Here is a 144,179-nt window from a genome sequence, read left to right as displayed (position 1 = left end):
ATTTATTCTGGATCTATTTAAATCTGATTAGCCTTCCAATCATCATAAACCAAAAATATTTTTGAGCTAAAGTATAGCCTGAAGGGAACTGCTACTTGTTTTGTGGATTCTATGTCTTAGAATATACATCTCTCTACTATCTATATACCTATATCTACAAAACCTAAGGTGTTCAAAGATATAAAAATCTACCTCAAACAACAAATACAACTAAACCCCTCTTTATCTGGACACGCCAGATGGCTGCAGACACAGTTTAAAAGTCCATCAAATTCAAATGTACCACTGCAAGGAATTTCCATTGATAGCTTGTTTCAGATAAAACAAACTCACTCACTCTTCCACCATGAAGAAAGTCTCATGTTTCACCAGAGTAAGTCAGCCAGCTATTGATTTAAAATACATCATTTACTGATCTGCAGGTGCAAACACTTTAGTATTACTACAATTTCTAGGAAGAAATTCTCTGCCTGAGGGTGGTGACGCACTGGAACAGGTTGCCCAGAGAAGCTGTGAAGGCTCCAAGCCTGGAAGTGTTCAAAGCCAGGTTGGATGGGACCTCGAGCAAGCTGGTGCAGTAGGAGGTGTCTCTGCCTGTGGCAGGGGGGTGGAACTAGATGATCTTGAAGGTCCTTTCCAACCCAAACCATTCTAGGATTCTATGAGTATCTGAAAGAGAGCAGTGAAGTGGTTTAATGCTGGAAAACATACGGAGCTACACATGGTGGAACTTGGCCTGATACTCTACCATTTCTCATTTTGTATCAATCTTTGTATTTGCTGCTGTTCTAACCAGTACAGGTGTAGTCACACTAACAGTGCTAACTACCAGATTTGCTTTAGTTTCACTTTCACTAGAAAAAATACCTCTTCTCCTTTTAGACTCCAAGATCAGTGTCTAGGATTTACAATGGTTATTGTTTAAGTGTTTTATTTCAATCTTCTCACCCTTCAGAATGCCACTAGACCACCTAGAGTGACTCCTCTATACGTTACAAAGTTTATGATGCAGCAAGCATCATAATGAATGAATGGAATGAATGGTTCCATTTCATATAGAGAAACACGTGTACTGAGAAGATTTCCACTGTATTCAGCTTGTGCACCTGCTCAACTAGAGAATTTTGATCCCTCTTGGATTTAAACCTTTTTCTAATTAGCCCTTGTCTTTTGTCCTCAAGCTGTCATAGAATGCACTCACTCAGAAGAGACCTTTAAAGGTCATCTAGTCCAACCCCACTGCAGTAAGCAAGAGCATCCAAAACTAGATCATGTTGCCCATCACATCTGACGAGGAATGTCTCCAGGGACAGAGCCTCCACCACCTCCCTGGACAACCCATTCCAGTGTTCCACCACCTGCAGAGTAAAGAAATTCTTCCTGATGTCCAATCTAAATCTAGCCTTCTCTCATTTAAAATCCTTGTCCCTTGTCCTAGTGCTATATGTGTCTGTAAACAGACCCTCCCCAGCTTCATTTGAGAGCTGTTAGAACTCTAAATGATTACATAGCCATAGTACACATTGTCATGGGGATGGATCCATCACTGAGCATCTCAGCTAACATAAAAAAACCTGAGGAATATAATTTAGCACAGAGTAAACATTGGCATTACAGGTTGTGCACACCATCACTCAGTACAGGAGCAAAGTCCATTCCTTGTATAAAATCACATTAAAGAAATGAAAACAGGAAAGTTCCAGATATCAGACTGAGTAGTGAACAAGCGTGTGGGAGGCAAAGAAAGTTCAGCAGCATCAAATGTTACATCTAATTATCAAAAAAATATGTATTAAGTGTCTTGAACCTGCTATGTTGTGGGATTTTTTTCTAGAATATTGTTTTCTGCACAGTTCTTCCTTTGCAGATGGAACAAAAGTCAATGAAATCCAGATACCACATTCTGAACCTTATCACAATAGCCAACACTCTTCAACAAAACGAGTAAAGGTCTGCAGTAAGTTGCACATATAACAAATAGAGGAGATAGTTTTCCACCTTTTTCATCACATTTCACATCTGAGCAACAGCCTCCTAAAAGTTTAATCTCAAGAGGCAAAGGGGGTACGTCTGACCTCGCAAACAGAACATTTTGTTGTAGATATTCAGTTTTGGGGCCCTCACTACAAGACACTGAGGTGCTGGAGCAGTTCCAAAGAAGGGCAACAAAGATGGTGAAGGGTCTGGAGAATGGTGAGGAGCAGCTGAGGGAACTGGGGTTGCTTAGTCTGAAAAAGAGGAGGCTGCAATTGCTCTCTACAGCTCCCTGAAATCAAGTTGGAGGGAGGTGGGGCTTGGTCTCTTCTCCCTAGTATCAGATGATAGAACAAGAGGAAATGTTCTGAAATTGTGTCATGGGAGATTTAGGTTAGATATCAGGAAAAGTTTCTTTACTGGAAGAGTGGTCAGACATTGGAACAGGCTGCCCAGGGAGGTGGTGGAGTCCCCATCCCTGAAGATGTTCAAGAAATGTGTGGATGTGGCACTCTGGGACATGGTTTAGTGGCCATAGTGGTTTTAAATTGACTGTTGGATTCAATAATCTTAGAGGTCTTTTCCAAGTGAAACAATTCTATGATTCTACAATTATACTTCTCTGACAAGTAGACTGGGAGACATTGTACATAGTGCTTTAGAGAAAATGCATCAGGGTTTGCTTCTTGTTAGGATGAAGTTCTCCATTGAAAGAGAGATTGGCCATTGGGATGTGCTGCCCAGGGAGGTGGTGGAGTCACCATCACTGGAGGTGTTTAGGAAGAGACTGGGTGGGGTGCTTGGTACCATGGTTTAGTTGATTAGAGAGTGTTGGATGATAGGTTGGAGTTCAAAGGTCTTTTCCAACCTGGTTAATTCTATTCATTAAAAAAAAAAAAAAAGAAAAAAAATCATCAATTCTGTCTATTAGTTCAGTTATTTTAATTCACAACATTGTTTTTTCCCCCCAAAATTCTTTCTTGATTCAGTAAGAGTAGATGGATAAGTCTTCCGACTTTGTTCCTGAAGGTACCATCATATATTTTTTCTGGAAAGGAAAACATTCAGGAACCTGCATATGCTTCCCAGGTGGAAGAACAGGCTTCTCAGAGCATGAATTTAATGGACACTAAACCAGACTTCCATTATTACAGACAGCAGCTCCTGAAACTTGAGTGCTGCTGATAGATCCACCTCCTTCAGGAGACATCAGTACATCCTTTAAACCACTGAAGAGCACATTGATTTCCAAATTTGGAGAATCAGATTTTGAGAGCACTAACCAAAATGGCTGTCAACCACTTTTCAATTGGTGACTTCACATTATTTAATGCTCCTAACAAATTGTTGTGATTTATTTGCAGTTTCATAAATGACATCTCTACAAGTTTTCACCTTTTTTGGGTTTGGTTTTGGGGCTTTTTTCCTCTCCTCTTTGAAGACAAACACCCTCTCCTAGCATGTGGAATTTCTAAATGCATTATGTTAAATCAATATCTGTCAAAGAGGCTCATTTGGCTAAAAGCTCTTCATAATACATTTTCCCCTCATAATCACACCTCTTCTGTCTGCAGGGAGGGGTAAAGCAAGGCTTAGCTGTAACATTGGTTCAAGGAACTCATACACATCCTTTAGCAGAGAGGTTGTCTTACAGACAGTGAAAGCAGGACAGATCCCTCATTTAGGGGGGGGTCAGAAGTTCATACACTCTGAATGAGATGAAAACCCACCTTAAACTGATTCTGGCAAGGGACATCAGAGGCAACAAGAAGGGCTCCTATAAATGCATAAGTACACCAGAGGTGGCACTGATGGCTGAGGTACTGAATACCACCACACCCTCAGAAAGCAGAAATCCCAGGCCCTAGAGACTACAGGAAGAGTACAGAGCAAGGAACACTTACCCTTGGTGGAAGAGGATCAGATTAGAAAATATTTATCCAAACTGGATATTCACAAGTCCAGTGAATGGTCCTGATGGGACACATCCACAAATGCTGAGGGATCTAGCTGATAACATAATCAGCTGTCTCAAAAATCCTTGAATGATCATGGCATGTGGGAGAAATGTCTCAGGACAAGAAGAAAGCAAAAATAACCCAGAGAACTGCATGCCATTCATCCTCACCTCAACAGCTGGGACGGTGGTGGAGCACTTTAACCCAGGAATTATTTCAAGGTATATAAAGGGCAAGAAAGTGATTATAACTGGTCAGCATGGATTCACAAAGGGAAAGTCATGCATGCCCAACTTGATAACCTTCTATGATTAAATGACTGGCTTGGTAGATGAGGACTCCTTTCCCTTCACCTCTACCAAAGACCAGATTTTGACACTGTCTCCTGTAAGGTCCTCATAGAGAAGCTGACAAAGTATGGGCTAGATAAGAAGACAGTGGACTGAAAACTGGCTGAATAGCTAGACCCAGTGATCAACTGTATGAAGTCTATTGGGAGGCCAGTAACTAGCATTCTACCACAGGGGCCAAGACAAGTCCAATCCTGCTCCACATCTTCATTAACAATTGAGGTGACATGGAAGAGTTACCCTCAGCAATTTTACTGATGACACAAAGCTGTGTTGGTAAAGCAGCAGAGGGCTGTGCTGCTACATCTGGATAGCATCCTGAGCACCTAGATCCGCATAACCCTTCTTAAGCAGATAACCTTCACAGGTCCTTTCCAATCTCAACCATTCTATAATTAGAAGTAGAACCATGATGCAGGACTAAAAATTAAAATATTATAGTTAGATATGATTCAGAGTTTCTTATCTTCAAGTTAAATCATACAGCAATATTTTTGGAAGTGCTGCAATGTTGTTTTCTGTCATCTTGATAGGAAAAATTAAGTACTTTATTTTTTTAGGCTTCATACTTATGCTTGCTAGGAAAATCAGGAAATATCTGTCCCAGCACCTGCAAGTAGCTGGAAAGTTTAATTACATTTAAATCAGAACCAATCTTCAAAATTCAGGAGTATGGACTCCTCAGTGCTTCCCATTCAGCTCTTCCCTAAGGACATAGATGGGTAGATTAATAATGTGATCAGTCACCTGAAAACCCAGACCTGGGCAAAACAGTGAACTGAATAAATTCTAACACCTTCAGCACAGTCTAGTGAAAGGAGTGAGCAAAATCTCCAAGATTTAAATATAGCTCTGACTGTTTGTATTGTCCCCTGTGATGAGGGAGAGATCCCAGATGTTCCCATTTATGACTATGAAACTATTTGGTCAACAGCTGCGACCTTTCCTTTGCCTATCCTGTTACATTCATTCTCCCTGAGTTAGTGATACAGGTAAAATTTGCACTGCAAATCTGTAACTGCTTAACAACTTCTTTATGCTAGAGGAATTAAATCTACAGCAATGGTCACTGAATCATTAAGTTTGGACAAGACCTCAACCCAACACCACCATGGCCACTAAACCATGTCCCCAAGTGCCATGGACACATGTTTTTTGAACACCTCCAGGGACGGTGACTCCACTGCCTCCCTGGGCAGCCTGTTCCCATGCCTGGCCACTCTTTCTGTAAAGAAATTTTCCCTAATATCCAACCTAAACCTCTCCTAGCACACCATGAGGCTGTTTTCTATGACCCTATTACTGGCTGAGAGAAGAGACCTACACTCACCTCACTACAACCTCTTTTGAGGGAGCTGTAAAGAGCAAGAAATTGTCCCACCCATCCTCCTCTCCTCCAGACTAAATGATCATAGAATGGTTTGCATCAGAAGGGACCTCCAAAGGTCATCTAATCCAACCTCCCCACAGTGATCAGGGACATCCTCCTTTAGGTCTGGTTGCCCAGAGCCCTGTTGAGCCAGATATCGAACATTTTCAAGGACAGGGCATCAAGTACTTCCCTAGGCAGCCTGTTCCAGTGTTCCACTCACTACCCTCACTGTAAAGAACTTCCTCCAACCTTAATCTCCAATTCCAAACTTACTCTCTAATTACATACCACTGCCTCTCATTCTATCACTGCAGACCTTTGTAAACAATCCCTCTGCAGCCTTTTTGTAGGCCCCCTTCAGGTACCAAAAGGCTACTATTAGGTCACAGTATCACCAAGGTTGGAAGAGACCTCAAAGATCATCAAGTCCAACCTGTCACCACAGACCTCATGAACTAGAACATGGCACCAAGTGCCCCATCCAATCTCCTCTTGAACCCCTCCAGGGACAGTGACTCCACCACCCCCTGGGCAGCACATTCCAGTGATGAATGACTCTCTCAGTGACTAACTTTCTCCTCACCTCAAGCCTAAACTTCCCCTGGCACAGCTTGAGACTGTGTCCCCTTGTTCTGGTGCTGGTTGCCTGGGAGAAGAGACCAACTCCCTCCTGGCTACAACCCCCCCATAAGGTAGTTGTAGACAGCAATGAGGTCTCCTGTGAGCCTCCTCTTCTCCAGGCTAAACAACCCCAGCTCCCTCAGCCTCTCCTCATAGGGCTTGTGCTCAAGGCCTCTCACCAGCCTCGCTGCCCTTCTCTGGACACGTTCGAGTGTCTCGGTGTCCTTCCTCAACTGAGGGGCCCAGAACTGGACACAGGACTCAAGGTGTGGCCTAACCAGTGCTGAGTACAGGGGTACAATGACCTCCCTGCTCCTGCTGGCCTCACTATTCTTGATACAGGCCAGGATGCCATTGGCCTTCTTGGCCACCTGGGCACACTGATGGCTCATGTTTAGGTCTGCCCAGAGCCTTCTCTTCTCCAGGCCGAACACCTCCAGCTCCCTCAGCCTACCCTCACAGCAGAGGTGCTCCAACCCCCTGGTCATTTTTGCAGCCCTCCCCTGGACTCACTCCATCAGGTTCCTGTCCTTCCTGTGTTGAGGGCTCCAGAGCTGGATCCAGTGCTCCAGGCAAAGTCTTACCAGAACAAAGTGGCAGAACCAGCTCTCTGGCTCTGCTGGCCATGCTGCTTTTGATGCAGTCTGGGTTTCCATTGGCCTTCTGGGCTGCAAGCACACACTGTCTGCTTGTTTCCAGCTTCTCCTCCACCAGAACTCCCAAGTCCTTTTCCTCAGGGCTGCTTTCTATCACCTCATCCCCCAGCCTGTATTGATAATAAGGATTGTGCCGGCACAGGTGCAGAACCCTGCACCTGGTCTTATTGAATCTCATGAGGTTCACCTGGGCCCATCTCTCCAGTTCCGTCAGCTGTTCTTCCCCAGCCCTATTCTCCAGACTCTTCACCACCTTTGTTACCCTACTCTGGATCCACTGAGCACCTCAATGTCTTTGTTGCAGTAAGAGCCCCAAAACTGAATCCAGTACTCAAGGTGTGGCCTCACCAGTGCCCAGCAGAGGTGCACAATCACTTCCCTGGTCCTGCTGGTCACACTATTGCTGATCCAGTCAAGATGCTGGTGGCCTTTTTGGTTACTTGGGCACACACTGGCTCAAATTCAGCTGGCTGCCAAGCAGCACCCCCAGCTGCTTTTCTGCTAGGCAGCTTTCCAACCACTCTGCCCCACATGCTGAAGCACACACATGAATTCATAATCAGGCCTCTAATAAAGACACAGTATATGAGGTAGTTACAGTGCCCACTTGTACAGGACATCTCCACAACACAAAGATTTTTCTATGAGCTGGAAAATATAGACGAATTACCCTGAAGGAAGAGGGAAAAAAATGAGGATTTAAAAACGTTGGTAAAAAGGAAGCAATATTGATTTTCAATATTTCTGCACACCTCCTAAGGGAGGCCAGGGAAATTGAAGACTTCATGCAGTTCATCTACCTACAGTTAGCATTAACAATAAACAACCTCCACTCCTAATAATGGCATTCTGGAAACAGCCATCAGTTCTTTAACAGTTCTTACAGAACAATAAATACAGATATGAACAGTGTTTCTTTCCAGTAATGTGAGATGATATAAATACAATTATATGCAAAAACCAAGAAGAGCAACCAGAAGGAGGACCTGAATCTTCCCTTGAGTTTCATTTTCTCAACCAGCAAAACATAGATGAGGCAAAAGACAAGAGTGAACATCCAAACAGCTTTGCTTGTATCACACCTAACAGCAATAGCTGATAGGTGAGACATGCTACCTGAGCCTGAACCTCTAGTGAAACAAACAAACAACAAAACCCAACAAAGCAATACACCACAACAGGATTTTTGTAGAAGACACAACAGTAAGGATAAATAAAAACAGTTTGGTTTAGACAAGTCTTGTTCACAAGGGATTCCTCTTCTTGAGTTGAACCAGAAATTCATCCTCTCTAGCCTAGAACAACTGGATTAAGAGTGCTTTGTCAGCTCAGCTACTCACCTCCTGAAGGAAAACAAGGACACAGACATCCAAGACCTGCCAGAGAGAACTGTCATGCCAGCAGGACTGAAATAACTGCTGCCAAGAGCCTACTTTTCCCAACCAAGAAATAGAGAAAGCAGAGCAACACAAAGCATAGCATACAAAGACTAACCAGGCTGAGAATAATCCAGCAATGTGCCCTTGGTGCAGCCTGGACTGCATAAGGTGGAATGTCGCCAATAGGTCCTGTCGTGTCCCTCTGCTTGGTACTGGTGAGGTCACACCTCTAGTTTGTGTCCATTTCTGGGTTCCCCAGTGCAAGAGAGATGTGGACATACTGGAACGGTTCTTGCAAAGAACCATGCAAATGGTGAAGAGACTGAGATATGGAACTCTGGACTATCTCTGAGATATGGGAGATCTGAGATAGCTACACTGTTTAGCCTAGAGAAGGCTCAGGGAGCATCTTATTAATGTATAGACATATCTAAAGGGAGGGTATGTAGAGGACAGAGCCTGAAGTGGTGCCCAGTGGCAGGACCAGAGTCAATGTGCATCCCTGAGCATCAGGAAACACTTCCTTACTGTGAGGGTGGCTGAGCACTGGAAGGTTGCCTGGGAAGTTTGTAGAGTCTCCATCCTTGGACATATGAGAGAGCCATCTGGACATGGTCCTGAACAAGTGTTTCTAAATTACTCTGCTTGACAGGGGCATTGGACAAGATGGCCTCCAGGGATCCTTCCAACCTCAACCATTCCATGATTATGATTCTGAAATACTCTCACAGTGTTAAAAAAAATTTCTCCAAAAGAACCAATTTTTGTCACATTCACAGTGGGGAACAGTGAAGGCCCAATCAGCCAGCAGAATTCTCAGAGCTGGGAAAGAGAACAGTCACACATCTCCAGCCACAAGGTGTGACACCAGGCAGTATCATCCAAGGAGAAATGAAGACAGAAAAGCCTGTTTCAAAAGAAATCCACTCAAAAAAAACAAGGACAAAAGTAATCCAGGGAACAGTTTGCACGCTAAGATCCAGAGGGACTAATGACCCAGTACATTACGACTAGAAGGTTAAAAATCAATACTTCTTGTTCAGATACCAGCATCAGAAAGAATGAAAGCCACTAAATATTTAACTGTTTTGTGTTCTAGGAAAGATCAATCTTATTTTTAGGGGAAAAAGCCATCCAAATTGAATTGATTGAAGTCTTGCTTTCGGAGTGTATACACTCCATTTTGTCTCTGGGACTTGGGGTTTCCTGTAAGGTTTGGGGTTTTGTGGGGAGAGGGGATTGTTACAGCATGTAGATTGCACTCCTGAAAAAAAAACCTACAGAACTGACTACAATGTCCAAAATAATTACTGACATTTACACAAAAAGTATTTTTCATAGTATCAGTCAGGGTTGGAAGGGACCACAAGGATCATCTAGTTCCAACCCCCCTGCCATGGGCAGGGACACCCCACACTAGATCACGCTGGCCAGAGCCTCATCCAGCCTGGTCTTAAACACCTCCAGGGACGGGGCCTCAACCACCTCCCTGGACAACCCATTCCAGGGTTTCACCACTCTCATGGTGAAGAACTTCCTCCTCGCATCCAGCCTGAATCTCCCCACCTTCAGCTTCATTCCATTCCCGCTAGTCCTATCACTACCTGAGATCCTGAGAAGTCCCTCCCCAGCCTTCTTGTAGGCCCCCTTCAGATACTGGAAGGCCACAATTAGGTCACCTTGGAGCCTTCTTTTCTCCAGACTGAACAGCCCCAACTCCTTCAGTCTGTCCTCATAGGAGAGGTGCTCCAGCCCTCTGATCATCCTTCTCTGGACATGTTCCAGCACGTCCATATCCCTCCTGTAATAGGAATTTTTCCTTTAGCTCCAAATATATATATAGAAAGATAAATGAATACAATATCCCTAATTATAAATGCACCTAAGGAGCTCGTCCACCTTTGAGACACACTCTAATTGTCCAATTACTCAAGTGGTCACAACTGAAAGCCTTACATAGAGATTTAGGTTACTTTTTAAATTAAACAGAAAATTAAAAGTATCCATTATTGAAACAGACTTTGCCAATCATACTAGAAGTGAAATGGGAACTATTCCAGTAACATGGAATTTTTAAACTTCTCTAATATAATCTCCTGAGAGCCTCTACCAAATTAGCATCCTAATTTTACCTCCTGAGGTTGTGAAGTCCTTAGAAAACCTCCTTTGCTCTCTTCTACCTGCACTCAGAGCACTAATGATGATTCCACAGCATTACTAATCATAGAATTGTTTTGGTTGGAAAAGACCTTTAAGATCATTGAGCCCAACCATCAACCTAACACCTCCATGGCTGTTAAACCATTAAACCATATCCTGAAGTGAAATGCCCCAAAGACCTGGAAGCAAAAATAACTTCTGGAGGACACAGCACCTTTTCATTTAGATGCCTTCTTAACAGGTTTTAATTAAAATCATCATCTTCTAACAGTCTGATGAACTGAGTGCATTTCTTTAGGTGATCATCACTAAATCTAACCTAGTGTTAATTGATTCTAATTGGAGATGTCTGCAAGGAGACCACAGAAATCTTCACAGTCCATTTCACAGAATGTTGGAAGAGATCTTTGAGATCAAGTCCAACAGCTCAAAATCCCACCACTGCTGTTAAGCTACTACCACTGAAGCATGTGCCTCAGCACTAAGTCCACATCTTTCAAACGTTTCCAGGGATGGTGACTCCACCACCGCCCTGGGCAGCCCTTTCCAATGCCTGAGAACCCTTTCTGTGAAGAATTTTTTTTTACTATCCAGCCTGAACCTTCCCTGGGACAGGGAACTAGGATTGTTTAGCCTGGAGAAGAGGAGGCTCAAGGGAGACCTCATTGCTGTCTACAGCTACCTGAAGGGAGTTTGTAGCCAGGAGGGAGTTGGTCTCTTCTGCCAGGCAATCACCACCAGAACAAGAGGACACCATCTCAAGCTGCATCATGGGAGGTTTAAGCTCAAGGTGAGGAGAAAGTTCTTCACAGAGAGAGTTGTTGGCCATTGGAATGGGCTGCCTGGGGAGGTGGTGGAGTCACCATCCCTGGAGGTGTTCAAGACGGGACCGGATGTGGCACTTGGTGCCATGGTTTAGTAGCCATGAGGTGTTGGGTGACAGGTTGGACTTGATGATCTTTGAGGTCTCTTCCAACCTTATGGATTCTATGATTCAAGCCCACCTTCACATTGGAAAAATCAATGATGTTACATAGACTGTGCCTGCTCAGGATGCCAGTTGTATGTAGCCTTTAGGACTGTCAGCCTGCACCCATAACAGAAAGCTTCCACTACAAGCAGACAACCTTTCAAACCACGGTCAAGGAAAGGAGCATTTCTTTCCTCAACACCTTTCATGGGCACTGAATAGATTGTACATGCTATGAAAGCTTACTTCTGAAACTATAAGCACAATAGTTCTCAGGGAGACACTCTGGGCTCTGCACACAATACCTAGAAAGAAAAATGAACCAGAGAAATGCTATCAATTTTACTTGCTCCTAGAATCAGAACAGATACCACCTTGGGAGACAGAGCTTTTGTTTGATATCCACCTGTTTGACCTCTCAGAATAAAAACACGGCAGCTGTAGCGGATGTGAGTCAAAGAGAAAATATCACTGACAGTGACATCTTTGTCAGGAAGGACAACCTTCCCGTTGAGAGAGTTATGCTAATTGCTTGGAAATTCAGAGCTGTTGAATATCAACCTCAAGCTGTTTTAAAGCAAATCCTGATATTTTAAGAAAAAATATTTACGGTTCTTTCCCCAGTAACTGTAGCTTCAAAGCAAAAATGTCATCGGCTCTGCTTGAACTCACTTTAACTCCAACCAGAGTTTTGCATTCACCTGCAGCTCACCTCATCCCTCTTGGGAATAAACATTCTGCTAAAAAATCAACATACTCACCCGACTTGCAATTTATCATAGTGCCATTGTGGTTGGAAAATACCTTTAAGATCTTTGAGTCCAACCATTGCTTAACTCTGCCAAGGCCACATCTCTGTGGCTTTTAAATACCTCCTGGGATGGGGATTGCACCACCTCACTGGGGAGACTGTTCCAATTTTTGAGAACCCTTTCAGAGATGTTTCTTTCCATGTAATCCAAAGCAACCTCCCCTGGTGCAACTTGTGGCCATTTCTTCTCCTCCTATCGCTTGTTACTAGAGAACAACATCGACCTGGCTTCAACCTCCCACATTCTTTTCTAGTCCATCAGTCTCTCTCCCTTTCCCCCTTTTGAGAAAGAAAAGGGGTTAATACAGAGCATCTATTATTCATCTAGTGACCAGCTCAGCCCTAACTCATGACAGTGTATTTTATATATATATATAAAAATTCCTACATGGGGTGTAAACAAACTTTAATTCTATTCATCAGCACTGACATTTATGTTTATTTTTATTCACAACATGTTTCCCTCCTTATAGGTCACTGCATGGCACCACAGCCCACTCAGCACCTCCAGCAGTGTCTCACAACAGCTGTTCTGCCATGCCTGAGAGAGCTGGTGTTCCAGACAGGAAAAACTTCTGCTTTTCCAAAAGTTGGTGTTTTATTGGGTTTTTTTTAATCATTTTATGATATCATTTTTATGAAATGTAGATAAATTAAGCACCTATCACCTCCAGCTGCTTTATTTTATGTCCAGACATTCACAGCTCAATATTTCAGGGAAGGGAAAAAAAAAAAAAACAACAACAAAAGAAAAACACATTTACAGAATTTTAAGTATTATTATTTGGAACTATTTTCCTCACAAAGACTCAAGTTGGGGTCCCTTTACTCTAAAAGTACAGGCCCCGGGTGTGCCAAATAGAACTTCTATTCCACAGAAATAAAAATAATAAATATTCAGCTGAATAAAAATTCTGAACTTTTATTCTACAGAATAAAATAATAAATATTCCATTGAATAAAAATGATGATTTTTTTACACTACAGAATAAAAGAAGTATTCAGAGAAATACAATTTACATGAGAAATATTGGGGTGTTGGGAGGAGATAAACCAAGAGCCACTAACCATCCTGAAAGTGGCATTCACTCTTTAATTCAAGATTTGGCATTGGCTCAAGAAGGGGAAAAAAGCTTATCTGTGCATTTACAGTGTTTAGACATAATTCAGTAACTATCTATCAGTGTTCCGGAGAATGGATTGACAGTTTCTAGCTTTTAACTGTATGCTTTTAGAAGCATAGAATCAACCTCCAACACCATCCAGTCCAAATGTTTTGTACCAGGGCGCTATGGGGTCAAGTTTCTAAAGAAGACCATAAAGTATGCAGGATCTGTAACAAAAAGTCACATCTCCTGGGACACCTAGGAACAGAGGTTGATTCCCATACCTGGCTTAATGCTCTGCTCAGATTCGTCATTGTGTATTCAATGACAGCAGGTTCTTTAAAGAATAGGAAGCATGTACCTGACTTCCCAAACCATTGCTGAAACACAAGTGAAGAACACCAGCCCTCACTTGCAGTAGTGATCACACAAATAATCTGTTGATTATGGTAATACATAACCATGCCGCCCCCCCCCCCCAAAAAAAAAAAAAGAAAATAAATTGAAATCAGGCATAAGAAGACAGAAATTCAGCAAGCAGAGAGAAGAATGGTCTCCCTCCTGGCTGATGTTAAACATCTGGAGAAGGGGAGGCTGAGGGGAGACTTCAGGGAGTTGTAGAGAGCAATGAGAAGAGGCTGTAGTGAAGTAAGGATTGATAGAATAGAATATAATAAACCAGGTTGGAAAAGACCTGCGAGATCATTGTCCAACCTATCACCCAACACCATCTAATGCCATGGCACCAAGCACCCCATCAAAGTCTCTTCCTAAATACCTCCAGTGATGATGACTCCATCACCTCCTCGGGCAGCACATTCCAATGGCCAATCTCTCTTTCTATGAAGAACTTCTTCCTAACATCCAGCCTAAACCTCCCCTGGTGCAGCTTGAGACTGTGTCCTCTTGTTCTGGTGCTGGTTGCCTGGGAGAAGAGACCAGTCCCCACCTGGCTACAACCTCCCTTCAGGTAGTTGTAGACAGCAATAAGGTCTCCCCTGAGCCTCCTCTTCTCCAGGCTAAGCACCCCCAGCTCCCTCAGCCTCTCCTCATAGCCAGAAGCAGAGGATGTAGTGAGGTGGAATTTGGTCTCTTCTTCCTAGTATCATGTGGCAGAATAAGAGGAAATGGCCTAAAATGATGCCAGGGAGATTTAAGTTGGATGCTAGGGAAAATTTCTATCCTGCAAGAATGGTCAGGCATTGGAACAGGCTGCACAGGGAGGTGGTGGAGTCTCTGTCCCTGGAGGTGTTCAGGAAATGCAGACATGGTACTCTGGGACATGGTTTAACAGCCATGGTGGTCTTAGGCTCAATGACCTTAGAGTTCTCTACCAACTGAAGCAATTCTCTGATTCTGTGATTTACAATAGGTACTTCCATTTCAAATCTCCACAAAGATTTATCTATTTTTCTGTTGTTTTCAGAAACACCTGCTTTAACTCTCTTCTAAGCAGCACAACAAAACCATGCAAAAAGCACACACACCCATTAAAAAAGTACCAAGAAATAAAACCAAATTAAGATGCACAAGAAATATTTCAACTAATTAGTTTATTCTGTTCACAGCCCAGGCAAAAGTTCAGGAGGTGTTTGGTGTGTTGCACACCTCAGAGCTAATACAAATTCTGCCCAGAAATGCAAATTGTGCTCTTCCAAAACATTAATTCAAACTGAATGACTGACAAATATTTTTAATCTTCAAGTCAGTGATTTCAAGCCATCCCACCTTGTTAGGGGACAGAAGTTGCTTTAATTTACCATCTGTTGAGTGGCTTTCTGAAGCACACGAGTGATCTGCGTTGAATTTGAAACTGATGTGTCTGTACCACAGCCTTCTCTCAGATGCCATTTCACAAAACATCTTGTTGCCAAACTGAGGCAGAAGAGATATTTCAGAGTTGTCTCTTCCATCAGTAACTCTTAGAAGAGGATATGGTGTGTATGAGTGAAGTGTGTGTACAAAGATGCTGCTGGAGGATGTCAAATTTTCATTGCTTTCAAAGAAATATAAAGGCTCAGATTCATCACTGTTCCCTGTGCAGTGTCCAAGGGCCATGAGAACACTGAGGGGACTGGAGCATCACTCTTCCAAGAAGAGACTGAGAGACCTGGGGTTCCTTAGCTTGGAGAAGAGCAGCCTAAGAAGGGAACTTCTCAATACTCAGCAATATTTAAAGCACAGGGGCTGGGCTCTTTTCAGTGGTGGCCAGTGATAGGACAAGGGGCAACAGGGCAAAACATACTTAAGTGAAACCTCCTATAAGGAAAAACTTCTTTACTTTGAAGGGGGCAGAGCAGTGGACCAGACTGCCCAGAGACTTCTAAGATCATTGAGTCCAACCATCAACCTAATACCACCATGGCCATAAAGCCATGTCCCAGAATGTCCATATGTTTCTCCAGGGATGACGACTCCACCACCTTTGTGGACAAACTGTTCCAACGTCTGACTGCTCTTCCAGTAAATACATTTTTTCTAATGACCAATCTAAACCTCTGACACAATTTCAGGCCAGAATGATTTAGGCTCTTCTCTCCTATATGTCAGAAGGAGGGATTCACACCACCACATACAACAGAAGGCAAGGACAGAACAGCCTGAACTGAGGTATTAAAAGAGATAGGTGACAATGGCTGCTGGGCAGCAAAATATTTGAGATTCATTTTTTTGCTATCCGTCTGTCCTAAGAAGTTGCAAGTCTGTTGTTTCTCACCTATTGTGTTGCTCTCATCTGACAGTTTCCCATCTGCTTTACTCCTCAGATTCTTGACGTTCTCACACCTGTTAATTCATCTGCTGTCTCCTTAGTCAGCTAGCACACATCTTGAACGAGCGATGGTGAGCTCAAGTTTAGCATGGATAAATAGACCTCTTGTTCATAGAGTCACAGGACGGTGTGGGTTTGAAGTGACCTCTGGAGATACTCTAGTCCAATCCACCTGCTAGAGCAGGATCACCCAGTGTAAATCACACAGGAATGCATCTAGGAGGCTTTGGAATACCTCCAGAGATGGAGACTCCACAACCATACTACTGGGCAGCCTGTTCCAGTGCTCTGCCAGACTCATAGCAAAGAGTTTTTTTCCCGTATGTTTACATGGAACCACCTCTGGTCTAATTTGCTCCTCTCACATCAGCCCCTTCTGCATTTTGTTCATCCTTTTTGGCAAAGTACTTTGTTGTGGCACAATAAAGTCTGGTGCCTTCACTCTTATCCCACTCTCTAAACTTAGAATTGTTTTGGTTGGAATAAACCTCCAAGATCAATTCCAACCATTAACCTAACACCTCCACAGCCATTAAACCATGTCCCAAAGTGCCACATCCACACACATCCAGAATGATAACTCCACCATCTCCCTGGGTAACCTATTCCTTTGTCCAAGGTCATTTAGCACTTGTACATACTCTAAAGGTTATAACATCATCTCAGTACTCATACATTGCTTTCTGGGCTACAGCACCTCTGCTATGAAGATAGGTTGAGGGAAGCACGATAGGCTGGACCCGATGATCTCAGATGTCTTTTCCAGCCTCAATAATTCTGTGATTCTGAGCTGGGGTTGTTCAGCCTGAAGAAGACTACAGGAGGACCTTATAACTGTTCTGTAATACCTGAAGGATGCCCACAGGAAGGCTGAAGAGGGGCTTTTCATAAGAGTATCTTGCAATAGGACAAGAGGGAATGGTTTTAAGCTGAGGGAGAGTAGGTTTATACTGCATATTAGGAAGAAGTTCTTCAGTACTTGGGTACTGAGACTTGGGAAGTCTCTGAAGAGAGGCTGTGGATGCCCCCTTCCCTCCCTTCCCTGGAGGTGTTAAAGGCCAGGTTGGATGAGGACTTGATCAACCAAGTCTAGTTGAGAGGCACCCCTGCCTGGGACAGGGGGGTTGAAACTAAACAAGCTCTAGGGTCCCTCCCAACCAAAGCCATTCTATGATTCTGATGAATCAATCAATCTTTGTTCAAACCACACGCATCCTTCAAACCTTGACAGTACTTTCCTCCACACCACCATAGCCAATGAGGTCTAGTCTTAAAGGCTTCCCATCCTAAATTATTTCTTGGACCTTGCCTCCTGTCACAACGACTTAGTCAGACATGCCTGTTCGTCTCCTCCTCCCGCTACTTCTTCACACTTCCTCCACGCTGCCCACTCAGCAAAGAAAAAGCCTTCTCACTCCAATATGCCGTCCCCCTCCCACACACAGGCATTCTCATTCAAATTCCTCCCTAGACCTATTTTTTGCTCAATCTGAAATACAAGTCACATTCCTTCAACCCCAATATTTAGCTGAGAGGGTGACGAAGATTCAAGGGGAAAATTTAGCTACGAATGTGCTCCTATTTCCATTCTGCCAGAGTTTTGTCCCTGTAGCCAGCTTCTCAGAAAATCACTCCTGTCCTCTGCAAATGATGCAGTTCTTGTCTCTTCTGTGCACTCACTACTTTGCCAATAAATAAATCTCTCTAAAAGACATGCTCCTGCTTAAAAAAAAAATAAAATTGTGAATTACAGAATCACAGAATTGTGGGAAAAGATCTCTAAAATCATTAAGTCCAACTGTCGCCCAACACCACCAGGGCCATTAAACCATGTCTTGAAGTGCCATGTCTACACATTTTCCCCCATGTGAAGAGAGACTGAGAGCCCTGGAGCTGTTTAGTCTTGAGAAGAGAAGACTGAGAGGGGATCCGATCAATATCTATCAATATCTGAAGGATGGGTGTCCAGTGGAGGGGGCCAAGCTGTTTTCAGTGGTGTGCACTAATAAGACAAGAAACAATGGGTACAAGCTTAGACATAAAAAATTTCACCTCAACATGAGGAGAAACTTCTTCACAGTGAGGGTCACAGAGCACTGGAGCAGGCTGCCCAGAGAGGTTGTGGAGCCTCCTTCTCTGGAGACTTTCAAAACCCGCCTGTGCAGACTACCCTAGATGATCCTGCTTTAGCAGGGGGGTTGGACTCTATGATCTCTTGAGGTCCCTGTCAATCTGCAATGTACCGCAATACTGTGAACACCTCCAGGGACAGTGATTCTACCACCTCCCTGGGGCAGCCTGTTCCAATGCCTGACAACTCTTTCCATTAAGAATTTTTTCCTAATGTCTGATCTAAAACTCTCCTGGTGCAACTTGAGTCCATTTTCTCTTGACCTTGCAGTAGTTAATTGAGAGAAGAGACCAATCCCCAACACACTATGCCCTCCTTTCAGGAAGTTGTAGAGAGCAATGAGGCTTCCCTTCAACCTTCTCTTACTCAGGCTGTAAAATCCCATCTCCCTCAGACAAACTAATTCAATTGTTAAGAGCCCTCACTCTCAGCACTGGTACTTGAAAGTTTTCATAACCAGAGAGAATCCCCCACTCTTCCTGGGATCAGAGAAACACACACTGCATTCCAAGTCAGTCATGCCTACATTTTTCACTTCCATTTTTGCCCAATTTACTAAACATTGTTTTGAAGACCCAAAACTCTATTGCCTAATAGGAAATCATATGAAAAACAAACCAAACTTGTTTCCCAGCTGGCAAAGGTAGAACCATTTTACAAGTTAGACCCATGAACCATAAAATTGTTTCAGTTGGACAAGACCTCTAAGACTGAGTCAAATGGTTGACCCAACACTAAATCATATCCCAAAGTCTACACATTTTTTGACACCTACAAGGAGGTGACTTTACCACCTCCCTTGGTAGCCTGTTCCAATGCCTGACTGCTCTTTCAGTGAAGGATTTTCATCTAACACCAAACATAAACCTCCTCTGGTGCAACTTGAGGCTGTTTCCTCTCATTCTATCACTTGTTACTATGGAGAAGAGATCAACCCCCACCTCACTCCAACCTCCTTTTAGGGATTTGGAGAGAAAAATGAGGTCTTCCTTCCTTTTCTCCAGACTAAACAATCTCAGTTTCAGAAAGATTAATAGTAACAAACATTCCCTCAACATAGGGTAGACAGTGGGTTTAAATTAATTAGCTATATGCTTAATTTTACACAGAAGTGAAATGCTTTAGGAAGCTATGAGCTGGTCAATGAGGAGATAGACCTCTGGACTACAATATACAGACTGCTATGGTTTTTTAGTCTTCCCATATGAAAGCAGCTTACGTCTGCTAAGAGCAAAGTGAAAGAAGCCCTCTCATTTGCATTGCAAATGCACACAGCATACTCCCACAATCAGCACCAAGAGCAAACCTGATATAGCAACTCAGAACAGATTTCCTTACTGCAGCAAACTCAGTGCCTGCTGCCACTGCAGCACTTCAGAGAAGTCCGTCTCAAGTGCTACTCAACTGACAACTTAGAACTAGTTTTGAAACAGGAAGTCTTATATATGACAATTGAAATCCCATAGCTAAAGCCATTGTTTCTGGAAGATCTCTCTGACTTCTCTATAAATATCTTTAACTAGTTAGAAACTACTGTTCTCTTTAACCTCACCAAGAGCAGTTAGTGTGAACTACCTGTACAAAGCTCTCTAGAGAGCATTTGGGTTGGAAAAGGCCTCCAAGATTACCAACTCCAACTGCCTACCTAACACCACCATGGCCATTAAACCATGTCCCAAAGTGCCATGTCTTCATGGTTTTTGAACATCTCCAGGGATGGTGACACCACCACTTCCCTGAGCAGCCTGTTTCAATGTTTGACTACTCTTTCAGTAAAGAAAATTTTCTTAATATCCAACCTAAACTTTTCCTGGTGCAGTTTGAGGCCATTTCCTCTCCTCCTGTCACTTGTTACTAGTGAGAAGACACCAACACACACCTGCCTCCAGCCTCCTGTCAGGGAACTGCAAAGAGCGAGGTGGTCTCCCCACAGGCTCCTTTTCAGGAGTCTAAGCAGCTCCAGTTCCCTCAAGCTGCTCCTCATCAGACCTGTTCTCCAGATCCTTCATCACTTTTGCTGCCCTTCCCTGGACCTGCTGCAGCACCTCAAAATCTTTCATGTAGTGAGGGCCCCAAAACAGAAACCAGTTCTCAAGTTGTGGCCTCACCAGCACTGAGTACAGGGGAATAATCAGTTCCCTACTCCTGCTAGTCATGCTATTTCTGATCCAGGCCAGGATGCTGTTGGCCACCTGGGCACATGCTGGGTCATGTTCAGAAGGGGCTGGCCCATAGGCACATGCTACTTCTTCCTGGATGGACAGCCCATTGGAATTTAACATGGGCCAAAGAGATGCAGATCAAAGATTGTGTTCCAAAGAGAGTATTTGGGGAATTTTTTAATCCCTCATTGACTTGAGAAAAGTTATTTTGTCTCTATTTCTTTTTGATCCTGACTATAAAGAAATGCCTTTAGTTCAGTACTTCTGGCTTCTAGCTCAGGAGAGCTGCTGAGACCTTATCTAAAGGAATTGCTCTCATGTATCACAAAAATTTTACAATGAAAACAAATGTAACAGCAGGACTAAAAGTCCACAAAATTTCACATCACTTTTCCTTGCAGAAACAGCTTCTGAGTGTTTTCCTTTGGTTTCCAAATTTTCATTTGCACAGTGTCTCACAAAGCACCTAAAAATTTGTTTGTAGTGGAAAATCATCAGTATCTCACAGCAGCTGTTAAATTGAAAATACCTGTGAGCAGAGCCAATACAAAGGAAGCTTTCTGCAGGCATTGAACCATTTTTAAGAGGTCTTCATGAAGAAATGGTCCTACCATTAACCCAGCACTACCAAGTTACCTCTTTAACCATGTCCCTCAGCACCACATCTAATCCCATTTGCACAGAAAAACTCAGAAGTAACAGAGTTATTTTATGCCAAAATTGTTACAAGGTGGAATTTGGCTTCATTCCATAGCTATAGAGTCCATTTAGGTACAGTCCAAGCATTTGAGTAGAATATACCATTTCTCATGGAGATATGCAAACCACATTTTGCAAGTTGGTCTTTTATCATCAAAATGAAAGTGTCTACCATCTATAAGCTACCCACCTCATCATTTCCTCACTAGTGTAGTGAAGCTACAAGATATCTGTTACCAAAAGAGAAATGCCAGGAAAACTGTCAGAGTGATTCATTTACTCTCTCCCTGAGTAGGTATAAGACAGCTCTGGAAAGCATAGGAAATGACCATGATCCTAACAAGTTGTTTCTAGTAGAATAGGTTATCTGCAGACAGAGACAGCACAGCTCCATGCCTAGGATCACCATACTGATATAAATAAGTGAGAAGAAACCTCAACAATTCCTTTTTAGAACTGCACATTCCTACTCACATCAATTTAGAGTGAACAGTATTTTATTATGCCTTTTTTAATCAAACAACTGCAAGCAGCTGGTTGTTGTTTATTCTAGGACTCAGCATGGAGTTTTCCATGTGGTGACTGGCTCTTAACAGGACCTGAAAGCAGCAGGAAGTGGAGTCAAAACGATCTGATCTTCTCCCTCCTCCCAGCACACAGTAATGCTGTAAATTTGAACATTAGAACAACAGGTCTGTTACTGTGATCAAAGCAGACAACTTGAACCCAGACAAGAGAGGTTCTACAGCACCTCAGGTACTTTGATTTCATTGCTGTTCAGAAGAGACCAAGGAAGGTAGAGCTACAGCCCCTTTTATACCATTACTTCTTGAAGCTAATGGTTACAGGCAGGGTGGCAGGTTTGGACACAGAAAGGAGCATTAAGTAGGCAAAACACTGATCATTAGTGTCTCTTGTTGGGAGCTATTATCTGTGACCTTCTACCACGGGCTAAGGAGTTACTGTATGCTGCCTGAGCTGTGTAAGGTGGTTTGATTATCCTCAGCTCTGGTGTGGGGAGCTAAGAGTATACCTATGAGGCATTAGTAGACACCTGTTTAGCCAAATAATTTGATCCTGAGATCATAGAATCACATGAATTGCATTGGCTTGGTAGTGACCTCTAGAGGTCATCTAGTCCAACCCCCCCTGCAGTGATCAGGGACATCCCCAATTAGATGAGGTTTTTAGAGCCCCATCACACTTGGCCTCCACCACCTCTCTGGGCAGCCTGTTCCAGTGTTCCACCACCCTCATAGTAAAGAATTTCTCCCTAATGTCCAAACTAAACTACACTCCTCTAGTTTAAAACCATTGTCCCTTGCCCTATCGCTACAAGCCCTTGTACAAAGTCCCAGCCCCGCATTCTTGTAAGCCCCCTTCAGGTACTGGAAGGCTGCTAGAAAGTCTCCTCAGAAGCTTCTCCAGGCTGAACAACCCCAGCTTGCTCAGCCTGTCTTCACAGAAGTGCTCCAGCACCTCTGATGAGTCCATTAATAAAGATCGATTAGAATTCCACAGAAGCTGGCACTTGAAATATTCAAATTTCTGGTTACAGTTACTCATATTTTGTTCATTCTTCTCTGCAGTGCTATAGACCACTAGCCATGAACATGCTGGAGGACAGCACTCAGCAACAGTGACACGCCATGGCAACACTGCTGAAGGTATAGGCTGTACAGTTGTGCAAAGGTTTTGTAGAGCATTGCTCATGGCAACAGAAAAGGCAAAAATCTCTCACACGCCTCCAGTAACACCCTGTAACTGCTGGAATAGAAGAAAAGGCACAAAAAACACAGGAAATTGTCAAACAGCTGCTGGCACAGCTCACATCACACAAATGCTGCCTGATGTCACAGCGCATCTCTTGTATCAGGACTATCCCTACATGGCTTTGATCTGTTAAAGCAATGTACCTTCTGGATGTTAGTCCAGAAGAAGTGTCCTCCCTTCAGCTTCATTACATGTAAAGGAGTTAGAATCAAGACTTTTTGTCTGGCCTTTTACCATTTCAGCAAGGGCACCTGGCATCAACACTACCAGTACCACTTCTTACAAACAATTCTTGTGAGAAACAGCTGAGGGAACTGGGGTTGTTTAGTTTGGGAAGAGGAGGCTGAGGGGAGACCTTCTGGCTCTCTACAACTTCCTGAGAGGAGGCTGGAGCTGTGTGGGATTTAGTCTTTTCTCCTTAGTAATCAGTGACAGGGCAAGAGAAAATGGCCTCAAGTTGCACCAAGGGAGGTTTAGGTTTGACATTAGACAAAACTTTGACTGACAGGGTTCTCAAACTCTGGAACAGGCTCCCTAGAGTTGCAGCATGTGATCTTTCAAAATCCCTTCCAACCCCTAACATTCTGTGATTCTGTGTGGTTGAATCCCCATCCGTGGAAGTGTTCCAAAGCTGGAGAGATGTGGCGCTGAGAGACATGGTTAAGTACCAGATTGGCAGAGTAACCTTAAAGGCCTTTTCCAACTGAAACAATTCTATTCTTTATCAACTTGTGCTTAACTCTGTAATGAGTAAACTGCAAACAATTTCAGAGCTGTTTTTTTTCTAATGGGGAGCTTTAGTTCTCAGCTCAAATTTCACAGCTATTCCCACATTAGCAATTTACATTGTGTTGCATGGGTCTGGAAAAGAGGGCACACAGGTCTTGATCCCAGGCTGATGTAAACCCACAGGAGGTTCAAATTCTCACATCCTATCCAGGAGGCAAATCATGAGCTGAAGTGTGCACATGGCAGAACGCGCACTGTATATATTTTGGTAGCTAGAGTCACCTGAGCTCCTGAACTGCCTTTCTATACATCTCTAGGAAGTCTGCAACCTCAAGCAATGCATCTGTGTCTTTCTCCCTGATCAGCATTCAGTACTTTGACTGTTCCTCATAACACTTTTCACTTTCAACAATTCAAACATTCAACATTCTAACAAACTTTAAAAAAACCCTTATTTTCACAACCCAGTCATCTCACTAGAGAAACTGGGGAAAGCAGTACAGTTACTGATACACTGATTATAGCATATGTCAGCCTGACCTTTATGTCAGATGCTTCCAGTACCTTTATTAATTGCCATTTATTCATGGTCATAGCAAGGAATGTTCCAGGAATTAATTTCTGTGTTTTGTGAACTGCTCTTCCCTTTCTCCTTTTCAGTCTGAGGTAACTCCATTGGAAGATTTTAGGTTCAGAAGAAACTATTTTTCTTTCTTCTGCAGTACTTCCTCTCCCTTTCCTCACATTTTAATTCTCTGTCTACAGAGTGGATGATTTGTGGTTTATCAGACAAAACGGTTTTAGAATCCTCAGCCTCAGCTCATGTTTTGTACCAACTACCTGAAGGGAGGTTTTAGCCAGGTGGGGGTTGGTCTCTTCTCCCAAGCAACCAGCACCAGAACAAGAGGACAGAGACCAGGGGAGGTTTAGGCTGGATGTTAGGGAGAAGTTCTTCACAGAAAGAGTGATTTGCCATTGGAATGGGCTGCCCAAGGAGATGGTGGAGTCACCATCCCTGGAGGTGTTTAGGAAGGGGTGCTTGGTGCCATGGTTTAGATGATTAGATAGTGTTGGATGACAGATTGGACTCAATCTCACAGGTCTTTTCCAACCTGATTAATTCTATTCTATAATGGCAGAATTGTTTTGGTTGGAAGATAGCTTTAAGATCATCAAGCCCAACCTTCCACCTAACACCACCATGGGCATTAAATCATGTCCCAAAGTGTCATGTCCACATGTTTCTCAAACACCTCCAGGGATGGTGACTCCACCTCCCTGGGCAGCCTGTTCCAATGCCTGACATTTTTCCTAGTATCCAACCTAAACCTCCCCTGGCACAATTTCAGTGTTGGATGATAGGTTAGACTCAATCACAAAGGTCCATTCTATTCTAACATCAGCAGAAAGCCCCAAGTACATGGGGACAAGGGTAGGAAGAACCCAGATACATAAGGCACAGTAAGGACAAGGAGACAAGGGTAGGAAGAATGCAGCCATATTTTTGGATTTGGAACCCCCATATTAGGTCTCAGCTCATGTTTTCAATCAAAATCAGCAGGAAGCCCCAAGTACTTAGGCAGAAGGGTAGGAAGAACCCAGACACAAAGCACAGCAAGGTCCAAAGTGCTACTTAGTTCAAGAGGTTCATAGTTTAGTGTTGCAAGTTCCAGCAGTGATGCTAGCAGCAGGCTTATTCAGAACAGGTTCGTGTATTTGGGATCCTTAGATCCTCATATTTTAAATGTCACATTATTTAAAGAGGCAGGCTATTAGAGCAAAACCCTGTCACGTCATTTCCCAAACTCAAAAAAGGAACACATGCAAGGCAAACCTGGTGATCCAGATAACTCCTGATACATCTCAGCTCTCAGAGACATTTTTGCTTGCAGTTGAGACAGTAATTGTGGGAGAAAAGAAATAAACTCAGAGAGCAGCCAGAGGAATCTGCCAGAAAAGTCAATCTGAAATGTTTTATGCAACAGAATCAACCACAAAATTCTTCAAATTAGTTATAAAGCAATAAATGAGACTAAAACAAGAAAGAGGAAAGAAAAAACATCTACCTGTAAGCACAATACCTCTCAAAGTGACTTTGGCTTAAGGAAATTGGGGCTGTTCAGTCGGGAGAAGAGAAGGCTCTGAGATGACCTTATTGTGGCCTTCCAGTATCTGAAGGGGGCCTACAGGAAGGCTGGGGAGGGACTTCTCAGGATATCAGGTAGCGATAGGGGGAATGGAATGAAGCTGGAGGTGGGGAGATTCAGGCTGGACATGAGAAGGAAATTCTTCACCATGAGAGTGGTGAAGCTGTGGAATGGGTGGTTGAGGTCCCATCCCTGGAGATGTTTAAGACCAGGCTAGATGAGGCTCAGGCCAGCCTGATATAGCGTGAGGTGTCCCTGCCGATGGCAGGAGGGTTGGAACTAGATGATCCTTGTGGTCCCTTCCAACCCTGACTGATACTATGATAATCACACTATTCGACCTACTAAACATAGGAGGGATCATAGCATGAATCAAGAATAGCAAAGAAAAAAAAATAGCAGAAAGAAAATTAGAGGAGCTGAAGTCACAGAGGTCCTAAAAGGCTCTAAGTTATGATAAAATTTGTCTTGGTATCCAGTATCTGCGAGATGAGGGCATTCAAAGTGCAGACAGGATATTAGAATCAAGTTCACAGTGCTGAAACACAGCCCATGTTTATTACATTTAGGGCTTCATAACAGTTCAAACATCATCTACTTCCTCCTTTATCTGTCTTCCAGAGTCTGAGAGGCAACAGCACTTTGTATATTCCATGAGAGCTAAAAGCCTGCGTTTCCATGGTTTGAACATTACAATCCATTTTCCAAGTGTTTAGAGCTGATAACAGGCAGAATCTCTGCTTTGAGCTCCACTTCCAATGCAACGCCACAGTCCTAGAGCACACAGCAGATCAACCTCACTGCTGGTGACAAATGGTTAAGTACATCCAAAAACTTGAATTTGCTGGGGCCCTTACCAAGCATTAAGAAATATTTCTGTTTTCCCCCATGTAAGACTTGTGGACTGTTCTATCATCTGCAAACAGTTTGTTTAGTTATGTCCAGCTTAAGCCAGTGAATACCGTTAGCTGCAAAATCACTTTGGTATGAGGAAAGGCTGAGGGACTTGGGTCTCTTTAGCTTGCAGAAGAGGAGGCTGGGGCTGACCTCATTCATGTTTACAAAGATGTGAAGTGTGAGTGTTGGGAGAATGGAGCCAGGCTCTGCTCAGTGATGTCCAATGATAGGACAAGGAGCAATGGGTGCAAGCTGGAGCACAGGAGGTTCCACGTGAACATGAGGAAAAGCTTTTTCACTTTTAGGATGACACAGCCTTGAAACAGGCTGCACAGAGAGGCTGTGGAGTCTCCTTCTCTGGAGATATTCAAAGCCTGCCTGGAGTGTTCCTGTGAGACCTACCCTAGGCGATCCTGTTCTGGCAGTGGGGCTTGGACTAGATGATCTTTCCAGGTCCCTTCCAACCCCTAACATTTTGTGATTCTGTAATTGGTTGTGCTCAAGTATGGCTGTTCCAAAACCCAAGATAAGGTATGGCTGAACTCTATATTCTGTAAAGTATTAATGTTCTTCATTGTATTTTGGTGTTTGGTTTGGGTGTGGTTTGGTTTTTTTTCCCTGTTATGCTGCTGTACAATTTGATTTGTTTTTAATATGCACTTAGATGGTAATTACTTAATGGGAAAGTAAAGAGAAAATGGGTCCAGACTCTTCCACAAAGTGCACAACAGAGGAAATTGTTTAGGTACAGAAACTTCACCATGCCATGGGTCAGGTTTTGGGACAAGTTGGAAACCCTGTTCCTGGAAATACTCAGAATTCCTCTCAACAAACCCCAGACTTTCCAGGTAAGTTTTGAGCATCCCCAACCTCCGATTTGAATGAGGTTTAAAACAACCTCCAGAGCTCCTCTCCAAGATAAATTCTTTTATGATTCTGTAACTGACAGATAAGTTCAAATACCATTTTGGCCCATAAAGAAATCAAATTAATGCAATCTAAGTAAAGAATAGAATCATAGAGCTGTTTTGGTTGCAAAAATACCTTTCAGATCATGAAGTCCAACCATTTTCTAAGCCTCTCAAGGATGGTGCTAAACCATGTCCCTCAGCACCACATCTCTGTGGCTTTTAAACACCTCCAGGGATGGGGATTCAACCACCTCCCTGGGCAGCCTGTTCTAGTCTTTGAGAATCCTTTCAGGAAAAAGTTTCCTCTAATATCCAATGTAAACTTTCCCTAGCACAACTTGAGGCCATTTTCTCTCATCCTATCATCTGTTAATAGGAAGAACAGGCTACAGCTTCTCAAATACTTCTTTTGAAGTTGGACCCTCCTGAAAATCTGCAGCACCTCTTTGATAATCCTTTAAAGAGCAGCACATGTGAGACATTATCATACTCTGAAATCAGACCATAGGGTTTGCTTTCTTTACCAGACACCTTTCCTTTAATCCTTCTTTCTATTATTGATGTTGAGATATTTAAGTGCTCTGCAGCTTTCAAATAACAGAAGTTAAAAGTGCCTTGCAGGTAATGTTGGTTATTTTAACTCCTGTTTGCTCTCCACAAGATATACACTGCTAATTCCTCAGCAGTTGGCAATGATGATCCCCCTTAAAGATAAGATCCTAAGTACTTAGCACCTACACACTCGCTTCCTGATACCAAATGGTGAGGTTATTACACAAGTGGTGAGGTTGTTTATGCAACCAGCTAGAAAATAATAATCAGTTATAACAAAATTTTCCCTGTAGTTGAGAAAAGCTGCCTAAGTATGACTCCCAAAAGAGGTGTTCCCAAGCACACAGCTGGGAGCAGTGGGTGAGCACCTGCACTCCAGAAAACCAGCTGCAGGTCCTCTGTGGACCCCAACCTGCAGCTGCACATCCAGACAGTGGTGAGGGAGATGCAGATGCTGAAAATATCTCATTGGCTTGTTCTCAGACTTCTTACATCACTTTTCCTGCAATCATCCAATAATTCAGTTCAACAAACAAAAACTGCCCAGCCCAAAACTTTCTGCAGTCTAGCAGAGACTGAATCACAATTGGCAAGCCAGAACTTGTTAAGGCATTGCCAGTAGATTCAAAGATATTTAATGATTCTAATGAGATGCTGCTGTTGTAGTTTAAAGTACTAATCACTTCTCACATTGAAGAGAATAGCCCATGTATGCCCAGAAAAGGCAGCACGAGCCAATCACAGCAGAAAGAGAGAGCAAATTTAAATCTGGAATTTCAGGGTGACTCATTGACCTGCCTTTTTCAAAAGGAGCCTTTGAACAGCTGTCATAACTAAAATAGTGTCAAAACAAGCAAATATTTTAAGAATGCTCACTTTACTCCCTTATACAATGAATCAAGCCATCTGTGCTATACTGGTCCTTAACTGATATTCCAGCCACATAGAAGGCATCAAAAATCTTGGCAGTTGAGCCCTCTCAGCCAGTTTATGCCTCTAAGATGCTCTCCAGAGAGAGGTAGACAGAAGAGGAAAACATGCAATCGCATTTAGGATAACCAGGAGACATTCAAGGTGAAACTTGATGGGGCCCTGAGCAACCTAACTAAAGATGTCTCTTCTCACTGGAGGGAGTTTGGATTAGATGAACTTCAAGGGTCCCTTCCAATCTGATGCATTCTATGATTCTGCTTCTGGTTCTGCCTTCCCTTTTGTCTTCTAGGATGACACAAAAGGATTATGTGGCTGTTCGGAATCACAGTGTTCTCAAAACCCTGGGAAGATCACAGAATTGTTTTGGTTTGAAAAGACCAAGTACAACCATTACCTAAATCTATCAAGGCCATTGCTAAACCACATTCTTCAGCATCACATCTTTGGCTTTTAAACACCTCCAGAGATGGGGATTCAAACACCTCTCTGAGGACCCTGCTCCAGTCTAAGAACCCTTTCAGTCAAGAAGTTTCTTCTAATATCCAACCTAGAACTCCCCTGGTGCAACTTGAGGCCTTTTCCTCTCACCATATCACTTGTTACTAGGGAGAAGAGACCAACCCCCAACTCATTGCAACATTCTTTTGGGGAGTTGTAAAGATCCTCCTGCCAGCAGAGAGCTGCACCTTCAACAAATTCCAGCCCTTAAGATTTTTTTTTTTCCTCTCAGACTACAAATTTCAGTCCTCTTCTACATGCATAGATTCAATGCCTTGATTACAATGCACAAAACTGCTTCTATTTAGTGACAGTGTCGAAAAGGCACAATCTTATCTTTAGTTCCTTCCAGATCTGCATGAGTGTCTTAATTAGCATTGGAGCATTCCAACTCGGCACCCTGTGGCTTTTCTGTGCCTTTCTCAGCAACATGTTTATTGCTTTTTCCTCAAGGCTGTGATTGTATATTTTACCAGAACAGGGACACAATTGTAAGGCTGTGAGGAGTTCCAAAGTATGAAGAGATTTAATCTGCATTTTCTAATCTCTGAAAGGAAAAAAAAATAAAAAAGGAGGAAGAACATTTTATCATTGCCTTCTGCTCATGCTGAGAATGAAAATACAATTGGCAGAGCACAACACAAAAGCACAATTGCTGTTAGCAACAGGTTACTCCAAAAAGTCAGCTGGTTTTGTTTCACTTACTCTAAACCTTGCAAATATTTAACAGGTTTTGGCACTCAGGCTTGGGGTTTTGTTTGGGGGAAGTTTTGGCTGGTTTGTTTTGGGTTTTTTGTTGGAGTTTGGTTGTTGGGGTGGGGTGGTTTGGTTTTTTTTTTGGGGGGGGTGTGGTGGTGGTGGTTGGGTTAGATGTTGTTGTCATTGCCTTTTAAACAAAAGGTTTCACTGCTTTCTAATACTGGATGATAATCACTTAATCACCACAATAAGAAGAAAGAGGGTTACAGGGGCAATTTCTCAAAGTTCTGTGAGGAATTCTTCTGAAAGTTAGATGAATTTAAGAGACTAGGAGAAACAGACCACTGCTAGTGAATTACACACACTTTCACCTCTAAGTCCCTTGTAATTCTTTTGGTTGATCAGCAATACCTATACATACCCAACACTTTGAGGCAGTTTCTTTCATAATGCCATAGGAATGGAGCTTGAGAGCACACTAGTTCTCTCCACTTGATCTTCCTGTGCAGCATTGCTAAGGCAGCCGGTTGGATCCACATTAAAGCCAGATTGAAGGTCAATGCACAGACAATACAAGCTTGATGTAATGGCTTACCAGTGAGCTGAAGCTAAGAAAAATGACCTCCTGTCAATTGACAGGGCTGGAGCAGCCACTGAACAAGTGAGAGACTCTTCATGAACCCCTTTCTTTTTCCACAGGGAATAAGAGAGGGACATTTACAGGGTGGATAATTAAAACAGCTCAAATCAAAGCCAAGTGAAGATTTGCTTATTAACAGAAAGAACCCCCCTGGCCCAGAAACTCGCATCACTTTTGTCAAAAAGAACAGCACTGTGCTCCAAAAATCACAATAGGGCCTTTGTTTCCAGGAAAATAAATAAATACATTGCCAAACAAACCACAAAACCAAAACAAACATAAGAACCACCACAATAAAACCACCACCTTTGCCACAGAGATTTTAAAAAGTGACACCAAAGCAGCTCCTAAACTTAGTGATCTCTGAAGCTAAGCTGGACTTGAGCATTCTTTTGTTGGATCAGGCTTTTGTGGAAAGATCCAAGGAAACTGCTAGACAAATGTGTAGCTTCATAGTTCATAAGGAAAATAAACATATTTTCAATATTACAGAATCATTTTGGTTAGAAAAGACCTCTAAGGTGGAATCCAACAATCAACCCAACACCACCATGGCCATTAAATCATGTCCCAAAGTGCCATGTCTACATGTTTACTCTTCATAAGAAAGAAGAGTTTAGAACATATCTGCAGAATGAGAAAGCAAAAATCAACAGAGCACTCCTCTGAATACCTTCTGCTTCTCAGCAGGGCTATTTTTCCACAGTGCTATGACTTTGGGATGCATCTCTAATGGCTGAATAATCTAAGCACCCTCATTCAGAGCTCTCTATGTGTGGTGCATCATGTTATGTAGATAGAGCCTAAATGTTGGCAGCGTAGGCTTAGATAGTGATCTCACTCAATGATCCTAAAGGTCTGCAGTTCTATTAATAACATAAAGTTACAAGAGTAAATTGCATCTAAAGTTAGGTCGTGAGCTTGCTGTAGTCAAGTCAGAATTAAGTTCTTGACCCCACCTGGAGTACTATGTCCATCTCCGGAGCTCTCAACACAAGGAAGACACAGAACTGTTCAAGCAGGTCCACAGGAGGGTCATGAAGATGATCAGAGGGGTGGAGCACCTCTCCACCCACTTTAAATTCTAATGAAATGACTTAGACACAAACAAATGAAAGGCCAGGCTCCTGATCTCTAGACATAGATTAATTATTCAGTAGGACTAGAGAATGATAGACCTTCCTTTCTTTTGGAAGGCTAAATCTTCAGCCAGCTTCCTCACCAGTTCAGTTTTGAAGATGTTCACATCAGCTGACCACATAATTTGTGAAAAATGGTTTCTTAGGTTAAAGTTGCCAACAAGTCCTCTAAGAAAATAAATTAATCTCTTGATCCACCTGAAGAGTTTAAATGAGTACAGATATGTATAGTGTGAGCATAGTTCTTCACAGATCGATGAGAAGGATTTATTTGAGAGAAAAAACAGGGGAAACAAACTCATCACTCTTTAAATGCCTTTCCTGGGGGCCTGTTCAGTAGCCACTCAATTTAGCCCAGAAATGGCTTCATTCCCTAGAATAAGAGCATCACTACTGCAAACTGTTAATTCCTATATCCTTCCAACTACAGAAAATACCAGGAAGAGATGAAGTCACTTAAAAGCCATTTTAAATATAGAATTACAAGTGTGGCCTCATAGAACCTAAAGATGAAAATTGCATGTTATTTAAATGTTACTATGAATTTAAAATACCAGGAGAGGAAATACTGCATTTTTCCACACCTCATTTAATATCTACAAGGTTATTTTTTACTGCAAGACTAACACAGAAATTTTACTGTGTTAGGGACAATAGCCTACCAATTGAGTCTTCATCTGCTTATAAGCATATTGCAAATTAAGTTATGATATTAATTGGCTCTCAGATGATTTTTTTTTTTATAATCATTTGCTTTTAAGCTTCATACAGGTCTTTTCACTCAATCTATTGGGTTGTACTCATTAAAAGCCAAAAAAGTGTTCTGTTGGAGCAAGTCCAGAGGAGGGCCACAAAGATGATCAAGGGACTGGAATACTTCTGCTATGAGGATAGGCTTAGGGAGCCAGGGTTGTTCAGCCTGGAGAAGACTCCAGAAGGACCTTATCGCTGCCTTCTAGTACCTGAAGGGAACATGTAGCAAGGCTGGAGTGGGAGTTTTCATAATACTATCTACTGACAGGACAAGGGAGAATGTTTTTAAGCTGGAGAAGAGTAGGTTTAAACTGGATCTTAGGAAGAAGTTCTTCAGTACTTGGGTGGTGAGACTCTGGAATGGGTTGCCCAGGAATGTTGTGGGTGTCCACTTCCTGAAAGTGCTCAAGGCCAGGCTGGATGAGGCCTTGAGCAGCCAAGTGTAATTGAGAGGCATCCCTGCCCACAGCAGGGGGGTGGGAGTAGATCATCTACAAAGTCCCTTCCTGCCTAAGCCATTCTTTAATTCTATGACTATGCACAACTAAAGTGACAGAGCAACTGCCTGTTGGACAAATACAAGTCAAAAACGTGCATTTTGTGGTAAATAACAGCATAAGTACCTCTCACCAGTTTAATTATAATATACTGGAAGCAATAAGTGATTGCGTTTCGTGAAGAGGAACTGAAACGCTAATTAGCATGTTTTTAACAAGTGTTTCAGCTTATACAAGTGTTTACTGCCAACAAAAAAAGGATTAATATAGCTCTCATTTTGCACAGTTGCATTTAAATTTGCCACCACATTAGCTTTATACAGAGCTTTTTTCTTTTTAGAAAGCCAGCATGGTGGTGCATGCATCAATAATTCTTCTAACTTTACTCTTGAACCAAAATAAGTCAGGGAAATGAGGACTGGTGCAATAGGGCTTAAATACTTCTATTCCTATTGATCTCCAGAGTTAGGATTCCCAGTCTGACATGCTTTCACCTGCAATGTATTGATTTTCATATCATCAGCTAGACAAACACATGAGCACATTCATTTTCCAGGCAACCAGCACCAGAACGAGAAGACAGTCTTAAGCTGCACCAAGGGTGGTTTAGGCTGGATGTTAGGAAGAAGTTCTTCACAGAAAGAGTGATTGGCCATTGGAATGTGCTGCCCAGGGAGGTGGTGGAGTCACCATCCCTGGAGGTGTTTAAGAAGAGACTGGATGGGTTGCTTGGTGCCATGATTTAGTTGATTAGATAGTGTTGGATGATAGGTTGGACTCGATCTCCATAGTCTTTTCCATCCTGATTAATTCTATTCTATTTTCACAGACTCTGCATTTATTTCCACAGCTATGAATTTCTTTGTGTGATTGCTTCCATAGAATCCTAGAATGGTTTGGGTTGAAAGGGACCTTGATGATCGTCTAGATTCAGCCCCTCTGACATGGGCAGGGACACCTCCCACTAGACCAGGTTCCTCAAGGCCCCATCCAAACTGGCTTTAAACACTTCCAGATTTGCTTGCTTACTTCTCATTCATGGACAAAGTTACCTACAAACAATTCTACATGAATGACCTCCTGATCAATACCCTGTTCAAAACAGGATATCCCTATCCAAAAATGTATGTAAAGTATCCGTTTCTCCTTCCCAGTCATCTAATTTCTTCTCCTGAACTCTGTAGGTCACAACATACTAACCTTGTATTTGATATGCATGTAAGATACAAGCCAGACAGAGAGAGCTCTTCAGATGGGTGCAGACAAAACAATACAGGGATACAGCGAGTTAATCATCTGAAACCATATGGCAGATAAGACAGCTTTGACCTAGCTATTAGGAACACAGAGTCCAAAGCCCGCTCAGGTAGTATAAAGTAGCTTGCCAAATTTGAGTTGTGACAGAACTAGGCTGTTTCTGATCTCCCATCTCCAATGTGCTAAATGATACACCCTTAGTGTGGTGCCAGCCAGGATCGTGAGTCTAGGTACTTACAAGCTAATCCATGCAAGGTCAGAGGGGACTACTACTTCAGCTCTAATTCAGATTAAATTTATAAGGCTCTAAGACCTGTCAAACCCTGCCTACAGAGATTTTCCTTGATTTATTTGGAGGCACTGGTAGAATTGTGCCTATGAGACCCTATTTTGCCAAGTCTGTTCTTGTTTCCAATTAATTTCTCACATAGAGGTGAGACAAACTGACAAACCACACATGCTTTGGCACTCACCTGTCTTCAGTCTTAATCATAGAATCATTCTGGATGGAAAAGTGCAACCATTGGATGATCAAGCACAACCATCAACCCAATGCAGCCAAGGCCATCACTTAAACCATGTTGCTCAGCAGCACAACTATGCTGCTTTTTAAACATCTCCAGGGATGGGGATTCAACCACCTCTCTCGGAAACCTTTTCCAGTGTTTGAGAACCCTTTTAATCAAGAAGTTTCTTCTCATATCCAACCTAAACCTCCCCCGGTACAACTTGAGCCCATTTTCTCTCCTTCTGTCACTTCTTACTAGGGAGAAGAGACCAATACCCACCCAGATCCAACCTCTCGGAAATCATCTGAATTCCTCCTTCAAAACCCATCATCTGCAAATCTCCTTCTAAAATTATGTTTTTGAAGATGAGTAGCAGCTTCACCCACAGCTAATTCAGTCTTTAGCAAACAAGGTAGTATATTGGAGCCAGCACAATTACACCCATCAGCACTATGGTTACTCCAGATTTATATCAAGACTAATACAGCCCTTAAATTTTGATGACTTGCTGCTTGTGCTGAAGGTCTGTTCCCTCCCTAGCTACACTAAATTTCATAGGCTGCCATCTGGCCCTTGGAAAGCAGCCTTACAGAGACAAAAATAAAGCAAACTTCCATAGCTTAGTTCTATAGTACAAATAAAAGTTAAAACTGCTTATTTGTCTCCTGAAGCTATTTTGAAAACTATTTAGTTTAGTGGCCATGGTGATGTTGGGTTGATGGCTGGACTTGATGATCTTGGAGGTCTTTTTCAACCTTAATCATTCTATGATTTGTCCCAAGATACACATTACTTAGCATTTGTATGGCATCCAACAGGGCTTATTCTAAAATCAGATTTTACTCTGTATGAGGAGATTGCATCTTGTGCAAAATGCTTGCTAGTATAGAAGGGTTTGCTCCTCTCTTCTAAATACTCAGTAACTGACACTGGGAGCATTTGTTTGACATGAATATGTAGATATGTGAAAATCTGTGTTCAAAACAAAACAGACTCTGATGAAAGGTCAAATCTGACAGGCTGAGGGGAAAAAAAAAAAAGCCTTAAGGCTCCTCTTCAGATCAAGTTTGAGTTTTCTTCAAAGGTCAATGTCACTGTGACCCATTTCAAGTTTTCTTCATTAACAGACTTGAGGAATGTTTTGAAATGCTATTGTTTTAAGCATTTGGGGAAAACCTCAAAACTTATAAGAATTTATCACCGCATGAACAGCTCAAAGCAGCCTCCACAGCACGTCAGAGCCAGTGATTAAAGAGTCTTCTATCAAACAACTTTGCATTACCATTTAAAAAAAGTGAGTAGATTTTCACTGTGTTAAACCAGCCAAACAAAAAGCCCAACCAACCATGAAAACACAACCCCACTCTATCAATATCTCACAGCTTAATCAATGTCATCCCCCCCCCATTATGTTTTGCTTCACCTTGCATTCCAAGCAATCCGATTCTTGGGCTTTATTTAGGGTTTTTTTATTAAGCCAATGGATTTTGCCCTCCTAGTGCATACAAGCCACTGGTCATTAGAGCGCTCACATGAAAGAAATCAAGACGATACCTATTTGTGACTTTTTCCCCAGGAGGCATCCTCAAGCATCCTGCAAAGCTGACATATCCTGTCTGTTCCGGTCTAGTGACTACTGCAGCAACTGGCATCACAAAGATGACCCATAATTATCAACTAAAGCTACTAAAAAACCCAAAACATTTCATAAGAATAATGAAATGTGTAGGTATGGAAGACAGAGTTTGACTCCGATTTGTGTCCATTTCAGAAGAAGTTACACAAACTGGCTGTATGAAGGTCATATTGTAGGTAACTGCAAAGTTCAATTTAGATTTCAAGTTGAGTCTTCAAGCTATTTTTATTTCAGCTAATTTATACTGCATTAAAAGCACTCCAGAGTCATTGATTCCCTTGAAATAGTTTGCAGGGAAGACAGGAAGAGATGGAAAGAGACAGGAGGCATGTATAGAATCATACAGTTGTTTTGGTTGGAAAAGACCTTTAAGATCATCAAATCCAACCAGGATCTAACTCTATCAAGTCTGGTGCTAAACCATATCCCTCAGCATCACATCTCTTCACCTCTGAAACACTTCTAGGGATGGGGATTCAACCACCTCCCTGGGAAACCTGTTCCAGTCTTTGAGAACCCTTTCAGGCAAGGATTTCCTTCCAATATCCAACCTAAACCTCCCCTGGTGCAGCTTGAGGCCATTTCCTCTCATCCTGTCCCTTGTTACTAGGGAAAAGAGACCAACCCCCACCTCACTCCAACCTCCTTCCAGGGAGTTGTAAACAGCCATGAGGTTTCCCCTCAGCCTCCTTTTCACCAGACTAAATAACCCCAGTTCCCTCAGTTGTTACAAAATGATCAAATCCTTCCCCAGCCACAGATTAAACAGAAGTCAGGTCTAATGTTTCCCCATTGCACAAATCCCACTCAGGAAGGTACCTAGACCAGGCAGTGTTCCTATCCAGTTACTCATGTTTGAAATACAGTAAGTCACAACAAGTAGCTACAGCAAGAGACAAGTTAGAGAGCTTTCACTTCACCTACCTTAATAAATCTAAATGGGATAGCTACATACATTTGTCTACATCAAAGAAAAAACCCTCGACAACATTATTCATGGTAGAGTCGTTCCAGTCAGGCTTGAAATGTTGTACTTTGTTATGCAAGTTTAAAATTCATAAAAGGGGATATGACAACATGATATCCTAGTGTCATATTTTATTAAGCACCTTCCAAAAGTGTAGAGTTTCTCTGAGAATTTACAGATCAAAATTCTCTGTAATTAATATCAATACATATCACAACTAGGTACCCTAAAAAAAAGAAGCTACAAGTCATGATCACATTATTCCCTGATGTACTGAGTATGGTTCACCCATCATTTTAAAAAGGATGATCATGCTCTATATGCCATAAGAAGCTTTCCTAAATGGCATTTGAGTGCTTTGGAACTTTGCTTTAGTTGCAAGAACAAGAGGAAATGGACTCAAGTTGTACCAGGGGAGATGTAGGTTGGATATTAGAAGAAACTTCCTGGCTGAAAGGATTCTCAAAGACTGGAACAGGCTGCCTACAGAGGTGACTGAATCCCCATCCCTGGAAGTGTTTAAAAGAGGCAGAAATGTGGTGCTGAGGGACATGTTTTAGCACCAGCCTTGGTAGAGTTAGGTGATTGGACTCGATGGTCTTAAAGGTCTTTGCCAACCAAAATGATTCCATGATTCAGGGACAGAGATTGATAACGGTTGAGAAATATTTGTTTTATTAGCAACATGAAATTTAATGCAAGGCCAAGTTAGCATAATCTAACTCTTGTAGACGGGGGGACATCTAAACTATGACATCTCTGCCCCTCTCACTAAGAGTTTGTTCCAGCTTCCACTTAAGCACATCCAAAGCATCTGGGGACAGCACCTCTTTGTGTCAGCACCTGGCTAACTTCAAACCATTTGATAACATTAAACAGCCTGTTACACTGAGAGCTTTGGTCAGACACCTGAAAGCCATTACAGCAAAAAAAAGCTGAGTAGTCCTCAACTCCAACACCTGTAGGCCTCACAAAGCTATTTTGAAGATAAAGAAGAGGTATGGGAAAGGGATGGGCATTCATAGGCAGCATAAGCAACTGCAGGTAGCTCTGCAGGTGGAAGTTTTGCTTGCAGCTCCTGAAATTCATAATTGCTACCCTGCATGCAAGTGTTTCTACCATACTTGTACAGACAAATTTCAGACTTCACTAAGATACCAATTCTTCTTCAATCAAGGAGCAGTTTAAAGAGATTTCTCTGCACAGATTTTGAGCAACTGTTTCATCCAGGCTCAGAGTTACCTCACAGAGAGGTATTGTCTACAAGAACAGCAGCCATTCTTCAGAAGTTCCTGCAGGTGCCTGTTGCAAAATTTCAATCACTAGCTCTGCTCACTCATCTGGAGCCCAGATATGAGCTTCAGACAGATGTATGGATTAGCAAACCATACAAGAACAGCAGCCACACTAGATAAAGGTTTACCAAGCCTGCTTCAGAGGAAAACTAGACTCTATACAAAGTAAAATAAGACAAATTGAGAGAACGGCCTGCAAGAAGTACACAACATTTGAATTTCTATACTCAGGTGAGGATGACTGCCTGATCAGCACAACTCAGTGGTCACTGACTGGATTAAAAACCAAGCAAAGTCTTCCTGTCCCTTCTCTCTCACCCTTTTCTCCTCCTGAAGGGTGTTTTCTTTCCTGCCATACTCAAGGAGGCTGTGAGCACACCACAGAGCCACATTTGCTTACACACAAACCCATCCTGCAGGTAGGAGTAGTGACATCTAAAGTCATCTCACTGTGCCAGCAGCAAACTAGTGTGCATGGGCTGTGCACATAGAGGAGGAGATTGTTCAATACCCCACAACTGACTGATACTCCACTCATTAAAGAAGAGTATTTATGTGCATTAGCAAAAAGCATCTCCACAGGAGAGCCTGATCAAATACAACCACAGCATCAGGGATCCATCTGCGATTGGCAGGGGGGAAGGGAAAACAAAAAGGAAAGAAAAAAATCCTCAACAGATATTTTTTAGACTGAACTGCATGTTTTTGCAGACTTCTTTCTGAATCACAGCAATACCTCTGGCACTACCACTTGACAGGGGGATCAGATATGCAGTTGTGTGATCCTCTGACTAATAATAACCACTTTACAAAACCTACAACACAAGAAAGCACTTCCTCAGGGAATGACAGGGACTGGAAGAGACTTCTAGAGATCATCTTGTCCAACCCCTCTGCCACAGTAGGATCATGCAGAGAAGGTTGTACAGGAAAGCTGGAGCACCTCTTCTATGAAGACAGGCTGAAAGAGAAGGCTCTGGAGGGACCTTATAGCAGCATTTTGGTATCTACAGGGGACCTACAGGAAGGCCGGCACAGAACTGTTTAGAAGGGCTTGTAGTGATAGCACGAGGGGCAATGGTCTGAGTCTGGAGCAGGGTAGATTCAGGTTGGACATTAGGAGAAAGGTCTTTACATGAGAGTCATAAAATACTGGCACTTGTTGCCCAGGGATGTGGTTGAGCCCCTTGTCCCTGGAGACATTCAAGATCAGACTTGCTGTGGCCCTGGGCAGCCTGCTCTATTTGGAGGTGTCCCTGCTTACTGCAGGGAGGTTGGAGAAAATGACCTTTGGGAGTCCCTTCCAACCCAATGCAATCTGTGAATCTGTGAATGTGTCCAGGCAGGTTTTTAATTACTCCAGGGACAAAAGACACCATCACCTCTCTGGGCAGCCTGCTCCAGTGATCTACCAGCCTCAAAGTCCCTCAGCCTTTGCATATTCTCTTTGCAGGTCAGCCTCACAATATTCCCAATGAAGAGAGGCATTATGGAGCAAGTTTATCTCAAGGGGGAAATCAGGGAAACATAACCAGAAATCCCTTTATAAGCCTTTCCTCTTTTATTTCCATGGAAATGCCTCATCACAAACCAGTAGATCACAGTGCTGTGGTCACAGCAAAGCTACGGCTTCTATTCCCCTGTAGTTGCACACATCAGTACATTTCTCCTCAGCTTCCCTTAATGGAGTCACACATTCCTTTTCAATATTTACAAGGGGATGGAAACATTCATGGGGTTTGAGACTAAAAATCAGAATATGCTGAACCACACTACAACAACAGACACACACACACAACACATCTTCAAGGTCCTCTTGCCCTTTAAATTACTTCTTCTGATCCTACCTCAACAAAAAACCCACAGCCTCTTCATAGAAACTGTTGCTTTTCTCTTTTTTCTTCCCTAACTCTTAGAAAAATTAGCTCCTACTTACCTTTTTTTTTCCTTCCACAAGCAGACAGAAAGTTACATCCCACTGTATTTCATTAAAAAAAAAAAAATATCCAAACAGAGCCAGCAAACCAATCCTCCAGGTACCTTTGTGTCTTCAGGAGAGTCAAAAAGCACAAAGCAATCCCCAGGAAATGACACAAACAACAACATGGCTTTCTTCTCCTCATTTTAAAGTGCAGCTGCCACCTGGCCTGCTACACCACAGGTGGTTTAGTTTGAAAGAGACTTTGAAGATCATGTAGTTCCAATTCTCCTACTAAGGGCAGGGACAACTTCCACTAGATCAGGTTGCTCAATGCCTCATCCAGAGTGGACTTGAACAGGTTGGAAAAGACCTCAAAGATCATCAAGTCCAACCTGCCACCACAGACCTCATGACTAAACCATGGCACCAAGTGCCACATCCAGTCCCCTCCACCACCTCCCTGGGCAGCCCATTCCAATGTCTAACAACTCTCTCGGTGAAGAACTTTCTCCTCACCTTGAGCCTAAACTTCCCCTGGCACAACTTGAGACTGTGTCCCCTTGTGCTGATTGCCTGGGAGAAGAGACCAACACGCTCCTGGCTACAACCGCCCTTCAGGTAGTTGTAGACAGCAAGAAGGTCTCCCCTGAGCCTCCTCTTCTCCAGGCTAAACAACCCCAGCTCCCTCAGCCTCTTCTGTCCAAGTCCCTCTGGATAGCATCCCTTCCTCCCAGCCTGATCTCCTTCTATGATCAGATGACCCGTCTGGTGTGGACGTGGGGAGGCCTGTGGATGTGGTCTACTTGGACCTCAGAATGGCCTTTGATACTGTCCCCACAGCGGACTGCTGGCTAAGCTGTCAGCTCATGGCTTGGACCACAACACTCTGTGCTGGGTTAGGAACTGGCTGGAGGGCCGAGCCCAGAGAGTGGTGGGGAATGGTGCCACATCCAGCTGGCAGCCAGTCACCAGTGGTGTCCCCCAATGATCAGTGCTGGGCCCCATCCTCTTTAACATCTTCATTGATGATATGGATGAGGGGGTTGAGTCAGTCATCAGCAAGTTTGCAGATGACACCAAGTTGGGAGCAGATGTTAGTCAGTTAGAGGGTGGAAAGGCTCTGCAGAGAGACCTCGACCGACTGGACAGATGGGCAGAGTCCAATGGCATGGCATTTAACAAGTCCAAGTGCCAGGTGCTGCACTATGGCCACAGCAACCCCATGCAGAGCTACAGGCTGGGGTCAGAGTGGCTGGAGAGCTGCCAAACAGAGAGGGACCTGGGGGTACTGATTGACAGCCACCTAAACATGAGCCAGCAGTGTGCCCAGGTGGCCAAGAGGGCCAATGGCATCCTGGCCTGTATTAGGAATAGTGTGGCCAGCAGGAGCAGGGAGGTCATTGTGCCCCTGTACTCTGCATTGGTTAGGCCACACCTTGAGTCCTGTGTCCAGTTCTGGGCCCCTCAGTTTAAGAAGGACATCGAGACACTTGAACGTGTCCAGAGAAGGGCAACAAGGCTGGTGAGAGGCCTTGAGCACAAGCCCTATGAGGAGAGGCTGAGGGAGCTGGGATTGTTTAGCCTGGAGAAGAGAAGGCTCAGGGGTGACCTCATTGCCCTCTACAACTACCTGAAAGGTGGTTGTAGCCAGGAAGGGGTTGGTCTCTTCTCCCAGGCAACCAGCACCAGAACAAGGGGACACAGTCTCAAGCTGCACCAGGGGAGGTTTAGACTCGAGGTGAGGAGAAAGTTCTTCACTGAGAGAGTCATTAGTCATTGGAATGTGCTGCCCAGGGAGGTGGTGGAGTCACCATCCCTCAAGGTCTTCAAGAGGAGATTGGACGTGGCACTTGGTGCCATGGTTTAGTCGTGGGGTTTGTGGTGACAGGTTGGACTCGATGATCCTCGAGGTCTCTTCCAACCTTGGCGATACTTTGATACTGTGATATCACACAGACCACACAGCTTGGTGTCATCCATGAACTTGCTGAGGGTGCCTCAGTGTCATATCTCTGACAAAGATGTTAAGCAGTAGTCCTGGTACCTACCCCTGAGGGACACCACTTGTCAGCAGTCTGCATTTGGAAGTTGTGATGCTGATTGCAACTCTCTGTGTGCAGCTACCCAGCTAACTCCTCACCCAGCGAGTGGTCTACCCCTCAAGTCCACAACTCCCCAATTTGGTGACCAGGATGTCATGTGGGGCAGTATCAAATGCTTTACACAAGTCCAGGTAGATAATATCAGGTGCTCTTCCCTTTTCCGCTGATGCTGTAAATCCCTCATAGAAAGCCACCAAGTTCATCAGGTGTGATTTGCCCTTGGCAAAGCCATGCTGGTTACCACCAATCACCCCTCCCTCATTTTCTGTATGCCTTTACAAGGACTTCAGGAGCATCTGCTCCATGATCTTGCAAGGTACAGAGGTGAGACTGACTGGCCTATAGTTTCCAGGGCTTCCTTTTTTTCTCTGTTTGAATATGGGAGTTATGTTTCCCTTTTTCCAGGCAGCAGGGACTTTACCAGAGTGCCATGAGTTTCCAAGTCTGATGGACAGTGGTTTGGCAACTTCATCTGCCAGTGCCCTCAAGACCCATGGACAGATCCCATCAGGCCCCATGGGCTTGTGCACCTTCACATTCTTTAAATTGTCTTGAACCCACCCTTCACTTACAGTGAGCAGATCTTCCTTTTCCCACTCCCTACCTGTGTTCTCTGGAGCTTGGATAGGACAGCTAAGAGCCCTTGCTGGTGAATGCCGAGGCAATGTAGTTGTTGAGCACCTCAGCCTTCTCGGTATCCATTATGACCAGGTCTCCATTCTGGTCTCATCAGGGTCAAATGGGGAACACTTGTTCCATGGCCTCTATTTTTCTTTATATGCAATGAGTTCATAGCACTTTCAATTAGTTTTCAGAGCTTAGAAAGAGCTGGAATGTCAGTAACATCACTAATTCTAGTGACCCCTTGCCAGGTTTGCACAGGTCTCTCACTCAGAGACAGCTAATAGCATTGCTGTTTAAAAATGCCTGTACTGAGGCACTATTTTTCAGGAAGCAGCAGCTTGAGGGGTTGGGTTTTTTTTAGCTGTTCTTAAATGATTTATGAAAACTTTAGTTCTGTGCAATCTGGAACACATTTTCTTCAATCAAAGAGTATCTTGCATTCTTTTATTATATTTTTTTCTGTAGACAAAAAAAGATGCCCTAATTATCTCTTCTGGACCTAATAAAAACAGGACAGTTAGTCTGTGACATTTCTATATGCCAGAGATTGCTGAATAGCCTTCTTTCACCGACTTAAACCTTTCACATACCCTGAAAAGGAAGTAATTGACTTACAGTTTAGGAACCTTGAGATACCAGAAAGGAATTGACTGAATAAGTCTTAGCTACCAAAACATGATGTGTTAGCACCAGGGCAAATTAATCCCAACCAAGACTAATCTTCTGACGCAGATGACCTGAGACAGATTTAACTCCAGTTGCACCTCTTTGTCATAGTTTCAGCTGAGTTATTACTTCGTAGCCTCTCTCTTTACCAAAACAAGGCACTTAGAGGGTCAATTTTCATTCTGCACCCCTCTCAAAAACAGAAAAGAAAAAGCTGAACCAGCAAGGGAATAACAGGCTTGTGTCTAAAAAAGGCACAATGCTGTTGTGCTTTTTTTTTCATCTCTCCTTAATTTGCACATGCTGAGGGGACTGGAATATCTCTCTTATGAGGAGAGACAGACCTGAGGCTGTTTAGCCCTGAGAAAGGAAGACTGAGAGGGGATCTTACCAATGCTGATCAACAGCTAAAGGATGGGGGGCAAGAGGATGGGACTGGGCTCTTCTCACTGGTACCCAGTATAGGACAAGGGGTAACAGGCACAAACTAGAACACAGGAGGTTTCACTTAAACTTAAGGAAAATATTCCTTTGAGGATGAAGAGCTGGGACAGGTTGCCCAGAGAGGTTGTGGAATTTTCTTCTCTGGTGACTTTCAAAACCTGCCTGGATGTGTTCCTGTGCAACCTGTTCTGGGTGACCCTGCTTTATCATGGGACTTGGACTAGGTGATCTATGGAGGTCCCTTCCAACCCCTACCATTCTGTGATTCTGTGGAAGCAGCTTGTTCAGTGAATTCAGCCTGAACAGTGCTTCCTTCTGCTTTTGCTCAAGCCATGGTTTGACACAGGGACCAGTGCAGCTGCTGCTACAGGTGTGAAGCTCTCACCTCTCACCACAATCACTGCCCACAACCCAACAGCACCAACCAGCCATTTCCCCACTCCCAGCAGTGAGAAGAAAATACACCTCACAAAGGATCTCAAAGCCCAAATCTGTCCCATGCAGCTGACAAAACTGTGGCAGGCTACAGCTAAGCAAGGAAGACATTCCTTATCCAAGTGCTGGATCTCTTTTCTCTAGATGCCATACGTTTGGGATTGTTGGGAAATGTTTCTTGCAGGAAGCCCAGTTACCATATGTGATGGAAGTTATCTGACTGCCAGCAGCTAAGGAAGTGTGGGTGCCAGTGTGTGAATACCAAATAATAAAGGAATCCCCAGGAGACATCTGATTCAATTTCCTCTCTACTACAAGACAAACATGAAAATTCATTGTCTTGATTAGCCCTAGTGCAGGGAAACATCTTTTACAGCTGATTGTAAATCTTCTGAATGGTCTCATTTAGCTTTTAACCTTCCTCTCTTTTCCATTCTGCAGAGATTATTCCACCCAGACATCCATTTATTTAAACAGCCTAAGACATGCATATGTTGTCTCAAGTCACAGTGAGAAGCCTCAGAAGTGCACAAATAAGACTAAGAAAATTATAAACATCCTTTGGAGCTTCTTAGTGCAGCCCTAGAGCAGCATGGACTTAGCTTGGACATTAGAAGGAAGTTCTTCACAATGAGGGTACTGAAACAGTGGAACAGTTGCCCAGAGAGGTGTTATAGGCCCCATCCCTGGAGACATTCAAAATTAAACTTGATGGGGCCCTGAGCAATCTGATCTAGTTAAAGATGTCCCAGCTCACTGTGAGGGGATTGGACAAGATGACCTTCAAGTGTCCCTTCCAAACCAGTGCATTCTATGATTCTGTGATATACTGCAGAGAGAGGAACTTCTTTAATTTAAGGGTGATGGAGTACTGGAACAGACTGTCCAGAGAGGTGGTGGAGTCTCCATCTCTGGAGGCATTCAAAACACACCTGGACATGTTCTGGTGTGATCTTCTCTAGGTCAACTGCCTTGGCTGGAGGGTTGCACTCAATGATACCCAGAGGTCCCTTCCAACCTTTATCATTGTGATTCGTAGATTCATAGAATGGTTTGGGTTGGAAGGGACCTTCAAGATCATCTAGGTCCAACCCTCCTGGCATTGGCAGGGACACCTTCCACTAGACCAGGTCACTCAAGGCCTCATCCAGCCTGGCTTCAAACACCTCAAGGAAGGGGGCATCCCTGGGCAACCTGTTCCAGTGTCTCTCCATGCTTACTGTACAGAATTTCTTCCATTCATATAAGTAAGAAAACTATAAGAAGCACCTACTCTCCTCAAACATGCTAGAATTAAAGTCAGGGACTGGAGGAATAGTTCAGAAAGTGGAGACTGCACCTTGTGTTTTAAATCACCACATTTCTAAGGATCTCCACAATGATATGAAAGCCAGGAATGTGCAGAAGCATGGTGCCAGGGTAGGTCACAGAATGAGGGGGTGAGTGCTGTGATCTAAGGAGACACTGGCAGCATGCATTTTTCTTACTGCATCTGGTTTATCTGTGCCGACTCCTCTGCCCTTCCACTGCTTCATCTCTGATATCTCCCTTACCCTTACCAAAGGAATTTTTCAACTGTCAAGAAGTGTTATGACCAAGAGAGAAATCACTCTCTGGCATGTCTTTTTTTTCCAGAATTTTATTAATGCAAATGATGATGGAAATTACTGATCTGCTTTCCAAAGGCATCTGAGTGATTAAATCACAAACAGAGCATCATACCTGGTTTCTATCAGTATTCTTCCTCCTAGGTCAGAAGAATCTAAGACCAAAGTTGTTCCATGCTTCACTAGGCAAAACATGAGGAATCAAGACTGCAAAAACTGAAGTCTTACCTCAGATACTCTTTGGCCTTAATCAACTTCTATTAGCTATTAATTTTACAGGACCTTCATGAAATAATTAACCATTGTCTTCTCAAAGCTGTAAAATGTTCAAAGAAATTAGGATGTGATTTTTCTTCCCCCACCATCTTTTATTAATATAAACAGGAAGCAACAAAGATGAGGAGTATTTTGTGTGTTCTTTATTCACACAGATGTCAACAAGACTTTAGAGTGTTGATGAAAATAATGCCTACCTTCAATTGCAGCTTAAAGACACAAAGATTAAGGCCATCTCATCTTAATTCTTCAAATTCAGATCTCATCTAAACTAGCTACCTAGGTTTCCTTCACAGTCTGCAGGGAGAGATGGGCATGTTTAACCAGCTATTCAATTCATGTATCTCAAAGCCTCTCAGGATGCAATGTAGAGCCTATTTTCTCTTGCCATGAATGATGACAGCCCAAATGATTGCTTTAAACTAGACTTAGAAAACTGACCTGCAAAAATCCTACCTAAACTCTTCATGTTAGATTTTCTGTACTACCTACCCAGAGAAAAGAAATAACTAACAAACAATAATCACAAAATGGTTTGGGTTGGAAGTAGCCTTAAAGATCATCTTGTTCCAACCCTGCTGTCAGAGGCAGGGACACCTCCTGCTAGACCAGCTTGCTCAAGGCCCCACCCAACCTGCCTTTCAATAATTTCAGCCTTGGAGCCTCCACAACTTCTCTGAGCAGCCTGTTTCAGTGCCTCACCACCCTCATGGGGAAGAACTTCTTCCTTATGTCTCATCTCAATCCAGCTTCTTCCAGTTTGAAGCCATTACCCCTTGGCCCATCACTATGTGCCTCTGTAAACTGACACCATTTTTGTACACATTTTGTCTTTTTTCTAGTTATTTTATTATCAAATCAATAATACAGCAAAAGTGTTGAGACAGACTGAGGATACCTGGCCAGACATCCACCGACCATTGTTATGTCAATGCCAGAGGCACATGTGGTCAACCAAAATCAGAGAAGTCTGGAAGGAACTGACTAAAGATTGCCACCTCTTGGTGACTTAAAAAGTATCAAAATTGCCTTAGCATCTGGCAAATGACATGCCATGTGTATTGACTTCACCTTCCTTCATTTGAAAGAATGCAGTCAGCAACACATAGAACCCTAGAATGCAGTGGGTTGGAAGCGACCCCCTTGCAGCAAGAAAGAACACCCCCATCAAGCCTGACTTTGAATGTCTCCAGGAATGGGGCCTCCACCACCTCCCTGAGCAGCAGCCTGTTCCAGTGTTTCACCACTTAAAGTACTTCCTAATGTCCAGTCTAAATCTACCCTTCTCTAGTTTAAAAGCACTGCCCCTTGCCCTAGTGCTATAAGCCCCTGAAAACAGTTCCTCTCCAGCTTTCTTGCAAGTCCCCTTCAGGTAGTGGAAGTCCACTATAAGGTCTCCTTGGAGCCTTCTCTTCTCCAGGCTGAAGAGTCCCAACTCTCTCCACCTGTCTTTGCAGGAGAAGTGCTCCAGCCCTCTGATTATTTTTGTGGCCCTACTCTGGACCCTCTCCATCAGGTCCATGTTTTTCTTGTCTGACTCTGGAGCTGGACAGAGTACTCCAGGTGAGGTCTCACCAGATCAAAGTGGCAGAATCACCTCTCCTGATGTGCTGGCCACATTTCATCATTGATGTCATACCAGTATGTTTGTCAGTGCCATAAAACAATTACATAAAATCACACAGAGTCATCCACAGGCCAAGATCACAGAAGTTCCAAAAGAAAAGAGCTGAGTTTCCATTCAGAAATATACCTAGACTGTCCAAGTTTAACACCAGCTATGGTGATGTGTTCCACTCTAAAGAGATGATGCACAGTGAATAACATTAAAACAGGCCCCATAAATTTTGTATATGTATCATGTCAAAGAGATCAGACCTCCTCAGCCTCTAAGATGAAGTCATTGCTAAGCTCTTCTTCATCTAACCTTTAATGAATGAGAAGTCCAAGTGACTTCTATGCAGCACGCTTAGCACACACTGATATGGGCTAACAATTTCCTTTTCCCCAAGAAAAATCTAAGATTGATTTGTAAAAAATTACCAATTTCTATTAACTGTCTGCTGGTTCAACACCACAATTTGAATGATCCTTTTTTTTCTTATCCTTGGCAACAGTTCTGAAGCTTTCATTAAAGTTTTGTAATATCAATAAAATCCCCAAAGCAGCAATAGCAGCAGTGCAAGAGTTGCTGCTGTTGCTGTTTCTATCAAAGACCTTTAGATTGAATTCAATCTAATAATAACTCTGCAAGGTGTCAATAAATATCAGCATGCATTTGCCGTAACTTTGCTCTTGTATTTACATCTGTTACCTTGATCCAGCTTGTCCTCCTGCCTGACACAGGACAGCAATCTGACAGGGATATAATCCACATCTTTTTTAATTCAGGTAAAAGCCTATGAGATAAATACAGAGTTGATGCATTGGCGTGCCATTTGTTTCTGTTGCATTTCTTCTTGATGAAGAATTGGCATATTTATTTCTCTGACCAATACTAAGAAGATCACAGAATCATAGAATCATAGAATTGTTAGGGTTGGAAGAGACCTCAAGGATCATCTTGTTACAAACCCCCTGCCACAGGCAGGGACATCTCACACTAGATCAGGTTGCTCAGAGCCACATCCAGCCTGGCCTTAAAATCCTCCAGCGATGAGGCTTCTACCACCTCCCTGGGCAGCCTGTTCCAGCGTCTCACCACCCTCATAGTGAAAAACTTCTTCCCAACATCCAGGCTGAACCTACCCAATCTGAATCACAGAATGATAGGGGTTGGAAGGGACCTCTGAAGATCCTCTCATCCAGTTCCCTGCTAAAGTGGGATCACCTAGATAAGGTTGCACAGGAACACATCCAGGTGGGCTTGGAATGTCTTCAGAGGAGACTCTTCCCTGGGGGTGTTCAGTGCCAGGTTGTATGAGGCCTTGAGCAGCCAAGTCTAGTAGAGAGGCATCCCTGCCCATGGTGGGGGAGGTTGAAGTAGGTAATCTATAAGGTCCCTTCCAACCTAAGCCATTCTATGGCACAGTTGCCTTCTGCACTGCCAGTGACCATTGCCAGCTCATGTTGATTTTTTCATCAACTGACACCTTCTCCTCAAGACCACTCTCAAGCCATTCCTTACCCAGCCTATACTGAATGTGTTCAGGAAAGTTTTATCAGAATAATTGCTTTGAAGAAGGCATTTTTGATGCTGCTCATTGGCTTCATGTTCACAGCTCGCTGTGTCTCATTAGGTATTATATCCATCTGCAGTGTAGAATAATGTACCACCAGATATTTATGGAATAAATAAAAACATTTTAGCATCAAAGAAGTATTTAAGCCTTTCATGGATGGATTACAAGCTCTATCTCTGAAGAGGTGTACAGACAAATAGACATATTGTTGCTAAACTGACGTTGAAGAATTACTCCCACTACAGGCATGTCCTGCAGAATAGAAAATTAATTAATCTCATAGTGCAGATAAATTTGCTTCATGGTACAGGCCTCATTTAAGCAGCAGAGTAAATTGTGGACTCAATTTTCACAGAAGATCTGTACAGGATGACTTAGCTTAATGATATCTAACTTGCCAGAGATTGTTTTTTTTTCTTGTCCTCTGGAGAGGTTTCTGACTTCTGAACAAAATCCTCAGTCCAAATGATGCTTAGAGTAAGATGCTTAGAGAATCACAAAAAAGAACCCTTGAGTGTCAGGATGAAGAGTTTGATTTTACAACAGCAAAGACATTCCTAGGAGTGTGAAACATTTTTGTAGCCTCTTAAATTCTGTTTTCTGGACTTTTGAGTATGAATTACTTCTACAGATGACTATCTCTCTAGTAGGCATTTCCATGTTATTTAGAGATTACTTATTTTGGCCTATTAAGGTCCAGGGCTTACTCTGCACTTTCATTAGTCTAACCATCACATCCTCTTCCCCATAGCTGGCCTCTGACCATTATCTGCATCATAACTGCATATTCATATCATAGAACATAGGATCATAGAATTGTTTCATTTGGAAAAGACTTCTAAGACCATCGAGTGCAGCCATCAACCCAACACCACCATAGCCACTAAACCATGTCCTAAAGTGCCATGGCCACATATTTCTTTAACATCTCCAGGGACAGTGATTCTACCACCTCCTTGGGCAGCCTGTTCCAATGCCTGACCACTCTTTCAGGAAAGAAATTTTTCCCAATATCTAATCTAAATGTCCTTGATGCAACTTGAGGCCATTTCCTATCTTGTTACTAGGGAGAAGAGACCGACACCCACCTCATTCCGGCTTCCTTTCAGGGAGTTACAGAGAGTGAGATGGCCTCCGCTCAACCTCACCTTCTCAGACTAAAGAACTTCAGCTGCTCCTCACAAGACCTTTTCTCTGGACCCTTCACCAGCTTCATTGCCCTCCTCTGTACCCACTCCAGAATCTCAGTGTCCTTCATGGTGTGAATGCCCCAAAACTGAACTTAGTACTCAGAGTGTGGCTTCACCAATGTTGAATACACAGGGACAATCACTTCCCTGGTCCTGATGGCCACACTATTGCTGATCCAGTCCAGGCTGCTGTTGGCCTTCTTGGCCACCTGGGCCACTGGCTCATGTTCAGCTGGCTGTCCATCAGCACCCCCAAGTCTTTCTCTGCTGGGCAGTCTCCAGCCACTCTGCCTCAAGTCTGGAGCATTCATGAGATTGTTGTGACCCAAGTGCAGGACCCAGCACTTGGCCTTGTTGAATCTCATACAGTCAGCCTCAGTCCATGGATACAGCCTGTTCAGATCACTCTGCAGAGCCATCCTATCTTGGAGCAGACCAACACTTCCACCTGATTTGTTGTCATTTGCACACAGCATTGCCACCTGCTAGACTTGGAGTCATCCAAGCACACAATGAAAAATACAAAGCACTAAACTGAGATCAAGTCACCTCACCTAAGATTTGGCCCGCATCATATTTGTGACCTGCTTTCCGGGTGCTAAACAAACCTCTTCCATCCTGTTTTATGTATCCTCTTAACAGGGCTGACATACTTCTCACAAAAAGCTTGAACACTTTTTTCCTCCCACAGGTGGGCTACAGCTACTCTGTGCCTGTCCTAAAGATTTGATATATTAGGGACAACTTGAATGAGTGGCAAGCACGGCATGTGTGCAGTTTGAGTCCAATCACCTTCTTCAAACACTTCAAACACATCCATCTGGATGCAGCTGATTTGAGCTTGGGAGGCACAGACTGCTTCTGAGGGGTCAGCAGGTTGCTGGCTGGAAATGAGGATGTTCAGAGATTTGGCAGGAGGAACAACTTTTATCTTTGGGGCAAAATGAGTTTTTGGTGTAGAGATTTGTGAAGTAAATGTATCCTGGTATCTGAGGAGGTACATAAAATCTTATCCTCCTAGTAATATTGTACAGAAGCTATGCCATTATGTCAGGCTCTGCTGCCATTGCAGAACCTCATCTGTAGCCAGGAACTCTGAAGCATTGCTATCTCCACTGCAAAATAATCTAGCACAGGATCAGAGCAGGAGCTGTAGATGCTGTCACCAACAATTTGTGATGTCTAGGTGGGTGAGGCAAAGATAGTCCATATGGCATAGATAACAAAATATGGAACTTGAGCTTAATTCCTTAGAAAACCCACTATACAAGTATTTTTAAAATCTGGTTTTAGGTCCCTCATCATTCATAATTAATTCAGTAAAAAATCATCCATGTTCTACTTTGAATAATTGGTCACTCTGAATATTTTAGTTGGACACTTCAGAGTTAATTTACTCATAAAATTTGTGTTTAATTCTGACTAGACAAAGGCATTTAAATCAATCCAAAGGCATAATAGAGTGGAATTCTACAAATATGTAAAATATCTAACTTGCCTCCTCAAATATCAAGATAATTCCATCACACATTATCATTTCCCTGGCCATTTTAGCCACTGCTTAGTAATTTTTCATATCAGCTTCTCTTGTGCTTCTACTAGCTATGAGCTGCCTGGACTGACAATAGCAGAGAGGATATAAATGTAGCACCGAAGATCCATGCTGTAGTTTGACCCAAATATATCCCATTGTTGTAGGATTGCTTGCTGAAATCTTGTGCCTCCTGGAATTAAATTTGTTCTGGAAATGTTCTGGTGAATGCTGAGTGCTCCAGGAGATGGAACTTAGTAGACTCAAGAGCTCTTGATGGTCCAGGAGTGCCTGTACCCAGGATCTTCCCAAAGTCAGGAGTACAGCTCTTTCCAGGTCCACATTTTCAGGGTGGATGTTTCGAGGAACATCCCAGAGTTTACAGCCATCCACTGCAGCACTCAGTTGTGTGAGTCATCCCACTGTGCTTCCATGATGTCATAGTTTCCCTGGCTTCCAGCTCCTTCTGTTTGTTGCCCATGCTATGTGCATTGGTCTAGATGCACTCATTTCGGCTATTTATCCCATCACCTTTTGTAGGGGTGAAGCCCTAATTTCTTTGTGACCATTCTCAGGAGCTTCTGTTCCATCAACAACCCTTGTGTCTTTGCTGCTGCATGGATCTCCATCTTCTGCTTCCAGTGAGACAGCAGAATGAAGGACCTCAAAGCGCATCATCCTTCAAACATCAGTGTGCTGTCCCCATGCAGTCTCATTTTATATCTTTCTCCCTTCAATCCTAGTGTAAAGCCCTTTTGAGAAGCCCTGGCTATGTGCCCTTGTTTGTGACCCTGTCTGTTGCCAGTGAGCCTGGTGTTCTGTAAACCAACCCATGGTCAAAACCCCAAAACTTCTGCCTGTGACACCAGGCTGGGAGCCAGGTATTGATCAGCTGGCTCTTCCTGTTTATTTTCTCATCATTCCCTGCCACTGGAAGGATAGAGAACATTACTTGTGCTCCTGAGCCCTCAACCAGTTGTCCCAAGGCACTAAAGTCTCTCTTGATTGCCCTCGGATTTCTCCTTGGAACATCATCACTGTCTTCCTGAAAAGCCAAACAAATACTTACCTGAGGGTTGCACCAGGGTAGGAAGCTTTCTCTTCACATCTTTAACCCACGCCACAGGCAGGCAGCAGACTTCCCTAAGAAGTGGGTCCTGTCTGCATATTGGACCTTCAGTTCCCTTCAGAAGGCAGTCACCTATGACAACAACCCATTTGTTTTTCTTTATGGAAGCAGTTTTGATGCCAAGCACACAACTTAACCTCAGCAACACCTCCAAGCCAAATGAGACATCATCCTTGCTATTGATAGGTTTCACCTGCAGAGCCTCATACCTCTTATGCAAGGGCACCTGGGAAGGTGGTGTAGTTCCAGAGATAGAATAGAATAGAATAGAATAGAATAGAATAGAATAGAATAGAATAGAATAGAATAGAATAGAATAGAATAGAATAGAATAGAATAGAATAGAATAGAATAGAATAGAATAGAATAGAACAGAACAGAACAGATTTAACCAGCCAGGCAGGAGCTTGTCACTGTTGCCCCTCGTCCCTTGAGTCACTGTGTTCAGTCAGCCACAGGGAGTACAGGTGACCCCTGGTGCCATGTCCTGTCTGCCTGTTGGGCCTGACCCAGGCAAGGTAGGGTACAACTCCAGTGGTCAATCTCCCTCTTGCACTCCCCAGTGCCCTGCTGGAGCTCTGTCACTAAGTGGAGAAGTTCTTCTAGGTGGACACAACTGCCACAGGTGTGCTCACTGCTGCTGTCCTGTAGCAGTGTGCCTGCACGGTTGCACAGGAGCTCTGCCTGGGAAGCTGCATCAGATGTGGTGGGTGCAGAGCTCAGAAAAGCCATGGCTTTCTGCTGTGTGGATATCATCATCAAAACAACTCCCATCATCATATACTTATGTCTTTGCTTATTAACAGCTAATCCATTCCTGCATATGAGCAGCTGATCTCCAGAGAAGCCTACAGTTAGGCCTACTTGTCTGAATCTAGAGCTGAAAGCTTGCAAGACAGACGCATCCACTGAAGAGAGAAAAAGACTGCTCTTTTCTTCTGAGAAATGTTGATGTTCTTGCTAGCAGATAGACTAAGAGTGCTTTCATGGTATGGGTGTGGAATGGAAACATTGATAGTTCCCTTTTGTCTTCATTGAACTTTCTGACTCTTTAGATGGAGATACTCTTCAGTGAATAAAATCTAATTAAACTCCTTTGCAAGCCCACTGAAAAAATGAAAGTAGAAGTAACCTGCAGCACCTTTCCTACCTCAAAAAAGCACAGGAGAATAGAAAGAGTTAAGGATATCAATGCGCTGAGAATATTATTTCAGTCAGCTCTGTGTGCAGAAGTCAACTTGAAATTATTATGATGATGGAGCTGAGCAATGACCTGCTTAAAATGTGGGTTTAAAATATTAGTCTGGGATTTGAAATCTGGTAGTAGCTACCTCTAACACAGACTTCCTCATCAGCTTAAGCAGTGCAGAGTGCCCAGGAGACATGAAAAAAAAACCAAACAGCTGAGTATTTTGTAAATATGGTGAGGTTTTAATGAAAACTGTCCCCAAAAAGCACAATTTCTAAGCAGTCTTACAGCGAGCCAGTTCTTGTCCTTTCATCTTTTCTGAGTTTAGAAATAATTTATCAAACTCAAAGATATTAAAATTGTGGAAAGAAAAACCAGAAAAGAAACTATGACACAGGTCACACACAATCCTGATTATTTTTTTCTCCTGAATCTCCCTCAGGATCACTGCAGAGTTGTAATGCCTTACTTGACAAACCAAAATGAAGCCTTCATTCTGTAGTTTAGCCCTGTTAGGAAGAGCATTAAAACTGCCATCCACAGCTTCAATACTCAAACTGCCCCCACAAAAATTGCTGCTCAAAAGAAATAATTAAATTCCACTTCCTCTGAAAGATCACAGCAAACACAGGAGACATCAAGAAGAAGTTCTTCACAAGGAAGTTAGTGAAATGCTGGTACATATTGCCCAGGGAGGTGGTGGAGGCCCCATCTCTGGAGACATTCAAGGTCAAATTGATGGGGCCCTGGGCAACCTAATCTCATTAACGATGTCCCTGCTTACCACAGTGGGGTCAGACAAGATGACCTTCAATGGTCCCTTCCAACTTGATGCATTCTGTGAGTTTTGCCTCTGAAAACCCATTGCGACAAAAGTCTCCAGCACAACTTCCATCAGGACTAGACATGCCCTGTCTTTAATACCTGGATGGTTTCAAATTAAGCCACCAGGCATCAGTCGCTTCTTTATTCTCTTCATTTTGCTTGGCAGGAGCCATCTCAAACCTTTTTACAAGGGCTGGTAGTGATAGGACAATGGGCAATGGCCTTAAGCTGGAAGAGGGGAGATATAGACTGGACGTGAAGAAGAAATTCTTTGCAGTGAGGGTGGTGAAACACTGGAACAGGCTGTCTGGGGAAGTGTGGATGCCCCCGTTCTGGGACTGTTCAAAGTCAGGTTGGATGGGGCCTTGAGCAACCTGGTTTAGTGGGAGGTTGGAGCTAGATGACCTTTAATGCCCCTTCCAAGCCAAACCATTCTGTGATTCTATGATCTGCCTCACATCCTCCTGTGACAGCTCTCTGAAACCCTTTCCAAAGACACTGCTCTGGTACCTGACTGCAGCTACTTTTGGCTGCAAAGTTTTTAAGCAGGGAAGTGCAAATCATCTCAGCCTCACCAGATGGGAATAGTGGTGCGATCAGGACATGGCCTCTGCAGTTTTCTATGATGACTGTCACTGTGGGAAGGTAGCTGCTACATCCTGAGCCTGTGCAGGCAAAATGCCACCAGGAAATACTATTATAGATGTTTCACACTTAAATAAGCAACAGAATGCATCATTGCCTTTCATTCATACCAGAGCTGTCTGCAACTTAGCTAAATGCTTCTGAGTCTAGGTCGTGCCACTCTTCCTGCTCCTGTAATTAACCATCTTTATCCTGCCACAACCTCTTTCCTCCTCCACAACCTTCTCCTGCTTGACTTTGCTTGCTACTGTCCTTCTACTTTTTCGCTACACTGGCATCTTTCCTTCTCATTGACACCCAAGGAATCATTGGTATTTTCTGCTCTCTTAACTCTAGTTTCTCTCTTTAGCTTTTGTTCCTGGTAATACTACCATGGAGCATGACTGCTCTGGGAAGAGAATCAAAAATGCATTTGTGGGTCCCCTTCATTTCGAAACTCCTTGAAAAGGGCATTAACTTCTACTATACCACCCTTCTTTATGTCATTTCCAGATCTTTCTGGGATACTGAGCATCAGTAAACAGTGGTGAGCAATTGTGTTGTGCATCCTTGGCTTTCTTGGGATTTACTTCATCTTCTTCTTGTTATCTTCCTTTTCATTAGCATTACTATTGCAATTATTATTGTTAATATTTTATTCTTATTTGAATTATTGAACTGTTCTTATCTCAGTCTATGAGTTTTACTTGTTTGCAATTCTCCTCAGGGGGACAGGAGTAAGTGAGCACCTGTGTGGTGCTTATTGCTGGTGGGGTTAAACCATGGCACACAGTTTGTTCAAAAGCTGTGGAAAGGACCCTCTTATTCTCCTGAGAAGAGGATACTCTGTACTTTCATGAGGAGAGTAAGAGGAGAATAATTCTAGAAATCATAGAATCCCTTTCATTCAAGAAGTTTCTTCTAATATCCAACCTAAACCTCTCCTCCCATTTCCTCTCTCACTCTATTTACATCCATGACAGAGAGCTTCAAAACGGACACTTCAGCAAACAAACTAAAGCTTGCTCTTTGAAAGATCTTTTTTTTGGATAACTCTAATTTTCACCATCCACTTTGGGAAGACTGGAACTAATTTTCTGCTTACTATGTACCGCTCTGATAGAACATTTGCAACTACAGGAACAGGTTGCCCAAAGAAGCTGTGGAGGTTCCAACCCTGGAAGTGATCAGAACCAGGTTGGATGAGGCCTTGATCAAGCTGGTCTAGTAGGAGGGGTTGCTGCCCCTGGAGAGGCATTTGAACTAGGTGATCTTGAAGGAGTTGTAATAAGGTGTGCCTGACCATGGCAGGGGAATTAGAACTAGGTGATTTTGAAGGTCCCTTCCAACACAAACCATTCTAGAGTTTCATAATTGGCTCAGCCCTAAAAATCACTGACCCTCTTTGTAAGTATACAGGGTTTCCTGTGACCACCAGGATGTCCATGGAGGGCAGTCACTCTGGGAAGGGCATTACAATATTGCAATATCATTCTTTTTGCTCTAGAGTGTTCAGGTTTTTCTCTGGAATGCTGCCCAGTTCTTCCTGACAAGATAGTTCTGTTGCAAGCCCACTGGTGTGCTGTAATGCAATTAAAAATGAGGGGAGTTTGCCTCAATTTCTACCAATTTAGAAGCAGTAAGCTCTGTCATTTCTCTTTGCCTCCTCCCCCCGGGAAATGCATCATCAAGTGCAGAGATTGCACCACTCAAATGGGAAATTTTCCCTTTTATTTGGGCAAATAGCCAGGCAATGAAGACTTTATTATCCAGAAGAACTAATGGCTGCCTCTGTCACCTTTTCCCTTCAATTATTTAGACTTCCCACACACTTAGGCTGGCTTCCTGCTGGGAGTGCTGAGGATTATGTCTATTAATCATTAACTGCCATTGTGCTTTAAAAGAAGGAAAGTGAAAAGATTTGCTCCAGAATAAAAATAGACCCTTCTGGTGGTTTTTTGTCATTTTTTTCCCTGACAGCTCTGTGCTATCTGGATTTGCAGTGTCTTCAAATATGTCTCCTTTTTTTCCCAAGAAGTCATTAACATTCTAGACAAGCAAGGCAAATTGGCTGTTCCCAGTAAGTCCATATTTCAGGGCTCCCTTGTCATAGCAAGGTTTGGTAGCCTCTGTTAAAGCTTAAGATTCCTCCGCTACCACCACCTCCAGACAAGCATCAAGGGCACAGGATTATGTTCTACATGCAATACTGGAGACCTAGCTTGTTAAATCAGTGGGAAGCTATCTTTTCCAGTGGGCAACTTGACCTCCTTCACCATTGCCCAGCAACCCTCCCAGCAGTACCTACTCTTAACCCTTCTCTGTTGTTGCTGCCTGCACAGACCTCCTGTAGACCACAGGCAGGATCCTCCTCTTCAAGTCCTTCTACATGGTGATGAGGGACATGGGTTGTGTTCACCTGGCAGTGCTGGGTTAATGGTTGGACTTGACTTTAAAAGCATTTCCCACTTCAAGAGGGACAAGGATATATTAGAAAGAGTCCAACAGAGAGCTATGAAGTTGACTGTGGGACTGGAACATCTCTCCTATGAAGAGAGACTGAGACCTGGGGCTATCTAGTCTTGAGAAGAGAAAGCTGAGAGGCAATCTTCTCAGCATCTATAAATAACCACAGGGTGGGTGTCAAGGAGAAGGGGCCAGTCTGTTTTCAGTGGTGTGCTGCAATAGAACAAGGAGCCATTAATGTTCCACCTCAACATGAGGAGAAACTTCTTTACTGTGAGGGTGATGGAGCACTATACCAGGCTGCCCAGAGAGGCTGTGGAGTCTCCTTATCTGGAGACTTTCAAAACCCATCTGGATGTGTTCCTGTGTGACCTGCCCTAGATAATCCTGCTTTGGCAGGGGCGTTGAACTAGACGATCTTCAAAGGTCCCTTCCAACCCCTACCATTCTATGATTCTATGGCCTCCCTGTGGAGTCCACAAAGAAATTCTAGGTCCAGAGTCCCTCTCCCTAACACCTGGACTCCCCACAGCCTGTTTTTTTAACAGGCCTTCCTCTCTCTGAGTTGTGTGCTCCTCCTCTGGAAACCATAGGCACAACTGAATGCTTGTCTGTGCCAAGACAGACATTGCAGAACACAAGTGTTTCCCAAGCCCTGTGCTTTAAAGAGACATAAAGCTCACAACAGCTTAGAAGAGGGGAAAACACTCCAGCTTTCACTTCAAAATACACCCTCGGTTTCAGTTCTGAGAGGCTGAAAAGCCACTACAAGCAGAAAATCACATCGAACTGCTTCTATTCACTGCGCGCTCTTTTTCACTTAGAACAAACTGTTGCCACATGCCTGACCCAGTCACTCCAATAAATAATTCATGGTAAGTCTCACTCCAGTGCCTACCTGCAGGGTCCCAGAAAAGAGGATTTCAAAGTAAAGAATATGTCCTGTGAAGATATGGCCGTTGGACTAGCACAATGAAAATCCTCCTTGAGTTGCGGTACATCCTGCCAGAGACAGAAGTCAGCCCCAGCTGACAGAAGTGAAGCAGATGCAAGAACTCAAACGAGTGGAATCTCTATGGCCAAAGCACTTTGAAGTGTTGGTTGGTTTGGACCCAAGTAACATACTCTCCCTTGTCTCATTAGGAATTAGATACACAGACTATGCTGTGCAGATGCTTCCATATCAGCTTCCACTGCATTTTATTCTATTATGGACATCATGTTGCTGAATATTTTGGGAAACACTCTCCAGGGAAAAACATCTGCTGTTTATAGCACTAAATCTTGACTTCATTCACCACAGTGTATTCACATATTTATATTATTACACTCTTACTATCATGCCATAGTATTATAATAATATGTATGTACTATTATATTTATATCCTCCCACAGGAAGGACATTGAAGTGCTAGAACTGGTCCAGAGAAGGGCAACAAAGCTGGTGGAGGGTCTGGAGAACAGGACTGGTAAGGAGCAGCTATGGGAACTGGGGTTGTTTAGTCTGAAGAAGAGGAGGCTGAGGGGAGACCTTGTTCTCAACAACTCCCTTCTCCTCTTCTCCTTAGCAGCAATTGACAGGACAAGAGGAAATGGCCTCAAGTTGTGGAAGTGGAAGTTTAGTTTGGGTATTAGGACAAATTTCTATCCTGCAAGAGTGTCCAGGCAGTGGAACAGGCTGCCCAGGATGGTGATGGTGCCACCATCCCTGCAGGTGTTCAAAAAAATGTGTGGACATGGGACTGGAGGACATGGTTTAATGGCCATGGTGGTATTGGTTCAACAGTTGGACTTGATGATTTTAGAGGTCTTTGCCAACAGAAAAAAAATCTATGATTTTATGATTCTATATTATTACATGCTATTAAATATTTGCAACAGCATTCATAAGAATTGTCCTCATAAATGTCAGGCACTCGTGGCTTTAGATATATTAGCAACAATTAGAATGCTAATCAGTTTTGATGGGCTCTGTGTGTTTAAACAGGGATGTCTAAGTTCTCACCTAGCAGGTACACCACAGCTGTCAGCAGATGATGCACATGGCTGGGCTGGTTTGAAGCATCTGAAGTTTCATCAGAAGTGATTTTTTTATGAACAGTGGAAGAGAATGACATCAAAGATGCTGACTATAAGGGACACAAGACATTAGCCACATTTTCTGTCTAAAACTGATTATCTAGCAGTAGAGAGAACCTGGATCAGCAGATTAAACCATTTCCTGGCAACCTTATTTCTGATCTTTCAATTGCACAGCAATTCAAATGGTGCAATTCAAATAATCAGTAATAACGCACAAAAATGTTATTTCTTTTCTGGCTGCTGAAAAAACACATACAAATCCTGAGGCCTGCCTTTTTACACAGAAGGGATATTAATGCTAGAACAGGTTGACCAGAGATGTGGTTCAGGCTCCATCACTAGAGACATTAAAGTTCAAACTTGATGGGGTCTTGAGCAACCTGATCTGGTTGGAGATGTCACTGCGCAGTGCAGGGGAGAGTGGAAAAGATGAGCTTGGAGGTTCTCTTTGAACTTGATGCATTTTGTCATTTTGTGATATTTTTTTGGAAACTACCAACAGCAAAAGACCCTAGCTCATGATAACTTTGTCAGGTAGGTCTACATTAGCAAGAAGTGCAGAGTAAAACTGTTGATGCAGAGGTCAACACCAACAGCACACACATTTTACGTTTTGATATTCGTGGTGGTTTGAGCCTTAACTGGGGCTTAAGAGCTCAGATGGGGGCAAGGCTAAGAATCCCTCCCCCATTTTCCCCCCTCCTCTTCCCCAGTAGAGAGAGAAAAAAAAAATTAAAAAAAAAAAAAAAAAAAAAAAAAGGAAAAGAAGGGGGAGCAAATCCACCAAGAAATAATTTGGGTTCAGCTTGGAAGTAGAGAGGCAAAGAATTTTTCTTTAAACAGTATACATATATATTTATGTAACAATGACAGGCAGGGTTCACAAGGGTGAGGAACAAGGATGGATGGGAAAAGAGAAAGAAAAATACGAGATACAGAACCAGTCCTTTGCAAAGTGTGGAAGCAGCAGGGAGGACCACATGGCAGGGGAGCAGCAAGCAACTCTCATCCCCACGAAGCAGAAGAAGAGCAATGGCTGCAATGTCCTCCCTTTTATACCCCTGCTGGACAAGGGCAGTGGGGGAGTGGAACAGACCAAGTCAGTTTCCCAGGGGGGAAAACACCCTCCAGGGAGGGCAAAAACTCTCACAAGCCCTCCTCCCCTGTTTTCAGGATGGGTGTAGCCCAACACAATATTTTACTTCAGATTATCTCCAGCCTGGCCCCATGGGCTGAATGCCACAGCTTGTTTTGCAGTTTAGTATTACCTGAAAAGAATCCAGCCCATGCACTCCAAGACTACTGTATGATGCCAGCCAAAACCCAGTAAGTGGGGACAACTGGGAGAGGCATCTCAAGGTGCACTTCAACCCACACAGAATATAGATGCACTTCCGTGTAAGTTAGTGGTGCCTGCCTTTTCATTGCTGTCACTTGTAGGTTTCAAAATCAAATCTGCACTACAGAATACAAGGCTCTTCAGCTTTCACTACTTCATTAACTACAATGTGGATGTTTAGTTACAAGGGAAAGCAGGGCAGATGGGACCAAAAAATAGTAATGCAAATATCTCTTAAGACATTAATTACATTATGGCATGGGTATGACAGCAAATCAATTCACACTTAAGAAAACTACAGTTCATTAGATGTAATCCTGTTTACCCGGAATACACGTGAAAGGGGCTTTGAGCAAGCTGGTCTAGTAGAAGGTGTCCCTGCTCATGGCAGGGGGTTGGAACTAGGTGATCTTTAAGGTCCCTTCCAACCCAAACCATGCTGTCATTTTTTGATTCTATGAGAAAAGATATCTGCCCACCTTGGTACTTCCTGCAAACACAGCAAGACTGAGATGCAGCAGCTGGAAGGTGCCACCTTCTTCTATACTGGTGAAAAATGTCATCAAAGCCCTTGATAGCACAGAAGTAAACAGCTCTATGTGTTTCACTGTGATAGCTAATTAAGTTTATGAGTAATAAGCTTGTGAGATGAGAGTTTGTGAGACTTTACCCCTGACAGACATTCTCAGTGCTGTTTTCTCTGAACAGCCATGGTATCATCACACTCTGAAGACAGAGCCAGTTATTTGCTCAAGAGATTATCTGCCATTGAGCTTTTATCTTCCAAACAGCATAGCTGTCCATCTCCTCTGGAGAGCAGGGAGCAACCTCTGTGACACCATTAATATGAAGAATGAAACTTTAATTCTTTCCTAAACACAAACTACCTCTATGTCAAGAAGCCTCTGTGCTCCTGGCTTCCCAAAATACCTGCCAAGCAGCTCTGTAGAGGTGGCCATGCCCAGCAATGTAAGTAGCCTCAGCACATGGTTTGAGCTTAAAACATTTCACACATCAAGTGTTGTTTTCAGATAAAACTATTTGATCTGAAAAGCTTGGTGTCAGTGCTACACCTGAAAACCAAAACCAGAAACAGGAAGCAGCATCCTGAAAAATGCAGTTCTCTGCTGCTCAAGGGAACCATGAAATGGAAATCACCAAGGAGGTACCATGGTAACTTGCAACACCCATCTGCTCTCATGGATTCAATACCACAGAATGAATTTAGCACAGGATGTGGATCAAAATGCTGTTTTTCCATGTGGAAAGCTAAATGGCATCTTATGCACTTGGGTTACAAGAGTACCAAAAGCAACCCTGTCAAGAGGAGTAGATTTAAGTCTGTTCTCCTGGCCAACCTCTGACTTGGTAAATTAGATTATTTCAGGGGGTTTTTTAATTAAGATCTTCCTTTTTAATGATCACAACCACTGAAAGCAGTAGTAGCTGGAGGGTCTCATGCTTATATTTTCTCGTGACATCTAATGCTTACAGCATGCCTGTGAGTTGAGGAGATACTACTGCTTGTATCTTAGCTTCTTGACAGTTTACAAATGAGGAAATGGTGCACAGAAACTCACTTCTAAAGCTTCTCAGTCCTCAGCCCTAGCTTGGACTCCCTGGCTCCTGAACATCCATGGGATGAATTATTCTCCAGACTCAGCAACCCCAGTTCTCTCACCAGACCTCTTCCCAAGACATTTCACCAGCTTTGCTGCCCTTCTCTGGACACATGCCAGCAACTCAATGTCCTTCTTGTAGTGAGGGCCCCAAATCTTAGTGGAAAAGAGGTGCCCATTGTACAAATTGTGGAGACCCCTCCCCAGCACTGATCCTGGAAGCAGCCCTGGGTCTTTGAGTGACACTTTAACAGCCATGGTGGTGTTAGGTTGACAGCTGGACTCAATGATCTTTGAAGTCCTTTCCAACCAAAACAATTCCATGATTGTATGAAAGAAGCTCCCAGAAGACATAAGGTTGAATGACCTAAATTAGTAATTATGGAGCTAAGGATTCAGCAGCCAAACAAGAATTGTGATCACCTGGAGTTATATCTTTACATTTCTCAGTAGACCTAGTTGTAGTTCACTGGCTTAGTTATTGCACAGGAAACTTTGACAGGCCTGTGAGTTAAATTTAAGTCTCCTGACACCCTGAACTTGCCTTGTTCAGTAGACAAGTCTCTGAATGACTTGAAGAGAACACATAACATATATTTGGGCCAAAGCAAGCCTATAAGGAACTCCCTTTTACTTAGTTACATATTATTTCACACTATAACACATTTTTCAACACCCAGCAACAAACTGAAGCCTGTGTATTTTCTACAACACTATAGAGTCACAAAATTACTGAAGGCATGAGAATTTGTGGGGTGAAAATACTCACTGACTGCTTGAAGCAGATCAAGCCACAAATAAGTGTGAGGAGGAACAATAGCCAGCAGTCCCAGCCAACCTGGCCTGTAGGGAATCAGCTTCCTGACTCAAATTTAGCAATCTAGCTATGTGTGTGCACAAAATATAACCTAGCTGGGAGCAGAGGTTTGAGTGAGGTGGGGGGTGGTCTCTTCTCCCTAATAGCAAATGATAGGATGAGAGGAAATGGCCTCAAGTTACACCAGGGGAGGTTTAGGTTAGATATTAGTAAAAATTTCTTTCCTGCAAGAGTGGTCATGTATTGGAACAGGCTGCCCAGGGAGGTGGTGGAGTCACCATCCCTGCAGGTGTTCAGCAAATGTGTGGAACTGGCACTTTGGGGCTGGTTTAATGGCCATGGTTGTCTTAGATTGACAGTTGAATGCAATGATCTTAGAGGTCTTTTCCAATCAAAACAATTCTACGATTCCAGCTCTAGCTGAGTTCTGTCTCTTACTGAAATCAACAGGACTCACACCCTCAGAGGAAGGGACTTCTCCTCAGCTTGCACACTGTTATGTGCTTTCATGAACACGAAGGTGACGCAGGGTAGGTGCTCAGTTGACTTTTTTCTTCTTTGTTTTTGTTAACCAAAAAAATAGTAAGAACTGAACTGAGTTTCAGGGAGTTCAATTGAGACCTAAGAATTCAGGATTTGGTCCCCCCCTTCCCCCCCTCCCCCAGAAATAAAAGGACACTAAAGCAAATTTATATATTCCTTATAGAAGAGCTCTGTTTCTGCAGGAGAGGGAATTCATTACTTTTAAGGGTTTGGTTGGGGGTTTTTTGTTTGTTTGTGTGGTGGGGTTTTTTTTTGGTCAGTTGATTTCTTTCGTGGGTAGTAAGATACCTTAAAGCAAAGTTTTTCATTAGAGAGTAACTTTTAGAAAAGATTTAAAGCTGTCCAACTCATTTCAGTTGGCATCCAAACAAACAAGAGAAAACTGTGTCTCTTGAAAAGCCAGTTCTTTCACACAGGAAAAACTAAAAAAAAAAGAGTAACTGCACCCATCAGGCAGCTCAGCCAACAAGCAAGTCCCTTCTCCCTATAAACAAGTGACAGGAGGAGAGGAAATGGCCTCAAGTTGAACCAGGGGAGGTTTTGGTTGGATATTAGAAGAAACTTCTTGACTGAAAGGGTTCTTAAACCAGGGCACAGGCTGCCCAGGGAGGTGGTTGAATCCTCATCCCTGGAGGTGTTTCAAAGGGATGAAGTGACATGGTTTAGCACCAGACTTGGTAGAGTTAGATAATGCTCGGACTGGATGACCTTAAAGGTCTTTTCCAAGCAAAATGATTCTGTGGTTCTGTGATTCTAAATCACACGTTCAGCACTTACCTGCTCACAGAATACTTTGAAAAGACTGAGTCAGAAGCTGGTGTCTGGAGTAAGCAGTCAGTGAGTATAGGGACATTTGTCTCTCTGTCTGGTGCCTGTTTGCAGCCCAGCCATGCAGATTTTGTTCAGAGGGAAGCAATGAACAAGAGGGTGGTGTCAGGTCAATGTTTGGACTTAGGATGAATGATCTTAGAGGTCTTTTCCAACCAAAACAATTCTATGATTCTATGATCTCACCATGACAGCAACCTTGATGTAACTGTATAGCTGAGAACTTTGAAACATTTTGGGACCTTATAGTTCATAGATACCTAAACTGCTGAAAGGGCAGATTCTGAGGCCATTATTTACAATAAGCAGTGCATAAACTCACTATAGAGACCGACTGAATTATTTAAATGGCATATCAAATATGATTAACTCTCAAGAGTAGATCCAAACTGGTCTGTTAAAAAAAATTAACACCATTTTACAGAAGCAATGACCCAAATGACAGATTTTATTTGGGGAGAAAGATTATTTCAAATCAAAATTCACCCTTGGATGACGATAGTTGTCCTCATGGTTCTTCAGCAAATGTTTTTACATCCCGGCTGCCTAAGGGCCTTCATAACACTTCAGAGCACAGCGCTGTACAATTGTGGCACAGTAATGGTTGCAAAACATCTCTGTGATGGCATTCGGTAATAAGGTACTCCATGCTCCATCAACTTACAGAAATCAGGATTAGCAACAGTAGACTAGAGACAGAAATCCACTGCCATCATCTCTGTGGCAGAATGACCAGATTCACACAGACAAATTCCCATTTCCTCTCAATTCCTGTCTCCAAGATTATTAAGTACTTTGTTCTGGACTTGGAGCAGGTAGAGAGCTTCCTTTTCCCCCAGCAGTGCTGCAGTATCAATTCAGGAGCCAGATGAAAAATGATGGCATATACTAAATAAGACTAAAAAAAGTGACAGCTGCTTTTCCACAAGCCCTGCAGGTAAAATAAAGCTTAGCAAGTATAGTTTGGGGTTTTTTTTCTTTCTTAGCACTAAGAAGGCAAATTAATGTTGCTATTATAATCCAATTCCCCTGGATCTTCATATGCCTAAAATAAACTTGCCATGTCAATAAATCTCATAAAATCACATTAACAATGGAGTGCAAATGGCTTAATTTTCTATTAGCACAGAAACATCAGAGCATAGTGATTTTATTTCCCATCTCCTATGTACAAACAAACAGAAATGCACACATACACACACATGCATAACCACACCATCGAGCTTCATTCAGCAGCCTTGCAGCAGGAAATGTTTGGACTCGCCTATTTCACATTCACTTGCCACATGTGCAGCAGGTGTAGATCAGAGAGAAGAAAACCCTCCTGATATGCTGCAGAGCAGATGGCCTGATCTAAACTCTACTGCAGACACATAAGTGCTCCCTAGGCTCAGCCTCCCCCTAATTGCTGTTTTGGGTATGATTCCAAGATGCCTTGCCTTAACAATCTATGCAGAAGCTGGGCTGCAGAAACTTGGACTGACTCGCAAAGAAACATCTCAGCCTTCTGTCCCTCCTCCTCCGTTACTTTCTGGTTCCTATTTGGATTGTGTTTCCTCAGAGGAAGTGCAATGTGTATTTTCTTCACTGCTGAAAGTAACTCCTGCACCCAAAAGCCTCTAGGTTCATCTCAAATGTTCACCAAACCACAGAATTGCCACGGTTGGAAAAGACTTCCAAGATCATCACATGAAACCATTCTCTAATTTTACCAGGGCCACTATTACACTACTACACCCTATCCTTAAGCACCACATCTAGACAGCTTTTAAATACATCCAGGGATGTTAATTCAGCCACCTCCCTGGGCAGCCTCACCATATGTTCTCATCGTATGGAACTTTACCACTACCAGTACATATTTTTAAAGACTAAAGCTCCTTTTTACTGTCCTATGAGAAGTGTGTGTCAGGGAGCAGCAGGGGCCATACCCTCCCTGGGATGGAAGGGAGCAGAGCAGGCAGAGGGGAAAGGGAAGACCAAAATTTAATGTGGAACTGGGGAGAATCATAGCATGGTAGGGGTTGGATCCAGAGATCACTAAGTCCAGTCCTCCTGCTGCAGCAGGATCACCTAGATCAGGTTGCACAGGAATGCATCCAGGGGAGATCTGAAAGTCTGCAGAGAAGGAAATTCCACAACCTTGAGCAGAGAAAGGGAACTAAAGACAGGCCTGGAGAGTCATGATCCCTAGAAAGCACAGGAACAGAAGAGCTGAAACTGAGTGGTTGGCCACTGAGGACAAGTGGAGAGAGAAAAAACAAACACTGAGATTGCACAAAGAGTGTAATGGGAGACTAGGCCCTATAGCTGAAAGAAGATAAAAATAGATGGTGGGCAATGCAATGAGATAGACATATTGGAGAAGAATCTGCGGAAAGAATAAAAGCACTGAGTAAGATACATTGAATGGGATAAGGAAATGGGGAGGGAAGCAGCATAAAGTCCCTAGGGAAGCACATGGGAAGACTGATTGCTGGGCTAAGGAGGGAAATTACAGCTTACCTAACAAAGTTAAAGACATGTGGGAACATATTTTGCCTATTTTGTTGTCACTATGGCTAACCCTTAAGGATGAGGGAAGACTGCAAAACAAAGCAGATTGCTCATTTATTTTTAGCTGAGGTGCAGGAATGAGGCAAAGAATTACAGGAAAATAAAATATCATTTCCTGGCTAAGAAAGTGCAGGTTGCTCCAGATGAGGAGGGAATTACATTCCATCCTGGCTTCTACCAGGACGCCTAATTAAGTAATGTAAATGTTTTGGGGGTGGTCATTAATTCTAATTCTTTGTTTTCTGGGCACCTCACTTGGAGTTTGGAAGGTTAAAACACCAAAAACATTTAACACTCCCAACTACAACCAAAGCTGATCAAAATCATGTCCTGTACCAGTTGCTTTGAATAAAAACAGTCCTTGGTCTCTCAGAGAGGGCATCCAAAATTAACAAATACTTTAGGTGTTAGTTTTCCTGCTCTGAGAAACAAGCAGTAATGAAACTTTCTCTGGGTTGGGTGTTACCCAGATTTGGAAACACTAATGTATCTACTAGCTTGAGAAATGGAATGGATGAACTCAGGGGAAGTTTAGGCTGCAGGTGAGGAGGAAGTTCTTCACAGGGAGAGTTGTTAGCCATTGGAATGGGCTGCCCAGGGAGGTAGTGGAGTCACCGTCCCTGGAAGCATTCAGAAAGGGAATGGATGTGGCACTTGGTGCCATGGTTTAGCAGTCATGAGGTGTTGGGTGACAGGTTGGACTTGATGATCTTTGAGGTCTTTTCCAACCTTATTAATTCTATGATTCTATGATTCTGTCTTCTAACAGAGTTTGAATGGCGAGCCTCAAGCATACCACCAAATGCACACTGACCAGTAGGTGAATACTGCTCATGAAGCAATCACCTCTCTTGCCTGCACTGAATTATGTCAAGAAATCATAGAGTACTGGTTCAGTTAATTAAAGATTGCTACAAGCCATGTGTGTAACAGGGTAAAATTTAAAGTCTTGTAGGCAAGTTTGAATTACTCACTTGGAAATCTTGCTATTATGTAGTTCTTGGGTGAATTTAGCAATCCATATATCCTGGTGTGTCTTTGAGTGTGTTTATGTGTGCATGAACCTATCCTTGTGTGCAAGAGGACACTAATCCTGTAGGGGGGAAAAACAAACAAACAAACAAAAAAACAAGTAACACATTTCTTTTAAGCTTCCAGTAGAAAGTAAGACAAAAACAATCTCCATGTCTTCATCATGTTATTTTAGCTGCAAAGAACCTTTCAATCAAGTGTGACATGAGATAAGAATACAGAAGTGGTGTAGCCACTTACAACATTTTAAGAGAAAAGGTTACATTTGCCTTGAGAAAAACAGAACATTTCTAAAGAAGCTCAAAAAGAAGAACAAAAACTTCCCCAAAGCCCACAAACCCAGCCATACAGACCTCTTCTGTCTCCAGATCATTGTCCTTCCAGGGGGTAAGGCAAATTCCTGGTGGATGAAATAGAATTCCTTCTGCCAGCGCCAGCTGGCAAATAAGACAGGCACTTGGAGATGAGAATGAAGTACCACTGTACCTACAAAGGTACACACCTAACCAGCCTGGAGGTATTATATTCCCTGTTTCCCTTGAAATATAAACTAATTTGTACATTGCACAGGTGCATAATTACACTGCTTGGCAGCTCCTGAAAGCCAGGATGGTTCTTACGCTTCTCTATTTGGAAATCTTATTGCAGGCTGGAGTCCCTCCTTAGGACTTGTGAAAGTGATGTGGTTGGAAAGCTTAACACTTATACCACTACTGCAGATTCAATAGCAAAATGGGAAATAATCCACCTTTTCCACTAGTAAATTGTGCAGAGAACGTGAAGAAGCTACCAGAATTTTGTTACAGGCTCACCCACAGCAGAAATGTATTCATGGAATGAAAACCAGAGAAGCTCAAGCTTGTCTTTGCTTTATGAGCCCAAAGTTTAGCATCTTTTTCTGGATGTAGTACTGCAGATGTTTCAGAGAAAGTGTAAGAACATTCTGGTGGGCCAATCTGCCTCCCATACATCTCCTCTTGATGTGACAATAAAGTTGCAAAGTCTAATAAGATGTAACATGTTTTTCAAATTCACATTATTTATGATGAGACCTGGATTGTTTGGGGTTTTTTTGTAATTCTCATTTATAGTCATGGAATCACATTGCTTGGAAGAGACTTTTAAGATCATTGCATCCAACCAGTACCTAAGTCTATCTAGGGCTAAACCACGGTCCTCAGCAATATATCTCTGAAGCTTTGAAACACCTCCAAGGATTGGGATTCAGTATTTCCTACCCTGCTATTAAGGAGTTTGATGTGTGATGAAGGGTGACCTATCACTGCTTTCAATGCATGCCTTTGGAGGACACAATAAACCTAAGTGTGAATTTAACACGCAACAAGTACAGCGTCATCTATCAGACATTGCAGACACCTCACAAAACTCTGGGGCTCCAAGTAGCTCCTCTGAAGAGCAGTAGAGCAAAACAATTATCACTCTGGAGAGGTTCTCTGGTACAGCTTGTAACCATGCTGTCAGTGAGTCTGAAGGCTACTGCTCAGTCTACCCATTGGCAAAACATAATACAGGTACCTATTCACTGTGTGGAAGAGTTTCATCCCAAAAACCTAGAAGAGTCAGAGCACAACCGGGGGTGGGGGGAGGGGCAAGAAAGGAAACAAGTATTTTTAGCTCTTGGGTAGAAGATGGAAGTCTACATTGAACTAACTGAGCCCTGAAATGGCTGCAAAAGGTCCTCATGGGAACCCAGTACCCATGTAAGATTTGCTAAGACAGCTCCTATTTCTTGCAATCAGTTTTCTGACATAAATATATATTCAGTAAGTCTCAGCAGCCTGTCATTCCTAATTTGCAAAGATAATAATAACAGGGTGGTTTCGTGGGGTTTTTTTTAAGTGAAGCATGAATTCGGTGAGCTCTCTAGTCTCAGCACATCTGCCCCTGCTCTCCTGCCAATCCAACCACCCCAGCAAAAGTAATACAGCACTGCACAGGAAAAGGAGCACAGAAGGAGCACAGCAAAGTTTCTCCCCCCAGTTTCAGCAGCAGCAAGCTGAAACAGAGACCTGAATAAACAGATAGGACATTCAAACAACGGGGCTGTGGCCACAGTTCCTGTAGCAAGGAGCTTGCTCAGCCTCAGCATCTTGGGGACAATGACTCCTGGGGAATCCTTATCAAACAAACAGGAACAGGCACAGAGTCATGGGGTCTCTGTCTTGCTTAAGGTGAAATTTTATTGCCTCCTCTTGCCTGTCGCTCTAGGCAACTGCCTGCTTTGCCTGCTTCTAAAACTGGGCCAGCTTGCTAGGGAGCTGCAAAACCCCCTTGGCTTTAAGTGAGTATTCCATCAGAAGATGTCACTCCATACAGGAGTCCTTTAGCTTCTACATGAAAGGGGAGATGCTGGTCAGTTGGATGACCCTGAAACTTTGATTTTTGACCCAATCTTAACATTTTGCCTTAGCAGCTCCTGAAAAGAGTTACCATTTCGGAAGGAAGATAATAGGAAGGCTGAACATGCAGCCCCTGGCAGAAGCAGACTCTAAACATCTGAGGAGACCCAATGAGTATTTTAAGTACCTGGGTCATAGCTCAGTGGCTGTATTTTGATGCAGGACAAAACACTTACTGAATCATAGAAACAAAATCAAGGAACCCTTACGGTTGGAAAAGACCTTTTAGATCACCAAGTCAAACCATTCTCTACAATGACTGGGGCTAAACCCTGCCTCTCAGCACTACATCTAGGCAGCTTTTAAACACCTCCAGGGATGGGGATTCAATCACCTCCCTGGGGAGCCTGTTTCAGTGTTTGAGAACCCTTTCAGGCAATAATTTTCTTCTAATATCCAACCTAAACCTCCCTTGGTGCAATGTGAGGCTATTTCCTCTCATCCTATCACTTGTTACTAGAGAGAAGAGACCATCCCCCACCTGGCTTCAGCCTTTCAGGTAGATGTAAAGACTGTGAGGTCTCCCCATAGTCTTTCACTTTACTTGAAAGACATAAAAAAACCCTCTTCAGCTATTATGACCCTGTTGAATATTTGGTGTAGGGTTTCCAGAAGTGCTACCTACAGGCATGCCTTCACTTCAACAAAATTGGTGAGCATGCCACTAGTGATTGCAGGGAGATTGGACTGAACCATTGCTGAGCACTTCTGCACACCCCACAATATGTGTTGAAGTGCTTATGAAGAAGAGCATACCTTTAACTTGCAGACAACTTAAATTTTTTTCTCATAGTTAAGTCTGTATCACAACACTGCCTGTAGCCATCACTCCAGTTACTTCACAAGTTCTTCAGACTGTTAGAGCTGATCTTTAATGCTTATTTTTGCACAAAGCTCGACTCAAAATGACATGTCTCAGAAAGTCATTTGTGAACTGCAAACCTTTATCCACGCTGAGTTTAAGCCAAGCAACTTGGTGCAATTTTTATTGATCTCCACGGATTTGGATTGGGACTTCTGAGGTGTCCTTCACACCTTCAGTGTCTCATTCTTTCCTGTGGGATTGCTCAAGAAGTAAAGAATTACTATGAACTGCAGCAGGATCAGGCCATCAGGAAGACCTTGGGTTTACTAATGTGTTTTGCCAAGGGATGCATTCTGTAGCTTCATTTAAACAGATCTGAGCTTGGAGCAAATGAGGGCAGAAGGATACTCAAGAACCATCCTGGTAAAAGGGAAAATGTATATACTGAATGCATACAAGTAAAGATTCCCTGCTACTTTACTGATTTAGTTTTCCAGGATCAAGCTACTAGCCATGTTTACATGATGTCACTTGCAGAACTATGGATCTCTTTTTATTCCTGTTCAGCACAAGGATACTTTTTGCATTATCTTTGTTGACAGACACTAAAGATCTGCTTCAAGTACAGTAAAGTCAGTGTGAAAGTTTAGGGCTTATGCCTTCAGGCTATGTTCTGCAATCTTTTTCTGGAGGATGAGAATCTCTGCTCAGGCAGCTTCCACATAACTAGTTTGGGACTCAAAACACAGGCACTAAAACATCACTTCTAAAGTAGTTCATTTGCCTAAATGAAAAATTTACAGAGTCTGTTATTCAATAAGAAACAGGATCTTTTTGATGTATATTTTCTCACGAACACAGCAGTATCCTCTTTATAGTTCCTGTTTGGGTTTACATAACATTCTTTAATACACTTTTTCTTCTTGTTGAATTAGCAAAATAATATTATTTTTTTTTAAGAAAACCTATCAACTAATCTCCAAACAGAGTTATCCCAGGGTGCTTTCATACTACTCAAGTCCTGATCAGGTGAAGCACTAAACTGGTTTTAGTGTAATAATTTCTTTATCCTCTCCATTTCAGCCTCATTGTGCTTCATTCCCAGCGTTTTATACTCACAGAGGCTGAACCTGAGGATGTTGAGCCCCAAATGCAGACAGATTGAAGCTGGACAGCTGAAGTGATCACCACATAGAGGCATCTGTCCAGTTCAGCTTCTGCAGAGGTGGCAGCCACCATGACAAGAAGCTGAGTCATGCATAAAGGCCAGGTTTCAGATCAAAATAGTAAGATAGATCAGCACGGGCTCTGAACTGCACAGCAGGAGCCTGCGAGCTGCACAGACTACCTGCTCCATACGCCCTGCAACTGTGCCTGCCACAGGAGAGGTAACACCCAGGCAAGGGACAGACAGGGTGAGCAGCTGGAACTGACAAGCCTGGTCCTATTTCATCCAGCATCTGGGTTCCTGAGACAACACATTCAGTCAAAAGCTGATACTGTTGTCAGTGCTGTCAAAGACACAATTCCAAAAGAATTGAAATTATGCAAACTCAAGTTTTCAATTAGTAAAAATGCCTGCCAAAGAGTCTTTAACAATCCATTGCATTATGGCTGTCATGGTAAAGGGGTAGATTAATGAGCTTCATCTTCCAAAGAAGCTGCCTGAGAAATGTATCAATGACAACACTAAGGCAGCAGCAATCTGAAGTGGGAGTCTCTGCACCCTTACCAGGAGCTGCTTCCAGAAGCACTTTCGTACTGAAGAACTGCCGGATACTTTCTGATGGAGAAGCAAATGAGATAGCCCTGCTCAGAGCCAGTCCCAGCAAAGTACCTAAGACGTCATTCAGCCTACACTATAAATCATTTCCTTCATGCATTCATTATCTGTCTGTAGCCTCAAGGAGCTGCTTTTCAGCTATGTACCAGAGAATTTACCTGCTCGTGACACAAGCCAGAAAAAGGCAGGTCTATGCACACTGACTACACAAAGGGAAGCGAAGCGCAGATAAGACCGATAGTTCTGTAAGCACTGACATACATGAAGACTCATTTCTGAGGACACTGCATCTCATGACTGTCAGATCTTTTAACTGAATTATATACCAAAGCTTCAGGCTTGTCTTAAACAGAGCATCAGAGAATCCACAGAGAAGAGAAACAGGCATGCCTACCAAGAAAGGCTTCAGGGGAGATTTGCTCCTTATTGGAAACCACTGAATCCTACAAGAAACATAGAATCTTTTTCATTGGAAAAGACCTTTAAGATCATCAAGTCCAACCATTATCTAACTCTGCCAAGTCTGGTGCTGAACCACATCCCTCAGCACCACATCTCTGCAGCTTTTGAACACCTCTAGGGATGGGGATTCACCCACCTCCCTGGGCAGCCTATCCCCGTGATGCACACTTAGATCAAAAGAAGGATTTTCCAATTCCAAGGCATTCACTTCCCAACACAGCAGCACAACTCCTCAGCCCAGCACTGATGTTTCAGTATTAAGGGTCTAACTGCATGCTGCAGACTTTTCTTCTTGCAGGTAAGCACACTCCCCCCTGCCCAGCTGTGCTCATAGAACTTACAGGAATGTTCTCTTGGAGAAGTAGTATCTTAAAATCTACCCCTCTGTTTCATCTGGTTGAAATTAGACCCCAATTACAGGGTGCAGAATTAATAAAGCAACAGCAAGCAAAGAGTAACAAAATTACTCTGCTGTACTCACAGGCACATACACATGGGGGAACGATTTTGCTTATGACTTATGCTTTGAAGAAAGCAGGATTTAAAAAAAAAAAATCTGTTCAGCAATACTCAGGGAACCCATCTGGCTGTCACTGGCATGTCTGAAACAGAGCTGAGCGGTTTGCTTTTGCTTACTCTAGCAGCATCACCTCTGTGAAAGCCAGCTCAGCCTCTGCCTGCTACAGCAGGCTGCTGCTCCGGCTGGGACCCCAGTGGGGCTAAGGGACAGTAAGAGAGGACCAAGAGGACAGGGGGAGAAAAACCTCACCTCTTAAATCACAGAACCAGAATCACAGCACAGCGAGGGTTAGAAGGGAGCCCTAGAGATCATCTAGTACACCCTAAAGCAGGATCACTCAGAGTAAATCACACAGGAACGTGTCCAGGTTTGAATGCCTCCAGAGAAGACTCCACAGTCTCTCTGGGCAGCCTGTTCCAGGTCTCTGCCAACCTCAAAGTGAAGAATTTAGTTCTGTTTATGTGGAGCCTCCCGTGCTTCAGCCTGCACCCACTGCCCCTTGTCCTGTCACTGGACACCACTGAGAAGAGTCTGGCTTCCAGATACTGTGTATGAACACACACTAAGTTTGTCAAACACACATTATAGTGCATTACACATTTGTATAAATACACAAGCCAGATTTGTACTATATATAGCATATGAAATAACCTATAGAGACACCACCTGCATTAAAGACTTTTTTTTCCAGACAGACTTGGTAGAGTTGACTCTGTGATCTTAGAGGTCTTTTACAATTCTATGATTTCATGATTCTAAGATTCTAGGATTCTAAGATCCTAAGCCTGCAGAAACCCCTGCAGCTCCCACTGTCAATAGCTGCCCCGTTCCCCTAGAAGGCTTTCCCCCAGCCGCCAGCCCCACCGGGCTAATTTAAACTCGGTTACCACCCCTCCCTTACCCCTCCACAGCCCCTCCCCTCCGCTCTGCTGCCGGCTCCCTGCCTGCCCAGCCCCTCCCGGGGAGGTTTCTAAGCCCCGTGGCCCCGACCCCGCCGCCCTGCTGAATATTTGATGGGCGCTGCCCGGCGGGACGCCCCGCCACTGACTGCTGCAAAGGGAACCGCATCCCACGGCTGCTGCTCTCGCTGCTTCCTGTCTTCCTTCCTCTGGCATTCTTCCAACGGCGGCTTTTCATTTATTCCGATAAATAAATAACTGATTAAAAAGAAAAAAAAGAAAAAAAAAAGAAAAAAAACCCAAACAGCAAGAGCATCCCTTTTGTCTCTGAGCAGGTGGACTCCTGTGCAGGCGATCACAAACCCAGGCAGGGCTCTGAACTCTTCGGAGCCCCAAGGATGAGCCGGCAGCAGTTCTCCTATAAAAACCCGGTCTCGGGGCTGTGACACACTCGGGAGGAGGGAAGGCGTCGGCAGCCTCGCCGGAGACGTTCCTGCTTTGGACACCGCGAACCCTCCTTGGCAGAGGGGAAGCCGAGAGACTCGCTCCGAGCGCGCCGCGGCTTCTCCTCCCGGCGCTCGGCTCGCCAGGGCCGGGCGGCGCTGGGAGGGGGGCGGCTGCCACCGCGCCTGGCACCGCTCCTCCGCAAACTTTCTTTCCGCGGCCCCAGCCGCGCCGCGCAGCCGGAGTGTCCGCATGGCCGCTACCGTCACTGCCGCCGCCGCCGTCCTGGGGCTGTGAGCCGGGGCGCGGCGGCCGCCTGCCAGGATCGCCCTGCAGCGCGGTGGGATGTGGGCGGCCGGGGCGGGCGGCAGGTTGCCCTGCCCGCGGGACGCGGCCCTGAGGCGGGCAGCTTTCTCCGGTAACCTCTCGGCGCTGCCGTCCCACCTAGTACCGAGCGGCAGGAGCGTCCGCGTCTTCATCAGCGCCAACCCCGAAGGTAACCCGCGGCCCGCCGGGCCCCACCGCTCCCTAAGGCCCGTCCCGCAGCTCCCCCTGCCGCCCGCGGCCACCGCTCTGTCTCTCGGCCCCGGCCCCGGCCCCGCCGCTCCCGGGCAGCTCGGGGTGCTCCGCGGTGTGGCCGAGAGCGGCTCCTCGTCCCGACCGGAGCGTTGCGGGGAGCGCGTGGGGCGAGGCAGCCGTGGGCCATGTGGGCTGGCAGGGCGAGGCGTGGGGCAACGCCGCTTTGCTGAGTGTGCGAGCTTGGAGCGGGGCTGGAGGAGCCGAAATGCACCTCTCCTGAAGTTTTATCCCGATAAATGACGCGTCTGAAAGGCACCAGGGCGGGGAAGGTGCCTCTGTTTTGCGGTGTAGGAGCAGCGGGGTACACGGGGGCTTGAGGACACGGGAGCGAGCTGCTTTCCAGCAGCCTTCCCGGGGAAGGTTTCCCAGGGTGGGCGTTTTGTAGAGCTTTCCTCGGAAGGCTGGTTAATAGAGTTTGCGATGATTTCATGGCACAGTGAAAACGAGTCTCAGCCGGCTGAGGTTACAGCAGCTGTGGTCCTTAGATCTCGTTCTTGCCTTGCTTCCGAGGAAGCAGGAGCTGAAACCTGCGGGCTGAGCCTCATCAAGTCGGGATCGCTGCTCTGTATCCGAACTAATTAGGCAGCTTGCTACTTACAGCCTATTTTTAAAATCACCCTTTGAGACGAGGCATTTGCATTCACTCAGGAGGTGTCATTCCCACTCGGAAGATTTAAGTCGCTGAAGCATATTCCCACTCGAAGCAGGGAAATAATTAATTAAGCTTTCACACCTATGGCTTTTCTTGTCTGAAAAAATGAGTCGGCTGCATTCACAATTCTCTTCCACACCACCGCCCACCACCTTCCCCCAACACTCCTAATTCAACAATACAATCACCTCTTATGCCAACATCAGAGAGCTGAAAATCAAGCCCGAAATGACAAAAGAGTTTGAATTTTGAAGTGAAAATTGCTTTGGCACCAGTACTTACGGGAGGATGAGAAATAGTGCTCACAAGCAAAAAAAAAAAAAAAAAAAAGTGGGCACAGCGTTGCCTTGAATTCCCACACCTTCAGGGCTCAGCACAAGGAAACTCTCAGCTCTCACATCTAACATCCCTGTTAAAAAGGTGCCATTTCTGAAGGAGGGCATGAAAATGTTTGTGGTTTATTGTTGAAATCTAAGCAAACTTATATAAAGAGTGATAATTGAAGGGGGGAAAGTATATTTGGCTCTGAAATAAAGGATATTTAGAAGTTATGTTATTCATGAGAGGTGGATTTCTGCCAGCTTCACCCTAACCAAGGAGCTACTGCTGCCTCCGTGCTTGACGTGAGTGGCATTTCTCATCAGGACAGCTTGCTAGGTTAGCTGGGTATTTGCTAAAACAAATTTAAAGAAACATCACTAAACTCATTCTAAAAGTTAGGGTTTGAAGCTCCATGTCTCCATTGCATTGTTACTTCAATATTTCAGCTTTAAAACAAACCCAACACTTAAAGAGGAAGGAAGAAAATAATTCAGTCAGTCGGGGATTATTTATATTAGCTCCATTGTAGGATCACACAGGCAGAGCGATTAACACTTCTCATGTCCAAAATTGTATCTGCAACGTGAATGCTTCCAGAAATGATCATTTGGGGGATGGAAATTTCAGAGCAGTTCCAGAGTTTGATTGTGAACACAATCAAAACAACCATGAAACAGTCATGACTATTTATCAGTGGTATCACTGACACAAGTATTACTCACTGCAGGTCACCTTAAAAAAAGAATAAAGTTAAACCTACCTAGAAATAAAAATGCTCTTTCCAGGTACCCAGAAGAGTTGACAATGCAAGAGTTCTGGAGGGGGGGGAAGGTTAAACCTTTCCAATTTAGTAAACTATTTACCACATTTAAGCCCCAGCTCACACCGTATGTTTGCAAGATTAAAGGCTTTCTGTACTTTCAGCATCTTAGTACAGTTTATACCCATCCTTTAATTGTAGAGGTAAAACTCTCAGAGGTAAGAAGTGAGTACCCCTTGGCTGTGCTCTTGTCCTGGTTTGACTGGGATGGAACTAATTTTCCTTCTTGCTAGCGAGAATAGTGCTGTGTTTTGTTGCTTAGCTGCTAGCTGAGGTTAAACCATGACAGCTCTGTGTGTATCTACCATGATGCCAGAGAAACTTGGAGGTTAACCCTACTAAAAATTACAAGAAATCTTCATCCACAGTTTAAAGTGTCCCAACTTTCAAGTAGTTTTTTTTGAGTTATATCAATTTAGTATAGGAAATACTTCTAATATTTGAGATAATTTTATATTGGAGAAGCTTGGTGCATCAGGGTTTGTTTTGTACTTTATGAACATACTTCCACAGGACTGAAATATATGGGTGTGGGTTTATTATGCAACTAGGAAAATTATGATTATCTGTAAAATTCCTTAAACAGAAATCCCTAGAAAGACCAGTAAGTGGTGACAGTGAGCACGTGATGTAGGACCAAAATTGCTTCCTTTGACAGTCTCTTGTTTCCTAGGGGAAATTTTGTAGATAAGTGAAAGTCTTTTCCCCTAGTAGTTAATAGTATTGTTTTGCTCAGGTTGTTGATACCAATTAATCAATCAACTGTGCAGTCTGATCTAGCTGGAGGTGTCCCTCCTCACTGCAGCGTGGTTGGACAAGAGGACCATTGAGGGTGCCTTCCAACCCAATGCAATCTGTGAATTAAACAATGATATTGGATCTTTAGGAATGTTGAAGTTCCTTTATTACTTGAATATAAATAAGTTTGTTTTCTCATTTATGGAATCATATTGGTAGGAAAAGACCTTTAAGATCATCAAGTCTAACCACTATCTAACTCTGCCAAGGCTGGTGCTGAACTGTGTCCCTCAGCACATCTCTGTGGCTTTGAAACACCTCCAGGGATGGAGAATCAACCATCTTCCTGGATAGCTTGTTTCAGTGTTTGAGAACCCTTTCACTCAAGAAGTTTCTTCTGATCTCCAACCTAAGCCTCTCCTGGTGCAACTTGAAGCCATTTCCTCTTGTCCTGTCAATAGTTACTTGTTCTATTTCAGTACATAAAAGCAATCAGACATATTTTTACATCTATATTTTGGCTAACAAGAGCTGAGGATTTTGCTTGTAAACATTTACTGACTTTTCTCAGGATTTTATTATTGCTGCAGACTAATAAAAGTAAGTTGGATTCAACTGATTGTAATAAATGCTTTTACTGTTTAATGTAGAAACTTGTGGACTGTAACAGCAATCAGTTAATGACAGTTTCTCTGCTGCTCAGCAGTGCCAGTGTAGATGCCTGCCATTAACATACAATTCATAGTAAATACAATAGGTATAAAATTCCATATGGTCCCATTACATGAAGCCCCCACATCAGCACTGGGTAGGTTCAGAGCCATGCAGTGATTCTCACCACTACTTCAAAGAGAAAATGGAGTTACAAAGTTTGCTATTTCAAGAAATGATGTGGTTATCTCAGGCAATCTTAACATGCCCAAGTTGAAACTGGTGCCTTAACTGGAGTTAGGAATTTGTCCTGAAAGTGAAATCCTATGAACTGGAACCCAGAGTCAAAGCTTTGATAAGTTCAAATTCTCTTGACTCTCCTGGAAGTGGGAATGTTAGCCCTTTGCTTGTTTGACTACAGGTATTATTGCTTTAAGCATTGATTTATTTAATTATTTTTTTTTACTCTCAGCTCTTTCAGCATGATTATGAAAAGTGCCTTTGACATCTGTAATTTAGCAGAGACAAATGAATGTGCTGCTGAAGGATGTGTATGAAGTCAAATCCTACACACAGGTGGTTCCTTTGAAGACTACAGGATGATGGTACCTTTATATAGTATCTGAGTGTGTCCTGGCAGAGGTGGTGTTAGCCAGTCTTACCTCAAAGTGTAAACAGGGCTGCATCTAGCACTTCAGGTGGCAAGGATGCTGCCTTTTCATCCATTACTTAGCTGCAGGCTTCTCTCTCTCCTCTCCACAGCACCTCTGCATGCTTCTGAAGTTCCAGTACACCACTGCTTCTTCTGGATCTTGCTAGTTAATACTTTCTAGCCATTCAAAACATTTCTGTGGTACAAACAGAAACAACCAGGATGAGATCATGAACAAGGTTTGTTTTCACAGCCATTTACAGCTATGTTCCTATGTTCCTAGAGGCTTTCTGTGCCTCTAGGACCCATTCTTCTAAATCATAAAGCCAACTACTTATAGAAAACCTAATTCATACTAGATTTGGCATGATAATCTTAGTATGAAGTCCTCTGTATAGAAGAAGGAATGTAATTCTAATAGGAATATCACTCATATTGCCAGCACTTCAGTGCCTCCATGGTACAAGCAAGGTATAACACACCTGTAGAGCTGGAACTTCACCAGCTTCCCCAAAGACTGCCTGAGAGAGGTTTTCTTGCCATACACTATTGAACGAGTTGGGGTTTCCTAGAGCTATGATAGTTTTTCAACTTCATTCATTTCCATGGACATGCACCATCCAAAACATTGTATTAATTAAAACACACTCAAGTCTAATGAAGGACAAATTTTTGATACAAAATTTCTGTCTTTTCTCATGATACAGAGAGGAGAATTCTCACCTGCAGGCCAGAAAATTATTATTCCTATAAATGATGACTGTAGAAGTGGATTTTATCCATGTTTTTGTTTGGATCTATTGTTGGAGGCTGCTTTGCAGGAATTGGATATGGTTTTATGCATGCTCATATGCATGTGAAAACTAAAAACAAAAAAATGTTATGTGCATTTGTAGTTTAGTGCTGCTGAACATGAGGGTGGATAGCTCCTAACAGATGAAGAATTATGATTGCTTTAGCTGCAGAGTTACTGCCATATGTGACAAGACAAAGGTATCAGTTTACATTCTTGGCATGTTCCAGCTGCATTGTAATTTTTTTTTCCTGAAATCTTACTGTCTTTAAGAAAAATACAATTGAGGAGATGTTAATGTGGGAGAATACTCAAAAGTCAGGATAATACTTAGTTAATGATGGTCCATTTTGGTCAGCCCCAGATACCATATGGTGTCCCCTCTTGGATGCAGTGCATGAAGATCTTTTTATAAAGACAATTTTATATAATCTGGGTGGAATTTATTCCTTAGCTAAAGGAAAACACAGATGTTCAAGTGTATGAAATTGCAAGGGAGGTGTTGCGGAGATGTGGAGACAAATAACTCAAGGACTTTTTTTGTGCTAAGTGTTAGTTCTGGTTACCTAACTTTGTACCTATTTATGGCTTTACGTGACGCACATCAATGTAGTGGCTGAGCTACAAACCAAGCTACACTTGGGGGGTGGGGAAGTTCAATAGTTTTAAAGTTGAGTATCTCAAGAGCTTGGGAGAGTAACATGGTTCAAGTATCTCAGTTTGGTATGGGCCTTGACATGAAATATGTCTGATTTCAGGAGGCACAAAAGGTTGGAAAGAAACCTGAAATTTTCACTGTTTCTGCCTCTATGTTAAGTTTTCTCTTTTCTCTTATGCCACAGAACAGCTCAGTTGTTGGTGTGATTAAGCAGAAAGCAAGACCTTGAGACTGTATGACCAAGTCCATGTAGGCAGATTGCAAGCAGAACCGGTAGGAGGTGACATTTTGCTGGGTGGATTCTCCAAGCCTTTGTTCCTCTTAGAGGAAATTATCATTTTGGGCTTGGATGGGAGACTGAGTTGGATTGAAGTTTATTCTGCTGGGACACATAAACCTAAGAAACTGTTGATAAACTGTACAAAAAGAACTGTTCTTCATGTCCTCATCTACTTTTTGTGGGTTCTTTGCTTATGCAAGGACTGGGCTAAGGATTTGCTCTAAATGTGCCAAATATTCAGGTGGAAACATTGGCAACTTTTGTTTAATTTTCAATGAAATTTTTAATTCTCATGCTCAAAAGGTAAAATGTGCCTTTGGGGAAGAAGATTAAGCTCAAAAGGTGGGGGGTTGCTTCTATTTATATTTTTTCTTTGTAAAACAGGAAACCATTTAGTTTGTTGGGTTTGTTCTTTCTTGATAACTTACAAATTAGTAAAATTACCTGGAACCCTGTGACCTTCCTGCCAAGCAGCATCTGGCATTATCAGCTACAAAAATTTTGGACCACTTTATGTTTTAAATCCACATGATTAATCTTTTTTAAACTATAAAAAAATCAAAATTTTATTTTCTTGTAATTTTTTTTTGTCCATATACACAAATTTACTATATAAAATACTGTGGAAATTGTATAAATGGATATATGACACTTAAGGCATGTTGTCATAGACTGTTTTCAAACTTGTTGTTTAGGACCCCTTGTGAGAACTATTTATGTTCAAGGACATCACTCAAGGTTGTAACTCTGTCAGTACTGAAGAACAGCCTTGACTGTATCAAATGCTATTGTAGAAGTAAAAGTAAATGCTTTACAGAAGAGTTTAGATTATTTGTCCACAAATAAACTTAGAAACATTGAGGGTTGTTTGCCACCTGAAGCTTAGGTTCTGTGACAGTTTTTTCTTAGACAGAAAAGAGAAGGCTTTGGGGAGATCTTAGAGTAGATGTCCAGAATTTGAAGGGGGCCTCAGGCAAGCTAAGGAGGGACTTTTGACAAAGGTATATAGTAACAGGACAAGGGGTGATGACTTCAAACTGAAAGAAGCTGGATTAAGATGACACATAAGGAAGAAATTCTTCCCCATGAGGGTGGTGAGGCACTGGGAGAGGTTGTCTTAAATGTGTCCAGAGAAGGGCAACAAGGCTGGTGAGAGGCCTTGAGCACAAGCCCTATGAGGAGAGGCTAAGGGAGCTGGGATTGTTTAGCCTGGAGAAGAGGAGGCTCAGGGGTGACCTCATTGCCCTCTACAACTACCTGAAAGGTGGTTGGTCTCTTCTCCCAGGCAACCAGCACCAGAACAAGGGGACACAGTCTCAAGCTGCTCCAGGGGAGGTTTAGACTCAAGGTGAGGAGAAAGTTCTTCACCGAGCGAGTCATTCGTCATTGGAATGTGCTGCCCAGGGAGGTGGTGGAGTCACCGTCCCTGGAGGTGTTTGAGAGGAGATTGGACATGGCACTTGGTGTCATGGTCTAGTCATGAGGTCTGTGGAGACAGGTTGGACTCGATGATCCTCGAGGTCTCTTCCAACCTTAGTTATACTGTGATACTGTCTGGGGAAGTTGTGGAGGCTTCAAGCCTGGAGGTGTTGAAAGCCAAGCTGGATGGGGCCTTGAGCACCCTGGTGTAGTAGAAAGTGTCCATGGGAGGGGCATTGGAACTAGATGCTCTTGAAGGTGCCTTCCAACCCAAACCATTCTATGGTTCTATGATTGAATGAATTTTTCCCAGAGCAAGACATGAGACCTAGCTTGAAATGAGAGGTAGCACCACTGCATTGCCTTTCCCCATCCACACAGAAGCTTCTTTCCAGCTTGATCAAGGGCAATGGGATGACCTCACAGCTGAGCAGCAGTCTGCTGTGCAGCAAACTCAGGAGGATTTCCAAGGCTGTGTTTCAAGGAGACCATGTGCAGTCCATGATGAGATTTGTGTAATCACATAAGAACAGGGTAGTACAAAGGGAATCTTATCTCTAAGCTTATGCAGCAAAACAGCTCCTTCTAAGGAACTTGCATACATGACTATGAGGGCAGTTGCATGTGTCCACAGATGTGTGAACACAAGAGTGAATCCTGCATTAGGCTTTAAGCTTTGTTTGGAGAATTTTATAGAAAGCAAACTTTAGATCAAAGAGTTACTGAACTTCTAACTCACAATATGAGGGCAGCGTCTAAGCAGCAGATTTTTTTCTCTGAAACATATGAAATTCCTTTGAATTTTCCTCTGTTCAGAGTATTTTGTGATAAGACATCCTTTCAGGCAGCAGTAATAATGCATTAGTAATATTTAGCTACCAGTAATTGAAGTTTTTAATATATTGAAGGTGGTAGATCTAATGTGGTTGCAGATAGTCATGTGCATGGGATGCAGAGAAATCTGGCAGATTTTTTAATCTGAGCAGTGCTGTTCAAGGCAACTGCTTTATCCCCTTACTGGAATTTTAATTAAAGAAGGATAATAATAGATAGAATTAGAGACCTAATTTAATCACGGTGCTGCCAGTGCAACACTAAAATAACTCCACTGGCCTGATGCTACTCTTACTAATTTAGGTTTTGTATCAGAGAGAGGCTTTTATGTATAAAATCTTTAGTCAGGAGGGGAGTAGGGCTAAATCACAGGCAGCTGAATATGAGAAGTGTAGCAAGGTAAAAAGAAGGGAGCTCTGGGTCAGTGCAGAGTACCACCATGTGCATGCTGCTGTGCTGGGCAAGAGAGAGTTGTACCACATACAACTCATAAACCAGCCCATCACCGTCATATTTTGACTTGCTGTTAAACTCCCCCTGTAGGCTTCTGCTATTGCCCATGCTGTGGTGGACAGCCCTTATTCCTGACCAGCTACAGCCATTCTTGTACAGAATATCTATCTAGAGAAAAAGTCACCTTTACAAGCCAGATTTATCAGGCTGTTCAAAACACGCTTGGTTGGTGCCAGAAGCTGGAAGGACTAGCAAATGGCAGGACTTTCACACTGGACTTAATCCAGAGCCACACTGTTGCTAAGTATCAGCCATTGGGGCTGATCAAATAGCTCAACAGAGCAGATTTCAAACTGTCAGAGCCTGACAATGCTCTTGTACAGCCTGCTCGTAGCGTTTGCTTGGGGTGGCACAGCTGCTGCAGTCTTCAGCTTGCCTCTGTGGTGTGATTAAACTCTTGAAAATGTTTAATATTACAGTCCATTTATTACAGAATCGTAGAATCATCTAGGCTGGAAAAGACCTTTAAGATCATTGAGTCCATTAATTGTTACTAGTTAAAGCTATTAATGTTACATTAATATGCTTTAATGTACATTGTATATATGCATGTTTATAGTTATAATGTGCATAATATGCATTGATGTACATTAATAGTTACAACTACAGATGTCATTATGTAGTTTTAACTATTTCATCATCATTTCAGTCTGCTAGGAACTGGGTACCTTTGCAGCCTCACCTATGCTTTAGAAATCTCACAGAATCACAGAATGGTAGGGGCTAGAGAGATTTCTAGAGATCATATAGTCCAACCCCCCTTTCTAAAGCAAGGTGACCCAGAGCAGGTTGCAGAAGAATATGTCCAGGTCTTGAAAGTCTCCAGAGTAGGAGACTCCACAACCTCTCTGGGCAGCCTGGCCCAGTGCTCTGGTACCCTCAAAGTGAAGAAGTTTCTCCTCATATTGGAGTGAAACCTCCTGTGTACCAGTTTGTGCCCATAACTCCTTGTCCTATCACTGGGCAACAGTGAAAAGAGCTCAGCCCCATACTCTTGACCCCCCCACCCTTTAGTTGTTGTTCAGCCTCTCTCATGCTGCTCTCCTCCTGGCTAAACAGCCTCAGGTCTTCCAGCCAAAAGATAGCTAACATAGAATCATAGAATCAATAAGGTTGGAAAAGACCTCAAAGATCATCAAGTCCAACCTGTCACCCAACACCTCATGACTACTAAACCATAAATCAATAAACTCCAATAAGGATTATTGTACCATGGGTTTGTGTCTTGCAGTGGTTTGCTTGTTCCAGGTTAAGCTTTCCTGCATGGGAGGTGTTTCTGAAGTGTCCAATTGCTCACACTATAGCTTTTCCTTTGGGGGTTTATTTATGAATGAGAGGAGGAGACTTGTTTACAGGATTCCTCTTATTTACCTGGTCATTTCTTCTGTAGGATGTTTGTTATATTTGAGATTAGTGTAGAATCTTAAGTCATAGAATGGTCTGTGTTGGAAGGAACCTCCAAAGGTCATCTAGTCCAACCCCCTCTGCACTCAGCAGGGGCATCCTCGACTAGATCAGGTTGCCCAGAGCCCTGTTGAGCCTAAACTTGAAAATCTTCACGGATGGGGCCTCAACTACTTCTCTGGGCTTCTTGTTCCATTGTTCCACTACCCTCATGGTAAAGAACCTATTCCTAACTTCCAGTCTAAATCTATTGCCCCTTGTCCTATCACCACAGGCCTTTGTAAACAATCTCTCTCCAGCCTACTTGTAGGCCCACTTTGGGTACTGGAAGGCTGTAACTGGGTCTCCCCAGAGCCTTCTGTTCTCCAGGCTGAACAACCCCAGCTCCCTCAGCCTGTCCTCAACCGATGTGGTGAGCAAGTGGAAGTGATTTATAAAATCTGGAACAAGAAAACAATGTCTAGTAAATTCAATGCATTGTTTGACTTATAAAAACATATCCATTATAGAATTTCTTTTAAATGGCCTTTTCAACTGGATTATATAATCCTCCCTAAAAATAAGGCTTAGATGAATCATTAGAAAGGGGGTAAGGGAGAACAGAGGTAAGATAACTCACTCTTCCTCTAAATGTCAGTCACTATTTCCCTCTGAGATGTTACATAATCTGTCAAAATGAGCCAGTTTTATGAATTACTTGGTCATGTTCAACAACTTTGTTAGCAGAGACCCCCACCTGGAATTCTCAGTTTTAAAATCTGCTGTACTGCAGTGCCTGGAAGTGGGTGTTTAGAGCTAGGCAGAAGTTGTCTGTCACTATGTGAAACAGTCCTGTAAAGGTTGACTGAGGTTCTCTTATTTAGGCAAGGTGTGGTTGAGTTTCTGGCACCCCTCCCTCACATAGTCCCCTTGTTCTGGGCTTAATGCCCTCTTGCAGCTGCTCTTCTGTGCTGGGATTGTCATTCAGTTTCTTCATCTTTGGGAACTGCTTCGACAGGCAGCCAAGAACTATTCTGACTGTGCAGTGCCATTTAATATTCCTCTACATTTAGCATCAAGAAAAAGTCTGTTGCAAAGAAAACTCCTCTTTATTGATGCAGGCTTACTGCACTGATAGCAAGCAGCACCTCTCACATCTTCTGTGGGTGTCTCTACACACCCACAAGTGTCAGGTTCAAGTCTTTTTCATCTTCTGATGTAAAAGTCTTCACATCTTTCACTTAAAACCCATACAGTACAGCTACATTTATTGGTCATGCTTTCTCCAGCTGGCCTGACTGACTTCAGCTGGTTTGTTGTGATGCAAACAGTGACATCACTGCTTTCACCAAACTTAAGAAAGAATGCAGAATCATAGAATCATTAAGCTTGGAGAAGACCTCTAAGATCATCAAGTTCAACCACCAACCAAATACCACCATAGCCATTAAACCATATCCCAAAGTGCCATGTCTACATGTTTCTTGAACACCTCCAGGGATGGTGATTCCACCACCTCCCTGGGCAGCCTGTTCCAATGCCTGACCACTCTTTCAGAAAAGAAAATTTTCCTCATATGCAACCTAAACCACCCCTGGCACAACGTGAGGCCACTTCCTCTCATCCTGTTGCTAGCTACCTGGGAAAAGAGACCAACACTCATCTCACTCCAGTCTCTTCAGCCTCCTCTTCTCCAGACTAAACAATCTCAATTCTCTCATTTCCTCCTCATAAGACCTGTTTTAGAACTTGGTGACTTGTGAATTTGCATAGAAAGGACAACTTTACTGGAGAGCCACCAGTGCTTCCAGAATTCTTCCTTAGCCTTTCCAGATGAAAAGTCCTATAGGAGTGTTGACTGGAATTTCTCCAGAATAAGATCTTCTGCCAGCCTGCACTGCGCAATCTGTGTGTGCTTTTACAAGCCTTGATCCCTCATAAGTTTTTATGTCTTGCCTCTGCTTTATACCTTCTCAAAAGCTGCAACCTACTGGTCAGTTAGAGGGTAGAAAGGCTCTGCAGAGGGACCTCGACCGACTGGACAGATGGGCAGAGACCAATGGCATGGCATTTAACAAGTCCAAGTGCCAGGTGCTGCACTTTGGCCACAGCAACCCCATGCAGAGCTACAGGCTGGGGTCAGTGTGGCTGGAGAGCTGCCAAACAGAGAGGGACCTGGGGGTACTGATTGACAGCCACCTAAACATGAGCCAGCAGTGTGCCCAGGTGGCCAAGAGGGCCAATGGCATCCTGGCCTGTATTAGGAATAGTGTGGCCAGCAGGAGCAGGGAGGTCATTGTGCCCCTGTACTCTGCATTGGTTAGGCCACACCTTGAGTACTGTGTCCAGTTCTGGGCCCCTCAGTTTAAGAAGGACATCGAGACACTTGAACGTGTCCAGAGAAGAGCAACAAGGCTGGGGAGAGGCCTTGAGCACAAGCCCTATGAGGAGAGGCTGAGGGAGCTGGGATTGTTTAGCCTGGAGAAGAGAAGGCTCAGGGGTGACCTCATTGCCCTCCACAACTACCTGAAAGGTGGTTGTAGACAGGAAGGGGTTGGTCTCTTCTCCCAGGCAACCAGCACCAGAACAAGGGGACACAGTCTCAAGCTGCGCCAGGGGAGGTTTAGACTCAAAGTGAGCAGAAAGTTCTTCACTGAGCGAGTCATTTGTCATTGGAATGTGCTGCCCAGGGAGGTGGTGGAGTCACCATCCCTGGAGGTGTTCAAGAGGAGACTGGACGTGGCACTTGGTGCCATGGTCTAGTCATGAGGTCTGTGGAGACAGGTTGGACTCGATGATCCTTGGGGTCTCTTCCAACCTTAGTTATACTGTGATACTGTGATACTGTGATCATTCACTTCCAGGACTTGACTCTGCAGTTCAGCTAGGAGGCGAAATGTCCGTGACATCCCATTGCTCTATTGATTGCCACTGCCTCATTACCTCAAGTACTTTAGTAATGTACCCTGATTGTTTTCTCCTTGGTCTAGTGATGTCAGAAAAAAAAATTAAAGCTACTGCAGTACACACAACTTCATTCTTGAAAGTGGTTTCCAACATTGTATAGCAGCATATTTTCTGCTTTCTAGGTAATTCCATCATGTTTTGAAGTGTGAGCTGATACCTCTAGATTAATTAGTAGGATTTTTTTCATGATTCTCCCCCTCTACTCAGCTCTGGTGAGACCCCACCTGGAGTACTGTGTCCAGTTCTGGAGCCCCTATTACAAGAGGGATATGGACATGCTGGAATGTGTCCAAAGAAGGGCCACGAGGATGATCAGAGGGCTGGAGCACCTCTCCTGTGAGGACAGACTGAAAGAGTTGGGGCTGTTCAGTCTGGAGAAGAGAAGGCTCCGAGGTGACCTAATTGTGGCCTTCCAGTATCTGAAGGGGGCCTACAAGAAGGCTGGGGAGGGACTTCTCAGGATATCAGGTAGTGAAAGGACTAGGGGAAATGGAATGAAGCTGGAGGTGGGGAGATTCAGGCTGGATGTGAGGAGGAAGTTCTTCACCATGAGAGTGGTGAAGCCCCTGAATGGGTTGTCCAAGGAGGTGGTTGAGGCCCCGTCCCTGGAGGTGTTTAAGATCCAGGCTGGATGAGGCTCTGGCCAGCGTGATCTAGTGTGGGGTGTCCCTGCCTATGGCAGGGGGGTTGGAACTAGATGATCCTTGTGGTCCCTTCCAACCCTGACTGATACTATGATACTATGACTTTTGCATGTGTCTCTGTTACTGTACAGGCCCTTCTTACATCTTCTCTTACCCCTTTATGCACAACTCATTGAAAAGTCCTCAGTCAGATTTCACAAGTAGTTTTTCTTCCACATTAATTTTGATTCTAGTTGCAAATTCTTGTCCTTGCAGGCTTTGCTGTTATCCAGGGCTTCATTGTGATAAGCTTTGGTGTTCTGCAGGGATAATTTTCAGACTTAATCTTGGTGCTTCCGAACGTGCTGTGTCGTCAGTTTCTCCTGCCACATCATTTAATTGTATGACAATAATTGTTTGGAAGTTGCCATGTTTTCAGGACCTTTTCTTAGTTTGCTTTATCAAACAGAAAATTGATTTTGTTGAATTCTTCTGCTTCGTGCAGTTTGCAGAATGCGAAATTGTCCCCCTGTAGAGAGAGATTCTGCCTGCGACCCGTGGTGCTGCTGAAGCTCCCACTGTGCCTTGGCATTCGTATGCAGACGCATTTGCAGCACTTCCCGCAAGCGGCAGTCGAGAGAGGCAAGAGCTGCCTAGGCACTCGAGCCACAATCTGGGGACTATTTCCAAGTTTGGGAAAGGATTCCAGGTCAACCCAACACTTCTTTTTTTTTCTTTAAGAACCTCTACATGTTGTGCAGATGATCTTAAAGGTGCTGTGCTCCTAAGGGATAATGTGAGGTTAGTTACTAAAAGATAAAACTCTGCTTCAGAATCATAGAGTCAATAAGGTTGGAAAAGACCTCAAAGATCATCAAGTCCAACCTGTCACCCAACACCTCATGACTACTAGACCATGGCACCAAGTGCCACGTCCAATCCTTTTTTGAACGCATCCAGGGATGGTGACTCCACTGCCTCCCTGGGCAGCACATTCCAATGGCCAACAACTCTTTCTGGGGAGAACTTTCTCACCTCCAGCCTAAACTTCCCCTGGCACAGCTTGAGACTGTGTTCTCTTGTTTTGGTGCTGGTTGCCTGGGAGAAGAGACCAACTCAGAGTCCTCACTCATACCATACCCACTAGATTTCATGAGCAGTGTTTGTTTATTAATTTATTTATGGATGGAAGGTTTCATTCAAATTCTGTGGAAGACAGTAAGACATCAGAAGGTACAGGGTGTCAATATGTGCCACTAATATAGAACTTCTTTAAAATCTGCTGAGATTAACAGATATTTCCATTAACTTCACTAACCTTTGGATCAGACTCCAAATTTGTTTCATGTAAGCATACTGTACCCATAGCTGAACCAAACTCTCAGAACCCGGTATTTGTTTAAATAGGGAACACTATTGTGTGTGAATAGTGAAGATTTGAATCTCAGAACAGCTTCTCATAGAAACACAGTCACAAAATAGTTTTGGTTGGAAAAGATCTTTAAGATCATCGAGCCCAACCATGATCCGATTCTGCTAAGTCTGGAACTAAACCATGTCCATCAGCATCACATCTCTGTGGCTGTTAAACACCTCCAGGAATGGGGATTCACCCACCTCCTTGGGGAACCTGTTCCATTCTTTGAGAACCCATTCAGTCAAGGAGTTTTGTCTATTATCCAACCTAAACCTCCCCTGCTGCAACTTGTGGCCATTTCCCATCATCTTATTGCTTGTTACTAGGGAGAAGGGCTAACCCTCACCTGGGTCCACCCTCCTTTCAGAGGGTTGTAGAGAGTGGGAAAGTCTCCTCTCAGACTTCTCCAAATTAAACAGCCCAAATTTGTCAGCCACTCTTCACAAGATCTTTTCCCAGACCCTTCACCTGCTTTGTTGCCCTTCTGTCATGTCAGTTCCACAGATATATTTCTGCTAAGATCTGTATTTTAACTTGGGCCTCGACCCCTTTGATTTTACCAGTTGCCTCATGATTTTATCTGTATGAAAAGGTTGCCCAGAGTGGCTGTGGATTCTCCTTCTATGGAGACATTCAAAACCCCCCTGGATGTGTTCCTTTGTGACCCACTCTAGGTGATCCTGCTCTGGCAGGGGAATTGGACTAGGTGATCTCCAGAGGTTTCTTCCAACCTCTAATGTTCTGTGATTCTGCAAAATTGCCACCCGGGTGTCATTGCTGAGCCAATAGGTGGCACTGGTCAATCGTATTGACAGTGAAGACACGGAACTAAGATGTCACTGTGAAATGTGGCCAGCTATTGAATATTGAATAATTAAAGAAAAAAATATAGATCCATATTCTAGATGTTGGGTTAAATTTCTCATCTTCCAGACTCTACAGTAGGGAACATTTCAGAGACACAGGGTTTAGAGCAACCTCTTATTTTAAATTGGGTATTGTATGATTTGAGGGCTGAAAAAGAAGAGCTCATTGCTGCACATAGACATTATAGGCTTGTAATTATGCCCTACATTTTGAGTCCTGCCTCAGACAGTTAGAGCTTTTGTGTGGAAAATGTGTTTGTTTAAATGTTCTGGTGTAGACCACAAATTTGTAGTCAAATCCTATCATTTCTTTACAATTGAGAGACACATTTCAGGACTGATTACCAATTTCATGCTATTTTTCTTGATTTCTTCTGATTTTCATGCCAAGCACCCATTCTTTTGGGCTCAAATGCTCAGCCCACTCTTGTTGTAGTTATTTTTTTAAGAACTGAGAGGGCTGACGAGAGGGTGATGCCACCAGTCTTCTTACACATTGGCCTAGCAGCTAAACTCTGAGCTGAAGGACTATAATCTAGGTTGTCCCTAGTCTAGTAGGGATACACACAATTCATAGATTCATAGAATGGTTTAGGTTGGAAGGGACCTTCAAGTTCCAACTACCCCTGCCATGGGCAGGGATGCTTTGCACTAAACCAGGTTGCTCAAGGCCTCACTCAGCCTGGCCTTGAAGATCTCCAGGGAGGATCATCCATGACCTCCCTGGGCAACCTTCCTGCACATCCCATGAGAGGGCTCCCTCCATCATTCTGGATAAGGACATCACAGTAATGCTGCAGTATTTTGGCAGTCAGAATTTGTTTGGAGGGTTGCAGTCAGTCGTGGGGTTTAGTTTCATGAATGATCTTCAGTCTGTCCAGTTTCTCATTTGCCTTCTTAGAGAGCCTGTACAGACTTGAAGGTTGGTAGTGGGGAGGAGACACTGGACGAAGTGACCAAGACCAATCTGTTCCCATTCCCAGTCTACCTAAAAAGAGTCTTGGAAAGCTTTTGGTGCTTATTATAATTCTCTCTGCTCACAGAAAACCTTGAGGGAATGAAACAACAGTCTCTGGAGCTCATTTTCTAGGAGGGCAAGAGTACTAGGTAGCTCAAATCATTTTTTTCCCCTCTCTTACCAGCTAGGATTGAAAATCCTTGCCTGCAAAGTGCTCTGAGATTCTCAGATGAAAGGCACTATAGAAATGCAAATGACTTGTTATTATGGTATTATTCTCAAAGACAAAGTTTCCATAATATTTAGGGACATTTGTTACCTACTGGTATTAAAAGATTTAGTAGCAGGGGTAACAGACAAAGCTATTGTGTGCTACTACTGGTAAAAAGGCAGTTTAAAAGGAATCATTCAGATGTGTAGTCATATGTGACAAGGACATGCTAGCATTAAGGATCTTGGCAGCCACTTCTTTACTTGCTATTGCTGCTGAGTAATTTTTAACCTTATTTGCATCACATCCTTAGATAAATCAAGTGCAGAAATTTTCACTGCAGTTAATAGACAATGGTTACAAAGTACCCACATTCTTTACTATTGCAATCCATTGAAAAAGAAATCCCATGGCAAGAATCTGTCCTATCCATCCAGCAGATCTAAGGATGTGGAGTACTTGGAGGAAGCAAACAGCTGGGTATCTTTGTGGATGTGCATTCAGGACTAGATCAGAAGAAGTTCTCTGCACATCCAAGGCTTCCATAGTTGCATGAGAGATTCTGGCATTCCACAATAATAAAGGTATGGGGAGGTTTAGAGTGGGTATTAGGAAAATTGTATTTACTGAAGAGTAAAGAGTCAGGCTTTGGAACAGGCTGCTGAGGGAAGCGGTGGAGTCACTGCCCCCGGAGGTGTTCAAAAAACATGTAAACATGGCACTTCAAGACATGGTTTAATGGCCAAGGTGGTGTTGGGTCAAAGGTTGGACTTGATGATCCCAGAGGGCTTTTCCAGCCAAAACAATTCCATGATTCTGCTACATCTGTGTGCCACTGTGCAGGAGACTAAGCTAACTGAGAAGCAGGCTGTGAAAAAGGTGAGGTCAAGACTCCCAGCAACCTTCTGTCCCAACCTACTGCAAAGTGCAGAAACACCAAGGACAGGGGAGGGATACCTGATCTAGTTGAGGATGTCCCTGCTTGCTGCGGAGGGGGTTGCACTAGATGACCTCCGTAGCTCCCTTCCAACTCAGACCATTCTATGGTTCTATGGTTCTATAAAATTGCATCTCCTGTGCATACAAGGAGCTGTTCTTTCCTGACTGGTGGGCTGGAGGTGAAACCTGCAGGCAGTTCTGTGACCTTGTATGACGTTCATTTCTTGGTGCATTGAACAGCTGCAAAGGCAGCTTTTTTACTTCTTGAATTTTCTGCCTTGGTTCTTCCAGGTTCAGCTGCCTGCCTCAACCTGTTAGTGTCAGTCAATAATTTTCCTGCCAGCTCCCACAAGCTGGGTCATGCAGCATTGCTCTGTCAGTCAAACTGTGGCAGCACAAACACCCTCCCTCCTTAGGGCTGTCCCCTGCTTGAGGGCCTCAGCTTGCATCGTGGGGCTGAGCAACCTTCATATTCAGCTGTGGCAAGCTTTGGTTGAGTAAGTGTCATCATGTGACTGCAGCCTATGTGTGTCTTTCGCAAGGGCTTGTAATGATAGGATGAGGGGCAATGGATTGAAGCTTGAAGAGGGGAGGTTTAGACTGGATATTAGGAGGAAATTCTTTACAGGGAGGGTGATGAGACAGTGAAACAGGTCAGCCAGGGACGTTGTGGGTGCCCCTTCCCTGGATGGGTTCAAAACCAGGTTGGATGAAGCCTTGAGCAACCTGGTCTAGTGGGAAGTGTCCACACCCATGGCAGGGAGGTAGTAACTAGATGACTTTTAAAGTCCTTCCAACCCAAGCCTATGGATCTATGAAACAGCCATTCCCATCACTGTGGCTGAACTCAGACCAGTATCACCACCAGCAAAAAGAGAAGCTCTTTGGTCTTAGGGCACAACAACTGGTGGGCAGTTTCCTTCAGGGTTCCATGTTAACTCTTTCAGTTCATTTTCATAAATGTTTTGACATTTTGTTCAATGAGGCTATTTTCCATGCTAGGAACAAGTTCCTTGCCATGAGTTCTGGGCCCCTCAATTTAAGAAGGTCATTGAGACACTTGAATGTGTCCAGAGAAGGGCAACAAAGCTGGGGAGAGGTCTGGAGCACAAGCCCTATGAGGAGAGGCTGAGAGAGCTGGGGTTGTTTAGTCTGGAGAAGAGGAGGCTCAGGGGTGACCTCATTGCCCTCTACAACTACCTGAAGGGAGGTTGTAGCCAGGTGGGGGTTGGTTTCTTCTCCCAGGCACCCAGCACCAGAACAGGAGGACACAGTCTCAAGCTGTGCCAGGGGAAGTTTAGGCTTGAGTTGAGGAGAAAGTTCTTCCCAGAAAGAGTCATTGGCCATTGGAATGTGCTGCCCAGGGAGGTGGTGGAGTCACCATCCCAGTAGGTGTTCAAAAAAGGATTGGACATGGCACTTGAAGCCATGGTTTACTTAGTCATGAGGTGTTAGGTAATAGGTTGGACTTGATGATCTCTGAGATCTTTTCCAACCTTACTGATTTTATGATTCTATGATATGATTCTATGAGGGTGGTGGAACACTGGAACAGGTTGTGCAGGGAGGTAGTTGAGGCCCCATCTCTGGAGATATTGAAGGTGAGGCTCGACAGGGCTCTGGGCAACCTGATCTAGTTGAGGATGTTCCTGCTGAATAGGAGGGGGCTGGACGAGATAACCTTAGGAGGTCCCTTCCAACCCAGGCCATTCTATGATACTATGGTTCTATTTTCCATGACCCATTTCATCCCAGAGATGACTTCTTGGCAACTGTTTGTAAATTCAAATCATCTGTTTACTAACACAAGAATGTAAAATGTGCTTTTCCTATTAAAAATAAAACAAGCAACTGTAATAGCAGAACAGCTTGAGTTTGAAGGTCAGGCTTTGGCATGGAAGTAGTTCACGTTGAGAAGCAGAACCGTGGAGTGCTCTAATGAAAACTGGCAGTGATTTGACTGAGCCACAAGCCTTCAGAAATCACACCTAATACAAACAATCATGTTTGAACAGCAATTGCCTGATAGTGGAAAAAAGGCTGTAAATGCCTGTGTGGGTAATTCAGAGAAGGCTTACCATTGTGTGGGGAGAAGAGAGCTGCCGTGGCATCCCCAGTCAGTTCAGGGTGTAAGGGTGGGCAGGATGCCGTGGCTATGTGGCTTAGGAGGGAACCATGGAATCATTACAACCTCCACTCCTTGGTTGACATGGAGGGAAATGTTGTATCACAGGATGAGGAAAAGGCAGAGGTACTTAACACCTTCTTTACCTCAATTTTTACTAGCGGGAAAGAACGTCTACCAGACAGCTGGCCTGCAGAGCTGGCAGAAGGAGCCAGGGAGCTGCATAGTTTCCCTGTGTTCCATGAGCAAGTGATAGGAGCTCTCCTCAGCAGCTTAGACCCCCACAAGTCCATGGGACCAGATGGGATCCATCCTAGGGTGCTGAGAGAGCTGGCAGATGAGCTGGCCAAGCCACTCTCCATGATTTTTCATCAGTCCTGGCTCACTGGAGAGATCCCAGATGACTGGAAGCTGGCCAACGTGGTACCCATCCACAAGAAGGGCCGGTTGGATGAGCCAGGGAATTACAGGCCTGTCAGCCTGACCTCAGTGCCAGGAAAGATTATGGAACAGGTCATCCTGAGTGCAATCACACAACACTTAGAGGATGGCCAAGGGATCAGGCCCAGCCAGCATGGGTTTAGGAAGGGCAGGTCCTGCCTGACCAACCTGATCTCCTTCTATGATCAGGTGACCCGCCTGGTGGATGTGGGGAGGCCTGTGGATGTAGTCTACCTGGACCTCAGCAAGGCCTTTGACACCGTTCCCCACAGCAAACTCCTGACCAAGCGGTCAGCCCATGGCTTGGATGGGAGCACACTGCGATGGGTTAGGAACTGGCTGGAGGGCCGAGCCCAGAGAGTGGTGGTGAATGGTGCCACATCCAGCTGGCGGCCAGGCACCAGTGGTGTGCCCCAGGGATCAGTGCTGGGCCCCATGCTCTTTAACATCTTTATTGATGATCTGGACGAGGACATTGAGTCAGTCATCAGTAAATTTGCTGACGACACCAAGCTGGGGGCAGGAGTTGATCTACTGGAGGGTAGAGAGGCTCTGCAGAGGGACCTCGACAGGCTGGACAGATGGGCAGAGTCCAAGGGCATGAGATTTAACACATCCAAGTGCCGGGTTCTGCACATTGGCCACAACAACCCCATGCAGAGCTACAAGCTGGGGTCAGAGTGGCTGGAGAGCAGTCAGGCTGAGAGGGACCTGGGGGTGCTGGTTGACGGTAGGCTGAACATGAGCCTGCAGTGTGCCCAGGCAGCTAAGAGGGCCAATGGCATCCTGGCCTGCATCAGGAAAAGTGTGGCCAGCAGGAGCAGGGAGGTCATTCTGCCCCTGTACACTGCACTGGTTAGGCCGCACCTCGAGTGCTGTGTCCAGTTCTGGGCCCCTCAGTTTAGGAAGGATGTTGACTTGCTGGAACGAGTCCAGAGAAGAGCAGCAAAGTTGGTGAGGGGTTTGGAACATAAGCCTGACGAGGAGAGGCTGAGGGAGCTGGGGTTGCTTAGCCTGGAGAAGAGGAGACTCAGGGGTGACCTTATTACTCTCTACAACTACCTGAAGGGAGGTTGTAGACAGATGGATGTTGGTCTCTTCTCCCAGGCAGCCAGTACCAGAACAAGAGGACGCAGTCTCAGGCTGCGCCAGGGGAGGTTCAGGCTGGATGTCAGGAAAAAGTTCTATACAGAAAGAGTGATTGCACATTGGAATGGGCTGCCTGGGGAGGTGGTGGAGTCGCCATCACTGGAGGTTTTCAGGAGAGGACTTGATGGGGTGCTTGGTGCCGTGGGTTAGTTGTTTGGGTGGTGTTGGATTGGTTGATGGGTTGGACGCGATGATCTTGAAGGTCTCTTCCAACCTGGTTTATTCTATGTATTCTATGTATTCTATATTGTTTCGGTTGGTAAAGGCCTTTAAGATCATCAAGGCAAACCATTCTCTATCTCTACAAAGGCTGGGGCTAAACCCTGCCTCTCAGCACTACATCTGGGTAGCTTTTAAACACATCTAGGGATGGAGGTTCAATCACCTCCCTGTTCCAGTCTATAAGAATCCTTTCAGTCAAGAGTTTTCTTCTTGTATCCAACCTCAACCTCCATTGGTACAACTTGAGGCTGTTTCCTTTCATCCTATCACTTGTTACTAGGGAGAAGAGACCAACACCTACTTGGCCCAGCCTCCTTTTTGGGCATTGTAGATAGCCAGGAGGTCTCCCCTCAGCCTCCTTTTCTCCAGGCTAAACAACTCCAGGTCCCTCAGCTGCTCCTCACCAGCTTATCCAGACCCTTCACCAGCTTAGTTGCCCTTCTCTGGACCTGCTCCAGCACCTTAATGTCTTTATTGTAGTGAGGGCCCCAAAACTGAACACAATACTCAAGGTGTACCTCACTGGCCCTGCTGGTCATACTATTCCTGACCCAGGCCAGGATGCTGTTGGCCTTCTTGGTCACCTGGGCTCACACTGGCTCATGTTCAGCTGGCTGCCAAGAAACACCTTGAGGTCTTTGCTGGGCAGTTTCCAACCACTCTGCTCCAAGCCTGGAGCTTTCATGGTGGTGTTGTGACTCAGGTGCATGACCCAGCACTTGGCCTCATTGAATCTTATACAATTTGCCTCAGCCTGTCAACCATCTTCAAGAGTTAGCACAGAAGATGTGCATGCAGGAAGCCACTGTCTTTTGCTCAAGATCATGTCATGTTTTGGTTTCAGTTAAATAGTGAAGACAAGTTCAGGGTTTGGTTGGTTGGTTTTTTTATGTTGTCTTATGTTTTTGCAGATGTAGTTTTATTCCCATCTTTTACTGTGGACTGTCATTTGGATTTTGTAGTATCAGAATTAGTGTTAGGAGGTGTATAAAGCTCATCTCACAGCTACTGTCTCTTTTTGGCTGCCTGAAGAATGTAATTTAGTTAATCTGTTCATCTGCAGCAGCAGCCTGGAAGGTGGAATTTGCCTGTGTGACATTATTGTTGTTAGGATCTGCCAGCTTCACAGATTTGCTGTCACTGTAAATCAGGTTAGACTTTATTTAATTAAACCAGCTTATCTGCCATCCATACTAATTATTGTAGTCCATCTTAACTGCATGCACTTCTGTTTCCTTGAAGTTTCACAATCTATGACAAATACAAGAATTCTTTAAATTCATTACTGTAAGTACTACACTCAAGTTCTAATTAAATGGGCACATCCCATTCAATCTGGAGGTGAGAATGAAAAAATACAGGATGGGTGTGCCAGGTGTGTTATGCAGAACACGGGTCTAGCTGAAAGAATGCTTCTGCTTCTGTTTGATAGAAACATAGCACTACTCTTGCTGTGCTTTGTGTCGTTTTCTGAACAAGACTCCACAAACTACACTGAAGGGAACAAGCACCGTGTTCTAAAATGAGAGGCAGTGGAGTTTGCAGTGTAAATCCCATGGGCATCAATGGAGAGCAGCAGAAGATGGCTTTATCTGTTGTGTAGCTCACACAATATCTTTCCCATTTACCATTTAGTCATCATTACTCTTAACTTCTGACCTTTTCCAGTACTTTTGTTCCTGCGGCATAGCCTATTTGAGTTCCCTAGTAGGACCATTCTGTCCTTTGTCATGTTGATCATTTCAGTAACTGCAGACTGTAACTGTGAATTTTTGTTTCCTCACTAACAAACCTGTATTCATGATTAATTTTCATTTAGAGAAGCAAGGGTCATTTTGGTTTATAGAATCATAGAATTATTCCAGTTGGAAAAGACCTTTGAGATCATCAAGTCCAGCCATGGTCTAATTCTACCAAGTCTGGTGCTAAACCATGTGCCTCAACACCACATCTCTGTGATTTTTAAACACCTCCAGGGATGGGGATTCAATCACCCTGGGGAGCCTATTCTGATGTTGGAGAGCAATCTCTGTCAAGTTTCTTCTAATATCCAACTTGAGGCCATTCCTCTCATCCCATCACTTGTTACTAGGGAGAAGAGACCAGCACCCAACCTCTTTTCAGGGAGCTGTAGAGAGCAATGAGGTCTTAGAATAGAATGGAATAGAATAGAACAGAATTAACCAGGCTGGAAAAGACCTTTGAGATCATTGAGTCCAACCTATCATCCAACAGCTTCCTCAGCTTCTTCTACTCCAGACTAAACAATCCCAGTTCCTTCAGCTGGTCCTCGTAAAAATTGTTTTCCAGACCCTATTTATCTTAGTACCTGAGTAGTAAGTTGGTCTTCAACAGGTTTTCTTCTATTCAGTCATGAAGATATGATGCCTTTGTGTTGTCATAGACTTGTATGCCAAAACTGACTTGTGTTGAAGCAAAGAATATAGAAGAGAGTCTTCTATCTCTGACTGATCTGAGGTCCTCAGTTACTGGGAAGGTGAAAACAAAAAGTGAAGTGTTTCAAATGAAGCAGAGTAGGCAGGTAGCTTTTACCACAAGGTGCAGCAGCACTGAGCAGTACAGTGACTCCAAGCTAGCACTGAGAAAAGTTGCTTTGGAGCCAAAATAATGCTGCTGTGTTGGCACAGTACAAGCCCCTGGCCAATTAGCCTTGTGAGCTGTGGACTGCATTCTGCAAGAAAAGGTTGACTCAGGCAGTAAAGTATGGGGGGAAATTAATGACTGTGCTTCCTAAGGAGGGAGCAACTCATCTCTCCCTCTGTTCCTTCAGGCACCTCTGGGCTGAAGGCATTGGGTTTTACACTCCATTCCTAAATATTTGTAGGATGTGTCTTTATTCATCCAGATCTGTAGTACATTTCTTAGGTGAATCCTGTGTCCATCACTGTCTAACATGTCTCACATTATAGAGCAGGAGCAGGAAGGTGATAGTGCCCCTGTACTCAGCATTGGTGAGGCCAGCTGAGGTGCTGGAATGAGTCCAGAGAAGGGCAACCAGGCTCATAAAGGGCCTGGGGCACATGGCTTGTGAGGAGCATCTGAAGGAGCTGGGGTTGTTCATTCTGGAGAAGAGGAGGCTGAGGGGAGGCCTCATTGCACTCTACAGCTACCTGAAAGGGAGATCGGAGCAAGGAGGGAGCCAACCTCTTCTCCTTGGTGGCAAGCAACAGGACTAGAGGAAATGGTTTCAAGCTGCACCATGGGAAGTTCAGTCTGGGAAGGTTTCTCAAACTTCGGAATGGTCTGCCCAGGGCAGTGGTGGAGTCACCATCTCTGGAGGTGTGGACCTGGTTTAGTGTTGACCCTTCAGTGCTGGGTCAAAGGTCAGACTGGATGATCTTTGAGGTCTCTTCCAACTGGACATTTTCTGTGATTCTGTGATATGCATAAACTGGAATCCTTTTGGATGAAAAGCAGGAATATAACACCAGGATCTCACCTAATGCACTCCAAAAGTTTGTGGTATTTGAGCTCAAGACAAAGTAAAATGTCCTGAAATAGATATGGCATGGACATTGACACCAGAGGTGTCATCTCTCTGTGTCTTAACTCAGTTGACAGTGGTCACAGCCAAGACCTAGCAAAATCCAACACATACCTTCATTTTGTTGGAAAAGACAATAAAATGTATTAACTATGCAAGATTTCATTACTGACTAAATTTATTTTTGGCAGGATGTTTCTTGAGTGATGTGGTTGACATAGATGTGTTCAGGTTAATCTGAAGAGACAGAACTTACTCTTAATTTTGGTGTCATTGCCATATTGTCCTTCTTCATCAAAACACAGGTCATTTTGCATAGTAAGAACAATCTGATGTCAGTATGACAGCATTTAGTCAGAATTTATGTCAGCACTTAGTATGATAGCAGCAATTAACTGAACCAAAAGTTACCATAATTAATGCCATCAAGAGCTTTCTTCCTTTGAAGAAGAAAAAAAGATTAAAGATGGGGAAAAAAGTTATAATTTGGCACAATGTTTTTAAATCATGTTATCGATTTACTTCTAAGTATGGAGATCCCTTTTATCTTTGATATTGTGGTGGTTTGGCCCTGGCCTGGAGGCCAGATGCCCACCAAAGCCACTCTATTACTCCCCCTCTTAAGTGGACAGGGGGAGAAGGGAAAAGATATAACAGAAGCCAGGAAGAGGATAGGAGCAATATTAATAACAAAAATAAGCAAACAGCAACAGACAGCGCAGAAGCAAAAAGCAGAGAGAGAGATGTTAGTCTCTACTTCCCATCAGCAGGATGATGGTTGGTCTTGGGAAGCAGGGCTCTCTAAGTTTGGTGGCCATTTGGTAGGATAGATGCCATGGATGAATCCCCCACTTCCTTCTTTCACTTCATGCTTATATCTGAGCTGACATCGTAGGGTATGGAATATCTCTTTGGCCAGTCTGGGTCAGCTGGCTCAGCCATGTCCCTTCCCAAGATCTTGCCCACCCCTCAGTGTACTCTTGGGGCAGGGAAATGTTGAAAGGACACAGCCTGGATACTTATTCAACAGTAGCCAAAACACTGCTGTGTTATCAACTACTGCGGCAAAACACAGCACTAGAAAGATGCTGTGAGGAGAATTAACTCCAGCTCAGTCCAACCCAATACAGATATATTTCTTTGTTCCATAGGATTTCTAATTCATAAAATTCAACTTCCTGAAAATGAAGTAGAAGGCAAACTGATACATTCTGTCTGCTGAATTACACAATTAATTCATCTGCACTCTGTTGAAGTGTGCTGCGATATTAGGGTGTAGATGAAGCCTTATGTAGCACTTAAAGACATATCTATGTGTTTTTACAACATACAGTTTGGAGGTAATATCCCAAGATTGTGTGTCTTTGTGTATGCTAAGGACTCTTTATGTGGTAAATCTTATCTCTGAATAAAAGAAGAGAGTTCATGTAAATGTGGTTTAGTACCGGCCTTGGTGGACTTAGGTAATGGCTGGATCCAATGATCTTAAAGGTCTTGTCCAACCCAAACCATTCTATGATCATTACTAACAGCTTTTTCCCCACCACAGATACCATAGCCGAGAGGAGCGCCCTAAGAGAACATGTATATCCAAAGCTGAGAGAGTTCTGCAGGGAAAACTATGGCCTGGAATTTCAGGTAGGTTTTGGTGTGTTGAATCTTGCATTATTTTTTTCTTGAAGATAACTCCATTTCAAACAGATAACATTTCAAAACATCATTGGTAAAACAGTAATGGCTGCAAACCGGAAGAAGCTTGATTTTGATTAGACATTAGGAAGAAATTCTTCCCCATGAGGAGGGTGGTGAGGCACTGGAACAGGTTGCCCAGAGAAGCTATGAAGGCTGCAAACCTGGAAGTGTTTCAAGCCATGCTGGCTGGGGGCTTGCACAGTCTGTAGGTGTCCCTAGGCTGAAACCAACCCAAACCATTCTGTGATTCTATGAAAAATCTCCTTTTATATGTTAATTGAACTGATGTAACAAAATTATTTTAGTGTCATATTTGAGGTAAATTCTGAACAGCTGAAAAAAACACACAGTTTTACAATCCAGTGTTGCACTGACAGTGAAAACAATGTGGCAACAAAGTGCTGAGTTGCACTTTAGACACTTACTAAAACCAGGTCTATTGTAACTATTGAAAGTGTTTCAGAAGAAGTAATGTTACATCTAAATTAATGTGTTGTAATTCTACAAACCATACTTAATGCAACCTATTTTTAATTACATGTGGTACCATCTGTATGTGATAATTCTTACCATCTGACTACAGGTTTGTCTTTCACTGGAACTTAGAAAATAAGTCCAGTAGGTGAATATTGAAACTGATTACCAAAATCAGTTGAAAGTGGAACATTTCAGCAGTGATTGTTCTCTGTGGAATTTTCTTCCTTCCATGTGCATTGTAAAATCCCCATTGCTTCAGTCAGTTCATGTTTTCCTTTGCCTTATGGAAAGCATAGACCCACCTGCACCTTTCTAAGAGCCAATTGGTGGTAAACACACTTCGTAAGATTTGAAACACACGAGTTTGGGATCATAGTTTAAGTCATTTGTACCTGTAAGTCATGTATATCCTAATTAACAGTCCAGGATTCATCCCGTAAAGTCCTGTATATATCATCAGGTCTGGAGCTGGTGCTGTGCTTAGAGGTAGAAATCATAGAATCATAGAATCAGTAAGGTTGGAAAAGACCTCAAAGATCATCAAGTCCAACCTGTCACCCAAGACCTCATGACTACTAAACCATGGCACCAAGTGTCTCGTCCAATCCCCTCTTGAACACCTCCAGGGATGGTGACTCCACCACCTCCCTGGGCAGCCCATTCCAATGGCTAACAACTCTCTCAGTGAAGAACTTTCTCCTCACCTTCAGCCTAAACTTCCCCTGCTGCAGTTTGAGACTGTGTCCTCTTCTTCTGGTGCTGGTTGCTTGGGAGAAGAGACCAACCCCTACATGTGAGGACGTAAAAATGTTTTCCAGTTTTTCAAAAATCCTGATTCCACATCCTCAAGCCTTCCTCATGCACTAGTAGTAATCTCCCATCTTAGTGACCCCAAAAACTGAGCTCTCCAGAGTGCAGCCTGGAAACAGCTAATAGCATTTCTGCAACATCCTGCTCCTCCCAGTGTATTATTCTTGATGCACATGCAGCTGGTTTTTAATCAAAATAACAAGTTCTTAAATTAGGATATTTGGGTTTAGTTCCCTGAGTCACTTGGACTTGCTGAATCTGCATGGTGATAAATTCCAGAGTGGTTTTTGATGATGGCTATAAAAGAATTTCATCTGAAGGTCCTAGCTCATCAGCTGATTGGGAAGTCCCAGCTGCAGTGGTACATGCAAGGAATAGCAAAAGGTATTTAAATAATGAAGCATTTTTCTCCTGGTACTACCATGTAATATTAATGGAAAATATAAACCCTATTTCTCAGTCATCTTTGAGGAGACATCTCAGTGACAGGAGGGAAATGTCTCTTCAAAGTAGATCATAATCCACCAAATACTTTGTGAGAGGAAACATGTCTTTCTCCAAATGGATTGTAATGTAGTCTTGAGGGGAGGAATAATTAAGTTTAGTCTACTTGATATTCATGGGAGCAAATTCTTTTATTACATAGTTTCAACACCAGGAGCGTCTCTATGTAATATGAGGTCTGAGAGACAGCTCCCCTGATATGTTTCTGAAAACAGCTAGAAAGCTCTCACATTTCTGTGGAAGCAAAGTAGGAAAACCTGCACAAAAAATTGCCCAGGGAAAGGAGTAAAGCATTTTGGAGGAGGCTATGAGTTAGACTTTAGCAAAACTGGTTTGGTTTGTTTCTTTCCTTTTGCATTCCTGATACACTAAGTTTCTTAGGTTACCATCAACTGAGCATCAGCTTTTCAGTGAGGGTGGTGAGACACTGGAACAGGTTGCCCAGGGAGGTTGTGGATGCCCCCTCCCTGAAGGTGTTCAAGGCCAGGTTGGATGAAGCCTTGAGCAACCTGTTCTAGTGGAAGGTGTCTCTGCCCATGGCAGGAGGATTTGAACTAGATGATCTTGAAGGGCCCTTCCAACCCAAACTGTTCTGTGAATGTATGAACTTAGTATCAAGACTAGAGTTTCCTGTCCAGTGGTGTCAAGAAAGCATTATGTGCTTTTCAGATAGAGGGATACATTTCTATTTCTCTGCACAGAGCAGAACACATAACAGCTATATAATCTACTGATAAAACAAGCACTGCGCTGCATGCTACTACCACAAATGCAGGGTGTCCTGAAGACACCGTCTTCCGGGTAGATCATGACCCAAATGAAATCCATTTGAGTACATCCATTGCTCCAGCTTCTTCTGAGTCATCTGGCCGCACTAGTAATTGTTCCACTTGTTGCAAAACATGAGATCTATCAGGTGTCATCAAGTTTGGAAGAGATGTGAAAGAACATGGTGTGTGTGGAAGCAGAACTGAATATATTCAGCTGCTCTATGAATCCATTTGCTCAGTGGGCTTCCTTTTCCATTGAATCAGAAAATAGTTCTGACAAACAGATGTTGGTGAAGGCAGAAAGCAAGTAAGCTGAAAGAATGAACTCCAGAGTGCATGGTGTTTTGTACCTGCTATACAATGTTCTGTAGGGGAGGACAGAGAGGGTAAGAAAGGAGTTGTAATAGAAAAATTTTGGAGAATAACTACCATAGTTAATTAGCAGCACACACTTTTCTTCTTGGGAACCATTAAGTGCTCCAAATCATTCTCATCACATGATGTGTACAAGAAGGAAAATGGAATTTTGCATGAATAAAAATGTTTAGTGGTTTTCTGAGCACTTGGAGAAAAGGAGGCTGAGGTGAGACATCCTCGCTCTCTACAACGCCCTGAAAGGAGGTTGGAGCCAGGCGGGGGTTGGTTTCTTCTCCCAACTAGTGATGGAGAAAAGATGGCCATCTTCCTGACTGAAAGGGATTTCAAAGGCTGAAACAGGCTGCCCAGGGAGATGGTTGAATCCCCATCTCTGGAGATGTTTAAAAGCCACAGAGATGTATTGCTGAGGGACGTGGTTTAGCACCTGGCTGAAGTCAATGATCTTAAAGGACTTTTCCAGATGAAATGATTCCATGATTCTATGGCAAAGATAAAATTATTTCATTTCCTTAGAAAAATCTGTGAGACTGTAGGACTGGTACAACAAAAGCTAAAAGAAGCAAAAGGAAGCACTGAATTAGGAACAAAAATCCTCTTTTAGGTGGCTTGTGTGGAACTGAACCAGCCCAGTGTCAGCCCACTGTTTGTGAGCAGTTCTCACACAGGGCACTGGTTATCCTCTCACTTTGACAGCCTCACTTAGAGTCAGTCACAATTTTACTAAATAGAAGTAAAAATGTGCTTTAACACCAGATTCCTGTATTCCTGTTCCCTCTCTTTGATTTTGTAAACCCTATGTATTTCAGCTATCAGAATGAATAACTGAATAGCCTCTCATTTTGATATTTTTGGTGCTTATAGACATTTGATGACTAAAATATTTCACCTTGCATGACAAAACTAATGCACGTTAAGGTAGTATGGGCCAAAGTCATGTTACTCAATGAAAATAATCTACAGTGTTGTAACAAAGAGAATTTGCTCTTCACATTGACAAGAGTTAGTGTGATTTCTGAAAAGTTAATTAGAATAGAAATTGCTTTTATGTTTCAGATGGACTTTGAGCAGCACATTAAATTCATTCAACCAGTAATTCAAATATTCTTGCCTGTATGCTGAGATGCTCTAATTTTATGACTGGAATACTTAAGCTCTGCCATACATCATTCAAGTAATCAGACAGCTGAATGCATTGTGAGGTTCAATAATGAAGTCATACAGACAAATAAGAGAAGGGAGAGAGGAAGAAGAGAACACTTTTTTCCTAATCACTTTTTACCTGCCCTCTTCCTAATAAGAGGGCAGAAAAAATCTGTGCTGTGAGGGAGATAAGAAGGCTGTTTGAGATGCACTTCTGTAAAGCAGAAGCTGCTTGTTTCAGCAAAATTTGGGAACAGAGCTTGTGTAAAAAACCAAAGATATTAAGTGTGTTTTCTTGGCAGTGTAGCTAGAATGTATCTTACACACGGGGCTGTTTCAGTCATCATCAGTCAGACTGTATATTACCTCTCTTGTTTGGCAACAGCGTGCCCACTCCAGCAAACACTGACACACATCCCAAACTTTTCTGGCAGAAGAAACCAACAAGGCTGTTGGTAGGAAAGTTAAACATGGGCATAAATGCAAATAGAATAGAATAGAATAGAATAGAATAGAATAGCATCAATAAGGTTGGAAAAGACCTCAAAGATCATCAAGTCCAACCTTTCACCCAAGACCTCATGACTACTAAACCATGGCACCAAGTGTCTCGTCCAATCCCCTCTTGAACACCTCCAGGGACAGTAACTCCACCACCTCCCTGGGCAGCACATTCCAATGGCTAACAACTCTCTCTGTGAAGAACTTTCTCCTCCCCTCGAGCCTAGACTTCCCCTGGCACAGCTTGAGACTGTGTCCTCCTGTTCTGGTGCTGGGTGCCTGGGAGAAGAGACCAACCCCCACCTGGCTACAACCTCCCTTCAGGTAGTTGTAGACAGCAATAAGGTCTCCCCTGAGCCTCCTCTCCTCCAGGCTAAACAACCCCAGCTCCCTCAGCCTCTCCTTGTAGGGCTTGTGCTTGAGGCTTCTCCCCAGCCTCATTACCCTTCTCTGGACACGTTCAGGAGTCTCAATGTCCTTCTTAAACTGAGGGTCCCAGAACTGGACACAGTACTCAAGATGTGGCCAAACCAGTGCTGAGTACAGGGGCACAATGACTTCCCTGCTCCTGCTGGCCACACTATTCTTGATGCAGGCAACACTATTCTTTTTGTTCCAAAAGAAATGCATACATATGATTTCTATTCTTTTAAAGCCAATTTCCCACAGTAAGAATTCAGCCTTTCAGTTAAAATATGTAGCAAAATCCCACTTCATCATTTAATTTCTTCCAAGAAGTTTTAACCTCCATGTTCCAGTTTCTTCCAGGAGTTTGTTTGCAACTAATTAGCATAATAAAACTGAGACGGTAGCTAGAGATGAAAGGCAGAACAGCAAGCTGTCTGCCACTGCATATCTCTAATCTCTGCTCCCAGAGTAACAAAGAGCAGCTGACAAAGGAAGTAGGATATTGCAGAGCTCCACATCATCTTTCTTTCTAGCCATTTGCACAGGATGAGTTTATATCCTGTGGATACAAGTGACTCAAGGTGTCAAGTCATGGTCTCAACTGTGATCCCCAGCAAAACTCCCATTCATTTCCGTGGAGCCAGGATTTGATCAATGCTTTTGTTATTATCCTTACCTAGCCATTCTGTGCAGTCCAGCAGCAAAGTAAGACTACATCAAATCAATATCTTGTCATGCTAATCTCTGCACAAAAAATATGAAGAGGAAATGCGAGACTGTCCCAGGAGTGACTCTCTGGGAAGGAATGTAAGAGACCTGAGTTGTCATTTACCTCAGGAAACCTTGCCAGTCAGTGTCAGAAATGCATATAGAGGTCACTGTCTTTGGCAATGTTTAGCAGTACATGAAATGTTGACGAAGTTGATTATTAATTGATGGGTAAAAAGGGCATCTGATAAAGTACCAACGTTGCATCCTCTTTTCCAGGTCATAGACTTATACTGGGGAGTTGAAGCAGATGAATGGGACAGTCCTGAGCTGCAGAAGACTCGAATGAAACTGTTAGAAGATTGCTTGAAAAGTTCTGCAGGTCCATGCTTTGTTGTGGGTATAAAAATACTGTTTTACTTTACCACAAAAACATAACTAGCATGCATGATTCAGTAACAAATGTTTGTTATTTCTGTTTGATATTCCTGACTGTACATTTGCTGTTCTGCATCCAAATGTTTCCCTGCACAGCACTGTAGACTAACAGTGATTATTCAGTATTAGTGGATAGAAGGATCTTTAATGATCAGTTCCCATTGCAAGATGGATGTAGAAACCACAAGGATATGCCTGTGCTGCTATCACTGCACAAGTGTGGACTACCTGTTTAAGGAGGCCATTAATTCATTCTTGCTACTTGTCACACATGCATTATTGGCTGGCCTAGGAGGACTGAGAAATGCAGAGCATCCCAAACCTGTCTTCTGTGATCTGTGTTTTGCTTGTTTGTGTCATAAAGCCAGGACAAGATAGGATCCAGGTAAGAGACCGTGAAAAGACTGGGGGTTGGTGACCACCTGAGGAGGGTCTGAATCTTGGTATTTTTCCTGCTCTCTGCCTTCTTCTTACTGTTACCAAAACAGAGATTCTTGCTCTGACTGCAACTCACTCAAAGAAATAGCCCCAGTAGATCACTACACAATACTTAGCTTCTAACCTCACAGCATGCAACTGTTCTAGTGATGTCTCTGTTGTAAAGTGCACTCTGAAACCTTCTACATGCCCTCTGCAGGGCTGTGAGGAAGAGTGGTTTTGGGGTGAAAAGAAATTCCCGCTTCTGACATGCTGTTACCATGATTTTCAGGCATGCTGCATCACAGCTCTTTCTGCTTTAGTTCATCTGTTAAACAGAGATGAAATCTGAAAGCCTTGAATCACAGAATTACAGAATCATTTCAATTGGAAAAGACCTTTAAGATCATCAAGTCCAGCCATTATCTAACTCTACCAAGTCTGGTGCTAAACCATGGCCCTCAGCACCACATCTCTGCAGTTTTTAAACACCTCCAGGGATGGAGATTCAACCACCTCCCTGGGGAGCCTGTTCCAGTCTTTGAGAACCCTTTCAGCCAAGAAGTTTCATTTAATGTCCAACTTAAAGCTCAGCAACTTGAGGTCATTTCCTCTCCTCCTATCACGTATTACTAGAGAGAAGTGACCATGTGGCTCCAACCTTCTTTGAGGGAGTTGTAGAGAGACAGAAGGTCTCCCCTTAGACTCCTTTTCACTAGGCTAGACAACCCCAGGTCACTCAGCTGCTCCTCACCAGATGTGTTCTCCAGATCCTTCACCAGCTTCATTGCCCTTCACTGGACTAGCTCCAGCTCCTCAATGTCCTTCTTGTAGTGAGGGCCTCAAAACTGAACAAGTACTCAAAGATACAAGAATTTCAGTGGCACAGAATAAAATTCAGTATTAGACCTTGAAGCAGCCTTCCAGTATTTGAAGGGCACTACAGGAGAGATGGAGAAGGACTTTTGACAAAGACATTTAATGATAGGATGAGAGGTAATGGCTTCAAACTGGAAGAAGCTGGGTTGAGTTCACAGTATAACCAAGGTTGGAAGAGACCCCAAGGATCATCAAGTCCAACCTGTCCCAACAGTACCCCCAGGTCCCTCTCTGTTTGGCAGCTCTCCAGCCACTCTGACCCCAGCCTGTAGCTCTGCATGGGGTTGCCGTGGCCAAAGTGCAGTGCCTGGCACTTGGACTTGTTAAATGCCATGCCATTGGACTCTGCCCATCTGTCCAGTCGGTCGAGGTCTCTCTGCAGAGCCTTTCTACCCTCTAATTGACCAACATCTGCTCCCAACTTGGTGTCATCTGCAAACTTGCTGATGACTGACTCAACCCCCTCATCCATATCATCAATGAAGATGTTAAAGAGGATGGGGCCCAGCACTGATCCCTGGGGGACGCCACTGGTGACTGGCCGCCAGCTGGATGTGACACCATTCACCACCACTCTCTGGGCTCGGCCCTCCAGCCAGTTCCTAACCCAGCACAGAGTGTTGCGGTCCAAGCCATGAGCTGACAGCTTAGCCAGCAGTTTACTGTGGGGGACGGTGTCAAAGGCCTTGCTGAAGTCCAGGTAGACTACATCCACAGGCCTCCCCACATCCACCAGACGGGTCACCTGATCATAGAAGGAGATCAGGTTGGAGAGGCAGGACCTGCCCTTCCTAAATCCATGTTGGCTGGACCTGAGCCCTTGGCCATCCTTCAGGTGTGCAGTGATTGCCTCCAGGATAATCTGTTCCATCACTTTCCCAGGCACTGAGGTCAGGCTGACTGGCCTGGAGTTTCCAGGTTCCTCCATCCGACCCTTCTCGTGGATGGACACCACATTGGCCAGTTTCCAGTCACCTGGGACCTCTCCAGTGAACCAGGACTGGAGGAAAATGATGGAGAGCGGCTTGGCCAGCTCATCTGCCAGCTCTCTCAGCACCCTAGGAGTTGAGACATGAGGAAGAAATTCTTCCCCATGAGAGTGGTGAGGCACTGCAACAGGTTGCCCAGAGAAGCTGTGGAGGCTCCAAAGTGCTGAAATCCAGGTTGGACAAGGCCTTGAGCAAACTGGTATAGTAGGAGGTGTCTCTGCCCATGGCAGAGGGTTGGAAATAGATGATCTTCGAGGTTGCTTCCAACCCACACCACTCTATGAATCTGTATTAGGATAACTCTCAAGTTAAATTAACATCTGTAACACTTCATTTGTGTTAAAGAGGACAACCAGCATTATTTTAAGACAAAGTGCTTGTAGAGAGGGGAACAGACATCCTGCCTTCATTGTATAAATTGAATTCCACCTTCATTCTAGTGCTGAAGATGTACCAGAGCACACAATGCAAAGACAGACTTGCTCAGTATCTGTCAGGCTGGATGTTTTCAAGTAAAGATGCCTCATCCTCCTTAACAAATCTGTCAATTATACAATTATAGAAGTTTTACTGAACTACAGGGCTTTTGCTTTTACATATCTTTATTATAAGGATTGCTCTGAAAGTAGATGAACATTGCTTTTGTTTAGTGCTGATGTACTACTGCTTGTCTTCTCCATAGTCACTTGTCACAGCTGGAAGGGTAGTGGAACTGCTTGTCACTCAGATACCTAAAGAACACCTGCCACTCTTCTTTGATAGCTTCAATGCTTCAGTGGAAAACTATTTTTAGACCACACCTTTGCTCTTCCAATTTTTTCCCCATATTTCCTAAGAAAATGATCTAGAAAAGGTAGATTTCTCCTCTGTACCTAAATGCAGCTAAGTGAAACCTGACTTGTCATAGCAAGATAGAGAAGGGCTCTGAAAAATTGTTGAGTCATAGAGTTATAGAATGACTTAGGTTGGAAGGGACCTCAGAGATCATCTACTCCAAATCCTCTACCATAGGCAGGCTACTCTCACCTAGATTTGGTTGCCCAAGGCCTTATCCAGTCTGGCCTTAAATACTTCCAGTGAGAGAGCATCCACAATCACTCTGGGCAAACTATTCCAGAGTCTCACCACCCTCATACTGAAGACTTCTTTGTAAGATCCAGTCTAAACCTACTCTCCCTCAGCTTAAAACCATTCCCCCTTGTCCTGTCTCTAGACACCCTTATGAAAAGTCCTTCTCCAGCCTTCCTGTAGAAGTTCCCTTCTGGTATTGGAAGGCCTCCCCTGTCTTCTCTTCTCCAGGCTGAACAACCCCAGCTCCCTTAGCCTGTCCTCACAGCAGAGGTTCTTCAGCCCTTGGATCATCCTTGTGGCCACTGATTCTATTTTTTTTTTCTATGGGGAGAATTTGAAAGATTTAGTGAACTGAGAGCACAGATTCCCATGGGAGTGGAGGGGATACAAAGCACTGCCTGGTGTGAAGGCTGGAGAGGATGTCTCTCCATACCAAATATGCAAAGAGGAAGCTGTAGTATATGTTGTTCTGTACTTTCATCACACCCTTACAACCACTTTGTTGGCTCTGTTTCATTCACCTAGTTGCCTCACTGTCATTTAGCTTCAGTGCCTTGGGGAACAAAGACCATCCTCAGCATTTGATGAGCCCAGAGCGTGGAGTTCTGTGTCTGGGCTGAGTTTGATGCTGTCAGGACAGTGTTTTTCACAAGGACACACTGCCCCAGATCTCCAGACAGTTTGGGTAGCTTCCATCTTTCATGACTAAATTTAGTTTTCTAGGTTTAGTTTTCTATTTTTTCTCTTTCATTTGATGGAGAAACAGAGTTGGAGCAGCAAGTCATGGCACTGTAGCAACACCCAGTGTCCTTAGGCATAGATGTTCTCTGACAGTGAAGGAAACCTCTTCATGTGCCATTGCTGCATATTTTAGCAACTCAAAATTTTGAAGCTGTTAATAAGTGCATGCCTGAAATGGTTACTAAGGAAAGAAACCAAGGCAAACCAGGAATTTAAAACAGAACAGTTAAAGAAGTTGCAGTGAGATAACAACTTCAGTATTGGTTCCAGGTTTTTTAGGCCTGAGTGACAATAGACTGGCAAAACCTGTACCTGAAAGGGGCCTATAACAAAGCCAGGAAGAGACTTTTTACAAGGGCTTGTAGTGATAAGACAAGAGAGAATTACTTGAAGCTTGAAGAGGGCAGATTTAGACTGAAGATTAGGAAGCAATTCTTTAGAGTGAGGGTGGTGAGACACTGGAGCAGGTTGCACAGAGAGGTCATGGATGATCCCTCCCTGGAGGTGTTCAAGAACAGGTTAGATGAGGCCCTGGAGCCACCCAGTCTAGCTAGGAGGTGTCCCTGCCCATAGCAGGGGGGTTGGAACTGGTCTTTAAGGTCCCTTCCAATCCAAACCATTCTATGAATCTATAAAAAAACAACAGAAATTTGTTTTCTGCTTTGTTCACAGAATTACATAATGTTGGAGGCTAGAAGGGACTTCTGGAGATCATCTAGTCAAATCCCCCTGCCAGAGCAGGATCACATAGGGCAGGCTGCACAGGAACACATCCAGACAGGTTTTGAAATCCTCCAACAACCTTTCTGAGCATCTTGTTTCAGTGCTCAAGCACCCTCAGCATGAATCATAGAATCAATAAGGCTGGAAAAGACCTCAAAGATCATCAAGTCCAACCTGTCACCCAAGGCCTCTCACCAGCCTCGTTGCCCTTCTCTGGACACATTCAAGAGTCTCAGTGTCCTTAAATTGAGGGGCCCAGAACTAGAAACAGTGCTAAAGGTGTACTCACCTACTCACAGTACTCACAGCCTAACCAGCGCTGAGTACAGGGGCACAATGACTTCCCTTCACCTGCTGGCCACACTATTTCTGATGCAGGCCAGGATGCCATTGGCCTTCTTGGCCACCTAGGCACACTGCTGGCTCATGTTCAGCCAGCTGTCAATCAGTACCCCTAGGTCCCTTTCTGTCTCACTGCTCTCCAGCCACTCCAACCCCAGCCTGTAGCACTGCATGGGGTTGTTGTGACCAAAGTGCAGCACCCAGCACATGGACTTGTTGAATGCCATCATGTTGGACTCTGCCCATCTATCCAGCCTGTCGAGGTCCCTCTGGAGAGCCCTTCTGCCCTCTAACAGATCAACACCTGCTCCCAACTTGGTGTCATCTGCAAATTTACTGATGGACTCGATCCCCTCATCTAGATCATCAATAAAGATGTTGAACAGGATGGGGCCCATCACTGATCCCTGGGGGACACCACTAGTGACTGGCTGCCAGCCTATGGGCTCGCACCTCCAGCCAGTTCCTAACCCAGCGTAGAGTGCTGCTGTCCAAGTGTCTCCTCATGTTGAGGTAGAACCTCTTGTGTTCTAGTTTGCATCCATCGCCCCCCATCTTGTTACAGGGCACCACTGAAAAGAGACTGGCCCCTTCTTCTTGACACCCACCTTTTAGATATTTGTAACCATTAATAAGATCCCCTCTCAGTCTTCTCCAGGCCAAAACAGCCCCACGTCTCTCAGCCCTTCCTCAGATATTCCAGTCCCTTCATCATCCTTGTAGCACTCTGTTGGAATGTCTCTAGTATCTCCCTGTCTGTCTTGAACTGAGGAGCTCAAAACTAGACAAAATACTCCAGATGTGGTCTCACCAGGGCAGGAGGAGAGCCTCATTCAACTCTTTTTAATGCACTCAGTAGTGATCATGAATGGGATTTGTCTATTACAGGTCTTTTCTTTTAATAACTAGTAGAAAGATATAGGTAGCTCCATGAACATCTGAGTCACCTTCTGGATGACAATTTCTCCATTAACAGCAAGAACACACTAAGGAGTTAGACTAATAATTTAGGAAGCCAAGTACAGTGCTTAATACCAATTAAGGCCCCAAGCTCTTTAGGGTATCTTTAGTCTGTAGTGACTACTTGCAGAATAGGTTTAATGCCCTTTTATCAGGGCTCCCTAATTTATACTCCAGCTTGTAGAATCCTACAATCATAGAATGGTTTTGATTGAAAAAGACCTTTAAGATTATCAAGTCCAACCTAACTCTACTAAGTCTGCTGCTAAACCATGTCCCTCAGCACCATGTCTCTGCAGCTTTGAAACACCTCCAAGGAGGGGGATTCCACCACCTCCCTGGGCAGCCTGTTTCAGTCTTTGAGAACCCTTTCAGTCAGGAAGTTTCTTCTAATACCCAATCTAAACCTTATGTCTTAGTTCAGATGAGAGAACTGGCAGGCTTCTCTGCACTTCTCTTCAAACACAGCCTGCGAGTTCTAACACGTGTGCTCTCTTCCATCTGTGCAGCACCACACAGTCTCTGCCTGAACTGCTGTTCTTGCATGACTGTGTCCTGAAAAAGTGTGAAATGAAGGGGAGAAATGGAAATGAAATCGTTTGTAGCCTGTCATGATTTGCTTAATTTGATATGTTTGGGTTTGTACAAACCTAAGAGATTCTCTCCACTCATCATTCAAATAATCTGGTCCCAAGAAGAGTGAAAACATTTTCTACCTACTCCAAACAGCTGTTGTAATATACATTACTCCTCTCCAATTATTGACAGCTTGTTGTTCACTTCAGCATTAATAAACCATTAAAAACAGACAGATCATTATAAAACTGAGATTCCTGTAGGAATTATGTATTAGCAATTTACAATATTTGGCATGTCCTTAAATCACCCTGAAACTGAATACAAAATACAGAAAATAGAGGAGTGAAGTGTTTTTTACATCCCTGGATCTTTTTGTTCCTACAGCACACAGCCCATGAAATACACTACTAGTTGGCTCTCTTTGCTTAGTACAAATGGCTGATCATTAATTCTGATCACATTCCAGCTCAGAGAAAATTCCAAATGATATTACTCCAGCTCTGTTCAATCTCCTCAACTCCCATTGCAGTTCTGGTGTTACGTTACGATTTATTTCCAAAGTGAAAACCAAATATATCCAGGTTCTGGAACACCTGAGTTATGTTTTGCTTTTGCTTTCTGGTAAAATGGCCATGGCTTAAGTTATGGGAGGCTAAAGTCAGTCAAATGTGTCTGTAGTGAGACAGCTATCTTATGGGAACTACCCAGCACCCAGTGCTCTTAGGGAATTCAGCAGAAGTGACACATGCTTGGTACATTTCAGGATTTATTTTTCCTCAAGGAAGCAGCTCTGTACATAGTTTTTAAGTGAATGGGGAGAAACAGAATCACAGAATTGTTGTCGTTGGAAAAGATCTTTAAGATAATTTAAGTCCAACCATAATCAATAATTCTGCCAAGTCTGGTGCTAAATCAAGTCCCTCAGCACCACATCTTTGTAGCTTTGAAACACTCCCAGGGGTGTGGATCCAACACCTCCCTGTGGAGTCTGTTCCAATGTTTTGAGAACCCTTTCAATCAAGAAGTTTCTTCTAATATCCAACCTAAACCTCCCCTGGTGCAACCTGAGGCCATTTCCTCTCATCCTCAATAGCTGGAACAGACATGACACAACAGCACATCACTCCCAATAAAGTATATTGCGAGAAACAAATACCAGGCTGAATTTTCTTCTCACTCTGCATCTGGTCCAAATCACAGCTCCCTGTAACGTAAGTGGGTTTGGTGTCGTACAGCATGTCAGGAGGGGCTCCAATGAACTCGCTGACATTAATCCGAAGTGAGGTGTATGTCTGTGGACACTAATCCTGTTTCAGATAGACTTGCCCAGCAGGAAAGATTTTTCTGTGAATGTCAAAGTGGAGCTTTGTGTATTTTTTAATCTTTCAGAACAGAAAAAGTGATTCCATTTTAAAGACAGAGTATGCAGCCTTCCCCTCAGCAAGACCTGGTCTTCTTTCACAGTCTCCAGACTAACAGGCAAAGGTTGTACACCCATCTCCTTGTTTGTCTCTGAACACCACACATACACAGAGTGGAATCAAGCACAGGGCGAAGTTCTGTGATTGAGCTATTGTAAGTGAGTTCCTTGGCGTGCTTTAGGGCTGGGAATGTATTATCCTGTCAATCATCTCTGATTCTCTGAAAGTCAAATCTAGAGTCTAAAAATGCTTACCCATTTTTTAAACATGTGCCACTGAGAAGTGCTACAAGACTCATCAGGCAACATTTTGGCGGAATACAGAAACTGCATGGGTTTTGATGTGGTCTTAAAATAGTTTGCATTTTCAGCCTACAGTCATATTTTCTGCTAAGTCACTGTATTTGGGTTTTTTGACATCAAGAGAATTTTTGCTGCTGCCTTCTGGAAAGGTTAGGTATTATGTTTAATATAAATGATCATATTAGCGAGAACAAGAGTAGTATAAGCTCAGATTTCCATCATTCTATGTATAATGTGTAGAAGAAAAAAACAGGCTACATGAGACATACGAGATTTGTTTTCTCTCCTGTTTTCTCAGGAGCTTTACCAAACTGCTTCTGAGGTCCTATTGTCATAAGCTAGATGTAATGTTCTGATCTACAAATAAGACTGTAGATCAGAAAGCCAGCATTGGCTATTCTGTGGAAGTAAGAAAGGGCGGGAAGGTGAAATCCCTAATCTTGCAGTCCTAGTTTTGGGTTGGGAGCGACCTTGATCACCTAGTTCCAACCCCTCTGCCATGGGCAGGGACACCTTCCACTAGACCAGGTTGCTCAAGGCCTCATTCAGCCTGGCCTTGAACACCTCCAAGGAGAGGCAATTCATGACCTCCCTGGGCAACCTGTCCCAGTGTCTCACCAACCTCACTGTAAAGAACTTCTCCAGTCTAAATCTACCCTCCTCAAGCTTCAATCTATTCCTCTGCATCCTATCACAACAAGCCCCTGTAAAAAGTCCCTTTGTAACTTTCTTGTAGCCCCATTCATGTAATGTAAGGATGCTATAAGTAACAGACCCAGAAACAGCTACCCAGTTTTCAGTCTGATTACCTTGAGTACTGTGTCCAGTTCTGGGCCCCTCAGTTTTAGGAGAGATGTTGACTTGCCAGAACGGGTCCAGAGAAGGGCAACAAAGCTGGTGAGGGGTTTGGAGCACAGCCCTATGAGGAGAGGCTGAGGGAGCTGAGGTTGCTTAGCCTGGAGAAGAGGAGGCTCAGCGGAAACCTTATTGCTGTCTACAACTACCTGAAGGGAGGTTGTAGCCAGCTGGGGGTTGGTCTCTTCTCCCGGGTGGCCAGCACTAGAAGAAGACACAGTCTCAAGCTGCACCAGGGGAGGTCTAGGCTGGATCTTAGTAAGAAGTTCTTCATAGAAAGAGAGATTGGCCATTGGAATGTGCTGCCCAGGGAGGTGGTGGAGTCACCATCACTGGAGGTGTTTAGGAAGAGACTGGATGGGGTGCTTGGTGCCACAGCTTAGTTGATTAGATGGTATTGGATAGGTTGGACTTGATGATCCCAAAGTTCTCTTCCAACCTGGTTAATTCTATTCTATTCTATTGCTAAATCCACCTAGCTGTAACTTGTTCAGTTGGGTTTTTTTATATAACCAGACTGTATAGCTTCACAGGATCCTTTTTTCCTTCCCTGAAAGATAAGAACTAAAACAAGAGACAGTATCAGTGTTCTTCGTAGTGATTCTGGTATACATACGTGAGGTATTACCTCTTTTCTCTTAAAATACTTGGGTTTGGTGCTTGTTTTGGAGTTCCTGTTCTGTTGGCATGCCATGTAGCAGCTAATTATCTTTCTTTCATAACTGGAAAACCTCACAGAGTAACTTTTATTCCATTCCAACTCAAAAAAAAAAAAAAAAGAAAGCAAAAGCAGAGAATTTTTGCTTAGAATCATAGAATCATGGAATTGTTCAGCTGGTCTTCACCACACCTTCACCTACTTCATTGCCCTTCTCTGCACATGCTCCAGCACTTCCATTTCTTTCTTGTAGTGAGTATCCAAAAGCTGAACCCAGTACTGAAGTTGTGGCCCCACCAGTGCTGAACACAGGAGCACAACCACTTCCCTGGTCCTGCTGGCCATGCTATTGCTCATCCAGGCCAGGATGCTGTTGGCCTTCTTGGCCATCTGGGCACACACTGGCTCATGTTCAGCCTGTTTTTGACCAACACCCTCAGGTCTGTCTCTGCTGGGCAGTTTCCAGCCACTTTGCCCCAAGTCTAGAGTGCTATGACCCAAGTGCAGGCCCCAGCACTCGGCCTTGTTGAATCTCATGCAGTGGCCACAGACCATCAATCCAGTCTGGGCAGATCCCTCTACCCTCAAGCAGAACAATGCTCCCATCCATCTTAATGTCCTGTGCAAAATTACTGAGGATGCAACAGTCCCCACATCCAGATTATTGATAAAGATATTAAAGAGAACTAGTCCCAGTACTGAGCCCTGGGGAACACTACTTCTGACTGGCCACAAACTGGATTGAAGTCCATTCACCACCGCTCTTTGGGCCTGGCCGTCCAGACAGTTTTATACCCAGTGAAGCACCCACCCAAGCCATGAGCAGCCAGTTTCTCCAGGAGAGTGCTGTGGGAGATAGTGCCAAAGGCTCTACTAAAGTCCAGGTAAACAACATCCACAGCCTTTCCCTCTTCCACTAAGGAGGTCACCTTGTCATGAGGAGGTGCTATGGAGATGCAATGGAGCCTGCAATTATGATGAATGAGATACATGTTCTTTTCTGGTTTGCATGCTAAAGGAGTTACTGTTTAAAAAGAATTTGGAATAACAGTGCAGCTCCTGGCTGGCAAAGCAGTTCAGTGCCTGGCCACACACTTTTGCAGAGCACAGACTCTGCCTCTTGGCCATTCCATTGCATGGCATAGGTAAGGTAGTGTTTTAATTGAGAGAAGTGTCGTGACCTGATGTTCTTTGCTGTATTTCATTTGTTTCCCCTGGGGATTTGCTACAGAATTTTTTAACATTTAGCTAATGACTTGACCTGTTCCGTGCAGGCAGTATCTAGCATTTAGTGCTTGTACACTTACAATTAATATTAAATCTGATTACCTTTTAGTTAAAAATTAGTGTTAGAAAAGGCATGAAGTTAACCCAGCAGAAAGCTACTGCAGGCAAGGTTTGATTTTAAGCTATTCCAGTCTTGAGGATGTATGGTATGTGACAGCTCAGAGGACATATAAAGGTGATTTTTTTTTCATCTGTATTATAAATGGAAAACTAATATTGGGTAGAAATGAAGACATGAGTTCTTGAAATGTGGCAGTTCTGGAGGTGGCTTTATGAGAAGATGGATTTGTATTTAATATAAATGAAATTAGAAGGTTTAGCATTCTCATTGTAATATTTGGTGATGTGAATTAACTGTAAAGATTGTTGACACTCTGAATACTCAAAGTAATATTATTCTTCTTCAGCTGCAGGCAAGGGTGTAAGGGGTGTGGTTTATAAAGCCAAGACAAGCTTTAATCTATGTCATCAGAGTGCTTGCTTTAGTCTTTTTCCTTCAGGTCAGCTTTTTTTGAAGGTCCCTTTCACATTTTCTTTCTCTCCTAAGCTGTTATTAAAGTTTAGATTATTAGTTCCTTTCACAGGCATTAGTTCATCCTGTAAGTATGCTACTGCCCTTTCCAGCCTCCCACAAATTCATAATATATTAATACAGCAGAAAAAAACCACAAACATTCTTCCCCTCAAAACATGTGAAATATAGGAGACACATGCAAAGAATAGAATAGAATAGAATTGAATTGAATTGAATTGAATTGAATTGAATTGAATTGAATTGAATTAACCAGGTTGGAAAAGACCTTTGGGATCATCGTGTACAACCTATCATCCAACTCTATCTAATCAACTAAACCATGGCACCAAGCACCCCATCCAGTCTCTTCCTAAACACCTCCAGTGATGGTGACTCCACCACCTCCCTGGGCAGCACATTCCAATGACCAATGACTCTTTCTATGAAGAACTTCTTCCTAACATCCAGGCTAAACCTCCCCTGGTGCAGCTTGAGACTGTGTCCTCTTCTTCTGGTGCTGGCCACCCAGGAGAAGACACCAAGCCCCAGCTGTCTACAACCTCCCTTCAGGTAGTTGTAGACAGCAATAAGGTCTCCCCTGAGCCTCCTCTTCTCCAGGCTAAGCAACCCCAGCTCCCTCAGCCTCTCCTCATAGGGCTTGTGCTCCAAACCCCTCACCAGCTTTGTTGCCCTTCTCTGGACCCATTCTGGCAAGTCAACATCTTTCCTAAACTGAGGGACCCAGAACTGGACACAGGACTAGTTCCATGTCAGTCCAAAGCTGAGTGGACCATCATACTACTAGCATTGTTGTGGAAGGAAACCAAGTGTCACGTATGGAACCTCACAGTGACTAAGTAGAAGTGGGAGGAGTGATCCCATGAAGCCCAGGAAAAGATCATTAGATCAGGTCTTTCACCAACAACAAAACTGTATTTTAATAAATCTGAAGCTTTCTCTGTTGACAAAACAGCAAGAGGATTGTTGCTCTGAAGTTGACAAGTGTGTGAAATCACAAAATGTTATAAACCTAACGTTTCAAATGACTCACTTTGCACTGTTGATACATAACTTTTTTTCAAAGAGATTAATGGAACCAGTCAGTAATGAACATAACTTGCTGATATTTGGCATCTTGTTTTATTTAAATGCTCATTAAATGCTCTCCTAGCTGGAATAAAATACACCTGACTTCTCAAACACTGGAACAGGCTCCCCACGGAGCTTGTGGAATTCCCATCCCTGGAAGTGTTTAAAAGCTGCAGAGGTGTGGTGCTGAGGGACACAGTGTAATATCAGACTTGGTAGAGTTAGATACCGGTTGGGCTTGATGATTCTAGATGTCTTTGCCAAACAAAATGATTCAGTGATCCTATGATTCTATCAAATTTCAATTTGCTCTGCATTAATACAAGGTATTCTATTAGGGGTCCTGGCCATTTTAGTGATGAAGTCTGAACATGAGATTCACTATGAATCCATCATATCAGGATCAAATCCAAATCTGGTTTCCTCTTCCTGCTCATTGTTGTGACTGTGCCTATAATTTTCATATCTTTGTACTCCAAGAAGATCAGAGGGGAAAATATTGTGCATCTGGATCTAACCAGTAATTTCTTACTCATTAAATAGGAACTTCATCCTTGGACTCAGCAAAGCTAAGAAGACTACTGCTGATTTTTGCCCTGTGTTAATTCATAGATTCATAGAATGGTTTGGGCAGGGACACCTCCTAACTAGACTGTGTGGCTCCAGGGCCTCATCCAACCTGGTCTTGAACACCTCCAGGGAGGGGGCATCCATGACTTCACTGGGCAGCCTGTTCCAGTGTCTCACCACCCTCACTGTAAAGAATTTTTTCCTAATATCCAGTCTAAATCTGCCCTCCCCAAGCCTCAAACCACTTAAAATTCTATAAAGTTTTGTTAGATACAAATGGTTGCTGAGGGTTTTATGCATGTTTGGCAGCCTGGTAGCTTTAAACAGTTCAATTACCTTCAATCTTATGAGTCTTTAATTTGTTGGTTTACTATTAAAGGAAAATGACTCATCAGGTGGGAGATTTTGATTCACAGGTCTACATATAAAGCTGTCTCTTGGTACTGAACACAGCATAAATATTACTGTTCCCTTTAGAAATAATTTCCTATAATAATCATCAAAATGCTGTAGTGTTGTTATCACACATCCAAGCTGGAGGTTATTACTGTAGAGTACTGGGGTGTTTTTCACACAGGTCTGAATCAACAGTATTGTTATTTACAGGCTGAGTAGGAAATAACATGAAGGTTGTGAGAAATTGTATTTTCTGGCAATTCTGTTGCTTCATATTTCTTCATTTTTCTATGAAGAAATTTGTCTTGGCAGATATTTCCAAAGGCTGATGGCCATGAATCCAGTTTAGACACCAAAGCCACTGGAAGTAAACTTCAATTCAGAGCTTCTCATTTAGGTCTCTAAAGGCTGGAGTGTTTTTGTGGTACCCTGGTAGACTACACTCACACAGCCAGGTATAAATTTAACCATAAAAGCACCAAAAGAATGGAGGGGAGGTAGCTATTCTACTCTGCTTTGGTGAGACCACACCTGGAATGCTGTGTCCAGTTTGGGGCACCCCAATTCAAGATAGTCAGGGATCTGCTGGAGAGAGTCCAATGGAGAGCTAGAAAGATGACTCTGGGACTGGAACATCTCTTCTATGAAAAGAGACTGAGAGACCTGGGCCTATTTAGTCCTGAGAAGGCTGAGAGGGGATATGATCAATACCTATAAATATCTGAGGGGTGGGTGGCAAGAAGAAAGTGCCAGTCTCTTTTCAGTGGTGCCATGTAATAGGACTAGGAGCAATGGGTACAAGCTAGAACACAGGAGGTTCCACCTCAACACAAGGAACAAGCTGCCCAGAGAGGTTGTGGCGTCTCCTCATCTGAAGACTTTCTGGATGCATTACTATGCAGCCTGGCCTAAAATCCTGCTTTGGCAGGGGAGTTGGACTCAATGATCTCTGGAGGTCCCTTCCAACCCCTAACTTTCTGTGATTCTATTCCCTGGTACCAGCTAGGAGGAGATACTTCTAAGCCTCACCTCTGTATCTAAAGACTGGGTGATGTAGTTTTCACAGCTTGTGTGTGCAAATGCACGCAGCCTAAGGCTGCCACATATCCTTAGAAACAGTTTATTAAGATTCTGGTGAACACAATCATCTGCTTCTAATCCTTAGTCTTTTTTAATTGGTGACCACTGTTAATGGCAAATGGGCAGTGCAGCTGGAGGAAGGTGTGCTTTGGTGAAGAACTGCTTCCCAGAATCTTGATGTGTTTGTGTGATGTAGCTCAGCATTCAAGCTTCAACCTTTCAGCAGAGAACAGCTGCACTTCCTCAGGATGCCTCCCGCTTCCAGATCTGGGTTGTTATATTGCAGTCCTCTAGGAAAACAGCATCACCTACTTTTGTCCTCTCCAGAAAAACAAAGTTGTGTGTCAGTACCTCAGTTAAATGGCCAGTGAAACTGGGACACTTCCTAGCTAGACCAGGTTGCTCAAGGCCCCATCCAACCTGTCCTTGAACACCTCCAGGGAGGGGGCATCCACAACATCCCAGGGTAACTTGTTGCAGTGTCTCACCACCCCCATTTTAAAGAATTTCTTTCTAATATCCAATATAAATTTACCCTCTTCCAGTTACAGAAGACTTCTCTTCACCATGCTGCCTGCTGTTCACTGAGCAGATCTCAAGATAAAAACACATTGTAGTGGGGTTACTGGCATGGCCTTTGCAGCTTCTTTTTTCTTCTGGTCTACTTTTTATGTTCTAAAACTAAATGGTTTAGCACATTTAGATCCTTATATGGTGCTCAACTGATGTGTTCCTTTCTTGGTACAGATGTGAGCTTCAGGCTCTCCTGAACACTAGATGTCAAGGATAACAGTTTTCACCTTGTAGTGTCACATACATTCACTCAGACTTCTCTTCCCTCCACACTTCCTCTTTCCTTCTCTTCCTACCACTGTGCATGTGTCATCTTTTAAGATCAACCTTCATTTCCATAAACCACAAATAAACACAAAGAGGAGAAATACCTCAAAACAAAATAATGCAAGGCTTATTTTGTTGTCTGTTAAGCTTTATGGATCCTCACTGTCATCATCCCAAATGGAGAACACTCTTGTCTGTGCATCTCCTATGGCCCTTTTTCCTTCAGCAAATGCAAAATGTTAGCAATGCCATCTATAGCATCAGGGTACACAGTGATAAACGTATACCCTCTGCTTTTTAAGATTTGATTTTATGAAATGTGAAGGCTTTCAAATAGTATTTGCATAGGCCTCTGTTTTATTTAAAAGGTCATGATGCTGTCATCTCCAGTGATTCCAGTATTCTGATCATGTCCAAGTTCTTTTTTATTCTGTTTCATTTTGGTAGCCAGGAGGATGATCCCTAGCACAAGATTATTTACATAATGTCTGTTGAAATGACAGACAAGATAGAAGGAAAAAACATCTTTCTTTTCATTTTAAAATACTGCCTTTTGTTATTTACCTATAGTACAGAGGAGAGAGAGAACAGCATGAACTGTACCAGAGAAGCAGAAAAGTACACAGAATAATACCAAAACAAATCTAGTTGATTAAATGCAGTACATTAAACCCAGACATTTTAGTGTTGACATTTTAGTATGGTTAATGAAGGGCCCAGCTATTGAACTTTGCTTGGGCAACTCTCTATTGAATCCACTGGACTTCAATGCAGAAAAAAGAGCAGCCTAATGAATTTCAAGCAGTAATTGCTTTGAGATAATTACAAAATTTGCATGATGCATCTAGCATGATGCAGCCTTTCAGCGTTTGAAGGGGGCCTCCAGGAGAGCTGGAAAGGGACATTTGACAAAGGTATGGAATGGCAGGATGAGGGGTAATAGTTTCAGATTGGAAGCTCAACTGAGGAAGGAGGAAGTTCTTTCCCATGAGGGTGTTGAGGCACTGAAACAGATTGCCCAGAGAAGCTGTGGAGGCTCCAAGGTGGAAGGGTTGAAAGCCAGGTTGGATGGGGTCCTGAACAAGCTGTTGTAGTAGGAGGTGTCTGTGTCTGTGGAAGATCGCTTCCAACACAAACCATTCTAGGATTCTATGAGCCCCTTGTGTACCTTCAGCATTACTGGATTCAGAAAAGGCATCTGCAGCTTCATGCTTTTATGAGTGAGGCAAGCTTCATCATCATCAGTTACTGATTGTCAGGGTTTAGTTACAGCTGGATAAGTCTTAAACAGCTTCTCATGTTGATGAGTGCTTTCATAATAATGAACTTTTACATTTGTATTATTTACAAACAAGGTCATTTACCTTTTTAGGGTACTACTGTATTCGCCCTAGTGTTACCTCACTAAGATCTTGCTGATTCAGATCAAGATGCCAATACTGTTGGTTCCTCTCTGCATTAAGCACTCCTCATCAACTCATGAGTCTTTGCTGAATACATTTAAATAAGGGAAGAAATAAAAAATCCTACTTCAAAGGAAGTGGTAGTTCTCATTGACTTCTCTGGACCAAGATTTGAATGCAGAATTAAGCTGGTGATCACAGATTTGTCAAAAGAATCCAGGAATGTCCTGCAACTTGATCTTCTATAAAGCTTTTCTCCATTCTCTTTTTATAAATATTTATGGACAGCAGACTATGGAAATAAATTCAAAATTCACAGCATTGTAACCAACATTTTAATCCTCAGTGTTGAAATCTCTCATGCCACAGTTTCAGAAATGACTTCCTCAAACCTTTGCCTGCATAGAATCATAGAGTAGCTTAGGTTAGAAGGGAGCTCAGAGATCATCTACTCCCACCCCCCTGCCATGAGCAAGGACGACTCTCAACTAGACTTGGTTGCTCAAGGCCTCATCCAACATGGCTTTAAACGCCTCCAGAGAGGAGGCATCCACAACCACTGTGGACAACCTATCCCAGAGTCTCACCATCCTTGTGCTGAAGAAATTCTCCTTTAACATCCAGTCTAAACCTACTCTCCCTCAGCTTAAAACCATTCCCCCTTGTCCTGTTGCTAGACATCCTTATGAAAAGTCCCTCTCCAGTTTTCCTGCAGGCTCCCTTTGGCATATGCATGCCAAATATGTGCATTTAGGTGCTGACATTTCTATTTCTATTTGGTAGTTGATCAAACCCACTTTTCCCTTGCCCCACTGCTCCCTCCACTGAACAGCTGCTGGAGCAAAGACATTGAGCATTTTTGCAATAAGAGAAAGCAGCTTGTAGTTGGGCAACATTGATCCTTGGTATGGCTGGTATAAGCCACATTTTTAATAGTATCAGTACAAGCTGTACATAACATCATGTCAATTCTCATCAAACAGATCATAAAATCTGTTTCATTGGTGTGGAAACTAAGAATAAACACAGAGATAAAGGAACCAGAGATTCAGCCTGAGTCCAGAGGAATAGGTTTCAACATTGGCTTTTTTATGCAAGATTAATGCCAACCTATGACTAATGGGAATCAATAATACATGAGTCAGTATTGTGCTAAGAAAGTAGGTTGGATATTTTTTAATTTCTTCCCTTCATAGAATTATAGAATCATTTTGGTTGGAAAAGACCTTTGAGGTCGTTGAGTCCAATCATATTCTAATTCTAGCAAACCAAGTCCCTCAGTACCACATCTCTGTGGGTTTTAAACACCTCTAAGGATGGGGATTCAACATCCCCATCCTCTTAGGATCATTTGTGGGTTTTGAAGGCCTTTTGTTTTTAGTACTACAAAAGACAATGGGTCCACCTGAAGCTACCAAGTCACCATAGTAGAATGCAGATCAGTTCAGTACCCTCAACAGTAATGCCTCTCACATTGCATTTCATAGGATCATAGAATGGGTTTGATTGGAAAAGACCTCTGAGATCATCAAGTCAAACCATGAACCTAACACCACCATGCTCATTGCTTGAACACCTCCAGCAATGGCAACTCCACCATTTCCGTGGGTAGCCTGTACCAATTCCTGACCACTCTTGCAGGAAATAAATTTTCTCCAGTACCCAATGTAAACCTCCCCAGGCACAATTTCAGGCCATTCCCTCTTGTCCTATCACCTGATACTAGGGAGAAGAGACCAACATCCACTTGGCTCCAGTCTCCTTTCAGGAAGCTGTAGAGAGCAATGAGGTCTCCCTTCAGCCTGCTCTTCTCCAGACTAAACAGCTCCAAGTCCTTCAGCTGCTCCTCACCAGACCTGTTCCTCAGACCCTTCACCAGCTTCACTGCCCTTCTCTGGACTTGCCCCAGCACTTCAATGTCTTTCTTGCACTGAGGGTCCCAAAACTGAACACAGTATTCAAGGTGCAGCCTCACCAGTGCTGAGTACAGGGGGACAGTCATTTCCCTGGTCCTGCTGGACACAGTATTCCTTATCCAGGCCAGAATGCTATTGTCCTTCTTGGCCACCTGAGCACACTGCTGGCTCATATTTAGCCCACTGTCAGCCAGCACCTCCAGGTGTTTCTCTGCCAGTCAACTTTCCAGCCATGCTGCCACAAGCCTGGAGCATTGCATGAGATTTGTTTCCCTTCCTAGTAATTTCAAAGTCATTAAAGTATTGCCACGCTGATTTTTATGGAATTCAGGTGCTGTGGAAGGTTTTTACATAGCCAAAAATCAAAATCTAATCTGTACTTTCCTGCAAATACACAGGGCCTGTTGGGAGAGAAGTATGGCAACATCCGAATCCCAGGGGAGGTTGAGTCAGCAGAATTTGAAATGATCCTGGATGCTGCTGTAGAAGCCAAGCTAGAGACAAGGATTTTAGAGGAGTGGTACTGCAGGGATGAAAATGCAGTGCCACCAGCCTATTACCTCAGGCCAAAATCTGAAATGCTGAAGAACTACCAGAACACGGTAAGTTCTAGTCACCTCCTCACAAAATTAATCTCAGTCAGTGACAGTGGTGGGCCGTCCCCAGGGCCAGGCATTGAATTAGCTTCTCCAGCCCTGTGCACATCTAAGCAACTGGTGCTGTGGTGGTGCTCCTTTCCCAGACAGGGAGAAGGGAGCAGCTGCAAAACACCAAGAAACACAACAGGTCATGTCTCCTGTGCTGATAACACCTAGAGCAAGGAGATTGTCATAATTCATCACCTGCTGGGGGCAGTGGGACAGTTGTATGGATTTCTCTTCCCTGATGATGGAGCTCAGGCTCTCCTGCCCTGCTCTTGTGCTTTTGCTAGATTTCAGTCAGCAGGATTTGCAGAGGAGATAAACATCTTCCCTTCTGCCTGTACAAGAAAGCTCTTTAACAGCCAAACAAGTGCTTAGTGCTGCCCTGAGTCAGAACTGACACTTTCAACTTATTAACTCTATTCTAACAGATTTTTGAACTCTGTTAATTATCATTTGTAAATGAGAAATGTCTTTAATTGATGACAATAAAAACTGTGTATTACCCAGGGCTCAGTTCTGCCCTCCTACACATCCTATACACCCAAGGACAGATTTCAGTGTACAAAAAAGAGAAGTTCTTACCAGAGTGCTCACTTCATTTTGAGTGCACTCTGTATTGTGCAAGAAAATGAAATGAAACCATTGTACTGCCTTCACTTATCACGTGGCACAACATTTATTTTACTCTGTTGTAAGAAAAAACATAGACATGGAATGAGTTTTAATGAGCTGAAGGCAGTATAATGTGGCTAGTTATTGAAAACAGCTTTTCATCATGATGAGTGCTTAAAAAATGATGAATATTTAGATTTTTGTTTGTTTGTTTACAATCAAGGTCAGTTAGGTTTTTAGGGGATTTCTGTATTTAGGGTACTAGTGATCACAGGGGAAATGCAAGTTTTGTAACTCTGCATTGTTCTGCTAACAGCCACAGCATCCCTTTTATTAAAGCTTGGCTGTTTTGTTGTTACAGACACTGTACCTTTCCTCAAGCTACTGATACTGAGTTATATCTCATAAGGTTACAGAAAGTAATAACAGATACACAGCTCTGAACATGTCAAGAAGGAAGTGTTAGGGAGCTTATCCTGGAAGTTGCTCTTTTTCCTATTACACGCTCCAGGAAAACTGGAGACCTCGTAAACACTTTCCCTACAGTAAGTAATGCAGCAGTGACTGCCTTAGAGGAGCCTCCATTGTGGCATCTGGGAGATACCATCTGAAAGGCGTAGTGAATTTCCATCAAGGTCCTTCTCTGATGAAAGAAATATTACTGTTACTAGAGCAATGAGTGAACAAAAGTCATGTCACGTAATAGTATTTTTCAAATAGAGTAGCTGATGTGAGATGCATAATCACAGGAAACTCTTTTCAGTTTCCTCTAGGAACCTCATTTTCAGTTTTGGGATCCAAGTGTAAATGATTATTATTTCTTCCCATTAAAGGAGCAATAATTTTAGCAGTATAACTGCTTTATTATCATTATTTCAGGCTTGGTTTCCAATATTCTCTTTCTATAAAGGTGTTACTGCTCTTATTCCTCAAAAATATAACATTTGCTGCCTAGGGTAGGCATTCAGAAAATACTCCAAGTAGCTAACCTCATTCCAAACTGGAATACGTAGTCATTTTCTGCAGCATTTAAAGCTGAACTCTTTATTTCTTCTTACTGTATGCATTTCTTTGTTACCACATTACTTCTGGCCATGGATAGTAAGCTTTTCCTTTCTGAAGTTGTAGATGTGTGTATTACAGCTACTGTTTAACTCTGGATATTTTTAAAGATGGAATCCTCTTCAAACTCCACGACTGAGACCAAATGGCAAGATATATCAGAAGAGATTAAGAATATTTTTAAGACCTCCGTGAAATTGCTGTACGAGAAAGGAAAAATGAAACACAGCCAAGCAAAGAGATATCTTTCCTCTGGTAAAGTTCAGACTATTTCTGTATATTCATTTATTGTCTTTTCCATCAACCCTTCCACAAACATGAAAATCTGTTTTCTGTTTTCATCTAACTGAAGAGAAAGACAAAAGGTTCATTGTGCTTGCTTGAGACCAAAACCCACACAAAAGCAGCCAGCAATTTTGTTGCTGTTTTTTTTACAGAAAGCAGGCACAAACATTTCAAACTCTGCATGCTGGGGGTGGGGCATGATCTTGAACTCTTTCAAAAAAAAATAAAAAAGATAACAGAGACTCTGTGTTCTCTTTTCATCCTTCAGCTATTGAAGATGAACTTGATTTTGCCTTGGGTAAACAAACCCCAGCTTTCCTAAAGAAGTGCGTTTGCTACATTCGGAAAATTGCCAACATCGAGCGTTTCGTGAAGATTCCAGAGATGGGAAAATACATGGATGTGGTGCACACAGCGGGGAAGTTCCTACGAGATCCCGAAGCCCATGAGAAGCTGATCAAGCTCAGGGATGAATTCATTCCCACCATCGTCGCATCATCCAATCTGAGAGTCTACACATCCGTCACTCACTGTGACATGAAACTGGGTTACTCCCAAGAAGTGGAGAACCATTACATCGAAGGACTCGGCAAACAGTTCTATGAAGACATGATTGATATCATCCAAGCAACAGTGCAGCAGAATTTTGACACCGAGACAGACTTGCTGTATGATGAGGTTCTCCAGCACTCATCTCTCTGTAAAATGTACTCCACCTTCTATGAGTATCGATGCGAGGCACTAAACATAGTTCACAAGTACGTTCTGCCGAGCAAGATAGGACACGTTAACCCTCTTATCATCTACGGAGGGCCTTGCACCGGGAAGACACTTTTGTTAGCTGAAGTGGCAAAGAAGGTAATTTAATGTTTCACATACACAGAATTACAGAATGGGAGGGGTTGGAAGAGAGCTCTAGGGATCAGTGAGTCCAACCTTCCTGCCAAAGCGGGATCACCTAGAGCAGGCCACAGAGAAATGTGTCCAGACAGTTTTTGAAAGTCTTCAGAAAAGGAGGCTCCACAACCTCTCTGGGCAGCCTGTTCCAGTGCTCCAGCAGCCTCACAGTAAAGAAGTTTGCATTGGGTTGGAAGGGACCCATGAAGGTGATCTTCTCCAGCTCCCCTTGCAGTCAGCAGGGACATCTTCAACTAGATCAGGCTTCCCAGGGCCACATCAAGTCTAATCTTGAATGTCTCCAGGGACAGGGCCTGAGCAACCTGTTCCAGTATTTCACCATTCTCATTGTGAAGAACTTCCTTCAAATGTCCAGCCTAAATCTATCCTGCTCCAGTTTCAGACCATTGCCCCTTGTCCAATCAACACAAGCCCTTCTAAACTGTCCCTCCCCATCCTTCCTGTATGTCACCTTCAGATACTGAAATACAGCTATAAGTTCTCCTGGGAGCCTTCTGTTTTCCAGGCAGAACAGCCCCAATTCTTTCAGTCTGTCTTCACAGGAGAGGTGCTCCAGCCCTCTGATCATCTTTGTGGCTGTCTTCTGGACCCACTCCTGCAGGTCCATGTCTCTCCTGTGTTGGGGTAGAACTGATGCTGTGGTGGAACTTTCTGTGTTCCATTTTGTACCCATTGCCCCTCATAATATGATGATGGTAGGAGCTTTAGTGTGTAAGGGCCAACTTGGTTCTCATTCTTCCTTTTATCAGCAAATCTGATGTCATGCCTCAGTATATAAAATATATTCTGCAAATTCAGGAAAAGATTTTGCATAATAATGTGTCTGTATCATATGCTTAGCCAAAACAAAAGTATCTTATCAGAGCTCTTAAAAACCTAAGTGGAATCGATAGAGTTTTAAGCTAACGAGATATATATTTTAGAAGGATCTCTTTCCCTCTTTTCCTGCTGAGGTCCTATGAATCAGGAACCATCTAAACATCATGTGCTGGTTTTAGTCTTATTTCCAAATACAACATGCCTTTCCAAATCATTCCATCTTATGTTGTCATCAGAAGTTACTCCAGAATTAGTCTGATACACCTGCTACCAGCCTGTCTGTAATGCCCTGCAGAAATACCTGTGCTCTTTTGTCTGCCATAGGCTCTTGAAGTGATTCAGGTGAGTACTACAGGGAGATGAGCAAAACACTTCTGCAAGGCAGGACCAGATGCAGAAGATGACCAAGATGACATATCTAAGCCTAATTCTCCATCTGAGAGTCACATCTTTGAGTTCCCTGAAGGGTGCTGAGAGATGTTAGGGCTGGGAAACAGCTGAGTCATCCAGAAGGAAATGGAGAAAGGAACAATAATGTTTAAAATCCCATATCTTTCCCAAATGTGACTTCCTATAGGTTGCCATTAGTTGCATGCATGAATCTGAGATTTGCAGTTCAAGATCTACTTTCAGATCTGCATACATAAATTAATCTAGAGACTCAGTTTATACAGTTAAAATATTCTGTAATAACTGAAAGTGAGGTGACAAGACTTACCAAGTAAGAAAACTGAGTGTGTTAGCCTGCACAGACTGAGAGGATTTAAAGCCACATTCCCCAATTGCTTTGAGTATGGTAAGCAAAGAAAACAAACAGCAAGAGATATTTTTCACCCGTTGCAGCAGTGTGCAAGAGCAAAAGTCATAGGCACACTAAGACAGAGTCTACTTCTGTGATCCAGGAATTAAGGTAACCTGCTGGGAAAGGACAATCTGTACTTTGCTCCCTGCTCTCCAAAGCTCTCAGGGCATGCATTCATACTCGGCTGGGAATCAATGTTAAACAGGTGTAAGTGGCAAGCTGGTCTGCCTGGCCAAGGATGACATTGCTTAGTGTCTGAGGAAGTTTGTTGATAAGAGGATCTGCCTACTGGCTTTCAGAAGTGAGACAGGGATTTTGCAAGGAGTACCTTGGGGTTTATGGACTACATTCTCCTCATGTCCCCTTAGACATAATCCTTTTTGTGTATCTGGGTCGTAGCGTTTTGGGATACTACGTGGGCTAAAGAAATGATACATGATAGGAAGTTGATTCATTGCATGTAAATCAAACCAGCCTTGAACTCTGACAGTGAAAGCATTTCCATTCAACTAGTAAAGTTTGCAAATGTTTATTTGTGTATAGCCGGTCACTACTCACAAACTCTGCTAGTGTGCTTATATATGAACTAAACTGTGCTCTGTATTCTAGTCCTATTCCTGGCTGCAAGAAGAGATGGGACCAGATTCTGACCCTGTGGTAGTGATAAGATTTTTGGGATCCACCGAAACAAGTACAGATCTGAAGAACATCCTTCAAAGCATTTGTGAGCAATTAGCAGTCAACTATCGTTGCCTTGTACAAAGCTACCCAAAAAAGATTCATGACCTTCGGGACTTGTTCATCAATCTCTTGAATGAGTCTTCATTCCACAGGCCACTGGTAATAATCTTTGATGCCCTAGAACAGCTGACAGATAGTGACGATGGCCGGAAGCTCTGGTGGCTTCCCATTCACCTTCCCCGTTCCGTACGGATCATTTTGTCAACACTGCCAAACAAGCATGGGATCCTGCAAAAACTGAGGTGCCTTATTCATGAAGAAGACAACTACATTGAATTGACTGCAAGGGACAGAAAGATGTGTAGCCAAGTACTGAAACATCAGCTGCTGCGAGTTAAACGAAAAGTAACATCAGGGCAACAAATCTACGTCAATGAAGCATTCTCCAAGTGCACACTGCCTATGTTTGTGAACTTGACCTTCAGAGAGGTCAGGAACTGGAGATCTCACAAAGATGTGGATGAGTCCTCCCTCTGCGTCACTGTCCATGAAAGCATAGAACAGTTGTTTTGGTCACTGGAAAACAAGTGCGGATCGAAACTATTGTCGAGAGCTCTTGGCTACATCACTATGTCCAAATCTGGCCTGAGTGAAATGGAGCTGGAAGATATTTTAGCCCTTGACAACAGCGTCATGTATGAACTGAGAGAGAGTGTCAGGGAAAGTAACCCGCTGAGAATTCCATATATATACATTGCAAGGCTTAAGGAGGGCTTGCAGGGCTACTTGATAGAGCGGCAGGTGAAAAATGTGACTCTTCTTCTATGGGCAAATAGGCACTTGCAGCTCATTGCCCAGAAACTGTACCTGCACAATGAAGAAGATTTACATGAAATGCACACAGTCATGGCAGAGTATTTCCTTGGGGTTTGGTCAGGTGGACGAAGAAAACCTTTCTGCAGCAAAGACCAGTACCTGAATGGATGCCCTGACCGTGACAGTAGAGGCCTGCATGTGGATGAAAAGCACTGCACAGATCAGATTGCTTTTGACAGGCAGGCACCTGATCAGCCATGGGTCTTTCAGTGTAATCCATTAGAGCCTGATATCTTTTTTATCAATCACAGAAAAATGACAGAGCTCATTCATCATTTGACAAGATGTGGAAAAACAGATGATCTTCTGTATGGAGTCATTATGAACTTCAGCTGGCTGTACACCATGATTAGAATAGGGCAGTTTGATAAAGCGCTTGCTGACATAGAACTGGCTTACAGCTACTCTCAAGAAAAGGAGCTGAAGTTTCTGGCCAGTACCCTCCGCAGCATAAAATTCAAAGTAGTCAAATACCCAGGTTCACTCTCTGCTGAGCTGCAGCAGAGGCTTCTCCCGGTGGTAAGCTCATTGCCTAAGCTCAGACATCTCCTCTTAGAGTGTGACAAGGACGGACCCAAATACTGCTCTATTGTCCCTTTGCATTCCTCCATGGATGTGACCTACAGTCCCGAGCGCCTCCCGCTCTCGTCCAGCTGTGTACATGTCACTGAGATTCTGCCTACTTTTAATCCCAGCACCATTATTGCTGCTTTAGAAAATGGCTCCATCAGCACTTGGGACGTAGAGACCCGCCAGTTACTCAGGCAGATTACAACAGCTCCCTCGGTTATCTTAGGGATGAAACTCACGACTGATGAGAAGTACCTTGTAGTGGCTACAACAAACAACACTCTGTTGATATACGATAACATTAACTCCTGTCTTTTGTCTGAGGTGGAAATTAAGGGGTCAAAGCATTGTGGGATTGGAGGGGGCTCCAGTTTTATAAATGGATTTACATTATCGGTCAACCATGCCCTCGCTTGGCTGGAAGCCAGCAAAGATGTTACTGTCATAGACCTGCTTTATGGTTGGCCTCTCTATCACTTCCACTGCTGGTATGAGGTGACCTGTGTGCAGTGCTCTCCAGATGGAGCCTATGCGTTCTGTGGACAGTACTTGAACACTGCAACCATTTTCCATTTGGGCAGTGGAGAGAAGCTGGCCACTGTAACCTCTGAATTTTCTAGTGGATTTGTGAAATTCCTTCTCATCCTGGATACTGCCCAAGAAATGGTGATGGTGGACAATGAGGGTAGCCTCTCTGTTTGGAATACGGAGGACATCACAAATCCCCAGCTTACAGATGACTTTGACTGCAGGAGAGAAGACAGTGAAGTTGTCAGCATAGAGCTTTCTGAAGACCAAAGTGCAATTTTAATCTGTAAGGCTCTCAGCATTGAACTTCTTGACACTCATGTGTGGAAGGTGGCTGAAAAGTTCCGCGCTAAACACAACGAGCGCTTTATATCCGCCGTGCTGTCCAAAAATGGCAACTGTATAATTGCTTCAATGGAAAATACCTCAGCCATTTTTGTTTGGAGAAGGGATACGGGACAGTGTATGGCAAGCTTACAGGAAATCTCAGGAACTATAGTCAGGCTAATTAAATCAAATCATCACAACATGCTGCTATCTTTATCCACCAGTGGTGTCCTTTCGATTTGGGATATAGACATCATCACCGCGATGTCCAATATTGACAAGTCTGGCAAGCCTATCCAGAGACTGGTGTTGCCAGCCAGAGGGGAATTGATATACACCTTGGATGGATCAGATTCTGTCCACAGGTGGAACTTCAGCACTGGATTTATTGAGGCTGTGTACAAGCATGAAGGTATTGTTGAAAACTGTGTGCTGACCTCATCTGGAGAGATAATGGTTACATCGGATGATAAGTGCAGCCAGTACGTGTGGCACACTGTTAGTGGCGAAAATATCTTTCGCATTAATGGACAAAAAATCTCGGAGCTCATGATTACTCATAACGATCAATTTGTGGTCTCCCTCTGTGAGCAGAATGCATCCAGAGTTTGGCGGCTGGCTACAGGACATAGGGTTTGCAATATTTTAGTTGCCTTACAGAACGCATTTATAACAACTGCAAATACATTCGTGGTCGGAATGGCGAAGAACAAAGTGTTGGCAGTGAGTCTGTGGACAGGCAGTATAACCAAGAAGTTTTGCTGCGACGACGGTGCAAGCATCGTGGATATTAAGCTGATACCAGACTGCCCAGATATTATAGTATTTATAACATCTACTGAAACTGTGAACATCTGGAGCCTGACAGAGGAGGTCATCTGCAGACGTGTGCAGTTGCCTACCAACTTCTTGAAAACTCTGGAAGACTTTGAAATCTCCCCAAATGGGAAGCTAGGAATTATAACCCGTGGTGACGAGAACATCAATGTGCTTGATCTGTACAGTGGCAAACTTCGTGTGGTTCATGCTCCAGGTGTCATCTGGCGGCAGAGGCTGTCCCGGGATGGGCGCTACCTCGTGTACATCTGTTTTCGCAGTGAAGAAGATGATGACAACGGCGCAGTCTCAACTTTAATAGTAATGAGGCTAGCAGATGGCAAAAACATCGGTGCCTGTTCTCTTTATAAAACTCCCACTTTTCTTGCACTCTCTCAGAGGCATTTAAATATTATCATTGGATTTGATGATGGAAGTATAGGTACTTACACTGTAGTGGATCGAGTTGACGCTGCGCTGAAAATCAAAATTGCCACTTCAAACAGCCGTCAGATTTTCAACAATGCGACGCAAGTGATTAGGCCAAAATGTCACAATTACAGCTTCAAAGCAACTGCAGACTGCATCTGGAGGGAGTCAACCGAGGTATTTGCAAGGGATAGCCCCATTACAGTTACAGAGCCTGAGGTGAGTGAAGCAACCCCAACCAAAAAACACAACTATTGCTACGAGAAAGTGTGTGCAGCCATAGATTGCCGGGGACACGGCTTTACTGCTGACAACTGAGTAACTCCCTGGACTGGATTATCTGAGTAATAGTATAGATGCATAGAGTTGTCTTCTGAATTCACATAAAAATCAGTGCGTTTCTTGGAAGACAGATGGGAACAGCAGAGGGCAGACCAGCTGGGTTTTCCTCCACAAATATCCTCACAGAGAAAAAAAAAAGCAAACGTAAACCAAATGGGCTGCAGGGTTGGGTTTTGTTACATTTCAGAATACAAAGTTCAGCCCAAGATTTCACCAGGGCCTTGATTAAAAATTTCTAGCAATACTATCAAAATTGTTAGGTGATCTTATCTGGGATTGACAAACTCTTTTAACTAGAAGTAAAGCTCCACATGAGAAGAGTTAGACCACTATTTTATATTCCAAATAGCCTAGATGGGTCTATAGTTAACAGCCAACTTTAATACCCACTTGCAAAAACGTGTTTTCATGCTTGATGGTGCAATGACAAGATATCACCTGCCAACCTGGAACACTTGATACATTCCATCATTTATAAATATCTAATTTTTGTTGCTGTTTTTTAACTAGGATTAATCTTTGAGTTGAAAGGAGTAGGTACCAGTCAGATGCAAAAAAAAAATAAAAATAAATGTGAGCTGCTAAGTATTTGCTCACCTCAATGAATGGACTGAAAGGTTTGTTTTGTTTTTTTTTTTTAATTGCATGCAGGGATTTCAGGTTTCTGTATTGTGATAAAAATGGTAAGAACCTAGGTCATACAAGGAATGTAGGTTTGGGGAGGTTATTTTTGGTTTAGGAGAATTTTCTTTTGTCTTCACTGTGTGTATTAGTACAGGTCATAATGAAAATGCTTTCAAAAAGAAAGGGTGTTACAGATGAAAAGTTAAAACACCTTCATTTCTTTATGTTAAAAGGGTTGTTATCCATTTTGTGTTAAGAAAATCTGAAGTATCTCCTGTGTCCCCAAAGTAATCTTAACAGAAAGTTTTCAGAGATACCATGTATTAATCTTGATGATGTTTGCCTTACTGTCATTTCTATTCTTTCCCATGCTAAATACAAATCAGATGACCAAACACTCTGGGACTGCTTATACATGTGCTGAAATACTCCACTAAATGTAAAGATTGTCCAAAGGTTCTTTACTGGTCCAGTTTGTAATAGGCTTCTCTTATTTCCACATGCTCACAAGCTTCACTTTCTGCTTTAGAACTGTTCTGAGCCTTTTGTACACTTTTACCAGTTTCAAGGCAGAAATTGTGAAATAATAACAAAAGCTTTAATAAAGAAATTAATTTTTTTGCCCAAGTGAAGAAAATAAAGTCAAATAAAATAAAAATACTGGACAACATCTGAAAGGTTAAAAAGCTTTTTCCCCTCTTTAATTTGGCACACCTGTGGAAATTTCTTCCAAGTATTTAAAAAAAAGCAGTTCTCTTTTTTCAAAGCAGATCTCCCTGCCACAAATTTCCAAGAAATGAATGCTGAGCTAGAATTTGATGTAGTGTGTGAATGTTCAGTGTACAAGCCAATATAGTATATTAAGTGACTTGAATGAGTTTTTTCCTAACTTGTTTGCAACTATTAGATCATACTGAATGTTTTTATGTAAACTTTGTATTGTTGGGGGGAAAAAAACAAAAACAAAGCAAAACAACCCTACCCAATCAGAGATTTATATTTTCATAAATGTCAAATTTAGTTAAATTTTGTTACAGAGTTGTTAAATTAGAAATCTATTGCAGTCTTCAAACAATATACAGTCTTGTGTATTCATTGTTTGTACTAATAAACTAAGGAAACAGATTTTTGTCTCTCCCTTAATTTCAAGGAAATTTACCTCTGGCAGAGGGGCACAGGGCATTGGCAGAATAGAATAGAATAGAATAGAATAGAATAGAATAGAATAGAATAGAATAGAATAGAATAGACCAGGTTGGAAGAGACCTTCAAGATCATCAAGTCCAACCTATCATCCAACACCACCTAATCAACTAAACCATGCAACCAAGCACCCTATCAAGTCTCCTCCTAAACACCTCCAGTGATGGTGACTCCACCACCTCCCTGGGCAGCACATCCCAATAGGCAATCACACTCTCTGTGTCTGAACCAGTCTGAGCCTCCCCTGGCACAGCTTGAGACTGTGTCCTCTTGTTCTGGTGCTGGTTGCCTGGGAGAAGAGACCAGCCCCCACCTGGCTACAACCTCCCTTCAAGTAGTTGTGGAGAGCAATAAGGTCTCCCCTGAGCCTTCTCTTCTGCAGGCTAAGCACCAGCTCACTCAGCCTCTCTTCATAGGGCTTTTGTTCCAAACCCCTAACCAACTTTGTTGCCCTTCTCTGGACACGTTCCAGCTCCCATTAGCCTGTATTTAAATAAGTCTTTAAAGGGCTATATCCATAAGGAAAAAAATGCAGTTTTTCCCACTTCAGTTAACTCGATCAGAGCATTCTAAAAACAATTAAATTCACCCCCAAAAAAGTCATTCCATACTGCCAGTTTGCGAGTCAACAGACACAAAGGTTTCTGTAACCTACTCAGGGGAACACCTAAAATCCCACCCTCCTGTGGATCTTTGGAGCTATGGGAAGGGGCCGTGGAATCTATGCCTCTCAGGATCCTGTCCTGAAGGTAAGCAAATTCCACCTGCTTTCAAACACTGGACTTGACTCACATATTTTTACCTTGAACTCCTTGTGCATAAGCTGCATGATTTTGGAAATTCAGTACCTTGGAAGAGTAGAAATATGTCTATCTGCCATGAGAGGCTAATTTGGGGTAGTAAAGGAGTGTAGCAGAAAAAAAGCAAGAGACATAAGCAGAGAAATGTTCTTTCTTTCGGAGCAGCATGACCAGAGCCCTGCTGGTCCCAGGCTCAGCTGAGTGGCATATTGATAGACTTGCTTCTCTTGATTTCTGGCTCAGTGAACTTTGTGGTTTTCTGCACAAGGGCACAGCTTCTTGGGGCAGGAGACAGTTCCCACCAAAACAGAGGACTGACCTAAAAGTGGGATCAGTGTTCCCTTCATCTCAGGTCAAAGAAGGAACTGATTTTAGGCCTTGTCTAGTTGGTCAAAGCAATAGGCTGATACCTGGAAGCAGTGCTGACATACATAAAATGGAATGGGTGTTCTTGTCCTGCTTTCAACCTCAGTCTTTTATGTTCTAGCCAAGAGAGGGACAGAATTACTATTTTTCTTAGTTGTAAAACAATGAAAAAGACAAGCAACAATATGACTCCTAATCCACTTAAACCCTTCAGATAAATACCAGATTCCTAATTCCATTACATTGCCCCTGGAGGTGTTAAAAAACATGTAGATGTAGACTTCAGGATATGGTTTAATGGCCATGGTGGTGTTGGGTTGATAATTGAACTCAATGATCTTAGAGGTCTTTTCCAACTAAAGAAATTCTGTGATTCAAGGATGATGTAAAAGTCCTGTCCCTCCTCATAGTTTATCTGTGTCTTAACAGACTAAGTATTTCATTCAGCTTTCCAGCTTTCTGAATCTCTTTCTCAGGGATCAGACTTCTCACACTGAGCCTGAGCAGCAGACACAGACTTCTGAATGGCATTAGCACAATTAGATCTTGTCCAACCACCCTGCAGTGAGCAAGGACACCTCCAACTAGATCAGGCTGCCCAGGGCCACATCAAGTCTGATCTTGAACGTCTCCAGAGATGGGGACTCAACCACATCCCTGGACAATCTGTCCCAGTATTTTACCACTCATTGTGAAGAACTTCCTCCTTATGTCCAACATAAATCTACCCTGCTCCAGGTTAAAACCATTACCCCTTGTCTTGTTGCTACAAGCCCTTCGAAACAGTCCCTCCCAGCTTTCCTGTAGGTCCCCCTCAGATATTGAAATGAAGTTATTAAGGCTCTTCAGCGTCCAAATACTTGGTACTGTGAGAGTGAGCACTTCACAACCCCTCCCAAGTCTGTCCTCAGGTATGTCTGTGCTGTGGTACAAGGACAAAGTAGTTTCTCTAACAATGAGCCATCCAAATGCCAAATGCTGTACCCCTAGGTAGGAATAGAATGACTTGCTTTCTTTTTAGGAGCACTATTTGCATATCTAGAACAAAGCTTTCCTTTATTCTTTATCTAAAGTGCCCATCAATAAACAGGCTGAGATGGGGTCCATATTTTCTGATACAGAAGATTCTAGGAATAGGCTGTGGCCTTTAGAGGGGAACCAGACGGAAATTCTTTGGCAGACAAAGGTAAGCCAGAGGTCAGCTAGAAAAAATATTTTCATCAGTCATTTCCTTTGCACCACAGCTGGGGAATGCACAGCCCGTGACTTCATTTCATGCGGCCCGTGGCCATTCCACTTCTTTCACATTATTATCAGATAACATCAAAATGTGAGCTAACATGTTGCCTGGAAAAGGCATTCAGGTTTCAGTGGTTCCCCAGCCCTGCTTTCTCCATGGTGCAGAGGGAATTTAAAGCAAAACTACATCACTAAAATGGTGTTCATATTCAGAGGGGACTATTTCAGCCCCAGGTCAGCTTAAAATCTTGAGATTTTGCTCTTGGCAAAAGAACTCCTTATGTGTGTCTGTGTGGTACATCACAAAATGGGTCCTTTGGATCATTGCCATTAGGCTATTAGCAACAATCT

The 144,179-nt window shown here is 43.4% G+C and overlaps 1 protein-coding gene across 3 annotated transcripts; it reads left to right on the top strand.

Annotated features, from left to right (window-relative positions):
* Nucleotides 1-77,531: 77,531 nt before the first annotated feature.
* On the top strand, nt 77,532-140,217 carry NWD2 (NACHT and WD repeat domain containing 2). 3 transcript variants are annotated; one of them, XM_054164162.1, is made up of 7 exons: nt 77,532-77,807; nt 104,577-104,665; nt 110,695-110,811; nt 130,284-130,487; nt 132,314-132,458; nt 132,757-133,346; nt 135,637-140,217. In XM_054164162.1, the coding sequence occupies exons 1-7, from the start codon at nt 77,657-77,659 to the stop codon at nt 139,570-139,572; spliced, it is 5,232 nt and encodes a 1,743-aa protein (XP_054020137.1). In that variant the 5' UTR covers nt 77,532-77,656; the 3' UTR covers nt 139,573-140,217. The 3 variants fall into 3 exon arrangements, with proteins under 3 accessions (XP_054020137.1, XP_054020145.1, XP_054020149.1); XM_054164170.1 differs by lacking the exons at nt 77,532-77,807; nt 104,577-104,665 and having other exon boundaries at nt 110,723-110,815; XM_054164174.1 differs by lacking the exons at nt 77,532-77,807; nt 104,577-104,665 and having other exon boundaries at nt 110,756-110,797.
* The last annotated feature ends 3,962 nt before the right edge of the window (nt 140,218-144,179 follow it).

Source organism: Dryobates pubescens, chromosome 1 (assembly GCF_014839835.1).
Source record: "Dryobates pubescens isolate bDryPub1 chromosome 1, bDryPub1.pri, whole genome shotgun sequence".
Lineage (NCBI taxonomy): Eukaryota > Metazoa > Chordata > Aves > Piciformes > Picidae > Dryobates > Dryobates pubescens.
Note: the sequence above shows the minus strand (reverse complement) of the source record. Positions and strands in the feature narration are given on the sequence as shown.

Bases quoted from the DNA above. Each gene is read 5' to 3' on its own strand.
- NWD2 (XM_054164162.1), top strand. From the start codon at position 77,657: ATGTGGGCGGCCGGGGCGGGCGGCAGGTTGCCCTGCCCGCGGGACGCG. The intron at 110,812-130,283 runs GTGGGTATAAAA...GCAAATACACAG, and splicing joins CTGCAGGTCCATGCTTTGTT to GGCCTGTTGGGAGAGAAGTA. The intron at 133,347-135,636 runs GTAATTTAATGT...TCTGTATTCTAG, and splicing joins TAGCTGAAGTGGCAAAGAAG to TCCTATTCCTGGCTGCAAGA.